Below are 144,179 nucleotides of genomic sequence, written 5' to 3' on the forward strand. Positions count from 1 at the left end.
TTTAAGATGATTGTGCCAGAGTGATGATGGCAGATTTAAGTCTGACAGCACTGGAATGCATAAGTGATGTAATGAATAGAGTAGCAGCTTGAATATCCAGGAAAGTAGACAGATGAGTGATTACAGATGTGCTTTATTGAACTTACATATAAGCTTCATTGCTAAACTGTCCAAAATACAGTATTGATCATTGAAATCAGCTTATTATAAGTACTTATAAATGAATATTTCAATGGCCTATTTAGAGGTGCCACCAGAGGAGAGAGAAAAGCTTCTTTAGATTACTAAAAATGATTTTCTCTGTCTCTGTTAGAACTGATTAAAGTTGCTTGTGGCCTCATTCTTGTCCTCATATCCACAGGAACTTTTCAGATATCGATTCTGGTCGTGATTCTTGTGATGAGTTCTCGATCCAAGGGACTTGTTTCCATCCTTTTCCTTCAGATGGGTAAGATGTTACTAAGTTGTGAATGTAACATTAATTGTTCAGTGCAACATTTCATAAGGTTTGTGTACAGACACAGCATGTTAGTTTTCAGTGTTCTTGGATAGTGTTTTTTACCTCTTAACAAATGATTCAACATTTAAAAAATTGCATTTTGCATTACTAAGGGCATATTTTTCTAATATTAAAAGTTTGTTTGATTATTTGAAACATGTACATCTGACAAATATCCAGGAAGGGGGGCACATAGATTTTCACAGTACTGATGAGTTTAAATACCTGTGGTCAATCATCCAAAGCAACAAGTCTGCTGCTTTGGACGGTGAAGAGAGAGTGCAGGCAGGGTGAGATTTATTATTTAAACTGCAAGAATGTCTGAAAGACATAAAGGCCTGGATGATCTCTAATTTTCTGCTTCTAAATTCCAATAAAACTTAAATTATTGTTCTCTTCCCTATATAGCTTAGAAACATAGTGTCTAACAAGGATCCTTACTCTGGATGGCATTACTTCCAGTGTAACACTGTGAGGAATCTTGACCAGTCATTTTTACCAGGATATGTCCTTAAGTGCACATATTCAGCAAACATGTAGGACTGCTTTTTTGCATTTACACCATATTTCTAAATTAGAAACATCAGAGTGAGGCTGAAAGCTAATTCATGCATTTGTTACCTCTAGGCTGGATTATTATAGTTCATTAATATGAAGGCTGTCCTAAAAGCTCCCTGAAAAGTCTTCAGCTGATCCAAAATGCTGCAGCTAGAGTACTGACAGGGACTTAGAAAAGAGAGGAGCAGATTTCTCCCATATTGGCTTCTCTTTATTGGCTCCCTGTTAAATTCAAAATAGAATTTTAAAGTCCTTCTTCTTACATACAAGAGCTTGAATAATCAGGCCCCATCATGTCTTTAAGGAATTTATAGTGACATATCTGTCATGTACATTGTGGCAGGCAGGTTTTAAGACCCCAGTGCAGGACTCAGGACATGCCTGAACTTACCATCAAATTTTATTAGCTGGAAGACTTGGAAAAAACTGTACGGAGCAAGCAGAGCAAACTGCAAAGCTCACTTGAACAGAAATAGTCATGGACAGGAGAGCAAAGAGAAGGAAGAGCACAAAGCAGATGATCCAACAGAGAACTGAAGAAAACAGAGATAATATATACACACCCCAAAAATCAGGAAAATAGGACACACCAGGAAGCACAACTGAACAAAATTTGCCTGACAAGACTAAGGAAGCTAACAAGGGAAACAGGGTTCAAATACAAATAACTAAAACCAGGAACTGAAACACAGATATCTAACTAAGAATCAAAACCAGAATTTGAAAGTCCAAAAGCAAGAACTCCCACACCCCGAGACCCAGGACCACTACATTATCACACCAACAGAGCACTTTGCTCTCAGACTGCTGCTTACTTGTGGTTCCTCGGATACTTAAGAGTAGAATGGGAGGCAGAGCCTTCAGCTTTCAGGCCCCTCTTCTGTGGAACCAGCTCCCAGCTTGGATTCAGGAGACAGACACCCTCTCTATTTTTAAGATTAGGCTTAAAACTTTCCTTTATGATCAAGCTTATAGTTAGGGCTGGATCAGGTGACCCTGAATCATCCCTTAGTTATGCTGCTAAAGACCTAGGCAGCTGTGGCATGATTGTTGTGGTTTGGTGTGCTATATAAATAAGATGGAATTGAACTGAATATTAACTTTGAACACAGGTTTTGAGAAGCCTTACAAACAGTTGTGTGTGCGTTGTGTGTGTGGTGTGTGTGCGTGCGTGGTGGTGTGGTGTGTGTGTGTGTGTATAAACAGTTTATTAAAATATATGTATATATGTATTATGTACAGTATATAAGTATATATGGAAATCCCAGCTGCCCATATTGGCAGTCTATTTTTCCCTCCAGCTCGGGTCCTCTACCAAAGGCCTGGGAGCTTGAGGGTCCCTGCGCAGTATCTCAGCTGTTCTCAGCATTGTGCTCTTCTGGACAAAGATCTCGGATGTTGTTCCAGGAATCTGCTGGAGCCACTCTCCAGTTTGGGGGTCACTGCCCCGAGTGTTCCGATTACCACGGGGACCACTTGTTACCTTCATCTTCCACATCCTTTCCAGCTCCTCTCTGAGGCCTTGGTATTTGTCGAGCTTCTCGTGTTTCTTCTTCTTGATTTTCCCGTCACTTGGTATTGCAACCTCTCCTTCTTCCTTTGTCTGTCCATCACTACGATGTCCAGTTGTTTAGCCATCATAAATTTGTCTGTCTGCATCTGGAAGTCCCACAGGATCTTAGCTCTGTTTTCTTAACCACCCTTGGGGGTGTGTCCCATTTTGATCTCGGACTTCCAGGTCATACTCGGCACAGATGTTCCTGTATACTATGCCGGCCACTTGGTTACGGCATTCCATGTATGCCTGCCTGCTAGCATCTTGCACACGCCGTTATGTGCTGGATTGTCTCAGGGGCATCTCTTGCACAGCCTACTAGTGTTGTAGTCAAGACCGCCTAACCCGAGACCGAGACAAGACCAAGACCAGAGGGTATCGAGACCGAGACAAAACCAAGACCAGTGCCTGATGCTATATGACATATATAATGTGAAAAATTATAAAAATTACTTCTCAATTGATCTGAAAGATCCACATTCCCATAAAATCACCTGATATTAAATACTCCACAGTTCAAATAAATGTAACCATCTTTATTTAATACTTCTGGGTGACTTCCATCATTTATCACAGAATGTAAAACCAATTATTCATAGTTTATGTCACGGTTTGATACTGAGGACTGAAGCAGACGCAGGGTGGCGGGTTTAGTGCAAGGTTTATTTACAGTGAATCAAAAGCACAGAGCAGGCAGGCCCAGGAAGGGGGTGGGGTGGGGGGGGGGGGGGGGGGGGGGTGAGAGACTCCGGAGGCAAAGGTGGAGAAAGGAGCTTCGGGTGCGGTGTGGCGGACAAGCACAGAGGTGGACACTGAGGAGAGGGATCCGGTGGTGAGCTTCCCAGGAGATCTCCGCTCGACGGGCAAAATCTGAATACAAGAAAACACAGGTAAGTTACGGGGTAACGCAAGGAGCTGTGCACATCAAGGAGCCGAAACTAACTGTTTTCACAGTCAACGATCCAGCGACAAATGACAGCCTACTGCCAGCTTAAGTAACCGCAGGAGGATGAGCTGGATCGGCAACAGGTGTGGAGATTGCTGCTCCGAAAGCCGGCCCACGAGGGAGGAGAACCTCCCCACAACTCCAGAGGGTTCGTGCCCACTGTAAGTTCTTGTCTTATTTATAATAAAAGAGCTTGAAGAACATTGGGCTTAGCTTCAGCTAGCCATTTATTAAAAGACTCAGACTTGACATGTAACATGAACTGCCATCTTAACTCTTTGTCTTCTTCTCCACACCTCCTACGTGGGCTCTCGTACAACACTGACACCTGCTGGTGACACCCTTAGTTAACACTTATCATTACATCCCCCTTTTTTTTTTCAGCTGCTTAAAAGATTAGCTCAGTGTCACAGCAGTTATTCCTCATTCACATAGTCTTCACTAGCACTTACATATTAAACAGAATGCAACAACATACATGTTCAGTAATGAACTTTCCTTATGTCTTGTACTCAATGTATGCATATGGCTCAAAAGAAATATATTCAAGCTTGGTATTTCAACACATGTCAACAAACAAACTAGCATTGGTCTTTAAATTACACTATGACTCTTTCACTTCCTGTAACTGTAACCATTAGGAACACATTTTAACACATTAAAGTCAGCAACGCTTTACCACTTTCTTTACACAGTTAACCCGTTACTTCATTCATATTTGTTCTATGAGCCTCTCAGGTGGTTTCTTAGGTCGAGTGGACCTCTGAGTGTTACAGTCACTGGCAATGATGAAGAAGATTCACTGTGTTGCACTTCTGTCGCAACATTCTCTTGTTCCCATCCTGTCTCTTTCTCTTGACTCTCACCATTCTGAATCTTTAACAGACTCCTCCTGTTTCTCCTTAAAACTTGACCATTCTCTGTCTCGACAACAAACGATCTGGGTCCTACCTCTTGCAGTACAGTTGCTTTTCTGTCCCACAGCTCAGGACCATCAATCCTCACAACATCCTTTTCCTGCAGAGGCACCAGATTCCTTGCTGTTTTATCATAGTTCCTCTTCTGTCTTTGCTGGAGCTTCATTCTTTTGTCAGCCCACTTGTTGTCACTCCTGTAGCCATCCTTCCTTGGCATGTGAGGAAGTGTGGTGCGCAGTTTGCGACCCATGAGCAACTCAGCAGGAGATGCTCCACATTCCAGGGCAGTGGCTCTGTAACTCAATAAAGCCAGTAAGGGTCAGCATTACATTCTCTCGCTTTTTTAAACAATCGTTTCACAAACCTGGACCCCTTTCTCTGCCCGTCCATTAGCCTGCTGATACAAAGGGCTAAGGGTGACATGTTCAAATCCGTACTGAACTGCAAAATCACGAAACTCACTGCAGTCAAATTGTGGACCATTGTCACTCACCACACAATGGGGAATCCCATGTCTTGAGAAAAAACTTTTCATGTGTGTGATGACAGACTGTGCTGATGTACTGGAAAGCTGCGCTACTTCAGGATAATTAGAGTAGTAGTCAACCACTAGAAGATAGTCCTTTCCATGTAGATGAAACAAATCAGTACCTACTTTTTGCCATGGTGCAGTGGGAAGATCTGCAATCAGCATCGGCTCTTTCTGTTGCTGTACCGATGTTTAAGACATGTTTCACACTTTTGAACCATCTCCTCTATATCTCTGTTGATTCCTGGCCAGTACACAGCTTCTCGCGCTCTCCTTTTGCATTTCTCCACTCCTAAGTGTCCCTCATGAATGCGTTGTAGCATGTCTCGACGCATAGACTGTGGAATGAGAATCCTGTTTTGTCTCAGAAGCAGACCATTAGCCACACACAAATCTGCACGCACAGGATACCAACCCGGACAAACACCTCGTGACCATCCATTCTGGCTCAGGTGAATTACCTTTTGCAGTTGCGGGTCTTTCGCCGTCTCCTGCGCAATTTGCTGTAGCATTACATCTGATGCCGGGAGAGAAGCAGTCACCATGTTTATGTGCATTTCAACATCAACAGACACAGGGCTACACTGTGTGTCATCACTTGGAGCTGGTGCTCGTGACAGTGCATCCGCCAGAACAATGTATTTGCCTGGTGTATAAATCAGTTCAAAGTCATACCTTTGTAGAAACATCATCAGGCGTTGAATCCTGGGTGACATGTCATTGAGGTTCTTTTTTCTGATTGCTATGAGCGGTTTGTGGTCAGTTTCTACTGCAAACGTTGGTAAGCCATAGACATAACTGTGAAATTTTCCACAACCAAACACTAAGCCCAAAGTCTCTTTTTCAATCTGAGCATAACGTTGTTCAGTCTCTGTCATTGACCTTGATGCATACGCTACCGGCTGCCAACTGTCCTCTTGCATCTGTAGCAAGACAGCTCCTAAGCCATCTTTTGAGGCATCAGTGGAAATTTTTGTTGGCCTTGTTGGATCAAAGAACGTGAGCACTGGCTCAACAGCAACAGTCTGCTTTAATCTCTGCCATTCGTCCTCATGTCGCCTTGTCCATTCAAACACCGTGTCGTGACGTAGCAACTCTCTAAGGCATGTAGTCTTGACAGCTAGGTTAGGAATGAACTTACCTAGGAAATTAATCATTCCCATGGCTCGCAGTACACCTTTCTTATCAGTAGGGGCTGGCATGTCAAGTACAGCTTGCACTTTTGACTGATCAGGTTCCACCCCTGCACTTGTGATCTTGTCACCCAAAAAGGTCATTTGCGTGACCCCAAAAAGGCATTTGTCCCTGTTCAGTTTGAGTCCATTCTTTTTGACCCTCCCCAAGAGTTTTTTCAACCTTTCATCATGCTGCTGCCTTGTTGTTCCCCAAACGACCAAGTCATCAATGTAGACTCTGGTACCTTCAAGACCCTCAATTACAGATTCCATAGCTCTGTGAAAGATCTCTGGAGCAGATTTGATGCCAAATGGAAGCCTCAGAAAACAGTAACGCCCAAATGGTGTGTTAAAGGTGGTATTTGCTGCTTTCTGGGTCCAGTCTCAGTTGCCAGAATCCATGTGAGGCATCAAGTTTACTGAAGAACTTAGCTCCAGCCATCTCACTCATGATTTCTTCTCGTTTTGGAATCTGATAATGTTCTCTTTTGATGTTTTCATTGAGATCTTTAGGGTCAAGGCACACTCTAATGTCACCTGTTTTTTTTGACACATGTGATAGAGTTGACCCAGTCTGTAGGCTCTTCCACACGCTCAATGACACCCATTTGCATCATTCTTTCCAGTTCTTTTTTAAAGCTGGTCTAAGTGGCGCTGGTACTCTCCTTGGAGCATGCACTACAGGCTTGGCATTTTCTTTCAGCTGAATTTTGTAAGTTTGGGGCAATGTTCCATGTCCTTGAAACACAGAGGTAAACTTTTCCACTATAGCAGAAGTCCCTTCACAGTGCTGCGGTGTACCACTTTTATTTTGTTCAGCTATCTCCAGGCTGTCTGTGTTTATCTGGTAAATCCTTTTAACCAGACCTAAGTCTTCTGATGCTTTGTCTCCTAGCAGCGATTCATGTCCAGCAGGCACAATGGTGAACAGCAGGTTGTGCTGTTTGCCTTTAGCTGTCACCTTTAGATTACACCCCCTTTTGTTTGAATCGGCTGATTATTATAAGCTTTCAAAGGAGCGATTTTTTCTGCAAACCTTTTAGGCTTCTCTTTCAATGTCTGGAAATCCATTTCACTAATCAAGTTAGCCTTGGCTCCAGTATCAATTTTGAATGTCACCACCGTCCCATTAACTAGCAAAGGAACAGTCCATTTATCATTAGCTGCTACATTAACCATTTGGCTTACATCAGCTAAGGACTGCACAGTCACATTTTCACCATGTGACACCGTCTTTATGAAAAAGGTGTCACTCAAGTCATCACTGTCATCAATGTCTTCCTGGACTGTATGCACGCTTTGTTCCTTCCCCTTTGAGAAACACATTTTGGTGAAGTGATTCAGTCCCTTGCACTTCATCACCGTTATACCAAAGGCAGGACACCTTCTAGCTTCATGTTTTTCACCACATCGCTTGCAAGCGAACATCCCTTTATTATTCATTTTATTCCTGTCGGCACTGTCATTAAACTTGCTCCGCTGCGTCCTTTTTGGCGGCCACAGCGTTCACTACGCCATTTTGTTGGTGCTTTTCTCCTAGCACAGGGCCTTGAAATGTCTGCATCTGGCATCGTGCTAACTCAGCGGCTTGACATATTTTAACAGCCTCGGCCAATGTGAGGTCTGACTCCCTCAATAATCTCTCTCGGAGCTTCTTTCATTAGTCCCAAAACATATTTGATCTCTTATCATGGAGTCTTTCAGATCGCCAAAGTTACATGACTGAGCTTTAATCTTGAGGTCTGTGAGAAAATTATCAAATGACTCACCCTGTTGCTGTAGGCGTGAGCGAAACACGTATCTTTCACACGTTTCATTTTTTTTGTCAGGCAGTGTTCATCAAACTTCTTTACGACCTCGTCAAACTTGTCTTTGTCGGCAGGTTCAGCAAACACAAAAGTGTTGAAGACTTCTATCGCTTCTGGGCCGGCAACGGTGAGGAGCACGGCGATTTTCTTTCCTCTGCTCGTCGATCTATTCCGACTGCCGCCATGTACAGCTGCAAATGCTGTTTGAAAGCTCTCCAACTTGCATCCACATTTCCAGTCAGCTTCAGCGGACCCCGGCGGTTTTACTGCATCCATCTTGTTGTGTTGCTTCCTTTACTCCACCCCACTCCTGGTACCATGTATGTTCTTGTCTTATTTATAATAAAAGAGCTTGAAGAACATTGGGCTAGCTTCAACTAGCCATTTATTAAAAGACTCAGACTTGACATGTAACATGAACTGCCATCTTAACTCTTTGTCTTCTTCTCCACACCTCCTACGTGGGCTCTCGTACAACACTGACACCTGCTGGTGACACCTTAGTTAACACTTATCATTACACCCACCAAAACACACACCAGAGAGAAAGAGAGAGAGAGAGGAAACAACAGAAACACAACCAATAAATAGCCCGGGACGTGACAGTTTATCACAATACTCTTAACTGTTTTCTTCTGCCTTTCATAAACAATACATAAATTATATTGTTTTAAACCAACACAATCTTTACAAATGTGAACGCTATTTCAAAACCACATAGCTAAATGTGTAAAAATGGCAAAACAATCATCACAGTAAAAACTAAAGCTAAAGTTTATCTCATATACAGATTAAAGCTGCAGTATGTATCTTTATGAAAAAAAAATTTTTAATCAGTTTTTTACATATTTGTTAAAACTGACACCATGTCAGGACAGTATGAGATGGATAATCTGTGGAAAAAAATCGAGTTCCTCCACCTCTTCCCTGAACTGCTCCCAGTCAAGAACAACCAATCAGAGCCAGGAGGAGGGTCTTAGCACTGTCAGTCACTCCTCGTGTGTGCTGCTCAATGTAGTTGTGTGCGATACTTCAAGATTTGGCATCGATGTGATGCCAAGTGAATAGAGGGCCAGTATCGCCGATACTGATACAGACACTTTTTAATAATTATGAAGAATTTTCATGAAGTTTAACTGGTTTGAGATTTTTTTCCTTTGGATCATTAATTAGTTAAAACCCAGGATAGAATTGGGCAAAGTTTATATGTAAGTAGAAAATACTTTATCAAAATAAAAGTTATTGTTCTGAAACAATAGAACATTAACAAAACAAATTTCCCCATAGATTGATGTCTGGATTTTTTATTTATTTACTTATTATTTTTGTTAAAAGAAGTGTACCAAATCATCACTCAAGACAAATGGAAACTGTTTTCCAGGTACATTGTTCAGAAAGTATAATACATAAATTTAATAAAAATGTCCCTTCGTTCACTAATTTTCTTGATTTTTTCTTAAATAAACAAGCTGTACAAATTTAAGTTTAATTTTGCTTTAAATGTTTCATAGCAAATTCCTTTTTTCCCCCCAAGTAAAATATGTTATGTGTCACATGACAGTATAACAAACCACTGTGGGGAGGGGAGGAGCAAAGTGTGCCTGCTCTGTGCTGTGACAGGAGCGACACTTAGACAGTCAGCCTGCATCTGTGATGAAACCGCAGCACTGCACACAAGAGAGAAACTGAAGCCAAAGTATCGATCTCATTACACTGATATTGATCAATACCAATATCAAAATTGGTATTGATATTACTGATATTAGAATTGATCTGCCCACCACTAGCTCAATGTACTAATGGTGGAGAAACAACTTACTTATCTGCCATCATTGGTAGCCATGGTAACTACAGGGTTCAAGCAAGAAATATTTTTCAGCCCAGCCCTAACGCTAATACTAATTAGTAAGCTAATGCTAAGCACTAAATGCCGCTTCCACTTGTTAACTGAGTGACGGGGCCTACGATGTAACTGGAAACCACCTCTGAAGCCTAGGCAGTAATCACAGTCTTTGTGGATGTGTAGTTACATTTCTCGAGGTGTATGTCAGGTTAGGTTCAGAGAGGACTTTCAGTTATGTATGAAGGACCAATGCAGAACTCTAAATCAGACCTTATTAGATCGATAGAGTGATAAATTTTGCATATAATCCAGAAAAGTTACATTTATATATCAAGCATTTAATGTGTCCCAGAGTGCCGTCTCCTTCCACTAATGTGTTTGCAGAAATCACATAAAAAAAAAAAATACACAACAAAAACATAATCCAGGTTTTTAACAATCAGCTGCTCAAAGCATTTCCTATATTCGAATATCAGCCACCATGTTGTGAGCATAAATGATCACATTTTTAATGCAACAATAGGAAGTGACATCATCTTGCTAGGAACTGTAGTTTTTTATTCTTGAAGGCCTCTCATAGCTCCACTGGTGCTGAAAACTAATGTTTGACTATTCTGAATACAAGTAGGGCTGCAACTATCAATTATTTTAGTAATCAAATATTCAATTTGTTACTCTGTCAATTAATCAAGTAATTGGATAAGAAATAAGTTTTCCTTTTAACAGTTCATCTGCATAATTTAACTTCCGTACTGCAGATGTTTCTCTGTGTGAAATAAACAGGGTGGATGGAGCAGCTACAAAGTTCTCTTTTCTTCATGCTGCTGATCAGGTGGTTGATGAAGGACCTCCAGCTGTTTCACCGTAAAGGTTTTAAGGTGATTACAGGAACAAGAGCTCCTTTCACTCCACCTGAGCTCACGGTTTCTGCCTCTTTGCAGTTGCTGTGCCTGCAGTCTGACGGCACATAAAACAGCTGCTGTTGTGTTTTTGTTGTAAAACTGGGGGCAGAATGAGCTTAATGCTGCAGTGCTTTTTATTCACAAGCATCCTCCAAATTACGTTTCTACTGCAGCTCTATTTTTAGATAAAAAATATTTTGACGGAGCCTCTCGGTACTGAAGGGGGTGGAGGGGGGGCACGGAAAGAATGCCAGTGCTAATGGCAGCCCCTGCTAGCAAACTGTGGTTGTAGATCTGTTCTGGTGGCTACAGCTGACATAAAGAAAAAATAACAGCTGACATCCTCTACACAACACACGCGTGCACATTCAAACACGCACACTCACAGCACAGAGCAGTGAAGCTGTGGAAAATCCTCTAAGCAATGATCCACTCATGTTAAAGGGTCAATTTATTTTTTTCCCAAATGACGGAAATTAGTTGAAGCCACTGAGAACTAACGTGGATGAAATGCTCCGCTTACACGGAGACACCTGAGTTGTAGAGTTGAAAGGAAACATCGAAGCAACAAATTTGTGTCGAGGATTTTTAATAATCAAGTTGAGTTAATCCAAGAATCGTTGCAGCCCTAAAATTTGCATTAAATTTTCAGTTTGTGTATCAAAATACATGAAGGTTGGTATTTACCTTTCATGCTGGGATTTTTTTTTTTGTTGAATAGGAAGCCTGAAATTTTTTCCTTTGATCTTCATTTTCCCTCTTACTTCTCGCGTTCATCCCGGTTGTCATTTAATTGCCATTTTAATTTCTGTAGCCCACGAAATCAAGTGCACACACGACCAAACGTGCACATTGTTAATGAAACTGTCCGTGCTCTGTGGTAGATTGCAAACTGCAGCGAAATGATGCAGGCGCAAGCGGCGATAATAGCAGCGATAGGGGCAGAGTCTGCGAGGTGCGCTCCTTTGAGAGGCAGAGGAGCGCAATCTTTGTTGGATCTGAATTAGTACGATTTGCATCCAATAAAAGCAAAGATGTTAACAAATTAACTGGACAATATTCTGGCAATTTAGTGATATTTCCAGAGCTGTGGTCTTGACTGGTCTTGAAATAAAATCCTGAGTCCGCAAGGTCCGAGTCCATGACAAGACCGAGACCAAATGCGGTCGAGTCCATGACAAGACCGAGACCATCAAAAAGCGGTCTCGAGACCAAGACCGATCTCAAGTACTACAACACTACAGCCTACACCTGGGGTCTTGCCTGGTGTGGTAGACCCCAGCCTCTACTGATCTTGTACTCAGAGCTTGCTCTTGTGCTGCCGTGATTAGTGCCTCTGTGCTGTCTGTCAGTCCAGCTTTTTCCAGCCATTGATAGGATTTCTCTATGTCCACCACTTCTTCTATCTGCCGGTGGTACATGCCGTGCAGAGGCCTGCCCTTCCATGACGGTTCCTGTTCTTCGTCGTCTTCTTTCTCGGGTTTCTGATGCCTGAGGTACTCACTAAGCACGTGATCCTTTGTGGCCATCTTCCTGATGTACTCATGGATCTTTGTTGTTTCATCCAGGATAGCGGTTCTGACACTCAGTAGTCCTCAGCCTCCTTCCTTCCGCTTTGTGTACAGTCTCAGGGCGCTGGATTGGGGTAAAACCCTCCATGCATGTTAAGGAGCTTTCTTGTCTCGACATATATATATATATATATATATATATATATAAAGATTTTTTTGTGGTTATGCCTCTGGACACCACCACAGGCATGTCAGATTTGATTTCAGATGTGACTGAGGTGGACTTTCAGCTTTAATTATGGGGGCTGACCAAATATTTTGTATTAATTGTTTAGGAATTACAGCCATTTTTAATAAACAGTCTGCCATTTTAAGATGATTGTGCCAGAGTGATGATGGCAGATTTAAGTCTGACAGCACTGGAATGCATAAGTGATGTAATGAATAGAGTAGCAGCTTGAATATCCAGGAAAGTAGACAGATGAGTGATTACAGATGTGCTTTATTGAACTTACATATAAGCTTCATTGCTAAACTGTCAAAATACAGTATTGATCATTGAAATCAGCTTTATTATAAGTACTTATAAATGAATATTTCAATGGCCTATTTAGAGGTGCCACCAGAGGAGAGAGAAAAGCTTCTTTAGATTACTAAAAATGATTTTCTCTGTCTCTGTTAGAACTGATTAAAGTTGCTTGTGGCCTCATTCTTGTCCTCATATCCACAGGACCTTTTCACATATCGATTCTGGTCGTGATTCTGTGATGAGTTCTCGATCCAAGGGCTTGTTTCCATCCTTTCCTTCAGATGGGTAAGATGTTACTAAGTTGTGAATGTAACATTAATTTGTTCAGTGCAACATTTCATAAGGTTTGTGTACAGACACAGCATGTTAGTTTTCAGTGTTCTTGGATAGTGTTTTTTACCTCTTAACAAATGAATTCAACATTTAAAAATTGCATTTTGCATTTACTAAGGGCATATTTTTCTAATATTAAAATTTGTTTGATTATTTGAAACATGTACATCTGACAAATATCCAGGAAGGGGGCACATAGATTTTCACAGTACTGATGAGTTTAAATACCTGTGGTCAATCATCCAAAGCAACAAGTCTGCTGCTTTGGACGGTGAAGAAGAGAGTGCAGGCAGGGTGAGATTTATTATTTAAACTGCAAGAATGTCTGAAAGACATAAAGGCCTGGATGATCTCTAATTTTCTGCTTCTAAATTCCAATAAAACTTAAATTATTGTTCTCTTCCCTATATAGCTTAGAAACATAGTGTCTAACCAGATCCTTACTCTGGATGGCATTACTTCCAGTGTAACACTGTGAGGAATCTTGACCAGTCATTTTTACCAGGATATGTCCTTAAGTGCACATATTCAGCAAACATGTAGGACTGCTTTTTTGCATTTACACCATATTTCTAAAATTAGAAACATCAGAGTGATGCTGAAAAGCTAATTCATGCATTTGTTACCTCTAGGCTGGATTATTATAGTTCATTAATATGAGGCTGTCCTAAAAGCTCCCTGAAAAGTCTTCAGCTGATCCAAAATGCTGCAGCTAGAGTACTGACAGGGACTAGAAAGAGAGAGCAGATTTCTCCCATATTGGCTTCTCTTTATTGGCTCCCTGTTAAATTCAAAATAGAATTTAAAGTCCTTCTTCTTACATACAAGAGCTTGAATAATCAGGCCCCATCGTGTCTTAAGGAATTTATAGTGACATATCTGTCATGTACATTGTGGCAGGCAGGTTTTAAGACCCCAGTGCAGGACTCAGGACATGCCTGAACTTTACCATCAAATTTTATTAGCTGGAAGACGGGAAAAAACTGTACGGAGCAAGCAGAGCAAACTGCAAAGCTCACTTGAACAGAAATAGTCATGGACAGGAGAGCAAAGAGAAGGAAGAGCACAAAGCAGATGATCCAACAGAGAACTGAAGAAAACAGAGATAATATATACACACCCCAAAAATCAGGAAAATAGGACACACCAGGAAGCACAACTGAACAAAATTTGCCTGACAAGACTAAGGAAGCTAACAAGGGAAACAGGGTTCAAATACAAATAACTAAAACCAGGAACTGAAACACAGATATCTAACTAAGAATCAAAACCAGAATTTGAAAGTCCAAAAGCAAGAACTCCCACACCCGAGACCCAGGACCACTACATTATCACACCAACAGAGCACTTTGCTCTCAGACTGCTGGCTTACTTGTGGTTCCTCGGATACTTAAGAGTAGAATGGGAGGCAGAGCCTTCAGCTTTCAGGCCCCTCTTCTGTGGAACCAGCTCCCAGCTTGGATTCAGGAGACAGACACCCTCTCTATTTTTAAGATTAGGCTTAAAACTTTCCTTTATGATCAAGCTTATAGTTAGGGCTGGATCAGGTGACCCTGAATCATCCCTTAGTTATGCTGCTAAAGACCTAGGCAGCTGTGGCATGATTGTTGTGGTTTGGTGCTATATAAATAAGATTGAATTGAACTGAATATTAACTTTGAACACAGGTTTTGAGAAGCCTTACAAACAGTTGTGTGTGCGTGTGTGTGAGCGCGCGTGTGTGTGTGTGCGTGCGTGTGTGTGTGTGTGTGTGTGTGTATAAACAGTTTATGAATATATGTATATATGTATTATGTACAGTATATAAGTATATATGGAAATCCCAGCTTGCCCATATTGGCAGTCTATTTTTCCCTCCAAGCTCGGGTCCTCTACCAAAGGCCTGGGAGCTTGAGGGTCCTGCGCAGTATCTCAGCTGTTCTCAGCATTGTGCTCTTCTGGACAAAGATCTCGGATGTTGTTCCAGGAATCTGCTGGAGCCACTCTCCCAGTTTGGGGGTCACTGCCCCGAGTGTTCCGATTACCACGGGGACCACTGTTACCTTCATCTTCCACATCCTTTCCAGCTCCTCTCTGAGGCCTTGGTATTTGTCGAGCTTCTCGTGTTTTCTTCTTCTTGATTTTCCCGTCACTTGGTATTGCAACCTCTCCTTCTTCCTTTGTCTGTCCATCACTACGATGTCCAGTTGTTTAGCCATCATAAATTTGTCTGTCTGCATCTGGAAGTCCCACAGGATCTTAGCTCTGTTTTTCTTAACCACCCTGGGGGTGTGTCCCATTTTGATCTCGGGACTTCCAGGTCATACTCGGCACAGATGTTCCTGTATACTATGCCGGCCACTTGGTTACGCATTCCATGTATGCCCTGCCTGCTAGCATCTTGCACACTGCCGTTATGTGCTGGATTGTCTCAGGGGCATCTCTGCACAGCCTACTAGTGTTGTAGTCAAGACCGCCTAACCCGAGACCGAGACAAGACCAAGACCAGAGGGTATCGAGACCGAGACAAAACCAAGACCAGTGCCTGATGCTATATGACATAATATAATGTGAAAAATTATAAAAATTACTTCTCAAATTGATCTGAAAGATCCACATTCCCATAAAATCACCCTGATATTAAATACTCACAGTTCAAATAAATGTAACCATCTTTATTTAATACTTCTGGGTGACTTCCCTCATTATCACAGAATGTAAAACAATTATTCATAGTTTATGTCACGGTTTGATACTGAGGACTGAAGCAGACGCAGGGTGGCGGGTTTAGTGCAAGGTTTATTTACAGTGAATCAAAAGCACAGAGCAGGCAGGCCAGGAACGGGGGGGGGGGGGGGGGGTGGGGGGGGGGTGAGAGACTCCGGAGGCAAAGGTGGAGAAAGGAGCTTCGGGTGCGGTGTGGCGGACAAGCACAGAGGTGGACACTGAGGAGAGGGATCCGGTGGTGAGCTTCCCAGAGATCTCCGCTCGACGGGCAAAAATCTGAATACAAGAAAACACAGGTAAGTTACGGGGTAAACGCAAGGAGCTGTGCACATCAAGGAGCCGAAACTAACTGTTTCACAGTCAAACGATCCAGCGACAAATGACAGCCTACTGCCAGTGTAGCGGGTGTATTTAAAATGTTAAGATATTTTTTTATATTCCACAAAGAATCCATCCCCTGTTATTTGGTTTTGTTGTTATTTTTCATATATATGTATGTATTTGTTTTCTATGTTATGTTTTGGGAGCTTTTATTTTGTTATGTCACTTCGACTTCCTTCCATGTCACTTCCGGTGGTTTCGGGCCTCCCTCTCCTCAGTCGCAAGAGGCGCTGATGAGAGGAGGTGAGGTTACGTTCGTCCTTCTGGTTATGGAGTGATTTAATGTGTTAGAAGTGTTAAAATACGGCTCAAACCTTGCTTGTTGTGCTCATAAATTAAGTGTTGAGACATTGTTGATTGTTTTTAGTGTGAATCCCCTTTTTTTTTGTGAGTACAGCACTCGATTGGCAACAAGCTAGTATTAAGCTAGGCTGCAAGAGCATACAGGCAGCTTCTCATGTGTTTGCCGGTTTGTTCTCTAGAGGGCGTGCATGCAGAAGCTCCATGAGGTCGCTGTACTAAATTTGCGTTTATATTCACACAGGTATGTGAGCTCCCTTTTATTTATAACATGTATATTTGTTTTTGTTCATCTTTTTACTCTTTTGAACTTACTGTATAATTATTTATGCTCTTGTTTGCTGTTTATTCATTGTTCTGGAAAAAGTTCATATAAACAGTTGCCACTGTTGTGTCAGGTATAGGTTGTCCCTAAGAATTGTTTTGTTAAATTATTACTATATGATCACAAAACTGTGTATTTTTGTTTATGTATTTCCAAGTTTTTATGTGTTTTATAAGATGTGCTATCATAGCGCACACCTCGTCAGTCGGCAAGAGGCGCTGATGAGAGGAGAGGGCGTGCATGCAGAAGCTCCATGAGGTCGCTGTACTAAATTTGCGTTTATATTCACACAGATGTGGGAGAATAAACCTGCCTCAGTCGGCAAAGAAACAGACGACCCTTTAATTCTTTATTGCCAACACAACGCAGAGGTTGCCGCAGCCTAGAGTGCAGAGGCAGTGTGGCGCCGGTTACAGTGGTGCCGTGACCCGGATCCACATCGCTTCAGATTGGTTCATCGTGTTTCCTGGAGCTGTGGATCAACATCAGATTGGTCACCAGAGGTTGCTGTCACAGATATATTTAAGTTGATGTCTGTGTGTGGTTATGAGTGCTAAGAGTTCCAGAACAGTTCACACGCTGTGTTTTGTGCAGTAGTTTTGTGTTTTCTATTTTTGAGGTGCATTTCATTTTTTTTTGCATTGTACATATAGTGCAAACTCATATATGTGATTGATAAAATGGATGAGGGAGAAGCTCCAACTGTCTGTCCCAACATTGCCATAGGAAGAGGGAGGTTAATAGAACGGTTGCCTGCTACACCAGTTCATAGTGCAGGTTCCCCAGCTTTCTGTTCCACTCGTATACTTGGGCGTACACCTTGTAGTAGTGGTAAAGACAAATCATTCTCTGACCCCACAGCCATGGTTGACCCAGCATTAAATGACTTGATAACCCAAATTGCTCAACAGGTGGGGCAGACCATTCGGGATCAGTTAAAGGAGGAATGTGGGGAAAGGGAGAACAGAGGCACACAAGCTCAGAGCAGTGTGAGCCAGTTACCCAGTGAGCCTACTTACCTTAACCTGAGTGGGGCGAAGCTAGTTCTCCAGTCAGATGCGAGAGAACCCCCAATCTTCAGAGGAGATGGGTCAGATAAGCATACGGTCTGTGAGTGGGAGGAGTCAATGAGAATGTATTTCAAGAAACGAGCTGTGCCTCTTCAGGAACAATACCCAGAGCTGATGTTCAAGTTAATGGGTAAAGCTAAAGACATTGTAAGGATAACTCTGAGGAGCAGTCCATCATTAAAGCCTCAGGAGAATCCAGATGTCATCTATGACATACTCAGGCAACATTTTAGTGACATGACCTATTCATGCATGCCCATGGCTGATTTCTACAGCACAGTTCCAGTCCCAGGAGAAACCCCTGTAGAATATTGGGTCAGACTGAATAAGGCAGTTGATTCAGCGGAGGAGGGTTTGAAAAGGCTCGGACGACGCATAGAGGATCCATGCCAGGAGGCAGCCATGATGTTTGTAAAGCACTGTCCTGATCCGACCCTTGCTGCTATTCTGAAGCTTAAAGCCCCAGATAAGTGGACAGTCAGTGAGATTCAGGAGCACGTGAATCGCTACCAGCTTGAGATGAAAGAACACATGCTTTCTGAATCAAAGTCCCCGACACCAGTTAAGTCTAATGTCCAGGTATCTGCGGTTGATGGTCTAACAACACCAGTGCATCGAGGGGAGACACAAGTGCAGGCTGTGACTGAGACAGTCAAGACCCCTTGTAATGACAGTTGCCTGAAAATGCTAGTTAGCGTTTTTGACCGTGCTCTCTCACAAAACAGCCAGGCTATAGACAAGCAAATACCCTCTGGTCAAATTCACCACCGATCCTGCAGAGTGTGCCAGTCCTCAGAACATTCCACTCTCACACATTGTAGGCAGAAACACCTATGCCTAGCGTGCTTTGAGCCAGGCCATATTAAAAGAAACTGCCCTCATCGCCCGATTGTTCAAAGGCATCCTGCCTCCCAAACCCCAGGCCCCCAGCCGTTAAACTAGCTGGCCCGCATTGGGTGAGGGGATGTGTGGGCACAGATGAAGAAACCCTCAGCAGTGACAATATTGAACAGCACTACAGAAAAGCATGTGCAGCAGTGCCAGTTGGTGCTAAAGTGATAGTACAAAATACACACAGAGTCGGCCCTTTTGACGAGCTGTTTTACACACCCGTCAGTATTAACAACAAACACCATGTGCAGGGCATGCTTGACTCTGGCTCCATGGCCTGCACACTCATGAGCAAACAGAGCAGAAGATGTTGAGTGAGAGTATGTTGCCTGAACCCACTCCTTTGACTCAAGAAATTGTGCTGGTAGGCTGTGGTGGTGCACTCAGTAAGCCCAAATGCATGTATGAGGTTGAAATGAAACTGTATGGTGAGACCTGTGTGGTTCCCATCCTTGTAGTGCCAGGTCAACGAGATGATTTAATCATAGGCACAAATGTCATCAGGTTTCTTATGCGTCAACTGAAAATAACCAGTGACTGTTGGCACTTAGTCTCTAATGGCAACCTCCCTCCAGAGTGTGAGCAGTTCCTTGACTTCATGGCCAACTCATCTTGTTGGAAGGGTGAGGAACTCCCAGACAAGATTGGCACAGTCAAGCTCCAGCAGTCAGTCACCCTGTTAGCAAGACAGGAACATCTAGTTTGGGGTAAGCTACCAAATAAGGTCCCTATGTCACCAGGAAGTACAGTGATTATTGAACCCACCTCATCCAAGTCCATGCCCCGTAATATAATGGTTGGCCGCATTATCACACCATTGTGGGGCGATAGATGGGTTCCCATGAAAGTCACCAACCTGTCAGACAAGTCCATCACTCTAAAGAGAAACACAAAGCTGGCTGATGTATCCCCTTGTGTTGCCGTGGAGGATTTTGGAGTTTTCCAGGGCATGTGTCAACCTGCAAAATTTGAGGAGGAGGAGAGGAGTGATAACACCAAGCCCACAGATCTCAAACAGAGGCTAGAACAGGTTGGACTTAGTGAAATTGACATTGCTTTGTGCCATGCTGGTCCAGAGGGGAAGGAAAGGTTGGTCAAACTGCTCGAAAGCTACAATGACATTTTCTCCAAGCACACACTAGACTGTGGAGAGGCTAGGGGCTTTGTACATCGCATCAGGCTCACTGATGAGAGACCATTTCGCATCCCCTATCGCAGAGTGCCGCCAGCGCATTATCAAAAGTTGCGACAAGTTTTGTCTGAGATGGAGGAACAGGAAATCATAAGGAAGTCAGTGAGTGAGTATGCTTCACCACTGGTGTTAGTGTGGAAAAAGGATGGCGGTTTGAGAATCTGCACTGATTTCCGGTGGCTGAATGCAAGGACTCTCAAGGATGCACACCCACTGCCGCATCAGTCCGACTGTCTTGCTGCTCTGGGTGGAAACATCTTCTTCAGTACCATGGACCTGACCTCAGGGTTTTATAACATTCCTATGGCCGAGGAAGATAAGAAATACACAGCATTCACAACCCCAATGGGATTGTATGAGTACAACAGGATGCCTCAAGGTCTCTGTAATAGCCCTGCATCATTCATGCGAATGATGCTCAGTATATTTGGGGATCTGAACTTCAGCAGTCTATTGTGTTATCTTGATGATCTGCTTGTGTTTGCTCGAACAGAGGAGGAGGCTTTGGAGCGGTTGGAGACTGTGTTTCAACGGCTGCGCCTCCATAACCTCAAACTGAGTCCCAAGAAATGCCATCTGATGCGATCTTCAGTCAAATTCCTGGGTCACATCATAGATGGTAATGGAGTGGCTGTGGATCCAACAAAAGTTGAGGTCATAGCAAAGATGACAAAGACTGACCTGATGGAAGACGATGGCTGCACACCATCAGTGAGGAGGATCAAATCATTCCTGGGAATGGTATTCTATTATCAGCATTTCATTCCTAGCTGCTCTTCCATAGCTAAGCCTCTGTTTTCCCTCACTGCTGGACAAAAAAGGAGAGGGAGAGTCAAAATGAGTACCAATGCAGGTGTATACAGAAAGCTGAAGCCTTCTGATTGGACAGATGAATGTGACGCAGCTCTGTTTAACCTGAAAGAGAGACTGTTGAACTGTGTTCTCACACATCCAGACTTTTCCTTGCCCTTGATATTGTCCATTGATGCTTCACTGGATGGGCTTGGCGCTGTGTTGTCACAAGTGCCTACTGGACAACAGAAAGCCCGTCCGATCGCTTTCGCTAGTAAGACCTTGAGCAGCTCTCAAAAGAAATATCCAGCTCACAGATTAGAGTTTCTGGCCCTGAAATGGAGTGTATGTGAGAAGTTCAGTCACTGGCTAAAAGGTCATCCTTTTACAGTATGGACAGATAACAACCCTCTCACATACATTTTGACAAAACCAAAGCTCGATGCTTGTGAGCAGCGCTGGGTGTCCAAGCTCGCCCCCTACACATTTGACCTGAAACACATACCTGGCACCAAGAATATTGTTGCTGATGCTCTCAGTAGAGACCCGTTTGCAACAACAGTCAGCCATCGGCTGATCACTGAGCAGTATAGTCACCTTCTTGCTGAGTCTGAGACTATCAGCTCTGATGGTGTTCAAAACACCTTCCGCTTAAAGGTCCAGGGTCAGCGAGTAAGCAAGTCAGCTTGCCGTGCTATGGAACGACAGCTTGACAGTTCCCAGCCCCGGTGTGAAGCCATGGATGCCAAGGCGATCTTGGATATGCATGATGAGTGGGTCCTGTCTGCTGAGACAAGAGCTGTGGAACTGATCCAGTCAGTTCAGGATCTATTGCTCTCAGGGCAGGATACTCTTCCTGCGTTCACTTTAGAGGAACTCCAGCGCAGCCAGGAGCTTGACCCCACTGTCTCTAAAATCATACCATTTGTCACCAGAAGGAGGCGACCTTCCAGGCGTGAAAGGGCAGGATTTGATGCAAAAACTATGGTGCTGTTCAAACAGTGGGAGAGGCTCAAAATCCAGAATGGAATCCTCTATCGGATTACAAAAGACCCGATTAGCAAACAAAAGAGACATCAGTTTGTTTTGGCCTGACAGTCTTAAAGGGAAGGCACTGCATGGTGTTCACACACATCGCAGGGCATCAAGGGCAGACAAGGACTCTGCACCTGGCAAGACAGCGGATCTTTTGGCCAAAGATGGAGTCTGACATAAAAGAGTATGTTCAAATGCTGTCAGAGGTGCATCCTAGCCAAAACACCAGAACCGTCTGCTCGAGCCCCACTGGAGAGCATCAGAACCTCTGCCCCTATGGAGCTGGTGTGTCTGGATTTTTGGAGCGGCAGAGGACAGCAAGCAGCGCTCAGTGGATGTTCTTGTCCTTACAGATCATTTCACTAAGTTAGCTCATGCTTTTCCTTGCACAAACCAGACTGCAAAACAGGTGGCAAAGAAACTATGGACCATGTTTTCTGTGTATATGGTTTCCTGAACGGATTCACTCCGATCAGGGGGCGAATTTTGAAAGTGAACTGATAGCAGAATTGCTCGACTATCAGGAGTTTCCAAATCACACACCACAGCATATCACCCCATGGGAAATGGAGGGACTGAGAGGTTAATAGGACACTTGGTAACATGCTCAGATCTTTGCCCCTCCAAGAGAAACACAAGTGGCCTCAACAAATACAGACTCTGACGTTCGCATACAATGCAACAGTGCATGAGACCACTGGTTTTGCCCATTCCAACTTATGTTTGGCCGCATCCCACGGCTCCCTGTTGATGTGATGTTCAGACAAGTGTTTTGTGATCCTGCAGTGTTGATCACAGGAGCTATGTGAGAACACTCATGTCGCATCTTCATGAGGCAGCTAGGATAGCTCAAGTACATTGCTATAAGGAACAAGACAAACAGGCAAAAGGATACAACAAAAAAGTAAAGGGTACTTACCTGAACATAGGAGACAGAGTGCTCATTGCAAACAAGGGCGAAAGAGGAAAGAGAAACTCGCTGACAGGTGGGATGCCAACAGTGTACACAGTCAAGGACAGGAATGTTACAAACTCACACATACAAGTTGGCGGACGATAAAGGCAATATTAAGGTGGTGCATCGCAAACCTAGTCCTGGATATCAGCTTCCTGCCTGTGGTTACAGCTGAAATGTGTGACGTTGGATCGGAGGAGGGGTCATGTACATCAGACTGCTTAGATTCCCTGGTTGAGGAGGATGTAGAGGACAGAGTAAGTGCTTGGATTAACTCGGCTGATGATGAGAGTCAGGAGATCTGAGTGAGGGACTCTCAGGACTGGATCAGTCAAGTCAGGGTTACTGGAGGGATTTCTGCAGATGGTTTCAACTCAGTGTTCCACCAAAGGAGAGAACTACTCTGAGAGAGACACTGACCTGGGCAGCTTGGTGGCAGAACCAGACCTACACGACCCATCTCTATGGAGACACAGCTAGAGACTTCAAATGTTCAGGCAGAACAGTCAGACATGGGTGATGGCACACAGACCAAGTCACTACTCACAGCTCCAGTCACTGACACAAACCCACAAGTAAAAACTTGCCAGCAGGTCTAGGGGATGTGCAACGACACGAGCTGGTAGAGTTAGTAAGAGGGGTAATCGACTCATAGAGTCTATGGTTCAAAGGCCTTCTTGATTTGAGACAGTTGACAAACTCTCTTAGTAGAAGATCTCCGTCTCTTCTTACACTGTTCTAGAAAATAATCCAGATGCTCAGAGATCCTGTATTGTTTTTTTTGACTGGACAATGTTATTATTGAAAAGTGGCTGGGACTGTGTGGTGTAAACGGCATCATATCAATCTAAGAAAGGCTCAGGCTTGATCACCCTTGTGCTCTTTCTGAACCTATTCCATAGGTGGCTTATACAGCTGAGACTAGAGCTTAGACCTCAGAGTTTAAATCCCATGTCAGGTAACCGGAGACTGTGTGATCTTGTCCCTGTGTGCTAGCTGGATTACTCCTGTGTGGTCTGGATTTTGGTGAAATCAAGGAGGGGTGGATGTAGCGGGTGTATTTAAAATGTTAAGATATTTTTTTATATTCCACCAAGAATCCATCCCCTGTTATTTGGTTTTGTTGTTATTTTTCATATATAGTATGTATTTGTTTTCTATGTTATGTTTTGGGAGCTTTTATTTTGTTATGTCACTTCGACTTCCCTTCCATGTCACTTCCGGTGGTTTCGGGCCTCCCTCTCCTCAGTCGGCAAGAGGCGCTGATGAGAGGAGGTGAGGTTACGTTCGTCCTTCTGGTTATGGAGTGATTTAATGTGTTAGAAGTGTTAAAATACGGCTCAAACCTTGCTTGTTGTGCTCATAAATTAAGTGTTGAGACATTGTTGATTGTTTTTAGTGTGAATCCCCTTTTTTTTTGTGAGTACAGCACTCGATTGCAACAAGCTAGTATTAAGCTAGGCTGCAAGAGCATACAGGCAGCTTCTCATGTGTTTGCCGGTTTGTTCTCTAGAGGGCGTGCATGCAGAAGCTCCATGAGGTCGCTGTACTAAATTTGCGTTTATATTCACACAGGTATGTGAGCTCCCTTTTATTTATAACATGTATATTTGTTTTTGTTCATCTTTTTACTCTTTTGAACTTACTGTATAATTATTTATGTTCTTGTTTGCTGTTTATTCATTGTTCTGGAAAAAGTTCATATAAACAGTTGCCACTGTTGTGTCAGGTATAGGTTGTCCCTAAGAATTGTTTTGTTAAATTATTACTATATGATCACAAAACTGTGTATTTTTGTTTATGTATTTCCAAGTTTTTATGTGTTTTATAAGATGTGCTATCATAGCGCACACCTCGTCAGTCGGCAAGAGGCGCTGATGAGAGGAGAGGGCGTGCATGCAGAAGCTCCATGAGGTCGCTGTACTAAATTTGCGTTTATATTCACACAGATGGGGAGAATAAACCTGCCTCAGTCGGCAAAGAAACGACTCCTTTAATCTTTATGCCAACACAACGCAGAGGGTTGCCGCAGCCTAGAGTGCAGAGGCAGTGTGGCGCCGGTTACACCAGCTTAAGTAACGCAGGAGGATGAGCTGATCGGCAACAGGTGTGGAGATTGCTGCTCCGAAGCCGGCCCACGAGGGAGGAGACCTCCCACAACTCCAGAGGGTCGTGCCCACCAAAACACACACCAGAGAGAAAGAGAGAGAGAGAGGAAAACAAACAGAAACACAACCAATAAATAGCCGGGACGTGACAGTTTATCACAATACTCTTAAACTGTTTTCTGCCTTTCATAAACAATACATAAAGTTATATTGTTTTTAAACAACACAATCTTTACAAATGTGAACGCTATTTCAAAACCACATAGCTAAATGTGTTAAAAATGGCAAAACAATCATCAACAGTAAAAACTAAAGCTATAAGTTTATCTCATATACAGATTAAAGCTGCAGTATGTATCTTTATGAAAAAAAAATTTTTAATCAGTTTTTTACATATTTGTTAAAACTGACACCATGTCAGGACAGTATGAGATGGATAATCTGTGGAAAAAATCGAGTTCCTCCACCTCTTCCCTGAACTGCTCCCAGTCAAGAACAACCAATCAGAGCCAGGAGGAGGGTCTTAGCACTGTCAGTCACTCCTCGTGTGTGCTGCTCAATGTAGTTGTGTGCGATACTTCAAGATTTGGCATCGATGTGATTGCCAAGTGAATAGAGGGCCAGTATCGCCCATACTGATACAGACACTTTTTAATAATTATGAAGAATTTTCATGAAGTTTAACTGGTTTGAGGTTTTTTTTCCTTTGGATCATTAATTAGTTAAAACCCAGGATAGAATTGGGCAAAGTTTATATGTAAGTAGAAAATACTTTATCAAAATAAAAGTTATTGTTCTGAAACAATAGAACATTAACAAAACAAATTTCCCCATAGATTGATGTCTGGATTTTTTTATTTATTTACTTATTATTTTTGTTAAAAGAAGTGTACCAAATCATCACTCAAGAACAAATGGAAACTGTTTTCCAGGTAATTGTTCAGAAAGTATAATACATAAATTTAATAAAAATGTCCCTTCGTTCACTAATTTTCTAGATTTTTTTTCTTAAATAAACAAGCTGTACAAATTTAAGTTTAATTTTGCTTTAAATGTTTCATAGCAAATTCCTTTTTTCCCCCCAAGTAAAATATGTATGTGTCACATGACAGTATAACAAACCACTGTGGGGAGGGGAGGAGCAAAGTGTGCCTGCTCTGTGCTGTGACAGGAGCGACACTTAGACAGTCAGCCTGCATCTGTGATGAAACCGCAGCACTGCACACAAGAGAGAAACTGAAGCCAAAGTATCGATCTCATTACACTGATATTGATCAATACCAATATCAAAATTGGTATTGATATTACTGATATTAGAATTGATCTGCCCACCACTAGCTCAATGTACTAATGGTGGAGAAACAACTTACTTATCTGCCATCATTGGTAGCCATGGTAACTACAGGGGTTAAGCAAGAAATATTTTTCAGCCAGCCTAACGCTAATACTAATAGTAAGCTAATGCCTAAGCACTAAATGCCGCTTCCACTTGTTAACTGAGTGACGGGGCCTACGATGTAACTGGAAACCACTCTGAAGCCTAGGCAGTAATCACAGTCTTTGTGGATGTGTAGTTACATTTATCGAGGTGTATGTCAGGTTAGGTTCAGAGAGGACTTTCAGTTATGTATGAAGGACCAATGCAGAACTCTAAATCAGACCTTATTAGATCGATAGAGTGATAAATTTTTGCATATAATCCAGAAAAGTTACATTTATATATCAAGCATTTAATGTGTCCCAGAGTGCCGTCTCCTTCCCACTAATGTGTTTGCAGAAATCACATAAAAAAAAAAAATACACAACAAAACATATCCAGATTTTTAACAATCAGCTGCTCAAAGCATTTCCTATATTCGAATATCAGCCACATGTTGTGAGCATAAATGATCACTTTTTAATGCAACAATAGGAAGTGACATCATCTTGCTAGGAACTGTAGTTTTTTATTCTTGAAGGCCTCTCATAGCTCCACTGGTGCTGAAAAACCTAATGTTTGACTATTCTGAATACAAGTAGGGCTGCAACTATCAATTATTTTAGTAATCAAATATTCATTTGTTACTCTGTCAATTAATCAAGTAATGGATAAGAAATAAGTTTCCTTTTAACAGTTCATCTGCATAATTTAACTTCCGTACTGCAGATGTTTCTCTGTGTGAAATAAACAGGGTGGATGGAGCAGCTACAAAGTTCTCTTTTCTTCATGCTGCTGATCAGGTGGTTGATGAAGGACCTCCAGCTGTTTCACCGTAAGGTTTTAAGGTGATTACAGGAACAAGAGCTCCTTTCACTCCACCGAGCTCACGGTTTCTGCCTCTTTGCAGTTGCTTTGTGCTGCAGTCTGACGGCACATAAAACAGCTGCTGTTGTGTTTTTGTTGTAAAACTGGGGGCAGAATGAGCTTAATGCTGCAGTGCTTTTTATTCACAAGCATCCTCCAAATTACGTTTCTACTGCAGCTCTATTTTTAGATAAAAAAATTTTGACGGAGCCTCTCGGTACTGAAGGGGGTGGAGGGGGGCACGGAAAGAATGCCAGTGCTAATGGCAGCCCCTGCTAGCAAACTGTGGTTGTAGATCTGTTCTGGTGGCTACAGCTGACATAAAGAAAAAATAACAGCTGACATCCTCTACACAACACACGCGTGCACATTCAAACACGCACACTCACAGCACAGAGCAGTGAAGCTGTGGAAAATCCTCTAAGCAATGATCCACTCATGTTAAAGGGTCAATTTTTTTTTCCCAAATGACGGAAATTAGTTGAAGCCACTGAGAACTAACGTGGATGAAATGCTCCGCTTACACGGAGACACCTGAGTTGTAGAGTTGAAAGGAAACATCGAAGCAACAAATTTGTGTCGAGGATTTTTAATAATCAAGTTGAGTTAATCCAAGAATCGTTGCAGCCCTAAAATTTGCATTAAATTTTCAGTTTGTGTATCAAAATACATGAAGGTTGGTATTTACCTTTCATGCTGGGATTTTTTTTTTGTTGAATAGGAAGCCTGAAATTTTTTCCTTTGATCTTCATTTTCCCTCTTACTTCTCGCGTTCATCCCGGTTGTCATTTAATTGCCATTTTAATTTCTGTAGCCCACGAAATCAAGTGCACACACGACCAAACGTGCACATTGTTAATGAAACTGTCCGTGCTCTGTGGTAGATTGCAAACTGCAGCGAAATGATGCAGGCGCAAGCGGCGATAATAGCAGCGATAGGGGCTGCGAGGTGCGCTCCTTTGAGAGGCAGAGGAGCGCAATCTTTGTTGGATCTGAATTAGTACGATTTGCATCCAATAAAAGCAAAGATGTTAACAAATTAACTGGACAATATTCTGGCAATTTAGTGATATTTCCAGAGCTGTGGTCTTGACTGGTCTTGAAATAAAATCCTGAGTCCGCAAGGTCCGAGTCCATGACAAGACCGAGACCAAATGCGGTCGAGTCCATGACAAGACCGAGACCATCAAAAAGCGGTCTCGAGACCAAGACCGATCTCAAGTACTACAACACTACAGCCTACACCTGGGGTCTTGCCTGGTGTGGTAGACCCCAGCCTCTACTGATCTTGTACTCAGAGCTTGCTCTTGTGCTGCCGTGATTAGTGCCTCTGTGCTGTCTGTCAGTCCAGCTTTTTCCAGCCATTGATAGGATTTCTCTATGTCCACCACTTCTTCTATCTGCCGGTGGTACATGCCGTGCAGAGGCCTGCCCTTCCATGACGGTTCCTGTTCTTCGTCGTCTTCTTTCTCGGGTTTCTGATGCCTGAGGTACTCACTAAGCACGTGATCCTTTGTGGCCATCTTCCTGATGTACTCATGGATCTTTGTTGTTTCATCCAGGATAGCGGTTCTGACACTCAGTAGTCCTCAGCCTCCTTCCTTCCGCTTTGTGTACAGTCTCAGGGCGCTGGATTGGGGTAAAACCCTCCATGCATGTTAAGGAGCTTTCTTGTCTCGACATATATATATATATATATATATATATATAAAGATTTTTTTGTGGTTATGCCTCTGGACACCACCACAGGCATGTCAGATTTGATTTCAGATGTGACTGAGGTGGACTTTCAGCTTTAATTATGGGGGCTGACCAAATATTTTGTATTAATTGTTTAGGAATTACAGCCATTTTTAATAAACAGTCTGCCATTTTAAGATGATTGTGCCAGAGTGATGATGGCAGATTTAAGTCTGACAGCACTGGAATGCATAAGTGATGTAATGAATAGAGTAGCAGCTTGAATATCCAGGAAAGTAGACAGATGAGTGATTACAGATGTGCTTTATTGAACTTACATATAAGCTTCATTGCTAAACTGTCAAAATACAGTATTGATCATTGAAATCAGCTTTATTATAAGTACTTATAAATGAATATTTCAATGGCCTATTTAGAGGTGCCACCAGAGGAGAGAGAAAAGCTTCTTTAGATTACTAAAAATGATTTTCTCTGTCTCTGTTAGAACTGATTAAAGTTGCTTGTGGCCTCATTCTTGTCCTCATATCCACAGGAACTTTTCAGATATCGATTCTGGTCGTGATTCTGTGATGAGTTCTCGATCCAAGGGCTTGTTTCCATCCTTTCCTTCAGATGGGTAAGATGTTACTAAGTTGTGAATGTAACATTAATTTGTTCAGTGCAACATTTCATAAGGTTTGTGTACAGACACAGCATGTTAGTTTTCAGTGTTCTTGGATAGTGTTTTTTACCTCTTAACAAATGAATTCAACATTTAAAAATTGCATTTTGCATTTACTAAGGGCATATTTTTCTAATATTAAAATTTGTTTGATTATTTGAAACATGTACATCTGACAAATATCCAGGAAGGGGGCACATAGATTTTCACAGTACTGATGAGTTTAAATACCTGTGGTCAATCATCCAAAGCAACAAGTCTGCTGCTTTGGACGGTGAAGAAGAGAGTGCAGGCAGGGTGAGATTTATTATTTAAACTGCAAGAATGTCTGAAAGACATAAAGGCCTGGATGATCTCTAATTTTCTGCTTCTAAATTCCAATAAAACTTAAATTATTGTTCTCTTCCCTATATAGCTTAGAAACATAGTGTCTAACCAGATCCTTACTCTGGATGGCATTACTTCCAGTGTAACACTGTGAGGAATCTTGACCAGTCATTTTTACCAGGATATGTCCTTAAGTGCACATATTCAGCAAACATGTAGGACTGCTTTTTTGCATTTACACCATATTTCTAAAATTAGAAACATCAGAGTGAGGCTGAAAAGCTAATTCATGCATTTGTTACCTCTAGGCTGGATTATTATAGTTCATTAATATGAGGCTGTCCTAAAAGCTCCCTGAAAAGTCTTCAGCTGATCCAAAATGCTGCAGCTAGAGTACTGACAGGGACTAGAAAGAGAGAGCAGATTTCTCCCATATTGGCTTCTCTTTATTGGCTCCCTGTTAAATTCAAAATAGAATTTAAAGTCCTTCTTCTACATACAAGAGCTTGAATAATCAGGCCCCATCATGTCTTAAGGAATTTATAGTGACATATCTGTCATGTACATTGTGGCAGGCAGGTTTTAAGACCCCAGTGCAGGACTCAGGACATGCCTGAACTTTACCATCAAATTTTATTAGCTGGAAGACTTGGGAAAAAACTGTACGGAGCAAGCAGAGCAAACTGCAAAGCTCACTTGAACAGAAATAGTCATGGACAGGAGAGCAAAGAGAAGGAAGAGCACAAAGCAGATGATCCAACAGAGAACTGAAGAAAACAGAGATAATATATACACACCCCAAAAATCAGGAAAATAGGACACACCAGGAAGCACAACTGAACAAAATTTGCCTGACAAGACTAAGGAAGCTAACAAGGGAAACAGGGTTCAAATACAAATAACTAAAACCAGGAACTGAAACACAGATATCTAACTAAGAATCAAAACCAGAATTTGAAAGTCCAAAAGCAAGAACTCCCACACCCGAGACCCAGGACCACTACATTATCACACCAACAGAGCACTTTGCTCTCAGACTGCTGGCTTACTTGTGGTTCCTCGGATACTTAAGAGTAGAATGGGAGGCAGAGCCTTCAGCTTTCAGGCCCCTCTTCTGTGGAACCAGCTCCCAGCTTGGATTCAGGAGACAGACACCCTCTCTATTTTTAAGATTAGGCTTAAAACTTTCCTTTATGATCAAGCTTATAGTTAGGGCTGGATCAGGTGACCCTGAATCATCCCTTAGTTATGCTGCTAAAGACCTAGGCAGCTGTGGCATGATTGTTGTGGTTTGGTGCTATATAAATAAGATTGAATTGAACTGAATATTAACTTTGAACACAGGTTTTGAGAAGCCTTACAAACAGTTGTGTGTGGTGTGTGCGTGTGTGGTGTGTGTGTGTGTGTGTGTGTGTGTGTGTGTATAAACAGTTTATGAATATATGTATATATGTATTATGTACAGTATATAAGTATATATGGAAATCCCAGCTTGCCCATATTGGCAGTCTATTTTTCCCTCCAAGCTCGGGTCCTCTACCAAAGGCCTGGGAGCTTGAGGGTCCTGCGCAGTATCTCAGCTGTTCTCAGCATTGTGCTCTTCTGGACAAAGCTCTCGGATGTTGTTCCAGGAATCTGCTGGAGCCACTCTCCCAGTTTGGGGGTCACTGCCCCGAGTGTTCCGATTACCACGGGGACCACTGTTACCTTCATCTTCCACATCCTTTCCAGCTCCTCTCTGAGGCCTTGGTATTTGTCGAGCTTCTCGTGTTTCTTCTTCTTGATTTTCCCGTCACTTGGTATTGCAACCTCTCCTTCTTCCTTTGTCTGTCCATCACTACGATGTCCAGTTGTTTAGCCATCATAAATTTGTCTGTCTGCATCTGGAAGTCCCACAGGATCTTAGCTCTGTTTTTCTTAACCACCCTTGGGGGTGTGTCCCATTTTGATCTCGGGACTTCCAGGTCATACTCGGCACAGATGTTCCTGTATACTATGCCGGCCACTTGGTTACGGCATTCCATGTATGCCCTGCCTGCTAGCATCTTGCACACTGCCGTTATGTGCTGGATTGTCTCAGGGGCATCTCTGCACAGCCTACTAGTGTTGTAGTCAAGACGCCTAACAGACCGCCAACCCGAGACCGAGACAAGACCAAGACCAGAGGGTATCGAGACCAGAGAGAAGACCAAGACCAGTGCCTGAGTGCTATATGACATAATATAATGTGAAAAATTAAAAATTACTTCTCAAATTGATCTGAAAGATCCACATTCCCATAAAATCACCCTGATATTAAATACTCACAGTTCAAATAAATGTAACCATCTTTATTTAATACTTCTGGGTGACTTCCATCATTTATCACAGAATGTAAAACAATTATTCATAGTTTATGTCACGGTTTGATACTGAGGACTGAAGCAGACGCAGGGTGGCGGGTTTAGTGCAAGGTTTATTTACAGTGAATCAAAAGCACAGCAGGCAGGCCAGGAAGGGGGGGGGGGGGGGGGGGGGGGGGGTGAGAGACTCCGGAGGCAAAGGTGGAGAAAGGAGCTTCGGGTGCGGTGTGGCGGACAAGCACAGAGGTGGACACTGAGGAGAGGGATCCGGTGGTGAGCTTCCCAGGAGATCTCCGCTCGACGGGCAAAATCTGAATACAAGAAAACACAGGTAAGTTACGGGGTAAACGCAAGGAGCTGTGCACATCAAGGAGCCGAAACTAACTGTTTCACAGTCAACGATCCAGCGACAAATGACAGCCTACTGCCAGCTTAAGTAAGCAGGAGGGTGAGCTGATCGGCAAACAGGTGTGGAGATTGCTGCCCGAAAGCCGGCCCCACGAGGGAGGAGACCTCCCCACACTCCGAGGGGGGACCACCAACAACACAGAGAGAAAGAGAGAGAGGAGAGGAAAACAAACAGAGCTTCAGCTAGCCATTTATTAAAAGACTCAGACTTGACATGTAACATGAACTGCCATCTTAACTCTTTGTCTTCTTCTCCACACCTCCTACGTGGGCTCTCGTACAACACTGACACCTGCTGGTGACACCTTAGTTAACACTTATCATTACATCCCCCTTTTTTTTTTCAGCTGCTTAAAAGATTAGCTCAGTGTCACAGCAGTTATTCCTCATTCACATAGTCTTCACTAGCACTTACATATTAAACAGAATGCAACAACATACATGTTTCAGTAATGAACTTTCCTTATGTCTTGTAACTCAATGTATGCATATGGCTCAAAAGAAATATATTCAAGCTTGGTATTTTCAACACATGTCAACAAACAAACTAGCATTGGTCTTTAAAATTACACTATGACTCTTTCACTTCCTGTAACTGTAACCATTAGGAACACATTTTAACACATTAAAGTCAGCAACGCTTTACCACTTTCTTTACACAGTTAACCCGTTACTTCATTCATATTTGTTCTATGAGCCTCTCAGGTGGTTTCTTAGGTCGAGTGGACCTTCTGAGTGTTACAGTCACTGGCAATGATGAAGATTCACTGTGTTGCACTTCTGTCGCAACATTCTCTTGTTCCCATCCTGTCTCTTTCTCTTGACTCTCACCATTCTGAATCTTTAACAGACTCCTCCTGTTTCTCCTTAAAACTTGACCATTCTCTGTCTCGACAACAAACGATCTGGGTCCTACCTCTTGCAGTACAGTTGCTTTTCTGTCCCACAGCTCAGGACCATCAATCCTCACAACATCCTTTTCCTGCAGAGGCACCAGATTCCTTGCTGTTTTATCATAGTTCCTCTTCTGTCTTTGCTGGAGCTTCATTCTTTTGTCAGCCCACTTGTTGTCACTCCTGTAGCCATCCTTCCTTGGCATGTGAGGAAGTGTGGTGCGCAGTTTGCGACCCATGAGCAACTCAGCAGGAGATGCTCCACATTCCAGGGCAGTGGCTCTGTAACTCAATAAAGCCAGGTAAGGGTCAGCATTACATTCTCTCGCTTTTTTAAACAATCGTTTCACAACCTGGACCCCTTTCTCTGCCCGTCCATTAGCCTGCTGATACAAAGGGCTAGAGGTGACATGTTCAAATCCGTACTGAACTGCAAAATCACGAAACTCACTGCAGTCAAATTGTGGACCATTGTCACTCACCACACAATGGGGAATCCCATGTCTTGAGAAAAAACTTTTCATGTGTGTGATGACAGACTGTGCTGATGTACTGGAAAGCTGCGCTACTTCAGGATAATTAGAGTAGTAGTCAACCACTAGAAGATAGTCCTTTCCATGTAGATGAAACAAATCAGTACCTACTTTTTGCCATGGTGCAGTGGGAAGATCTGCAATCAGCATCGGCTCTTTCTGTTGCTTGTACCGATGTTTAAGACATGTTTCACACTTTTGAACCATCTCCTCTATATCTCTGTTGATTCCTGGCCAGTACACAGCTTCTCGCGCTCTCCTTTTGCATTTCTCCACTCCTAAGTGTCCCTCATGAATGCGTTGTAGCATGTCTCGACGCATAGACTGTGGAATGAGAATCCTGTTTTGTCTCAGAAGCAGACCATTAGCCACACACAAATCTGCACGCACAGGATACCAACCCGGACAAACACCTCGTGACCATCCATTCTGGCTCAGGTGAATTACCTTTTGCAGTTGCGGGTCTTTCGCCGTCTCCTGCGCAATTTGCTGTAGCATTACATCTGATGCCGGGAGAGAAGCAGTCACCATGTTTATGTGCATTTCAACATCAACAGACACAGGGCTACACTGTGTGTCATCACTTGGAGCTGGTGCTCGTGACAGTGCATCCGCCAGAACAATGTATTTGCCTGGTGTATAAATCAGTTCAAAGTCATACCTTTGTAGAAACATCATCAGGCGTTGAATCCTGGGTGACATGTCATTGAGGTTCTTTTTTCTGATTGCTATGAGCGGTTTGTGGTCAGTTTCTACTGCAAACGTTGGTAAGCCATAGACATAACTGTGAAATTTTCCACAACCAAACACTAAGCCCAAAGTCTCTTTTTCAATCTGAGCATAACGTTGTTCAGTCTCTGTCATTGACCTTGATGCATACGCTACCGGCTGCCAACTGTCCTCTTGCATCTGTAGCAAGACAGCTCCTAAGCCATCTTTTGAGGCATCAGTGGAAATTTTTTGGCCTTGTTGGATCAAAGAACGTGAGCACTGGCTCAACAGCAACAGTCTGCTTTAATCTCTGCCATTCGTCCTCATGTCGCCTTGTCCATTCAAACACCGTGTCGTGACGTAGCAACTCTCTAAGGCATGTAGTCTTGACAGCTAGGTTAGGAATGAACTTACCTAGGAAATTAATCATTCCCATGGCTCGCAGTACACCTTTCTTATCAGTAGGGGCTGGCATGTCAAGTACAGCTTGCACTTTTGACTGATCAGGTTCCACCCCTGCACTTGTGATCTTGTCACCCAAAAAGGTCATTTGCGTGACCCCAAAAAGGCATTTGTCCCTGTTCAGTTTGAGTCCATTCTTTTTGACCCTCCCCAAGAGTTTTTTCAACCTTTCATCATGCTGCTGCCTTGTTGTTCCCCAAACGACCAAGTCATCAATGTAGACTCTGGTACCTTCAAGACCCTCAATTACAGATTCCATAGCTCTGTGAAAGATCTCTGGAGCAGATTTGATGCCAAATGGAAGCCTCAGAAAACAGTAACGCCCAAATGGTGTGTTAAAGGTGGTATATTTGCTGCTTTCTGGGTCCAGTCTCAGTTGCCAGAATCCATGTGAGGCATCAAGTTTACTGAAGAACTTAGCTCCAGCCATCTCACTCATGATTTCTTCTCGTTTTGGAATCTGATAATGTTCTCTTTTGATGTTTTCATTGAGATCTTTAGGGTCAAGGCACACTCTAATGTCACCTGTATTTTTTTTGACACATGTGATAGAGTTGACCCAGTCTGTAGGCTCTTCCACACGCTCAATGACACCCATTTGCATCATTCTTTCCAGTTCTTTTTTTAAAGCTGGTCTAAGTGGCGCTGGTACTCTCCTTGGAGCATGCACTACAGGCTTGGCATTTTCTTTCAGCTGAATTTTGTAAGTTTGGGGCAATGTTCCATGTCCTTGAAACACAGAGGTAAACTTTTCCACTATAGCAGAAGTCCCTTCACAGTGCTGCGGTGTACCACTTTTATTTTGTTCAGCTATCTCCAGGCTGTCTGTGTTTATCTGGTAAATCCTTTTAACCAGACCTAAGTCTTCTGATGCTTTGTCTCCTAGCAGCGATTCATGTCCAGCAGGCACAATGGTGAACAGCAGGTTGTGCTGTTTGCCTTTAGCTGTCACCTTTAGATTACACCCCCTTTTGTTTGAATCGGCTGATTATTATAAGCTTTCAAAGGAGCGATTTTTTCTGCAAACCTTTTAGGCTTCTCTTTCAATGTCTGGAAATCCATTTCACTAATCAAGTTAGCCTTGGCTCCAGTATCAATTTTGAATGTCACCACCGTCCCATTAACTAGCAAAGGAACAGTCCATTTATCATTAGCTGCTACATTAACCATTTGGCTTACATCAGCTAAGGACTGCACAGTCACATTTTCACCATGTGACACCGTCTTTATGAAAAAGGTGTCACTCAAGTCATCACTGTCATCAATGTCTTCCTGGACTGTATGCACGCTTTGTTCCTTCCCCTTTGAGAAACACATTTTGGTGAAGTGATTCAGTCCCTTGCACTTCATGCACCGTTTACCAAAGGCAGGACACCTTCTAGCTTCATGTTTTTCACCACATCGCTTGCAAGCGAACATCCCTTTATTATTCATTTTATTCCTGTCGGCACTGTCATTAAACTTGCTCCGCTGCGTCCTTTTTGGCGCCACAGCGTTCACTACGCCATTTTGTTGGTGCTTTTCTCCTAGCACAGGGCCTTGAAATGTCTGCATCTGGCATCGTGCTAACTCAGCGGCTTGACATATTTTAACAGCCTCGGCCAATGTGAGGTCTGACTCCCTCAATAATCTCTCTCGGAGCTTCTTTTCATTAGTCCCAAAAACTATTTGATCTCTTATCATGGAGTCTTTCAGATCGCCAAAGTTACATGACTGAGCTTTAATCTTGAGGTCTGTGAGAAAATTATCAAATGACTCACCCTGTTGCTGTAGGCGTGAGCGAAACACGTATCTTTCACACGTTTCATTTTTTTTGTCAGGCAGTGTTCATCAAACTTCTTTACGACCTCGTCAAACTTGTCTTTGTCGGCAGGTTCAGCAAACACAAAAGTGTTGAAGACTTCTATCGCTTCTGGGCCGGCAACGGTGAGGAGCACGGCGATTTTTCTTTCCTCTGCTCGTCGATCTATTCCGACTGCCGCCATGTACAGCTGCAAATGCTGTTTGAAAGCTCTCCAACTTGCATCCACATTTCCAGTCAGCTTCAGCGGACCCGGCGGTTTTACTGCATCCATCTTGTTGTGTTGCTTCCTTTACTCCACCCCACTCCTGGTACCATGTAATGTTCTTGTCTTATTTATAATAAAAGAGCTTGAAGAACATTGGGCTAGCTTCAGCTAGCCATTTATTAAAAGACTCAGACTTGACATGTAACATGAACTGCCATCTTAACTCTTTGTCTTCTTCTCCACACCTCCTACGTGGGCTCTCGTACAACACTGACACCTGCTGGTGACACCTTAGTTAACACTTATCATTACACCCACCAAAACACACCCAGAGAGAAAGAGAGAGAGAGAGGAAAACAAACAGAAACACAACCAATAAATAGCCCGGGACGTGACAGTTTATCACAATACTCTTAACTGTTTTCTGCCTTTCATAAACAATACATAAAGTTATATTGTTTTTAAACCAACAACAATCTTTACAAATGTGAACGCTATTTCAAAACCACATAGCTAAATGTGTAAAAATGGCAAAACAATCATCAACAGTAAAAACTAAAGCTATAAGTTTATCTCATATACAGATTAAAGCTGCAGTATGTATCTTTTATGAAAAAAAAATTTTTAATCAGTTTTTTACATATTTGTTAAAACTGACACCATGTCAGGACAGTATGAGATGGATAATCTGTGGAAAAAATCGAGTTCCTCCACCTCTTCCCTGAACTGCTCCCAGTCAAGAACAACCAATCAGAGGCCAGGAGGAGGGTCTTAGCACTGTCAGTCACTCCTCGTGTGTGCTGCTCAATGTAGTTGTGTGCGATACTTCAAGATTTGGCATCGATGTGATGCCAAGTGAATAGAGGGCCAGTATCGCCGATACTGATACAGACACTTTTTAATAATTATGAAGAATTTTCATGAAGTTTAACTGGTTTGAGATTTTTTTCCTTTGGATCATTAATTAGTTAAAAACCCAGGATAGAATTGGGCAAGTTTATATGTAAGTAGAAAATACTTTATCAAAATAAAAGTTATTGTTCTGAAACAATAGAACATTAACAAAACAAATTTCCCCATAGATTGATGTCTGGATTTTTTTTATTTATTTACTTATTATTTTTGTTAAAAGAAGTGTACCAATCATCACTCAGAACAAATGGAAACTGTTTTCCAGGTACATTGTTTCAGAAAGTATAATACATAAATTTAATAAAAATGTCCCTTCGTTCACTAATTTTCTTGATTTTTTCTTAAATAAACAAGCTGTACAAATTTAAGTTTAATTTTGCTTTAAATGTTTCATAGCAATTCCTTTTTTTCCCCCCAAGTAAAAATATGTTATGTTGTCACATGACAGTATAACAAACCACTGTGGGGAGGGGAGGAGCAAAGTGTGCCTGCTCTGTGCTGTGACAGGAGCGACACTTAGACAGTCAGCCTGTATCTGTGATGAAACCGCAGCACTGCACACAAGAGAGAAACTGAAGCCAAAGTATCGATCTCATTACACTGATATTGATCAATACCAATATCAAAATTGGTATTGATATTACTGATATTAGAATTGATCTGCCCACCACTAGCTCAATGTACTAATGGTGGAGAAACAACTTACTTATCTGCCATCATTGGTAGCCATGGTAACTACAGGGTTCAAGCAAGAAATATTTTTCAGCCCAGCCCTAACGCTAATACTAATTAGTAAGCTAATGCTAAGCACTAAATGCCGCTTCCACTTGTTAACTGAGTGACGGGGCCTACGATGTAACTGGAAACCACCTCTGAAGCCTAGGCAGTAATCACAGTCTTTGTGGATGTGTAGGTTACATTTCTCGAGGTGTATGTCAGGTTAGGTTCAGAGAGGACTTTCAGTTATGTATGAAGGACCATGCAGAACTCTAAATCAGACCTTATTAGATCGATAGAGTGATAAATTTTGCATATAATCCAGAAAAGTTACATTTATATATCAAGCATTTAATGTGTCCCAGAGTGCCGTCTCCTTCCACTAATGTGTTTGCAGAAATCACATAAAAAAAAAAAATACACAACAAAACATAATCCAGGTTTTTTAACAATCAGCTGCTCAAAGCATTTCCTATATTCGAATATCAGCCACCATGTTGTGAGCATAATGATCACATTTTTTAATGCAACAATAGGAAGTGACATCATCTTGCTAGGAACTGTAGTTTTTTATTCTTGAAGGCCTCTCATAGCTCCACTGGTGCTGAAAACTAATGTTTGACTATTCTGAATACAAGTAGGGCTGCAACTATCAATTATTTTAGTAATCAAATATTCAATTTGTTACTCTGTCAATTAATCAAGTAATTGGATAAGAAATAAGTTTTCCTTTTAACAGTTCATCTGCATAATTTAACTTCCGTACTGCAGATGTTTCTTGTGTGAAATAAACAGGGTGGATGGAGCAGCTACAAAGTTCTCTTTTCTTCATGCTGCTGATCAGGTGGTTGATGAAGGACCTCCAGCTGTTTTCACCGTAAAGGTTTTAAGGTGATTACAGGAACAAGAGCTCCTTTCACTCCACCTGAGCTCACGGTTTCTGCCTCTTTGCAGTTGCTGTGCCTGCAGTCTGACGGCACATAAAACAGCTGCTGTTGTGTTTTTGTTGTAAAACTGGGGGCAGAATGAGCTTAATGCTGCAGTGCTTTTTATTCACAAGCATCCTCCAAATTACGTTTCTACTGCAGCTCTATTTTTAGATAAAAAATATTTTGACGGAGCCTCTCGGTACTGAAGGGGGTGGAGGGGGGGCACGGAAAGAATGCCAGTGCTAATGGCAGCCCCTGCTAGCAAACTGTGGTTGTAGATCTGTTCTGGTGGCTACAGCTGACATAAAGAAAAAATAACAGCTGACATCCTCTACACAACACACGCGTGCACATTCAAACACGCACACTCACAGCACAGAGCAGTGAAGCTGTGGAAAATCCTCTAAGCAATGATCCACTCATGTTAAAGGGTCAATTTATTTTTTTCCCAATGACGGAAATTAGTTGAAGCCACTGAGAACTAACGTGGATGAAATGCTCCGCTTACACGGAGACACCTGAGTTGTAGAGTTGAAAGGAAACATCGAAGCAACAAATTTGTGTCGAGGATTTTTAATAATCAAGTTGAGTTAATCCAAGAATCGTGCAGCCCTAAATTTGCATTAAATTTTCAGTTTGTGTATCAAAATACATGAAGGTTGGTATTTACCTTTCATGCTGGGATTTTTTTTTTTGTTGAATAGGAAGCCTGAAATTTTTCCTTTGATCTTCATTTTCCCTCTTACTTCTCGCGTTCATCCCGGTTGTCATTTAATTGCCATTTTAATTTCTGTAGCCCACGAAATCAAGTGCACACACGACCAAACGTGCACATTGTTAATGAAACTGTCCGTGCTCTGTGGTAGATTGCAAACTGCAGCGAAATGATGCAGGCGCAAGCGGCGATAATAGCAGCGATAGGGGCAGAGTCTGCGAGGTGCGCTCCTTTGAGAGGCAGAGGAGCGCAATCTTTGTTGGATCTGAATTAGTACGATTTGCATCCAATAAAAGCAAAGATGTTAACAAATTAACTGGACAATATTCTGGCAATTTAGTGATATTTCCAGAGCTGTGGTCTTGAACTGGTCTTGAAATAAAATCCTGAGTCCGCAAGGTCCGAGTCCATGACAAGACCGAGACCAAATGCGGTCGAGTCCATGACAAGACCGAGACCATCAAAAAGCGGTCTCGAGACCAAGACCGATCTCAAGTACTACAACACTACAGCCTACACCTGGGGTCTTGCCTGGTGTGGTAGACCCCAGCCTCTACTGATCTTGTACTCAGAGCTTGCTCTTGTGCTGCCGTGATTAGTGCCTCTGTGCTGTCTGTCAGTCCAGCTTTTTCCAGCCATTGATAGGATTTTCTCTATGTCCACCACTTCTTCTATCTGCCGGTGGTACATGCCGTGCAGAGGCCTGCCCTTCCATGACGATTCCTGTTCTCGTCGTCTTCTTTCTCGGGTTTCTGATGCCTGAGGTACTCACTAAGCACGTGATCCTTTGTGGCCATCTTCCTGATGTACTCATGGATCTTTGTTGTTTCATCCAGGATAGCGGTTCTGACACTCAGTAGTCCTCAGCCTCCTTCCTTCCGCTTTGTGTACAGTCTCAGGGCGCTGGATTGGGGTAAAAACCCTCCATGCATGTTAAGGAGCTTTCTTGTCTCGACATATATATATATATATATATATATATATATAAAGATTTTTTTGTGGTTATGCCTCTGGACACCACCACAGGCATGTCAGATTTGATTTCAGATGTGACTGAGGTGGACTTTCAGCTTTAATTATGGGGGCTGACCAAATATTTTGTATTAATTGTTTAGGAATTACAGCCATTTTTAATAAACAGTCTGCCATTTTAAGATGATTGTGCCAGAGTGATGATGGCAGATTTAAGTCTGACAGCACTGGAATGCATAAGTAATGTAATGAATAGAGTAGCAGCTTGAATATCCAGGAAAGTAGACAGATGAGTGATTACAGATGTGCTTTATTGAACTTACATATAAGCTTCATTGCTAAACTGTCAAAATACAGTATTGATCATTGAAATCAGCTTTATTATAAGTACTTATAAATGAATATTTCAATGGCCTATTTAGAGGTGCCACCAGAGGAGAGAGAAAAGCTTCTTTAGATTACTAAAAATGATTTTCTCTGTCTCTGTTAGAACTGATTAAAGTTGCTTGTGGCCTCATTCTTGTCCTCATATCCACAGGAACTTTTCAGATATCGATTCTGGTCGTGATTCTGTGATGAGTTCTCGATCTAAGGGCTTGTTTCCATCCTTTCCTTCAGATGGGTAAGATGTTACTAAGTTGTGAATGTAACATTAATTTGTTCAGTGCAACATTTCATAAGGTTTGTGTACAGACACAGCATGTTAGTTTTTCAGTGTTCTTGGATAGTGTTTTTTACCTCTTAACAAATGAATTCAACATTTAAAAATTGCATTTTGCATTTACTAAGGGCACGTTTTCTAATATTAAAATTTGTTTGATTATTTGAAACATGTACATCTGACAAATATCCAGGAAGGGGGCACATAGATTTTCACAGTACTGATGAGTTTAAATACCTGTGGTCAATCATCCAAAGCAACAAGTCTGCTGCTTTGGACGGTGAAGAAGAGAGTGCAGGCAGGGTGAGATTTATTATTTAAACTGCAAGAATGTCTGAAAGACATAAAGGCCTGGATGATCTCTAATTTTCTGCTTCTAAATTCCAATAAAACTTAAATTATTGTTCTCTTCCCTATATAGCTTAGAAACATAGTGTCTAACCAGATCCTTACTCTGGATGGCATTACTTCCAGTGTAACACTGTGAGGAATCTTGACCAGTCATTTTTACCAGGATATGTCCTTAAGTGCACATATTCAGCAAACATGTAGGACTGCTTTTTTGCATTTACACCATATTTCTAAAATTAGAAACATCAGAGTGAGGCTGAAAAGCTAATTCATGCATTTGTTACCTCTAGGCTGGATTATTATAGTTCATTAATATGAGGCTGTCCTAAAAGCTCCCTGAAAAGTCTTCAGCTGATCCAAAATGCTGCAGCTAGAGTACTGACAGGGACTAGAAAGAGAGAGCAGATTTCTCCCATATTGGCTTCTCTTTATTGGCTCCCTGTTAAATTCAAAATAGAATTTAAAGTCCTTCTTCTTACATACAAGAGCTTGAATAATCAGGCCCCATCATGTCTTAAGGAATTTATAGTGACATATCTGTCATGTACATTGTGGCAGGCAGGTTTTAAGACCCCAGTGCAGGACTCAGGACATGCCTGAACTTTACCATCAAATTTTATTAGCTGGAAGACTTGGGAAAAAACTGTACGGAGCAAGCAGAGCAAACTGCAAAGCTCACTTGAACAGAAATAGTCATGGACAGGAGAGCAAAGAGAAGGAAGAGCACAAAGCAGATGATCCAACAGAGAACTGAAGAAAACAGAGATAATATATACACACCCCAAAAATCAGGAAAATAGGACACACCAGGAAGCACAACTGAACAAAATTTGCCTGACAAGACTAAGGAAGCTAACAAGGGAAACAGGGTTCAAATACAAATAACTAAAACCAGGAACTGAAACACAGATATCTAACTAAGAATCAAAACCAGAATTTGAAAGTCCAAAAGCAAGAACTCCCACACCCGAGACCCAGGACCACTACATTATCACACCAACAGAGCACTTTGCTCTCAGACTGCTGGCTTACTTGTGGTTCCTCGGATACTTAAGAGTAGAATGGGAGGCAGAGCCTTCAGCTTTCAGGCCCCTCTTCTGTGGAACCAGCTCCCAGCTTGGATTCAGGAGACAGACACCCTCTCTATTTTTAAGATTAGGCTTAAAACTTTCCTTTATGATCAAGCTTATAGTTAGGGCTGGATCAGGTGACCCTGAATCATCCCTTAGTTATGCTGCTAAAGACCTAGGCAGCTGTGGCATGATTGTTGTGGTTTGGTGCTATATAAATAAGATTGAATTGAACTGAATATTAACTTTGAACACAGGTTTTGAGAAGCCTTACAAACAGTTGTGTGTGCGTGTGTGTGAGCGCGCGTGTGTGTGTGTGCGTGCGTGTGTATAAACAGTTTATGAATATATGTATATATGTATTATGTACAGTATATAAGTATATATGGAAATCCCAGCTTGCCCATATTGGCAGTCTATTTTTCCCTCCAATCTCGGGTCCTCTACCAAAGGCCTGGGAGCTTGAGGGTCCTGCGCAGTATCTCAGCTGTTCTCAGCATTGTGCTCTTCTGGACAAAGATCTCGGATGTTGTTCCAGGAATCTGCTGGAGCCACTCTCCCAGTTTGGGGGTCACTGCCCCGAGTGTTCCGATTACCACGGGGACCACTGTTACCTTCATCTTCCACATCCTTTCCAGCTCCTCTCTGAGGCCTTGGTATTTGTCGAGCTTCTCGTGTTTCTTCTTCTTGATTTTCCCGTCACTTGGTATTGCAACCTCTCCTTCTTCCTTTGTCTGTCCATCACTACGATGTCCAGTTGTTTAGCCATCATAAATTTGTCTGTCTGCATCTGGAAGTCCCACAGGATCTTAGCTCTGTTTTTCTTAACCACCCTTGGGGGTGTGTCCCATTTTGATCTCGGGACTTCCAGGTCATACTCGGCACAGATGTTCCTGTATACTATGCCGGCCACTTGGTTACGGCATTCCATGTATGCCCTGCCTGCTAGCATCTTGCACACTGCCGTTATGTGCTGGATTGTCTCAGGGGCATCTCTGCACAGCCTACTAGTGTTGTAGTCAAGACCGCCTAACCCGAGACCGAGACAAGACCAAGACCAGAGGGTATCGAGACCGAGACAAAACCAAGACCAGAGGGAGGGCGAGACCGAGACAAGACCAAGACCAGAGGGTATCGAGACCGAGACAAAACCAGGACTTTTAGGGTCCAAGACCAAGTCAAGACCAAGACCGAGGGAGGGCGAGACCGAGACAAGACCAAGACCAGTGCCTGATGCTATATGACATAATATAATATGAAAAATTATAAAAATCACTTCTCAAATTGATCTGAAAGATCCACATTCCCATAAAATCACCCTGATATTAAATACTCACAGTTCAAATAAATGTAACCATCTTTATTTAATACTTCTGGGTGACTTCCATCATTTATCACAGAACGTAAAACAATTATTCATAGTTTATGTCACGGTTTGATACTGAGGACTGAAGCAGACGCAGGGTGGCGGGTTTAGTGCAAGGTTTATTTACAGTGAATCAAAAGCACAGAGCAGGCAGGCCAGGAACGGGGGGGGTTGGGGGGGGTGAGAGTCTCCGGAGGCAAAGGTGGAGAAAGGAGCTTCGGGTGCGGTGTGGCGGACAAGCAGAGAGGTGGACACTGAGGAGAGGGATCCGGTGGTGAGCTTCCCAGGAGATCTCCGCTCGACGGGCAAAATCTGAATACAAGAAAACACAGGTAAGTTACGGGGTAAACGCAAGGAGCTGTGCACATCAAGGAGCCGAAACTAACTGTTTCACAGTCAACGATCCAGCGACAAATGACAGCCTACTGCCAGCTTAAGTAACGCAGGAGGATGAGCTGAGCGGCAACAGGTGTGGAGATTGCTGCTCCGAAAGCCGGCCCACGAGGGAGGAGACCTCCCCACAACTCCAGAGGGTCGTGCCCACCAAAACACACACCAGAGAGAAAGAGAGAGAGAGAGGAAAACAAACAGAAACACAACCAATAAATAGCCCGGGACGTGACAGTTTATCACAATACTCTTAACTGTTTTCTGCCTTTCATAAACAATACATAAAGTTATATTGTTTTTAAACCAACAACAATCTTTACAAATGTGAACGCTATTTCAAAACCACATAGCTAAATGTGTAAAAATGGCAAAACAATCATCAACAGTAAAAACTAAAGCTATAAGTTTATCTCATATACAGATTAAAGCTGCAGTATGTATCTTTTATGAAAAAAAAAATTTTAATCAGTTTTTTACATATTTGTTAAAACTGACACCATGTCAGGACAGTATGAGATGGATAATCTGTGGAAAAAATCGAGTTCCTCCACCTCTTCCCTGAACTGCTCCCAGTCAAGAACAACCAATCAGAGCCAGGAGGAGGGTCTTAGCACTGTCAGTCACTCCTCGTGTGTGCTGCTCAATGTAGTTGTGTGCGATACTTCAAGATTTGGCATCGATGTGATGCCAAGTGAATAGAGGGCCAGTATCGCCGATACTGATACAGACACTTTTTAATAATTATGAAGAATTTTCATGAAGTTTAACTGGTTTGAGGTTTTTTTCCTTTGGATCATTAATTAGTTAAAACCCAGGATAGAATTGGGCAAAGTTTATATGTAAGTAGAAAATACTTTATCAAAATAAAAGTTATTGTTCTGAAACAATAGAACATTAACAAAACAAATTTCCCCATAGATTGATGTCTGGATTTTTTTATTTATTTACTTATTATTTTTGTTAAAAGAAGTGTACCAAATCATCACTCAAGAACAAATGGAAACTGTTTTCCAGGTACATTGTTCAGAAAGTATAATACATAAATTTAAAAAAAATGTCCCTTCGTTCACTAATTTTCTTGATTTTTTCTTAAATAAACAAGCTGTACAAATTTAAGTTTAATTTTGCTTTAAATGTTTCATAGCAAATTCCTTTTTTTCCCCCCAAGTAAAATATGTTATGTGTCACATGACAGTATAACAAACCACTGTGGGGAGGGGAGGAGCAAAGTGTGCCTGCTCTGTGCTGTGACAGGAGCGACACTTAGACAGTCAGCCTGTATCTGTGATGAAACCGCAGCACTGCACACAAGAGAGAAACTGAAGCCAAAGTATCGATCTCATTACACTGATATTGATCAATACCAATATCAAAATTGGTATTGATATTACTGATATTAGAATTGATCTGCCCACCACTAGCTCAATGTACTAATGGTGGAGAAACAACTTACTTATCTGCCATCATTGGTAGCCATGGTAACTACAGGGTTCAAGCAAGAAATATTTTTCAGCCCAGCCCTAACGCTAATACTAATTAGTAAGCTAATGCTAAGCACTAAATGCCGCTTCCACTTGTTAACTGAGTGACGGGGCCTACGATGTAACTGGAAACCACCTCTGAAGCCTAGGCAGTAATCACAGTCTTTGTGGATGTGTAGTTACATTTCTCGAGGTGTATGTCAGGTTAGGTTCAGAGAGGACTTTCAGTTATGTATGAAGGACCAATGCAGAACTCTAAATCAGACCTTATTAGATCGATAGAGTGATAAATTTTGTATATAATCCAGAAAAGTTACATTTATATATCAAGCATTTAATGTGTCCCAGAGTGCCGTCTCCTTCCACTAATGTGTTTGCAGAAATCACATAAAAAAAAAAAAATACACAACAAAAACATAATCCAGGTTTTTAACAATCAGCTGCTCAAAGCATTTCCTATATTCGAATATCAGCCACCATGTTGTGAGCATAAATGATCACATTTTTAATGCAACAATAGGAAGTGACATCATCTTGCTAGGAACTGTAGTTTTTTATTCTTGAAGGCCTCTCATAGCTCCACTGGTGCTGAAAACTAATGTTTGACTATTCTGAATACAAGTAGGGCTGCAACTATCAATTATTTTAGTAATCAAATATTCAATTTGTTACTCTGTCAATTAATCAAGTAATTGGATAAGAAATAAGTTTTCCTTTTAACAGTTCATCTGCATAATTTAACTTCCGTACTGCAGATGTTTCTCTGTGTGAAATAAACAGGGTGGATGGAGCAGCTACAAAGTTCTCTTTTCTTCATGCTGCTGATCAGGTGGTTGATGAAGGACCTCCAGCTGTTTCACCGTAAAGGTTTTAAGGTGATTACAGGAACAAGAGCTCCTTTCACTCCACCTGAGCTCACGGTTTCTGCCTCTTTGCAGTTGCTGTGCCTGCAGTCTGACAGCACATAAAACAGCTGCTGTTGTGTTTTTGTTGTAAAACTGGGGGCAGAATGAGCTTAATGCTGCAGTGCTTTTTATTCACAAGCATCCTCCAAATTACGTTTCTACTGCAGCTCTATTTTTAGATAAAAAATATTTTGACGGAGCATCTCGGTACTGAAGGGGGTGGAGGGGGGGCACGGAAAGAATGCCAGTGCTAATGGCAGCCCCTGCTAGCAAACTGTGGTTGTAGATCTGTTCTGGTGGCTACAGCTGACATAAAGAAAAAATAACAGCTGACATCCTCTACACAACACACGCGTGCACATTCAAACACGCACACTCACAGCACAGAGCAGTGAAGCTGTGGAAAATCCTCTAAGCAATGATCCACTCATGTTAAAGGGTCAATTTTTTTTTCCCCAAATGACGGAAATTAGTTGAAGCCACTGAGAACTAACGTGGATGAAATGCTCCGCTTACACGGAGACACCTGAGTTGTAGAGTTGAAAGGAAACATCGAAGCAACAAATTTGTGTCGAGGATTTTTAATAATCAAGTTGAGTTAATCCAAGAATCGTTGCAGCCCTAAAATTTGCATTAAATTTTCAGTTTGTGTATCAAAATACATGAAGGTTGGTATTTACCTTTCATGCTGGGATTTTTTTTTTTGTTGAATAGGAAGCCTGAAATTTTTTCCTTTGATCTTCATTTTCCCTCTTACTTCTCGCGTTCATCCCGGTTGTCATTTAATTGCCATTTTAATTTCTGTAGCCCACGAAATCAAGTGCACACACGACCAAACGTGCACATTGTTAATGAAACTGTCCGTGCTCTGTGGTAGATTGCAAACTGCAGCGAAATGATGCGCGCAAGCGGCGATAATAGCAGCGATAGGGGCGGAGTCTGCGAGGTGCGCTCCTTTGAGAGGCAGAGGAGCGCAATCTTTGTTGGATCTGAATTAGTACGATTTGCATCCAATAAAAGCAAAGATGTTAACAAATTAACTGGACAATATTCTGGCAATTTAGTGATATTTCCAGAGCTGTGGTCTTGACTGGTCTTGAAATAAAATCCTGAGTCCGCAAGGTCCGAGTCCATGACAAGACCGAGACCAAATGCGGTCGAGTCCATGACAAGACCGAGACCATCAAAAAGCGGTCTCGAGACCAAGACCGATCTCAAGTACTACAACACTACAGCCTACACCTGGGGTCTTGCCTGGTGTGGTAGACCCCAGCCTCTACTGATCTTGTACTCAGAGCTTGCTCTTGTGCTGCCGTGATTAGTGCCTCTGTGCTGTCTGTCAGTCCAGCTTTTTCCAGCCATTGATAGGATTTCTCTATGTCCACCACTTCTTCTATCTGCCGGTGGTACATGCCGTGCAGAGGCCTGCCCTTCCATGAGGGTTCCTGTTCTTCGTCGTCTTCTTTCTCGGGTTTCTGATGCCTGAGGTACTCACTAAGCACGTGATCCTTTGTGGCCATCTTCCTGATGTACTCATGGATCTTTGTTGTTTCATCCAGGATAGCGGTTCTGACACTCAGTAGTCCTCAGCCTCCTTCCTTCCGCTTTGTGTACAGTCTCAGGGCGCTGGATTGGGGTAAAACCCTCCATGCATGTTAAGGAGCTTTCTTGTCTCGACATATATATATATATATATATATATATATATATATATATATATATATATATATATATATATATATATATATAAAGATTTTTTTTGTGGTTATGCCTCTGGACACCACCACAGGCATGTCAGATTTGATTTCAGATGTGACTGAGGTGGACTTTCAGCTTTAATTATGGGGGCTGACCAAATATTTTGTATTAATTGTTTAGGAATTACAGCCATTTTTAATAAACAGTCTGCCATTTTAAGATGATTGTGCCAGAGTGATGATGGCAGATTTAAGTCTGACAGCACTGGAATGCATAAGTGATGTAATGAATAGAGTAGCAGCTTGAATATCCAGGAAAGTAGACAGATGAGTGATTACAGATGTGCTTTATTGAACTTACATATAAGCTTCATTGCTAAACTGTCAAAATACAGTATTGATCATTGAAATCAGCTTTATTATAAGTACTTATAAATGAATATTTCAATGGCCTATTTAGAGGTGCCACCAGAGGAGAGAGAAAAGCTTCTTTAGATTACTAAAAATGATTTTCTCTGTCTCTGTTAGAACTGATTAAAGTTGCTTGTGGCCTCATTCTTGTCCTCATATCCACAGGAACTTTTCAGATATCGATTCTGGTCGTGATTCTGTGATGAGTTCTCGATCCAAGGACTTGTTTCCATCCTTTCCTTCAGATGGGTAAGATGTTACTAAGTTGTGAATGTAACATTAATTTGTTCAGTGCAACATTTCATAAGGTTTGTGTACAGACACAGCATGTTAGTTTTCAGTGTTCTTGGATAGTGTTTTTTACCTCTTAACAAATGAATTCAACATTTAAAAATTGCATTTTGCATTTACTAAGGGCACGTTTTCTAATATTAAAATTTGTTTGATTATTTGAAACATGTACATCTGACAAATATCCAGGAAGGGGGCACATAGATTTTCACAGTACTGATGAGTTTAAATTCCTGTGGTCAATCATCCAAAGCAACAAGTCTGCTGCTTTGGACGGTGAAGAAGAGAGTGCAGGCAGGGTGAGATTTATTATTTTAACTGCAAGAATGTCTGAAAGACATAAAGGCCTGGATGATCTCTAATTTTCTGCTTCTAAATTCCAATAAAACTTAAATTATTGTTCTCTTCCCTATATAGCTTAGAAACATAGTGTCTAACCAGATCCTTACTCTGGATGGCATTACTTCCAGTGTAACACTGTGAGGAATCTTGACCAGTCATTTTTACCAGGATATGTCCTTAAGTGCACATATTCAGCAAACATGTAGGACTGCTTTTTTGCATTTACACCATATTTCTAAAATTAGAAACATCAGAGTGAGGCTGAAAAGCTAATTCATGCATTTGTTACCTCTAGGCTGGATTATTATAGTTCATTAATATGAGGCTGTCCTAAAAGCTCCCTGAAAAGTCTTCAGCTGATCCAAAATGCTGCAGCTAGAGTACTGACAGGGACTAGAAAGAGAGAGCAGATTTCTCCCATATTGGCTTCTCTTTATTGGCTCCCTGTTAAATTCAAAATAGAATTTAAAGTCCTTCTTCTTACATACAAGAGCTTGAATAATCAGGCCCCATCGTGTCTTAAGGAATTTATAGTGACATATCTGTCATGTACATTGTGGCAGGCAGGTTTTAAGACCCCAGTGCAGGACTCAGGACATGCCTGAACTTTACCATCAAATTTTATTAGCTGGAAGACTTGGGAAAAAACTGTACGGAGCAAGCAGAGCAAACTGCAAAGCTCACTTGAACAGAAATAGTCATGGACAGGAGAGCAAAGAGAAGGAAGAGCACAAAGCAGATGATCCAACAGAGAACTGAAGAAAACAGAGATAATATATACACACCCCAAAAATCAGGAAAATAGGACACACCAGGAAGCACAACTGAACAAAATTTGCCTGACAAGACTAAGGAAGCTAACAAGGGAAACAGGGTTCAAATACAAATAACTAAAACCAGGAACTGAAACACAGATATCTAACTAAGAATCAAAACCAGAATTTGAAAGTCCAAAAGCAAGAACTCCCACACCCGAGACCCAGGACCACTACATTATCACACCAACAGAGCACTTTGCTCTCAGACTGCTGGCTTACTTGTGGTTCCTCGGATACTTAAGAGTAGAATGGGAGGCAGAGCCTTCAGCTTTCAGGCCCCTCTTCTGTGGAACCAGCTCCCAGCTTGGATTCAGGAGACAGACACCCTCTCTATTTTTAAGATTAGGCTTAAAACTTTCCTTTATGATCAAGCTTATAGTTAGGGCTGGATCAGGTGACCCTGAATCATCCCTTAGTTATGCTGCTAAAGACCTAGGCAGCTGTGGCATGATTGTTGTGGTTTGGTGCTATATAAATAAGATTGAATTGAACTGAATATTAACTTTGAACACAGGTTTTGAGAAGCCTTACAAACAGTTGTGTGTGCGTGTGTGTGAGCGCGCGTGTGTGTGTGTGCGTGTGTGTGTATAAACAGTTTATGAATATATGTATATGTATTATGTACAGTATATAAGTATATATGGAAATCCCAGCTTGCCCATATTGGCAGTCTATTTTTCCCTCCAATCTCGGGTCCTCTACCAAAGGCCTGGGAGCTTGAGGGTCCTGCGCAGTATCTCAGCTGTTCTCAGCATTGTGCTCTTCTGGACAAAGATCTCGGATGTTGTTCCAGGAATCTGCTGGAGCCACTCTCCCAGTTTGGGGGTCACTGCCCCGAGTGTTCCGATTACCACGGGGACCACTGTTACCTTCATCTTCCACATCCTTTCCAGCTCCTCTCTGAGGCCTTGGTATTTGTCGAGCTTCTCGTGTTTCTTCTTCTTGATTTTCCCGTCACTTGGTATTGCAACCTCTCCTTCTTCCTTTGTCTGTCCATCACTACGATGTCCAGTTGTTTAGCCATCATAAATTTGTCTGTCTGCATCTGGAAGTCCCACAGGATCTTAGCTCTGTTTTTCTTAACCACCCTTGGGGTGTGTCCCATTTTGATCTCGGGACTTCCAGGTCATACTCGGCACAGATGTTCCTGTATACTATGCCGGCCACTTGGTTACGGCATTCCATGTATGCCCTGCCTGCTAGCATCTTGCACACTGCCGTTATGTGCTGGATTGTCTCAGGGGCATCTCTGCACAGCCTACTAGTGTTGTAGTCAAGACCGCCTAACCCGAGACCGAGACAAGACCAAGACCAGAGGGTATCGAGACCGAGACAAAACCAAGACCAGTGCCTGATGCTATATGACATAATATAATGTGAAAAATTATAAAAATTACTTCTCAAATTGATCTGAAAGATCCACATTCCCATAAAATCACCCTGATATTAAATACTCACAGTTCAAATAAATGTAACCATCTTTATTTAATACTTCTGGGTGACTTCCATTATTTATCACAGAATGTAAAACAATTATTCATAGTTTATGTCACGGTTTGATACTGAGGACTGAAGCAGACGCAGGGTGGCGGGTTTAGTGCAAGGTTTATTTACAGTGAATCAAAAGCACAGAGCAGGCAGGCCAGGAACAGGGGGGGGGGGGGGGGGGGGGGGGGTGAGAGACTCCGGAGGCAAAGGTGGAGAAAGGAGCTTCGGGTGCGGTGTGGCGGACAAGCACAGAGGTGGACACTGAGGAGAGGGATCCGGTGGTGAGCTTCCCAGGAGATCTCCGCTCGACGGGCAAAATCTGAATACAAGAAAACACAGGTAAGTTACGGGGTAAACGCAAGGAGCTGTGCACATCAAGGAGCCGAAACTAACTGTTTCACAGTCAACGATCCAGCGACAAATGACAGCCTACTGCCAGCTTAAGTAACGCAGGAGGATGAGCTGAGCGGCAACAGGTGTGGAGATTGCTGCTCCGAAAGCCGGCCCACGAGGGTGGAGACCTCCCCACAACTCCAGAGGGTCGTGCCCACCAAAACACACACCAGAGAGAAAGAGAGAGAGAGAGGAAAACAAACAGAAACACAACCAATAAATAGCCCGGGACGTGACAGTTTATCACAATACTCTTAACTGTTTTCTGCCTTTCATAAACAATACATAAAGTTATATTGTTTTTAAACCAACAACAATCTTTACAAATGTGAACGCTATTTCAAAACCACATAGCTAAATGTGTAAAAATGGCAAAACAATCATCAACAGTAAAAACTAAAGCTATAAGTTTATCTCATATACAGATTAAAGCTGCAGTATGTATCTTTTATGAAAAAAAAATTTTTAATCAGTTTTTTACATATTTGTTAAAACTGACACCATGTCAGGACAGTATGAGATGGATAATCTGTGGAAAAAATCGAGTTCCTCCACCTCTTCCCTGAATTGCTCCCAGTCAAGAACAACCAATCAGAGCCAGGAGGAGGGTCTTAGCACTGTCAGTCACTCCTCGTGTGTGCTGCTCAATGTAGTTGTGTGCGATACTTCAAGATTTGGCATCGATGTGATGCCAAGTGAATAGAGGGCCAGTATCGCCGATACTGATACAGACACTTTTTAATAATTATGAAGAATTTTCATGAAGTTTAACTGGTTTGAGATTTTTTTCCTTTGGATCATTAATTAGTTAAAACCCAGGATAGAATTGGGCAAAGTTTATATGTAAGTAGAAAATACTTTATCAAAATAAAAGTTATTGTTCTGAAACAATAGAACATTAACAAAACAAATTTCCCCATAGATTGATGTCTGGATTTTTTTATTTATTTACTTATTATTTTTGTTAAAAGAAGTGTACCAAATCATCACTCAAGAACAAATGGAAACTGTTTTCCAGGTAGATTGTTCAGAAAGTATAATACATAAATTTAATAAAAATGTCCCTTCGTTCACTAATTTTCTTGATTTTTTTCTTAAATAAACAAGCTGTACAAATTTAAGTTTAATTTTGCTTTAAATGTTTCATAGCAAATTCCTTTTTTCCCCCCAAGTAAAATATGTTTTGTGTCACATGACAGTATAACAAACCACTGTGGGGAGGGGAGGAGCAAAGTGTGCCTGCTCTGTGCTGTGACAGGAGCGACACTTAGACAGTCAGCCTGCATCTGTGATGAAACCGCAGCACTGCACACAAGAGAGAAACTGAAGCCAAAGTATCGATCTCATTACACTGATATTGATCAATACCAATATCAAAATTGGTATTGATATTACTGATATTAGAATTGATCTGCCCACCACTAGCTCAATGTACTAATGGTGGGGAAACAACTTACTTATCTGCCATCATTGGTAGCCATGGTAACTACAGGGTTCAAGCAAGAAATATTTTTCAGCCCAGCCCTAACGCTAATACTAATTAGTAAGCTAATGCTAAGCACTAAATGCCGCTTCCACTTGTTAACTGAGTGACGGGGCCTACGATGTAACTGGAAACCACCTCTGAAGCCTAGGCAGTAATCACAGTCTTTGTGGATGTGTAGTTACATTTCTCGAGGTGTATGTCAGGTTAGGTTCAGAGAGGACTTTCAGTTATGTATGAAGGATCAATGCAGAACTCTAAATCAGACCTTATTAGATCGATAGAGTGATAAATTTTGCATATAATCCAGAAAAGTTACATTTATATATCAAGCATTTAATGTGTCCCAGAGTGCCGTCTCCTTCCACTAATGTGTTTGCAGAAATCACATAAAAAAAAAAATACACAACAAAAACATAATCCAGATTTTTTAACAATCAGCTGCTCAAAGCATTTCCTATATTCGAATATCAGCCACCATGTTGTGAGCATAAATGATCACATTTTTAATGCAACAATAGGAAGTGACATCATCTTGCTAGGAACTGTAGTTTTTTATTCTTGAAGGCCTCTCATAGCTCCACTGGTGCTGAAAACTAATGTTTGACTATTCTGAATACAAGTAGGGCTGCAACTATCAATTATTTTAGTAATCAAATATTCAATTTGTTACTCTGTCAATTAATCAAGTAATTGGATAAGAAATAAGTTTTCCTTTTAACAGTTCATCTGCATAATTTAACTTCCGTACTGCAGATGTTTCTCTGTGTGAAATAAACAGGGTGGATGGAGCAGCTACAAAGTTCTCTTTTCTTCATGCTGCTGATCAGGTGGTTGATGAAGGACCTCCAGCTGTTTCACCGTAAAGGTTTTAAGGTGATTACAGGAACAAGAGCTCCTTTCACTCCACCTGAGCTCACGGTTTCTGCCTCTTTGCAGTTGCTGTGCCTGCAGTCTGACGGCACATAAAACAGCTGCTGTTGTGTTTTTGTTGTAAAACTGGGGGCAGAATGAGCTTAATGCTGCAGTGCTTTTTATTCACAAGCATCCTCCAAATTACGTTTCTACTGCAGCTCTATTTTTAGATAAAAAATATTTTGACGGAGCCTCTCGGTACTGAAGGGGGTGGAGGGGGGGCACGGAAAGAATGCCAGTGCTAATGGCAGCCCCTGCTAGCAAACTGTGGTTGTAGATCTGTTCTGGTGGCTACAGCTGACATAAAGAAAAAATAACAGCTGACATCCTCTACACAACACACGCGTGCACATTCAAACACGCACACTCACAGCACAGAGCAGTGAAGCTGTGGAAAATCCTCTAAGCAATGATCCACTCATGTTAAAGGGTCAATTTTTTTTTTTCCCAAATGACGGAAATTAGTTGAAGCCACTGAGAACTAACGTGGATGAAATGCTCCGCTTACACGGAGACACCTGAGTTGTAGAGTTGAAAGGAAACATCGAAGCAACAAATTTGTGTCGAGGATTTTTAATAATCAAGTTGAGTTAATCCAAGAATCGTTGCAGCCCTAAAATTTGCATTAAATTTTCAGTTTGTGTATCAAAATACATGAAGGTTGGTATTTACCTTTCATGCTGGGATTTTTTTTTTTGTTGAATAGGAAGCCTGAAATTTTTTCCTTTGATCTTCATTTTCCCTCTTACTTCTCGCGTTCATCCCGGTTGTCATTTAATTGCCATTTTAATTTCTGTAGCCCACGAAATCAAGTGCACACACGACCAAACGTGCACATTGTTAATGAAACTGTCCGTGCTCTGTGGTAGATTGCAAACTGCAGCGAAATGATGCAGGCGCAAGCGGCGATAATAGCAGCGATAGGGGCGGAGTCTGCGAGGTGCGCTCCTTTGAGAGGCAGAGGAGCGCAATCTTTGTTGGATCTGAATTAGTACGATTTGCATCCAATAAAAGCAAAGATGTTAACAAATTAACTGGACAATATTCTGGCAATTTAGTGATATTTCCAGAGCTGTGGTCTTGACTGGTCTTGAAATAAAATCCTGAGTCCGCAAGGTCCGAGTCCATGACAAGACCGAGACCAAATGCGGTCGAGTCCATGACAAGACCGAGACCATCAAAAAGCGGTCTCGAGACCAAGACCGATCTCAAGTACTACAACACTACAGCCTACACCTGGGGTCTTGCCTGGTGTGGTAGACCCCAGCCTCTACTGATCTTGTACTCAGAGCTTGCTCTTGTGCTGCCGTGATTAGTGCCTCTGTGCTGTCTGTCAGTCCAGCTTTTTCCAGCCATTGATAGGATTTCTCTATGTCCACCACTTCTTCTATCTGCCGGTGGTACATGCCGTGCAGAGGCCTGCCCTTCCATGACGGTTCCTGTTCTTCGTCGTCTTCTTTCTCGGGTTTCTGATGCCTGAGGTACTCACTAAGCACATGATCCTTTGTGGCCATCTTCCTGATGTACTCATGGATCTTTGTTGTTTCATCCAGGATAGCGGTTCTGACACTCAGTAGTCCTCAGCCTCCTTCCTTCCGCTTTGTGTACAGTCTCAGGGCGCTGGATTGGGGTAAAACCCTCCATGCATGTTAAGGAGCTTTCTTGTCTCGACATATATATATATATATATATATATATATATATAAAGATTTTTTTTGTGGTTATGCCTCTGGACACCACCACAGGCATGTCAGATTTGATTTCAGATGTGACTGAGGTGGACTTTCAGCTTTAATTATGGGGGCTGACCAAATATTTTGTATTAATTGTTTAGGAATTACAGCCATTTTTAATAAACAGTCTGCCATTTTAAGATGATTGTGCCAGAGTGATGATGGCAGATTTAAGTCTGACAGCACTGGAATGCATAAGTGATGTAATGAATAGAGTAGCAGCTTGAATATCCAGGAAAGTAGACAGATGAGTGATTACAGATGTGCTTTATTGAACTTACATATAAGCTTCATTGCTAAACTGTCAAAATACAGTATTGATCATTGAAATCAGCTTTATTATAAGTACTTATAAATGAATATTTCAATGGCCTATTTAGAGGTGCCACCAGAGGAGAGAGAAAAGCTTCTTTAGATTACTAAAAATGATTTTCTCTGTCTCTGTTAGAACTGATTAAAGTTGCTTGTGGCCTCATTCTTGTCCTCATATCCACAGGAACTTTTCACATATCGATTCTGGTCGTGATTCTGTGATGAGTTCTCGATCCAAGGACTTGTTTCCATCCTTTCCTTCAGATGGGTAAGATGTTACTAAGTTGTGAATGTAACATTAATTTGTTCAGTGCAACATTTCATAAGGTTTGTGTACAGACACAGCATGTTAGTTTTCAGTGTTCTTGGATAGTGTTTTTTACCTCTTAACAAATGAATTCAACATTTAAAAATTGCATTTTGCATTTACTAAGGGCATATTTTTCTAATATTAAAATTTGTTTGATTATTTGAAACATGTACATCTGACAAATATCCAGGAAGGGGGCACATAGATTTTCACAGTACTGATGAGTTTAAATTCCTGTGGCAGAGGCCTGACCTTCTGTGATGGTTCCTTTTCGTGTTCCTTTTCTTTCTCGGGTTCTGCTGCCTGAGGTACTCACTAAGCACTTGATGAGTTGTGGCCATCTTACTGATGTATTCATGGATCTTCATTGTTTCATCTAAGACAATGATTCTGACACTCAGTAGTCCTCGGCCACTTCCTTTCCGCTAAGCATACAGTCTCAGGGTGCTGGATTTCGAGTGAAACCCTCCATGCATGTTAAGGAGCTATTTTGTCTTAACATCAATGGCTTCTTTTTCCTTCTTTTGGCCAGCTTATTATCCTAGCCGGGTATCTGACAACTGGCAGGCCATAGGTGTTGATAGCCCAGATCTTGTTCTTCCCATTCAGCTGACTCTTCAGGACTTGCCTTACTCTCTGCAGGTACTTGGAGGTTGCAGCTTTCCTAGCAGCCTCTTCATGGTTCCCATTTGCCTGTGGGATCCAAAGGTACTTGTAGCTGTCCTCAATGTCTGCAATGTTTCCTTCTGGTAGTGTAATCCCCTCAGTCCTGACTACTTTTCCTCTCTTAGTTACCCTCCGACTACATTTCTCCAGTCCGAATGACATTCCGATATAGTTGCTGTAGATCCTGGTGGTGTGGATCAGTGAATCAGTCAATATCTCATTCACTCTTAGCATCCAGCTTGATGTCATCCATGTACAGGAGGTGGCTGATGTTCGCTCCATTCCGTAGTCTTTGTCCGTAGCCATTCTTGCTGATGATCTGGCTGAGGGGATTCAGGCCTATGCAAAACAGCAGTGGGGACAGGGCATCTCCTTGGTAAATCCCACACTTGATGTTGACTTGTGCAATGGACTTGGAGTTGGCCTTTGGTGTTGTTCTCCACATACCGATTGAGTTCTTGATGAAGGCTCTTTGGGTCCTGTTGATCTTATACAGTTCAGGATCATGTGTGCGGCATCGAGTCATAGGCTTTCTTGTAGTCAATCCAGGTGGTGCACAGATTGGTCAGTCAGGTCTTACAGTCTCGAGTGACTGCTCTATCTACTAGTAGCTGGTGTTTTGCTCCCCTGGTCTCTCTGCCTATCCCTTTCTCATGTATTACTCATGTATTGTGCCACGTGCCTACTCATCTTTGCTGCTATGATGCCTGACAGGAGTTTCCATGTTTAGTGAGGCAGGTTATCGGCTGGTAGTTGGATGGGACTGGGACCTTCTCGAGGTCCTTGGGGATCAGGACCATCAGGCCCTCAGTCAGCCATTCTGGGTGTGTCTTAGCCTCTAGCAGCTGATTCATTTGTGCTGCCAGGTACTCATGGAGTGTAGTTAGCTTCTTTAGCCAGTAGGTGTGAGTCATATCAGGGCCTGGTGCTATCCAGCTCTTTATGTGTGAGACTCTTTCTTGGATGTCTTACCACTGTGATGGTTACTGGGGCTTGTTCTGCGAAGTTGCTGTGGTCTGCTCTTAGATCCACTAGCCACTGAGCATTGGTATTGTGTGACGCATCCTTCTCCCATATGCTCTTCCAGTATTGCTCCGTCTCCAGCCTTGGTGGGGGTGCTGTTCTCATATTGTTCCCCTACCACTGAGAGTACACCTTGGATGGTTCGGTGGAGAACATCCGGTTTATTTTCCTGGCTTCTATCTCTCTGGTATACCTCTTCAGGCAGTTATATAGTTATATATATAGTTATATATACATGTCTAATGTTGTTATTCAGAGAGATGAAGTTTGTGTGTCAGATATGTAGTGACTGTTGTTGCATAACTGCACAAGGATTGTTAGACATTATGAAACAGATCACGCAGATCTCTGGATGTTAAAAGAAACTATTAAAAGTCATGAATGAGAACAAAGGCAGGGAGGTGTCCTTTACTGCTAAACAGTAGAGCAATATGAAGATTATCAAGGTCATAGTTTGAATCAGTCATATTTCATTCAATACAGTAGTGTACTGAAAGATCTAGGATCAGTCCAAATCATCAGCAGCTTGCTCCACGTATGGATTTAAGTGTATGTGTGAAAATGTTGGACTGCTCCTTTATCAGTGTCTAATAGTATGTGTGTGAGAGTGATGTAATGTCCTTGTGTGCATGCTGAAAGAGACTGTGCTGGTCTGACCCCCCTCCTCCTTTCAGGGCGGAGCCTGCTGGAGTCCGATGGTTGAGCCCAGGTCTGAGGAAGTGTAAGTGTGTTTTTAATGTGATTGATGAAAACAAAGCAGCACACATTCAACCATCTTCAAACTGTCACATCACTCATTTACATCTCTGATCTCAGGAGTCATCATCAAAGTGTCAATCAATGAACAGATGATGGATCAATAACTGCAGCTGGATTGTGTTTGTTCTCTCCATCAGATTCCTGCCGACTCACAATCGACACAAACACAGTACACACAAACCTACAACTGTGTGACAACAACAGGAAGGTGACACATGTAGAGGAGGTTCAGTCATATCCTGATAATCCAGACAGATTTGATGTTTATTATCAGCTGCTGTGTAGAGATCGTCTGACTGGTCGCTGTTACTGGGAGGTCGAGTGGAGTGGGAGAGTTTGGATTACAGTGAGTTACAGAAGAATCAGAAGGAAAGGAGGCAGTAAAAACAGCGGGTTTGGACAGAATGACCAGTCCTGGAGTCTCTGCTGCTCTGAAGGTCTTCCTGATTCTGTCTGGCACAACAACAGAGAAACTTGCATCTCCTCCTCTCCCTCGTTCTCCTCTGTCTCCAGCAGAGTAGCAGTGTATGTGGACTGTCCTGCTGGCACTCTGTCCTTCTACAGAGTCTCCTCTGACACTCTGAGCCACCTCCACACCTTCAACACCACATTCACTGACCCTCTTTATCCTGGGTTTGGAATCTGTCCATTTGGTTCCTCAGTGTGTCTGTGCTGAGCTGAGTGTAAAGAGCGTCCTCCTGTTAGAGAAACACTCTGACTGTTGAACAGAGAGTTCAGTCTGTACATGTCTGTCTCTTTCACTCACAAACACGTTTTCACATTCATGATTCAATCAGTTGATGTTTGAAACTGTTCTCAATGATTCCTTGTAAGAAGAACTGCATGAAGTGTTTTGAAATGAGCTTTTTCTAATTGGACTGCTGACTGCTGTTAACCACACTGAGACCAACACTGATGTCTTCAACACAAACATTGATGTGGATGAATAGTCACTAAAGACTATTAATGTATATTTGTGTCTTTAACATTTTTCTGTTTTTCATGGAGAAACTCTGGATTTGATTTGTGGATCTTTGCTCTTTTCCCTGCAGTTAGTTCCCACAATGACTCCATGATGGAAATCTCTAATAAACTCATCAAATGAACAGCATGTCTCCCAGTTTTTGTGTGTCCTTTCCAGGGGCGGATCTACCGAGGTGGCATAGGGTGGCAAATGCCACCCTAAAAGAAACCCCTGCCACCCCTGCTGCCACCCCAGTTAGCAGCAACAAATTAAAAGAAAAATTACGGCCAATTTGACATTTACGAGCGTGAATCATCAATGTCTGACTGCTGTGAACGCAGCACGAGATTGCGTCAGAGCTGCAAGAGACTGATTTGTTTGATTTGTGAAGCGAAGGCAGGGGGCCAGGAGTCGCGAGGAAAGGAGACACGGAATGAAAGAGGTAAAAACTGATTAACTATCTATCAAGAATGAAATGATAATGAAAGCGTAGTGGTAGTATAGTTGCGATGCTGATTTTGAGAAAATCAGGTTGAAGAATGTTATTTCACTAACTATATGTAACATAGTTAAAATGGTTCCTGTTAAATCCTACTAAAATGCACCATCTGCTGGTCAAAGGTTATACTGCATTCACCCTTAAGAGCAAGGTATTATGGGTAATCCTCAGAGCCGCGAGGATCACTCATGAGGTAGCATGTCTCTGCAATGTCTGACAAAAAAAAAGATTAATGTACTTATGGAGTCCTTGCGGAAGGAGCGCTTGTTTTGCTGACCAGAGACACCTTACCTCTTTGCTCATTTTGTGGAAATACAGGTATGTTTTACCAAATAGCATTTTATCATTGTAGCAGATGGTTAGGACTCAACATTACTGAGTTTTATATATACAGTCTTATATAAAAACAGAGTTCATTTATTTTTGCATTGTTCAGAAAATTAAGTTTATAAAATCCAAGAAAATGGCATCCAGTAAATAAAATGTTAGTTTTTTATTTTCAGAACATTATAATTAATTGCTTTATTTTTTTGAGAGGTTAGTTCCACTGAATTGATTGTAAGAGAAAAATATCTATTATACGGTCACTGTAATATCCAATGTTTTTATTATTTCATTATGGGTAATCCTCAGAGCAACAAGGATCACTCATGAGAAGGGGCGCTTGTTTTGCTGACCAGAGACACCTTACCTCTGTGCTCATTTTGTGAAAATGCAGATGGAGAATTAAAGACAACTGATGCCACAGCCTGAGCAGCTCCTTGTGATTTATTCCCACACCCAGAGGGAAAGGCGAGAGAAATAGAAATTGAACTACTGAGCAAGGTAAAAGGTGAAGATGAGGTGGAAGGAGAGAGAGAGAGAGAGAGAGAGAGAGGGGCAACAGAAACGTGACAGAGATAGAATACAAGGCCAAGGCGACCAGTGACAGGAGGAGGTGGGACAACACCACAGTGGTGAAGATATGGAGAAGGGAGAGCATCACCAAGATGAGGAGGGAGAAAGCAAGAGACAAGATAACGTGCAGGGCGCAGACAGTCAGAGCGAAAGGAGAGCTCCTGAGCCGTCACCAACAATCTCCAGTCGAGCTGGTTCACATGGTAGGGAAATTGTTGCTGCATAGTATATTAAGTTACATATAAGAACAACAAATGACAAAAACTCACATTTTGCTATAAGGTGTATTTAAGAGACATTGCTTAGACTTCTTCAGAAAAATATTCATGTTTGCTTAAATATGAATAATTGGGGAACTTTTAAGTGTAAAAGTGTGATGAGGTGGGGACAGAGTTTTAATATTTTGTGTACACATATATTTTACATTTATTGCTCAGGTTAAATTTCAGAATTAAACAAATGAACCTAAAAATACTCTCCCAGGCTAAAATGTTAGTGTGTGTTAACACAGTCTGATGGTTAGAACTAGTCAACGATAGTAAAACCGAATCAATTTGGAACTAGTTGTTATATGGTATAATTAGTTTAGATGTAATGCAGTTTGAATCTTTCCTTCTCTCGTTCTTCTAGCCATATCCAAGTCCATGTGCATGGTGCCAGTGCAGCCAATGCCAGAGAGTTTCCATAAGACCCCCCAGGAAGGAGCCAGGAGAAGCTTCCACAGTGACTGGTACAAATCTCATATCTGGATAGCATCTGGGTCTAATGTACATAACAAATGGCTAGAAGTGCAGCAGGAGATGTTCGATGGTGTACCAAGGGAACTCCAACAGCTAAGTGACACATGTTGGGCCTGTAGGCACATAGCATGTCGCAATATTATGGACAGGTTGCCTGTAATGGTGCAGGTGCTTGAAGAGATTGCATCTGAGAACCATCCACAAAGAGCTGTTGAAGCAAGAGGGATATTGGCTCAGATTTATTTTAATTTTGCTGGATCTCTTGTTCTGTTCATAAAGGTTCTGAGTGACTCTAAATTTTATCAGACATGCTCTTGTCTAAAACAGTGGACTATACTAAGGCTGTTGAACTTATTGAAGCATTTAAAGAGACACTGGTTCACTCAGTTTTTGGACACATACCAGGATATTTTTTATGAGTTGTTTAGGTTGTGTAAAATACCAGTTGTTTTACTTGTGAGCAGTGCATCCTGTGAAGGAAGTTTTTCATCTCTCAGGCTCATAAAGCCTTATTTGCAGTCTACTATAACAGAAAAGAGACTGTTGAGTTTGGCTGTATTCAGGATTGACTCAAAACGCACAATAGCATTAGGCCTAACTAATTTCCATGTTGCTCAGCGTTTTGCTGATCAACATGGAAATCACCGCATTCTGTTGTTGTTGTTTTTGTTGTTGTATAGTATATATCTGTTCAAGCTACTGAGGGACAAATGGGGAGAATATGTGATGTCCAGTACCTTATTTGAGTGCCATGACTCATTTATTTCAGTATGGACAGTGTATTAATGCTCACCTTAGTACAGCTCGGTGCATAGATCTTCATGGGTAAGTTTTAATTTGGATGGTTTCTTCTTGTACAAATGCTGTCTGCAATGTTGCCACTGACAGTCAAACTGTTTGCTTTCCCTCTCACACATCTGCCACTCATCACCTGTGTCTTACCTTATTCCTTTCCTTTGATAATGCCCCACCTACAGTAGTGTTACCATACTTCTATCTCCTATTAATGAGATCACATTGTATGGTCACTTATTCCTAATATGAACTGTTTCACATGAAACCTCAAATGCAAGACATTGATTGCATGAGATTACGTTTGTCTGTATGAGTTTGTAAATGGGAACCTGTGCCCTTTTTTAGTGTGTACATACTATTTCTTAAACTGTGATAACTGAATAATTCAGAATATATATGTCTGCCATATGTTGCCACCCCTCAAAAATTCCTGCCCCCCTTTCGCCACTCCATAAATATTTTTCTAGATTTGCCCCTGGTCCTTTCTGCTCTTCTCCTTGTATCCAGTCTCTGCTGCTGTGTGCTGTGCTGCACTCACTCACAAATCAGAGTATATGTACAGTTATCCCACACCAGGAGGAGACAAATGTTTGGCTTCGTTTACAAACAACAATCTCAGCTAAGGATTCAAACAGCAGCAAATATGGAAATGAATCCTATTCAAGCTCCACATTTGACCTTTTCTTTTCCTTGTGGTGTCTAAACTAATCAGTAATGAAGCTCGTTAGAAAGCAGTTAGCTGCTGTTCATTAGCTAACCCCTGTGCATGAAAGAATGGAGCCAAACTAAAGAAATAATTGTGAGCTTGAAGGTCAGACTTCAGCTCTGCTGCTCTGATTGAGCTGAAGGAGTTCAGAGATGCAGCTGAGCTGGAGCCACTCAAATCTGAGATGTTTCTAAGAGAAACAGCAAGAAGTCAGCGGCTGCCTGGCTGCTTGCTAACATCACCTTTACTGTGCTTCCAAGAGCTTCTCAGCTGCTGTGCACAGCTCATTATTAAACATGTGCAAACAGCAGCATGCTCCTGTCTGTGCTCAGCTGTATGGACAGTAACACCGGGCCATTTCAAAGAGCTGCTGATGTCAGACCTGCACAGCTTCTGTTTCCAACACTGACCACAACCGGCTGCATGCAGAGGACGGGAGAAAGAAGATCAAAGGTCACCTGTGTGCTGAGCTCAAAGCTTCCATACTGCATTCTGCCAACAGTGTGTTATTGAAATGAAAGAACAAAAGACAGTTCTGTGAAAGGTTCTGCTGCTGTTTTTAAACAGTCAAATCATCAATTTAAATCTTTTAGAAATTCATGATTAGGATTTGAATTTGGTGACGAAGCCAGTAATGTAGCCATGAACCAGCAGGGGGCGCTGAACCTGCAACTCCTTGCACTCAAATCTCATTTGAACCTTAAATGCGTTCAGAGAAAAGGCTGTGAACAGTTTCCCTGCAGCTTTCTGACTCAGGGTCAAAGGTCACAGCCAGAGGAAATCCTGATGTTGAGCCTGAAAACATCTGCAGCAGAAACAAAGCAACACTTTCCTGATTTTACTGGAGCAGAGAGGAGCGGCTCATCCTGCTCTGGAAAACAGCCAAAGCTGTTAGCTTCACTTTAACATCAAAATATTCAATCTGAATTCATGAAATGAAAACTGTTCACATTAAATGTGAAGAGGAAAAAGCCAACAGAAATGTGATGACTATAAATCAATGATTTCTCCTGAACACATGCAGGTAAATCCATTTCAGATCCATGTGAAATAATGAGAGCTTTTATGTTATTGTTCTAATGATAAGAATAGAGCAGAGGCAGGCTGAGGTGTACAGAGGTTTATTTCATGTGTAAAATCAGCTGTTAAACAGTCAAAAGTTGTAAAGAAAACAGAAAAAAGAAGGAAAATGATCATTAATCATCTTAATAATCCACATTGATATTTTTACTACTTTCATTAAAGATTCAGAGGCTTTTATTTTGGTTACAGGCTGTGAGGTTATCTGTGATGTGAGAAAGGGACAAATGCTGGCAGGGTTTGGGATAAAGAGGATCAGCTGATGGGCTCAGTTTTTTTGGACCTGCTGGCTTTGATTGAATAGAAACATTTCTACTGTGCTAAATGTTTCTCTATTTGTTTGGATCTTGTTTGGCTTTATTTGGATCAAACTGTGTCCTTCAAATGTTTCTCTTTGTGTTCTTTAAATGTGAACTTAAAAGCTTGAAGCTGATTTTGGAGGAATTAAATCTTTGAAATTGAAGTTGAGTGAATAAATGACAGCTTGAGCAGAAACCATTTTCAGAGTCAGACACAGTTCTGCTGAGCAGCTGTGGCTGAGGAACTGATACTGAGAGAAGCTGATGATGAGCCCAGTCATCCTGGTAGCTTTGAGAAGCAATGAGACATTGTCCACAATGAGACAGGTGCTACATTTAATACACAGCCAGCAGCTGAGAGATTTTCTGTGTGGGGAGGATGCCTGCATGCTACAGCAGGAGCCACAATGCCAAAGAGAGTCTTGGTCCCATTTCTCGTCTTTGAGGATTGAATCAGTTTCCAGTAGATCCCTGCCATATGCATGCCTCAGCTCAATCCTTTGTGAACAGTTATGTTTGCATCCATCAGAGAACAAAGTTGGGTTCCTGAAAAGTTACAGATGGAGTTACAGAGTCCTGAAATTCCAAAATTTCATTTTTCTACAGCAGGTGACCTCAAAGCCTCTGTTAGAGAACGTTTGATCCAAACTCCTCAGGGATTTATAAATATGTATGGGCCCTTCCTCCCCCTTTTTTGTGATAGAAATCTGAGGAAAGTTCCACTGATGAACTGTAAGTGAATTCATCTACCTGCTCTTCAAAGACACAGATTATGACAGGATGTTGTTAAAGGATCCATTTAGGAATCAGAGCTACAGAATGTTGCCAGAGACACTTTATCACGTAGAGGAGATCCTCAATAAGCAAAAGCAGAAGAAAAGCCATCCATCCATGCATCCATCCATTCTCTCCTGCTTATCCGGAGCCGGGTCGCGGGGCCAGGAGCCTAAGCAAAGAAGCCCAGGCTTCCCTCTCCCCAGCCACCTCCTCCAGTTCATCCGGAGGGACCCCAAGGCGTTCCCAGGCCAGCCGAGAGATATAATCCCTCCAGCGTGTCCTAGGTCTACCACGGTGCCTCCTCCCGGTGGGACATGAACGGAACACCTCACCCAAGAGGGGACCAGGAGGCATCCTAATCAGATGCCCGAGCCACCTCAACCTTCTCCTTTCGATGTGGAGGAGCAGCGGCTTTACTCTGAGCCCCTCCTGGATGGCTGCACTCCTCACCTTATCTCTAAGGGAGAGGCCAGCCACCCTTCGAAGGAAACTCATTTCTGCCGCTTGTATTCGCGATCTTATTCTTTCGGTCACTACCCAAAGCTCGTGACCATAGGCTAGGAACGTAGAACGACCGGTAAATCGAGAGCTTCGCTTTTACACTAAGCTCTCTCTTCACCACGACAGACCAGTGCAGCGTCCGCATCACTGCAGAAGCAGCCCCGATCCGTCTGTCGATCTCCCGCTCCCTTCTCCCATCACTCGTGAACAAGACCCCGAGATACTTGAACTCCTCCACTTGGGGCAAGAACTCGTTCCTGAGCCGGAGAGGGCACTCCACCTTTTTCCGGCTGAGGACCATGGCCTCAGACTTAGAGGTGCGGATTCTCATGCCGGCCGCTTCACACTCGGCTGCGAACCGTTCCACTGCGAGCTGGAGGCCACCCCCTGATGAAGCCAACAGAACCGCATCGTCTGCAAAAAGCAGAGATGAGACTCTGAAGCCACCAAGGAATCAGAATCAGAATCAGAATCAGAAGGTTTTTATTGCCATATGGGTGAACAGGTTCACAGCATTAGGAAATTGCTAGGAAGAAGCCTTCCGCCACCTGGCTACGCCTAGAAATTCTGTCCATAAAAATTATGGACAGAATCGGTGACAAAGGGCAGCCCTGATAAAGTCCAACACCCACAGGAAACGAATCCGACTTATTACCGGCTATACGGACCAAGCTCTCACTGCGGTTGTACAAAGACTGAATGGCCCGCAACAACGGGCCAGACACCCCATACTCCTGCAGGACCTCTCAAAGGACACCCCGAGGGACACGGTCGAATGCCTTCTCCAAGTCCACAAAGCACATGTATACTGGTTGGGCAAGTTCCCATGCACACTCGAATATCCTTGAGAGGATAAAGAGCTGGTCCAGCGTTCCGCGACCAGGACGAAAACCGCATTGTTCCTCCTGGATCCAAGGTTCGACTAACGGACGGACCCTCCTTTCCAGCACCCTGGCATAGACCTTACTGGGGAGGCTGAGGAGTGTGATCCCCCGTAAGTTGGAGCACACCCTCCGGTCTCCCTTCTTAAAGATGGGGACCACCACCCCGGTCTGCCAATCCATTGACACTGCCCCAGATCTCCACGCGATGTTGCAGAGGCGTGTCAACCAAGCCAACCCTACAACATCCAGAGCCTTCAGGAACTCAGGGCGAATCTCGTCCACCCCAGGGGCCTTGCCGCCAAGGAGTTGTTTAACTGCCTCAGTGACCTCACCCCCAGTGATGGTCAAGTCATCTCCCTCGTCCCCAGACTCTGCTTCCACTACAGAAGGCATGTCAGTGGGATTCAGGAGGTCCTCAAAGTATTCCTTCCACCGTCCGACTATAGCCTCAGTTGAAGTCAGCATCACCCCACCCGCACTATAAAACCGTGTGAGTGGAGCACTGCTTTCCCCTCCTGAGTCACCTGACGGTTTGCCAGAATCGCTTCGATGCCCTCCGAAAGTCTTTGTCCATAGCCTCACCGAACTCCTCCCACACCCGAGTTTTTGCTTCGGCCACTGCCCAAGCTGCATTCCGCTTGGGCAGTGGCCCAAGCGGAACATGGTCCATTCGGACTCAATGTCCTCAGCCTCCCTCGGAATGCTGTCGAAGTTCTGCCGGAGGTGAGAGTTGAAGATCTCCCGGACTGGGGCTTCTGCCAGGCGTTCCCAGCACACCCTCACAATACATTTAGGTGTGCCAGGTCTGTCCAGCATCTTCTCCCGCCACCTGATCCAACTCACCACCAGGTGGTCATCAGTTGACAGCTCAGCTCCTCTCTTCACCCGAGTGTCCAGAACATACGGCCGCAGATCTGATGATACGATTACAAAATCGATCATTGACCTGCGACCTAGGGTGTCCTGGTGCCATGTGCACTTATGGACATCCTTATGTTTGAACATGGTGTTTGTTATGGACAAACTGTGGTTTGCATAGAAGTCCAATAACAAAACACCATTCGGGTTCAGCTCGGACAAGCCGTTCCTCCCAATCACGCCCCTTTGCCCACGTGAGTGTTGAAGTCTCCCAGCAAGACTATGGAATCCCCAGATGGAGCACTCTCCAGCACCCCGCCCAGCGACTCCAAAAAGGGTGGGTACTCTGAACTGTCATTAGGCGCATAAGCGCAAACAACAGCCAGGACCCGTTTCCCAGCCCGAAGGCGCAGGGAAACTACCCTCTCGTCCACCGGTGTAAACTCCGACGTACAGGCAGCAAGCCGGGGGGGATACAAGAATACCCACCCCAGCTCGCCGCCTCTCACCGAGGGCAACTCCAGACTGGAACAGAGTCCAGCCCTTCTCCAGGAGACTGGTTCCAGAGCCCAGGCCATGCGTTGAGGTGAGCCCAACTATATCTAGCTGGTATCTCTCAGCCTCACGCACTAGCTCAGGCTCCTTCTCGAGCAGAGAGGTGACATTCCATGTCCCAATAGCCAGTTTCGATAGCCGGGGAGCCAGGGCCTCCGCCCTCAGCCACCGCCCGACACACACTGCACCCGACCCCTATGACACCTCCTGCGGGTGGTGGGCTACAGGAGGCAGAGGAAAAGCCTCACATTTAATTCCAATTTATTCTATCATATCCAAATCAAAGCTTTCCACGAATGATGAACATGAATTATGAATGTGTCACCATCAGAATGTCTGTTCGTGCAGCAGCAAAAGTTGAGTCAAACTGTTTCTGCTGCACTTTCATTCTTTGAAGAATGATGCAGGAAACATTTCATCTATTGATGAAATGTGGCAACCTCATTTTATTTTCTACAAAAACTAACACTGCACGAAAAGAGCAATTTTCATCCCTGTATACTGAAGCGGGCGCCACTAGTAAACAACAGCTTTCGACAGCTTATGGGGAAGCACATTTGCGTTCGCCTGAGACGGATATGGTTGTTTACGTATCACCAGAATCAGCGGGGGGTAAAGGTACGGGGGGAGCCGGCAGGCATTGACTCCTTTACATATGAATAGCAGTGCTGCAAGCTGAAGCAGCGGCAACAGACCAATGTGGCTTTTCAGTCATTGGATGAAAAAATGACATCACAATTTATCTCTCACATGTGATTGGTTCATAGATCTGTCCCCCATTGGCCTTTATAAAGACAGGCTTGGGTAAGCCCCTCCCTAATAAATAATAACCCACTAACAAAAATTATTTTTAATTACTATTTCTGTGATATACCTTGCATGTTATGTTGTATTCATGCCATGCTAATAACCTCAACTAAAGGAAATTCAATTAAGAGTAACAAGTTTGAATTTTTTTTTTATTTATAAAGCAATATGCACATATACACATAGATCATATATATCTAAAGAAAGAAAGAAAACAAAAACATTATGACATATAATGCTTTGCTACCTCTGGGCCATGTGGTGGTGGATTTCTCTCAGAGCATGGTACAGCATACAAACATGGCGTTGTATTTAGGGTGAGCTTCTAGTCTGTCTTGCAGTTTGGCTCACAGGTCACTGCGCTCCTGGCTGTGGAAGCTTGGGGGTCTTAATCCAGCCCGATAAGGCCTCTGAGACGCCATCCTCCTCATCCAACATGAAGTCAGTGGTGACAGCGTCCCAGAAGGCAACCTCCTCCACTGCCAGGACACCTGCCCTCGCCTCCAGCGGCTGTTGACACAGAGCACACATTAAGTCATTATGAAACTATATGAAACATTGTGAAGAATCAGGAAACTACACTGAAAGTTTGAGTCTCTTGACTTGAATGCACACATAGCAGATAAGACCCTGAATGCAAAAAAAAAAAATTTAATCAGCCCATCTTTGTCATCAAAAACAATGGTTATGTGACAAAGTACCAACTCCTGTGCATCCTGTGAATAAAAGACAAATGAACAAGTACTTGGAAAAAATTTAATATTGATAAAAGTACTTCAGTGATTTTGGTCATTAACCCTTGAGGCACCTTTAAACTGATTATACACTTTTTATCTTTAGGTCCCAAAATGTTACAGCTGCTAAAACTATTCAATGTTAATTATTTTCACCTTCACTGCATCACCTTTTTATATACATTTTGGGTTGTTCAGAAGAAGCCAGATTTTATATAAAGTTAAAAAAAAACAATAAGTAATATTTTCCTAAACTAAAACTGCATTTCCAAGCTAACTACACAAATACAGCAGACCAACAATACAATACAATCCTTCTTACCGGCTTCCTTCTTGCACCGGGCAGAATTTTTAATGGCTGCCGCCTTTTCCGGAACGTGAGGCTGACTGTAACGGAAGTTGCAGTGGACCGTCTGTAGGTTTTGCAAGAAGCTGGAAAACATTTTTGTACATTGTAAATAAAGAGCGTAAACACAGTGCATATATAAACAATAGTCAGGCAAAAAACACACAAACATACAACACCAATAGATACTTACACACAATTCTATCACGGTCCACGCATTAGGAACACTCACACTCGCGTTGTGAGGCGAACACAGTCTGTGGAAAATAAAGGTGAAAATAAATAACTAAAAACATTTTAAGTTCTTCTCTCCTCCACACATTGAATACTGCTGCTTTGTTTCTGATTCTTACCTCTGCAGAGGATCATACCGGCTTTTATTGGATTCAGAGTTGTGCAGGCCGCGAACTGCTTCCTATAAGATGAAACCAAATAAAAATAAGAAACCAAATCACAATACGTCTGTCAGCTTACTGTGACCATTCCACCACTCTTAGTATTTTTGTTTTAGAAACGACCAAGTCTTACCACAGTTTTCGGATTGTGCTGCCGTCTTTTCCTCTTGAGTCCTTCTGTAGGTGAGTCTTTGGTAGAGTCCAGAGCATTGAGGCCGTTTCTCAATATGCGTTCTTGTGAAACGTCATCACTTTCAGCCCAAGTACTGTTTCAAACCTAAGTACGCATAAAGGCAAGTTTGCTCAAAATACCTGGATATGTTATCGCTCCGCCCCTTTTATCGAGTCTGCATCAGTGGTGCTTTTTGACGTTTTAATGCACTTGTTGTGGTGAAGCTTCTCCCACACTCTTTACAGTCCTTCAGTTTGTGTCCAGTGTGTCTACGCTGATGTGTTTTTAGGCTCTGTTGATGATTGTAACACCACAGCGATGACAGGGTTGAGAACTGGATCCATCTGTGTGGCTCTGCTTCTAAACAAAGACACAAAGACAGTGTAAGTCAGGGAATTCCTTCAACATTTTTATCCTGTACGTCGCCTGGAATAAAGAGCATCTCTGCCAACGTCCAATTACATTTTACTGTTTACATTACAACACTCAGCTTACTGGGATATAATAACTACAATACTACTACCATAATACTGTAATATTACTCATTTAATACTATAATAACCTTAATGTCGTAGTGCTACAGTAATAATGTCACACTAAAAAATTCTAATCTAAGACTACAATAATACTATAGTACTGCAGTACCACCACTGTAAAAGTGCAATAATATCAGTGTTATTGTTTTTTACTCAATGAATAAAGGACAAATGTTTAACCCTTTATGACCTACAATAGAACAGGTCCGCCAGGCCATATCTTTACATTTTTACATGCTGTAGTGCCATTTTTTTGGAATATTTCAATTTTCTATGCATCAATAGAATCTTTATATCCAAAATTTTCAAAATATGTATGAAAGAAATACATAGTACCAACAGAAATTAGCTAAAAAGTCCAATAACCCACAAAAACATTGAAAATCATTTTTTATTTTTACATATTTATATTTTATTTTATTTACATTTATATTTACATAGGTTTGGATCACGTTGTTCCCTTAATGCATGAAATCATTGAAAATCTGCAGTTTGGATTTACTCAGGTTATTGATGATTAATATGAACTGATGATGATTTCCCTCCTCTTTGTTTCTTTGTTGCTCTTTTTCGTGTCTTTATAACTTGCTACTGTTGCAGAGAATTTCAACTAGTGGTGGGAGGATCGATCCAAAATATCAATATTATTGATACAATGCTGGTATTGGCATCGAACAATATTAGTGTGACAGGATTGATACTTTAGTTTGTTTGTCTCCTGTAAGTTCAGTGCGTTGCTCCTGTTCATCAGAGAGCAGATATGTCTGTGCAAACACAGTTCCTGTCATGCAGGCACTCTTTGCTCTGCCCCCTCCTCCCTGCACTGCTTTGATTAGTTGTCTGCAGTCACGTGACTCAGCAGCACTGAGCAGTCATGTTGGCTGCAGTGAGTGAGAAATCAGAGCGTCTTGCAGATGTACTTTATAGCTGGAAATGAAAAAGTGTAAACAGTGATGCATTTTGGGAGGAAATTCTCTACTGTGGAAACACCATGGACTTATTTAAAGACATGAAAAAGTACGAAAAAGAAAAAGCTTTGTTCCCGTGGAGCAGGAGGAAGGGCATCCCTCAGACAGACCCAGACACGGAGACAGAGCCCACTGTCACAGTCCTTTGACAGAGGCCAACAATAACCAGGTAGCTCAGATGTGAGTCTGATAAATGAGCAGAGATGAGGAAGGAGGCAGAGACTTTTGCACAGCACTGTGTGTCTCTGCAGCTTCTCACCCCTCTGCACTGTGATCACTCGGCCTTTCTGACTTCACTTCTTAGCAGCAAACACAGAGTTCAAGGTCAAAGTTCATTCCTCTGCTGCGCCTCATCTCCACACCCTGATCAGCTGTTTATCTGCTAAGCAGAAAGAGACACAAAGGGAACACACACATGCTCTCAGTGATTATCTTTGGGGGCTGTTCCCTCCCAGAACACGGAGTTCCTTTCATCAAGGTCAGGAGACAGAGACACACTCTTTGAGACAAACAGCCTCACACAGCACGAGGCAAAGAGCTTCTACCGCAGCTCAGCCTGACAGACGCACAATGATGATGATTACAAAGCATTTTTACACACAAAGAATAAAGTGCAGATCAAACAGAGTCACACACACCTAAAATCTTCACTTCACTGTAAAAACACTTAACATATTAATGCCAGTGGATAATATTAAGCCCAAAATATCCACACGATGCTCCTCTTAGTCACTCTCTACAGCGCGCGCACACACACACACACACACACACACACGTAGACGCTGCATTGAGCGGGTCATCCCGTTGCTGCAATACGTCGGCCATGTTGGATGTGTCAGAGGTGCCTTTTAAAGTAACAGAAGTAAATGGACTGAAGCTCCTGAAGCACCTTTCTACAAAGTTCTCTAAGTTAAAGCCTCATTCACACGGTCTCTCAGAGAGTTTGGGAAACTGAGGCACAAAAAGTGATAATTAGAAATGCTAAATACTCCACTACAACATGTTTCTCTAATGTTTCTATGTTTACATGTACTGATGTTGGTGAGGTGGTTCATGTGGTGGCCCTTTTTTACAGTGTGGCATGCTGGGGGGGATAACATCTGGGGGAGCAGGATAACAGCTGCTGACAGGAAGAGACCTGAAAGGCTTATCAAGAAGGCCAGCTCTGTCCTGGGCTGCAATCTTTGAGACAAAAATATTATAACCTGATCGACTTCATTTGATTTTAGCTGTGAAACTATAAACTAAAACTGTAGATCCTTGTTTTATTATAAATAATCAAATTTCATGGTTAGTGTAAAAACGGGGAGCTATTTCAAACTTTCATCAATCAATCTTTATTTGTAAGACAACAAATGCCAACATAGTATAAATGGAGCCTCTCTCAGCTCTTCATTTATCAGCTGCTTCCCTCTGAGATCCTCCAGAAGGACACACACAGGGTTTGCTCTTCTTTCTCTGTCCTGTAATTCATCCTCTCTCTTTCCACGCTCTCCACCTGTGGAGACCGTCAGGTGATGAAGGCAGGACATAGGAGGGGCATAAGAGGGGTCCTAGTAGAAACAAGGATGAAATATTATATCTGAAGGAGTGGGAGATGGTGGAAGGAGGGACATGAGGTTTGACTGTAACCAGGGGCATGGTGCCCACAGCTGTATGAAGCATAGCTACACTGAGTACTCACAGCACTGCAGAGGCAGGGGTTTGGTTAGCTGGATGAGCTGAGAACAGTCGACTGATGGGGTCTCTAGAGCCTTCTTTGAGGGCTGAGATGTCCAGGTTGTCATGTGTGGCTGTGTGGCAGGGAGGGGTGGACCCAAATGCAGGACGCCAAACAGGACTAAACTTAAACCGCTTTATTTGAAGACGGCTCGAATGATGCAAAACACAAAAATGAAATCTCAACTGAGGCTGAACAAAAGGCAGAACGCCCAGCCTGGGAGAAAATGGTGAAAAACAAAAACACTAAACTGGAACACACACAACTGAGGAGGGAAACACTGATGACACCACAACAAAGGACAGAGAAAACCTGAGGGCTTAAATACACACAAGGAAATCAGGGAGAATGGAAACAGCAACAGGTGAGACACATGAAACTAATAACACAGAGGAAGTGACACTAAACACAAAGCACAGGGAACATGAGACTGTCAAAATAAAACAGGAAGTGACTGACCATGATGCACACTTAACAGAACACGAGGAATAACAGACACACGAGAAACCATAACCAACCTTATCCATAACATTTTATTGTATGCAATAAAACATAGATTAATAGTTTTAGTATACAGTTTTACTGTTAAAGAAAATGAAGTAGATCAGTGTCTATTGCAGTGTCTTTTTTTAATTAGTAAACTCTGTTCATTTTTTTTGCCTTAAAGATCGTCATTAATAACTGATAAAAATCAGTGAATATAAAAATGTTTTTTAAGTTCATAAACCTGCAGATGTTATATCTACATGTCAGGATCTGGTTATTGTAGACATTTATCATCACAGTAACAGTGTTACAAACATCAGCAGCTGTAAACACTCATCAAAACATTAGAAATACAGACGCTGGTTTGATGCAGCACCCTAACATACGTGGATTATTGAACATTTATAATTATCAGAGAAAGTTACATCATTTTTGGTGCCTGTCAGTTTCCCAGTATAAATTAGTGCATATTTGAATGTGTGGATGAAACGCATGAACTCAAAGAACTTTGTAGAAAGGCGCTTCATGAAGTTCAGTCCTTTCACATTCATTAGTTTACAGCACAGATCTGACTCCAATATGGCGGATGCGCTGACCATTGGTTATCCTCCAGCCCACGTGACCGCGCAGCAACAAACCACAGCAGAGCGGGAAGGAGGGGGCGGGGTGGGGCGGAGCTGAGGAAAAGAAGTGAACTTAGAGGAGAAACAAACTAAACCATCGATCCAACATCATCACCAACGTTTGTATCGATACTATTGATACTTGGATCGATCCGCGCACCCTGATCTCCTGGATCTGACCTGAGAACAGCATTAATCTCTCTCTGTGGGCTCAGCTAAAGGTAAGCATGGAGCTAACTTTAGTGGTTGAGTGTTTGTTGCTGTGGATGAAATGAATGACTCGCTGCTATAAACTAATCTACAGGAGGATGTGTGGTAGATGATGGACTCACAAAGCACTGAGAGCGTCCATCCATCCTCTTATCCTGTTCGGGGTCGCAGGGGGCTGGAGCCTATCCCAGCTGTTACAGAGCGAGAGGCAGAGTACACCCTGTACAGGTCAACAGCCTGTCGCAGGGCTGACACAGAGAGACAGAAAACCATCCACACTCACACCTATGGGCAAGTTAGAGTGACCAGTTAACCTAACCCCAGTAACTGCATGTGTTTGGACTGTGGGAGGAAACCCACGCAGACACGGGGAGGGAGTGGGGCCCGGGCCAAGGTGGAATCAAACCCAGACCTTCTAGATGTTATTCTGTGAGGCAGCAGTGCTAACCACCGTGCTGCCCGAGCAAATAATATTTAATAATTTATTGCATTTCTGTGAGACATCATGCTTGCAGGGTCAGACCTGTGAGCATTCTTACACAGTGTGCACAGCATTAGGTGTTTTCAAGCAGCAAACTTTGGCAAGGTCAGAAAAAAGAAACACACTCACACAATCATGGAGTCACAATCTGTCCTCCTCTGTTATCTCAGTCTCCATAGCAACAGAAACCTACAGGAATGTGGGAGAAAGGTTATTTCTGCAATCACAACAGCTGTCTGTTCATAACATTATAACTGCTTTACTTTAATTTGGTCTCAGAGCTGCAGAATGATCATAATTCAAAGCATTTTTCCAGCATGGACACACTGAGTCTGGTCCAGCTGCTTTGTGGGGGTTCTGACTCTGAAAGAGGATTTACATCTCTGTCATGGTCCTGGGCCGTGTGCCCAGCGTTTTGTGTGTTATTGTTGTCAGTTCTGTGGTCACTGAGTTCTGTTATGTTCCTCGTTTGTTTTGGTCTCCATCATTTATCTCAGGCTTGTTATTCCGACTGTGATGTGAATTTCTGAGCTTCACAGTTGGAAAAACGCTGCATAAACTGTGCAGTGTGTCCAGTTTCTCAGCAAAAAGTGCAGCTGCAAACACAGCAGTGGAGACCTGCTCTGATTTATTTCCTGTTATTTCTGAAGAAAAAGTTGCTGTCAAATTCATATTGCTGATTCAAATTATTATTTTTAATCGAGTTCGGCCCACAACTCAGACTGTGTCTTCAATTTTGGACCGTCCTTTGATTGAGTTTGAGAGCCCTGATCTAAGCTGTATATTAATAAAGTATAAGATGGGATAAGATAAACTTTAATGATCCCACGACGGGGAAATTTGCACATTACAGCAGCTCAAGAACAGAGAAGAAGGATAAAATGAACAGAAAACACTATATACAAAAAAATATATAAATACACATATACATATACACACATACACATCAAAACACTATATACAGTATTGTATATAGACAGTGTGTGATGTGTTTGTGGATAAACAGTTACAAGAAGTGCTTGGGTGGAGGTGGGGGTGTTTAATTAATTTTGATCCATGAATAAAAAACTGACAGTTTTGGGGTTCAGGTGATTCTTTCTTTTTGGTATAACTTTCCACTGTCTTAGAAAACTCTCGGGGGCTTTGATGGATGCTCTTATGGCCTTTGGGTTGGGGGCTGGGGTGCCTGTGGTGGTGGGGGCTGTACCTGTGCCGGGTGGCCGGCCCCCTCTGCGGCGGTTGGGGTGTGGGTCTGGGGCCCTGGTGCCCGGGGTCGCCCGTTTCCCGGCTGGGCCCCTTCCTGTGCTGGAGGGGTCTGCGCTCCCTTGGGCGCACCGCCGTGTGGGGTGGGTTGGCCCGCGTCAGGATGTCTGGCCGGCATTCCGGGATGCTGGGGTGCCCGCATGTCCTCTGGGGGGGTGGGGCGCTCAGGTGTAGAGGCAGCGGTTCTCACGGGGGTGTCGGGCACTTCCCGGGCGCCTGGGGCCTTGGGGCTGCATTTTCGGCTCGTGCTGAGCGGGCCGGCCTGCCGGAGGGGTGGGCTGCTCATTGCCTCTGGCTCTCTGGGCTCTTGCCCATTGACCGTGGGGTCTTCCTCCTCTGGGGTGTGCGCGCAGTTGCCATTGGGATGTGTGGTCTTGGGTCTTCTGTGCTCCTGGTGGGCCGTGGATGAACCGGGTCCCCTGGGTCTTTCTCTGCCTGCCTCTGGATCCCGTGGGAGGATGGTTGCGGCTTCTTGCCCTCATTATTGAGTACGTTCCATGACAGAGGAACACACATACATTACTACAAACTACAGCAAGACTGTATGTGTGTGTGTGTATATGCATGTATATATATATGTGAAGGTGTATGTATGTGTAGCTTTTATGTCAGAGAAAACTCTGACAGAAGACTGAAGAAGCAAGGGTGCTGAAACTGAAGTTCTAATGAGTACAGGATCCAGGTGCTTCTGATTCTGCTGCTGTAACAGTGGATCAGACTCAGATCACCCAGAACACTTCCTCTGGTTCCCACGTCGTTTTCAGCAGCTCCAATCACATAATGTAGCAGTCACGTGATTTCAGAAAATGGGGCCACGTTGGGCTTTTGTCACGTGATTTTCTCAAAAATGATACGGGCCTCGACACAGGCTTCATTTGGACACGCCCCCTTTTGCTCGGCGCATTCCTCGGGGATTCGGTACAAGACGTAACATCACTACCTGGCACCTGTCCAGCCCAGTTTATTTTGTATTTTATGTCTCGGTTTAGCCGCTGCCGCCGCCGCGGCAGAAATGAGTTTCCTTCGAAGGGTGGCTGGCCTCTCCCTTAGAGATAAGGTGAGGAGTGCGGCCATCCGGGAGGGGCTCAGAGTAGAGCCGCTGCTCCTCCACATCGAAAGGAGCCAGTTGAGGTGGCTCGGGCATCTGATTAGGATGCCTCCTGGCCGCCTCCTGGGTGAGGTGTTCCGGGCATGTCCCACCGGGAAGAGGCCCCGTGGTAGACCCAGGACACGCTGGAGAGATTATGTATCTCGGCTGGCCTGGGAACGCCTTGGGGTCCCTCCGGATGAGCTGGAGGAGGTGGCTGGGGAGAGGGAAGCCTGGGCTTCTCTGCTTAGGCTTCTGCCCCCGCGACCCGGCCCCGGATAAGCGGAAGAAAATGGATGGATGGATGGATGTCTCGGTTTAGTTCGCCTGTGAGTCCTGCATACTGAGTCCAATCCCACCCACCATGCAGCACTTCTTCACAATCTCTCTCAACTATGGAGAGAGGCGTCATGGGGGGTGGAGAGACTTGTGAGGTGGTGAGCAGGTCCCTGTTGTAGTATGAATGGTGGAGGTGGTGGGACTGGGGTGTGGGAGTAACAGGTCTGTCCCATTGTTGAAGCTACAGGAGAAGCTGTTCAGGCTGTTGGTGAGGTGTGAACTGCTGGTGCAGTGGGGGGGCTTTAGGCTTGTGGTTGGGTCACTGAGAACTTTCCAGACAGAAGCAGAGTCGTTCACTGAAAACTGGTTTTGGAGTTTCTCTCAGTTCACCTGTTTAGCCTCTCACTGCTTTGCTAAACCTGAACTTTGAAACTGCCTCTGTCTCCACTCTGAAACACTTCCTCCTTTTCCAGCCTCAGCCTCCTCAGCTTAGCTGTGAACCAGGGCTCGTCATTACTATAACTCACCCTGGTGTGTGATGGTGTGCAGCTGTCCTCACAGAATCTGATGTAGGACGTCACAGCATCTGTACACTCATCCAAACTGTTGGAGCGGTCCTGAAAACCTCTCAGTCGCTGCAGTTGAAGAAACCTGTTACCAGCTTATTCCTCCCAGGTTTCGGCGTGTTCGTTTATCGAACAGGAATTACACAACACAATGGAATAAGGAGTTAATTATTAAATTTAATTACCCATTTTCATATAGATTATAGAATAATCATGGTCAGAATTGTATACCATACCCAGTGTGGTACTGGACATGACATGAAGTACTGACCCTCTCTTCTTCAGCTCAGGTTTTCATATAGTCAAATCTTATCAATCTTGCTTACATCATATACAAAACAAGAAATGTGCAAGACAAAGGATTCCAGCAGCTGCGTCTTCACATGACCTCAGAGTTTCTCTTTATTGTTTGTTTGGTCTCCATCAGTGGCTGACCATTCCACCTGACAGAGTCCTGGCATCTGTTAGAGACATACCCAGAACAAACACACTGTTCTTGGCTGACCCCAAACATTATGAGCTTCTGTGTCATTAATCAGTTATGTTTATTTTCCAGTCAAACACAGATTTGTCAGGGAAATAAATGTAACGATGGTAAGAGCAAACATGTACCATGAGTATATTTGAAACTTCATAAAAACTCATTTCCTTCAAGTCCAGATCCAACAGGGACTCCAACCACAAACCTGTGGGTTACTAGTCGGCTGTTCAGACCTTCTGTCTTTGTTTCAAACAAGTTTCCCACCTACTGTTTCTAGATGCCCACCCTAACATAGCCGGCTAGAACCGGCCGTATCCCACAAAAGTGTCTAAATCCAAATCCAGCCTTAAAGGGCTCATTCCCCCAAACAGTGCAGTGTGGTAGCTTCTAATACAGATCTGTTCTCCTGCAGCTGATTATCAGGACGAGGAGAGTCTGACGGAGCAGCAGAGGAACATTTTCAGCCTCTACAGAAGAAACAATGAGTTCAACACAACAGGTGAGAAAAATATCAGTGTTACACTATTATTGAAACTGTGTGACTTCATCAGCTGCTGTTGGTTTGTTTTATTATGGTCCCAATTAGCACTGAAGTTACAACAAGACAAAATAAAAAGGTCACATTTTAACAGGACACTGAAACAAAGACATTAATAATCAAGATTCAGATCAAACCCACAATTTATCATACAATACATCATTTTCATTGAGCAGTATTTGATCTATAATGTCATTTTCAGGGGCAGCACGGTGGCGTAGTGGTTAGCACTGCTGCCTCACAGTTAGAATACCATCTGGAAGGCCTGGGTTCGATTCCACCTTGGCCCAGGCCTCTCCCTCTCTCTGTGTGGAGTTTGCATGTTCTCCCCGTGCTTGCGTGGGTTTCCTCCGGGTACTCCGGTTTCCTCCCACATTCCAAAGACATGCACTTACTGGGGTTAGGTTAATTGGCTACTCTAAATTGCCCATAGGTGTGAATGTGAGTGTGAAAGGTTGTTCGTCTTTCTGTGTTGGCCCTGTGACAGGCCGGCAACCTGTTCAGGGTGTACCCTGCCTCTCGCCCTATGAGAGCTGGGATAGGCTCCAGCCCCCCCGCGACCCTGACCAGGATAAGCGGAAGCGAATGGATGGATGGATGGATGTCATTTTCATTACTGTTATAATTACACATTTCATATTTTCATAGCACTTTTCCACTCTCTCCTCATTAGATCTCATTGTTTTCCAACCAGTTTGATTCCAGTGCTTACTGGTTTGGAAATGCTGTACCAGTAGCTGTTGATGTTGCTGTTGTGGTGATCCCCAGACTCTCTCATCCCGTGGTTCAACACACTCCAACTCCACTGTGTTGGACTGCAGCTGGTGGCAGTAGTCCTTGTTCTGCTCTGAAGATCTGCTTCAAGCTTTAGGGTCACTCTAAGCAGAAGCTGCAGAAGGTGGAGAGCTGCTTCATGTGCTGCTACACCAAACTCACAGAGGCTGCAGAGCAGAACAACAACTACCATCACAAACTGCAGTTCAACACTGTGGAGTTTGTCTGTCAGTGTGATCAGAAACTCAGTGAGAGAGAGCTCATATTTGCTTTGTTATTTATTAGAAAATATATGCATACAGTACTTGAAAGAGTGTGTGTTTGCTGTCCTTTTATGGCATTCATGTGGCCTGCAGTAGTCCTGTGAGGAATCTTGGATTCATCTTTGACCAGGATGTGTCTGTTAGCTCACAGATAAAACAAGTTTCCAGGATGGCTTTCATCCATTTGCAGTGTTGTCCCATCCTTTGGCATTTTGGCATGTTATGATTCTTTATAACCAGGATGTCCAATTGATGCTTTGAAATCATTTTTCATAAATTTATGTTTCCTCTTTTTTCCCTTGTCCATGGCTACATGTAATGTGCTACTGTCACCAGTAGGTGGAGGTAATAGCCCTAGTAGATCTTTGGACGCTACCAACAAAACTCTAATATTAATGGAGTTTGAAGTTTGTTCCACGACTGCATTTCACTCACTGCCTCTGTTTGTATCTCTGTCACTGCAGGACCAACATGGAGCGAGAAGTCGGCACTCTCAAGAGGCTGACAAACCTCACAGAAGGAAGGGAGGAAAAAAATACACCTGTGATCAGTGTGGGAAGGATTTAACTACTAAGACTTTGTTAAAAAGACACCAAGTCATCCACACTGGACAGAAGCCATTTAGCTGTGACTTGTGTGGAAAGTCTTTTACCCGGGCTGGAAGCTTAAAAACACACCAACTCATCCATAGTGGAGAGAAACCGTACAGCTGTGATCAGTGTGGTAGAGCTTTCACTGACAGTAGTAGCTTAAAGAGTCATCAAGTCACCCACTCTGGAATTAAGGCATACAGCTGTGACTATTGTGGAAAAACTTTCAGTCTGCTACAGAGCAGAAATAGACACCTACGCATTCACACTGGACATGATGTGTACAGCTGTGATCAGTGTGGCAAAAAGTTTGGAACAGACTCACAGTTACAATCCCACATGTTTACCCACACTGAGGAGAGACCTCATAAATGTGACCTGTGTGATAAGACTTTTAAAGCTCCACAGCACCTGAGAGCACACCAACAGATCCACAGCAGAAAGAGACTCTACAAGTGCAGTTACTGTGAGGTATGTGTTTTTATTTTGATCTTGTAACTTTAGCCTGACTGTTGGGAACAACTGTTCATTTATGATTTTTGCTTCTATGATCATAAGAAACTAAGTTATTACTTTTTGTAGTGACAAACATTTATATCACTGTATTATTTATGATACACCAGTTTCCTGGTATATCATGGTATTATTATTTCTGCATATATGTGTCTTTATGTTGGTTTACAGTGGCTCCTTCTTCAGTCAGGTGTATATAGAATAAAAATAATTTTATTGTCATAAAAAATAAATTATAAAATACAACCATAGAAAAAATTATCAAAACATTTCTGTTTAATTCTTTGCTTTGAAGCCCAAATTCTTCTGTCTGCAGGTAAAAACACCTGTAAGCTTTGTTAGCACAGAGTAAACAGAGCCAAACTACAAACAGTTTAAATATTTGTCACAGGGAGTCGGTCCTTAACAGGCTGCCTGCTCTGCTGTTTGCTTGTGATGCCACTTTTTGTCGTATATTTGGCTCGTTTACGTTAATGTTTCCACAGCAGAGCTGGAAGTGGGCCTTTAAAACTATTTACATTGTTTGTCTTTGACTCACCTGGTTTCCTGTTGCTGTGTGTGGGCGGAGCTTCCTGGGTGGTGTAACCTCTTCCTACCATATATAGATCCATGTTACATTTGCCATTATGGCTGCTGGAGTTTGGCAAGTGTCCCTAAAGAACACAATCAGCTTAAATTCAAACTGATGACTCCTTCTAGAAGTGAGTCCTGTTACTTTGCAGCCATATTGAAACACACTGGAGCACTTACAGTTATTTTGAAGCATTATCTAAATTAACTTTTATTTCAAAGATCAACGGGACATAAAAACTTCATGCACAGAATATTCAGTCAGATCTGATAAAATCAGCTAAAAGTTTTCTGACTTTGTACACAAATAAGATTTTAACAGCTTCTCTCCTGGTAGTTATACTTCCACCATCTTTCTATCTAATATTTAGTCAGAAATTTCAGTTCAGAGTTGAGCTCCATGTCTCTCTCTCATAATGTCTCTGCTGCTACCAGGACCTAACCTAGCAGTGACCAAGGATCCCACAGTCTGCCCTGCAGCAGTCCAACAGAGTTCATCACTGTAAACTGAACCACAACACTGCAAACTACCCAGTTTAGCCTGCACTTACTGTCCACTATAAACTTTGAATAACATGAATTATCATTTCATTTGCTTTCAGAAAACTTTCTAGAAGATGAAACATCATGTACAGATCCAATATCTGACTAAAACTCTAAAATGAATGATAACATTACCTGTAAGCTTTAAATTAGTAGCTTATCAAAGGACACTTGCTGAGCAGTCTTTACCTTAGAAAGAATCTCATCTTCCTCTCATGTCCTCTCTTTGTTCCACCGTTCTCCAGCTCACAGAGTCAAAGTGTGACTTGTCTGAAGGCTGCAGGAGAAAGTCTGTATGAAATGAGCTGTATGAAAAATGAACAGACACAGCTGTGTCCAAAATCACTCACTGCTCACTTATAGTGAGTCCCACAGTTTGTTGTGCTCTATGACTGTACTCTGTATAGTATGGTGGTGGTATATAGTATTACATTAGCAGTATTGTAGTATTACTGTGGTATTCTGGTCGTATATAAACATTATAATATTACACTGATGTTATCGCACATTTACAGTGGTGGTAATACAGTACTATAATATTATTGTAATATTGCACTAGTACTGTCATAGTGTGAAATTAGTATTGTATCACTATGTTGGCAGCAGTTTAGTAGGACTGTGATATTGCAGTATTATGGTGGTATTATTGCAGTGTTACAGTGGTAGTGCTTTAGTATGACATTAAGGTTATTCTATTATTAAATGAGTATTATTGTAGTATTATGGTGGTAGTATTGTAGTTATTGTATCCCAGTAAGCTGAGTGTTGTAATGTAAACAGTAAAATGTAATTGGACGTTGGCAGAGATGCTCTTTATTCCAGGCGACGTACAGGATAAAAATGTTGAAGGAATTCTCTGACTTACACTGTCTTTGTGTCTTTGTTTAGAAGCAGAGCCACACAGATGGATCCAGTTCTCAACCCTGTCATCGCTGTGGTGGTGGGAAAGCGTTTCGCTGTGACCTTTGTGGGAAAACTTTCAGTCATCAAGTGAGCCTAAAAACACATCAGCGTAGACACACTGGACACAAACTGAAGGACTGCAAAGAATGTGGGAGAAGCTTCACCACAACAAGTAAATTAAAACGCCATGAACTCATCCACAGTGGGGTTAAAAAGCACCTCTGTGACCAGTGTGGGTCATCCTTCATCACTGCAGGTGAGCTTAAAGCGCATAAACGAGTCCACACAGGAGAGAAACCATACAAGTGCAGACACTGTGACAAAAGCTTCTCATGTTCAGGCAGTCGTACCTTTCATGAAAGTACACACACTGAACACACTGAAGGGAACTACAGCTGTGACCAGTGTGACAAGAGCTTCAGGAATCTCACTTCATACTCCCGACACAAACGATCCCACGCTGCAAGGAAACTGTTTCACTGTTACCAATGTGCAAAAACATTCTCTTCATTATCTGCTCTGTGCAAACATCAGCGTGATCATGCAGGCCTGAAATCATTCCCATCATTGGATCACAATGAATCTGCAGACACACAAAGATCCTCTTCTGGTCAAACTTAAAAACCTTGAGATCCGGCTCCACAGAATTCTGATGGAATCTCCTGTAAAGATCTGATGAGGGAGCTGTGAAAGAAAATGTTACATAGTTATTAAATTAGTAGCTTGAAGTTATTTTTAAATTCAAGCTACTAGTTTTAGTATTTGTATTATAAAGTTATCTTACATTTTAGTTTGTACTGAATCTGTTTTATCTTCATGTTGTTGCTGTTTTATTGTCTGTGTTGTAAATCTTACAAACGTTAAATAAAAATATTTAAAAATGTTAAAGAAACAGTTTAATAATGATTCATTTGAGCCATGATGTCACTTCCAGTCCAAATTTATTTATAAAGCACATTTAAAACAACAAGGTTGACCAAAGTGATGGACGTGAAAACAGGATAACACAATAAAATAAATACAACACACAACAATAAATAAGAAATCACAAAAATGTAAAAAGAAAGCTCGACCCCCCCGTTCTTAAATCTAGTTTTAGGAACACTGAGGAGGAGCAGGTCAGCAGATCTCAGTGACCCTGAGGGGTCATAAGGTGTTAGTTCAGCCAGATATGATGGAGCCAACCCATTAAGAGATTTAAAAACCTACAATAAAATCTTAAAATGAATCCTAAAACACAGGAAGCCAGTGAAGGGAGCCCAGAACAGAGGAGAGATGTTCTGTTTTACAAGTTCTGGAAGAAGGCTGAATTTCAGAGTAAAGACTGAAGTGCCAAATGGAAACATGTTTGCAGTCAGATGAACTGTTTTCAGTGGCACAGATGGAGGTTTATCAGAGGAGGAGACTTGGCTGCTCTCCACTCACACTGAACAGGCTTCCTGCAGCTTATTAAAAACTCTGACATTAACATGAAGAAAAATAAAGATGTTTCATGTTTCCAGATATTTGATGATTATTCCAATTATATTGAAATAATTTGTTAAAGTTGTGGTTTTAATGCTGGTTTTTGTTTTACTTGCTCAGAGTTGTTCCTTTGTTATCAGCTTCTCTTTAATCAGCACTGACTGCCACTTTATTAGGTCCTCAGAGATTTTGGTCCATATTGACAGCATCACACAGTTGCTGCAGATTTGTTGGCTGCGTATCCATGATGAGACTCTCCCGTTCCTCCACATCCCAAAGGTGCTCTGTTGGATTGAGATCTGGTGACTGTGGAGGCCGTTTGACTGCAGTGAACTCAGAGTCAGGTTCAGTAAAGCAGTTTGAGATGATCTGAGCTTTGTGACACGGTGTGTTATCCTGCTGGAAGCAGCATCAGAAGATGGTACGCTGTGGTCATAAAGGGATGGACTTGGTCACCAACAATCCTCAGGTAGGAAAATGGACTCCCCCTATATCTCTGACAGTGGTTTGGTCCACTGCCTGCCATTCCCTCCCTGCGTTACTCTCAAAGCTAAAACAAAGGACGTGTGAGATGTTTTTTTATTTGTGTAACTCAGTGAAATCCAGAGGCTGAAAAAGTACTGAGATTCTGTACTTAAGTAGAAGTACAAGTACTTGTGTTAAAAAATACTTTGATAAAAGTCCAAGTACTGGTTCAACTTCTTCACTTAGTAAGAAAGTAAACGTAGTTCTTTGGAGGACGTTTGTTCCTGCTATTTTTCTGTAAAGCTAACTGAACCTCATTATATATTATTGTAATATAATAAAATAATCTTACATGAGAATAGAAACATTATTCCAAAATAAATTTTAATCCTAATGAATGCACTCAGCTTGAATCTGTTATGTAGGACAAAAACTGTGAAAGGGAATTCAAACTCAGCTCTGTTCTCTGTGTCCTCCATAGTAGAGGGTGACTGTGCCTCCACCTAAACACAAACATGAGGATACTCAGGGGTTACAGTGGGATTCAGAAGGTGGAGGAACCCTAAGATCAGCTGTAGTGGCTCTGCATGAGGAGAAGAATCACAACTTTCTATTGTAGCTCCAGTAAATGATGTTGGTGTGCAGGCTGTGATCAGCTGACCTGCTGCTGCTGCTCTGAGGTTTACTACTCTGTGTGGATTTATAAAAGATTAAAATCTAAGGAGCCATTTGGGAGCCGAAAGAGCCGGCTCTCTGAAAAGAGCCGGAATTCCCATCACTAGTCGGAACTGCCTAATGTAGCCAGTCGGCGCAGCTTCACACAAGTCTGACACCGCTCTCTATCTTAGTTCAACTTTTATACAGACTTAGACACAGTTACACATTTATTGAAATATGCAAGCATGTAGCATGCTTATCAGTTCCTTCTTCTGTGTCCTTCACTGTCGCCTGTTAACGGCCTCATCTGGGTCCTGTAGACACAAAACATCAGACCAAAACACACATTCTTTCCCAGTAAATCATCGGCATGTGATTTTGTTGTTTCTCTACTATGCAGTCTTATTTCTGTCTGCTGTTCAGTGTTATTTCAACACCTTCACCTTGTTGTGAAGATTAATTCTGCAATATACTACTTAATACTATATTTCTATTTAAATTGTTATATTTATGGTATGTCTCGTGTGCAGCTTATTTACACGTCTCCCTTCAGCAGCAACGTAGCAGTAACATCGGCTGCTGATGGTGAGTGCTGCAGTGGACTCTGATGGGAGAAAACCTTAATGTGTGTAGTGTGCGTCATTGCTGAGGATGTGAGTGATCATTTAACTGCCTTTCTCTTTATCGTGTGCCTTACTTATGAGTAGCCTGAGTTGTAGGTGAAGTAGTGTGATAAACATAGAGTCAAGTCCGATACGTGACGAGTAGTAACGTTTCCCTGTGTATTCCAATACTGATTTCTCCTAGTGTAAACTGTATGCAGACTTTACCCTTTAGCTTACATACATGTTAGAACGTTGATCTTGCTTGTGGCATGCATGTTATGGTTATATTAGTTGTAAGCTAGCGGCTGGCTTGCCGACCCCATTTGCTGAGGGGCATGTAGCGACACGTCCCATGCTATGAGCCATTGTAGCCACTAGATGGTAGTGTTGCATTACATTTGAATGTGAATTCCCTAATACCTGTAGAACTGTAGTGAAGTAGGAGAAATAGGTAGAATAGTGCAAATTCGGGAACTGTTGTCTGATGTTTAGTAAGCTGAGGATGTTTATTCATATTTATCTGTTTATTGAGTTTATTAATGTAAATATTATTTCTTTATTAATCTATTTTCAGACCACATACTATCATGCATACCTACTGATGTTACTGTGCTGTTCATATTCTGGAGCCTAATTAAAGTACGCAACTGCATGTGATGGGCTGCTGAGTGTTCTGATCGACACACCAGGAAGACACCCAATATAACACCTTTCTGCTAGCGCTATCTAACAATGGTAAGACATCCCGGTTTTGTTGGAGGAATTGTGGAAAGGTGGGTGACTTTACTCATATATTTTGTGATTGCCCTAAAGTGGTTGAGTTTTGGAAATATGTACACCTAGATATAAAAACTATTTTAGATATTTATTTATATTTGGACCCATCTGTATATATTTTGGTAATTGTTCCTAGAGATATAGTGGACAATAAATAAATATTTAATTAGAGTCTTGCTTCTGATTGCGAAGAAATGTATTACATCTGCTTGGTTAAGACCACAATCTCCCAATATTATGCAATGGAAAGACAGAAATACACAGGTTTACATTATGGAAAAATACAACATCAAGACTACAACTTAAGATGGATATAGTTTAATCTAAATGGAAACTAATAACTAGATTTATAATGGAATCCTGATACCTCTACATATTTATATGTATTTTTTTCTTTTTGTTATAGGTTATTTGGTATTATTATTATTATTATTATTATTATTATTATTATTATTATTATTATCAGTACTGTTAGTGTAGGTAATGTGGATTTACCTGTTCATGAACATAGTTATTGAATGTTATTGAAGTAGTGGTGGTGGTGTTAAGATTTATCTGAGGGAAGTCTCTGATGCTTTATTGGTTTGTTTGTTTGGTTGGTTGTTTGTCTGTTTGTTTGTTTTTGGTGTTGTTTTATTTATTTTCTTTCATCGATAGTTTCCAGAAGACTTGTACCAGAGTTGGAATTAAATAACATGTATATGTACTGTAAAATCTAATGTTTAAAATGGACGGTATAAAGAAGGGTTAAAGATGTAAAATGAGAACTGGTACAAGGATTGGACTGTATATATGTTTAAATGAGGCAATTTTTGGAAAATAAATAAAAAGTGAAATAAAAATGAAAGCACTGATACGGCCATTCAGGACCAGCCCACTTTTCTTGAGCTTGTGTCATGTTTGCAATGCCTCAATAGTAAAGACATATATTTCCTCACTGAGGTCCCAAATCGAATGGTGCTCAGAGCTGCTGATCATGTTCCCAGAGCTCTTCTAAGATGGACTTCCTGCTGATATTTGGAGTTCTGAGCTCTCTGAGGTTCTCAGGATGTTTGGGAATACTGGAACAGCCCTGAAAAATCCTCTCACTCCCTCTTCCCCTGGCTGGCTGAAGAAGGTTTCATGTTTTCACACGTCAGCATGTGACCTTTACTCTGACTCAGAGCCAGTCTGAGCAGTCAGACGGCATATTTTTAAAGCTACCACATCAACACACACACACAGAGCTGAGCCCCTCCCACCTTTCCTGCTGCAGGTGGAGTCCTTCCAGGAAGCAGCTCACCTGTGTGTCAGTGTTTAGTGTTCAGGTGTGGAGTGGAGCTTCTTCTTCTTCTGCTCTGTTTGCAGAAACTGTAAGTTTGCTTTTTTTCCTCCTTTAACAGTTTGTCTTTGGGAACTCCATAGCTCACAGCTTAACAGGGAAACAGGGATGGCTGTTCCCGCGTTGTCCCAACTCAAGGACCGCGGCTTCCGAAGTGTGTGTGTGTGTGCGTGTGGTGTGTGTGTGTGTGGTGTGTGTGTGTGTGTGTGTGTGTGTGCGTGTGTGTGCGTGTGTGCGTGTGCGTGTGCGTGTGGTGTGTGTGTGTGTGTGTGTGTGTTTGTGTCAGCTAGCAGTCAGAATGTGAAGCTTTTGTAAACAGCTTGGTCCTGGGCGTTGTTACTGAATTAAAGCTGCTTTCTGCCATTTCTACAGTCAGTTTGACCTGTTGGTTTGTAGGACTCCAGGAATGGGGGAATTTGGAGGCTGAAATCTCAAAACACAGTTTGTTTCCTGAAGAAATCAATTACACCCTGGGACACTGTTGGGATAAGCAGGATTCTCCGTCCCGTTTCCCCCCGGGTCCATTGATAAAAGAAGAGAAGGTTAGACTTTCAGTTTCGTCTTCAATGTTTTATTAATACAGGATCGACATATGTAATAGTCAAAAATAATGCAGAATACAATGATTACACAAGCATGCTTGGAGACCACGTCATTTAATCCTTACCGCATTCAAGCGTTCTCTGCCTATTCCTCTCTACCCTGGATCAGGCCCGCAGTCTGCTCCTCTCCTTTGTTCCTTTGCTTTTGTACTCCCCTGCACCCAGACCTTATATGGAGTTGTTTTTCACCCTTACTTCTGCTTTTCTGTCTGCTCCCTTTCTGTCAAGCTTCCTTTTCCTGTTTCTCAGTTTGCCACACTCTTATTATTGCTCTCACTCTTATTATTGCTACCATTTTGCTATGTTTGCACAATATTTATTCATACTACGGTTATATGTTGCTGAAGCAATTCTTTCCCCATTTCCTGGGCCTCTCTATCCTCTTATGAAGTGGGAGAAATGATACCCTTCAGTGCTCTTAACCATTTTGCCTCAAGAAAACGTACAAGGCCTGCAATGAGCTTTACACCACACTTAAGCACTTAATGCATTTTAATCCCTCAACACCTTTTTGTAGTCATTGTGGATGAATTATTGTTGTTTCTTGATATAGATGCCATTTGGATGTAATGAAGAAATTCTCCACTGACAAAGTCATAACATAAATTTATTTACAAGAAAGAACAGTCTCATACCAAGCACTCCTAGTCTGTGCCTGGGAATGACCACCGATTGTCATCTCTGTGTCTCCTCTTTCTCTCTTGTCACTCATAGAGGAATGTGAGATACCCTTTATACATTTGTTCTTGCCAGTGTGACCGGGGACACCTCTGACCCTCGTTCTTCTTTCTCTGGCCCTGAGGCTCTTTCTCAGGAAGGGGCTTTACATTTACTCTCTTTTTCCAGAAGACATAAAGAACCCATATGGAACTGCAGACAATGCAAAACAGCAGGCACTACATAACCCCCTTTTCGAGACTTAATACTAAAGGCCGTTTCACACCGGATGCGTTGTGTAAAAACGACAAGAAATTCCGAATCTTTCGGATGCGAACCTGTTGTGTAACCTACACACACACCGGACGCGTTGCGTTTTTGCGACTAAATCCTCCTTATATAACGCACGGTGGAAAAAAATGCAGTCGACATCAAGCGATGATGTAATGAGGCCCTGATGTTTCTAAACAAGAGAAGGAAGAAAGAGAGTTTATGGGTTCATCCAACTCATAAGAAAGCAGCAGCAGGGAGAGTTTCATGGTTTGATCCCGGAGTTGAAGCTGCATCACGTATGCTTTCGCGCATATTTCAGGATGTCAATGGGACAGTTTGAGCTCTTGTTGGCAGAGTTGGGATCACATGTGAGGAGGCAGAGGATAATATCAGAGAGCCGACTGACCCGGAGCAGCGTGTAGCTGTGTGTCTGAATATGATTTTATTGTTCCCACATCACTGTATATTCAGTACATCGGTGCGCGTTTTGAGCTATGACCTCACATGCTGCTAAATGCAGCGCTCTGATTGGTCAGTCCTGTTTGTTCGCTTGCTAAAGTCAGAAAAATCGAACTTGATCCGAAAAAATAAATGCCGCAAATTCGTCCTGTGAAATGACGCGGTCGGTGTGAACGGCTGCATTAAGAACAGGAGAGTCCGAAAAATATTTTTAACGCACGAAACATTCGCACGGAATTTACGCGTCCGGTGTGAAAGGGCCTTTAGTCTCAAAAAACCAAAGTGCAACACAAATATATTTATTAGGGGTGGGACTCGATTAAAAAAATTAATCTAATTAATTAGGAGCTTTGTAATTAATTAATTGAAATTAATCACATTTTAATATCTAACATGATAAATATTAATTTAACTTTGGTTGATGAATGAATCAATATACATAAGCTTAAACTTCAAAATTTTGTTTATTTTCCCACCAGTCTACTACACAGACCAACGAAAGGTGGAAGTGCTCCTGTGATAAGCAAACTCCTGAAATTAAAGTTAAGCTTCATAACTGGATAGTTTTATTCAACATTAATGTCTCATTTAAAATAGTTAATCATTCGCTCAGCTGTATTCCTTGATGTTGAAATGTGTTATGCTTGTTTTAACAGCTTATTTTGAATGAAAGAATTAAAATTAAACCACAAAAAGGAGTAAAAGTTTGTTCTCCATTTAACCAGCTGCTTTTACACAGCTGTGCTTCACACTCACGGTTGCTAGGCAACATGAGCTACGCAGAGGTGAGGGCAGGTGATGCTGATATGAAGGCGAGCCGCTCACTTCCAATCTTTGCGGTCTTCGTGGGCTGCGAAGGACGTGGGCCAGGTCCTTCGCAGGATGCGGCCTCTGAATTTTTGACATCGTGTATCGATATAATCTGTATGCCTGGAATTCGTGCACTGAGAAACGTTTCACGGTGCAAAGTGCGATTAAAATGCGTTAAAATTTTTAATTCGTTATTCGCCCTGTAATTAATTCATAGAAATTAACGCGTTAAAGTCCCACCCTTAATATTATCATTACAACAAACAACTGTTTCTCCCACTGCATTTCTCATAGCTTAACTTTAGCAAGAATTTGTACCTTTGTGAGGTGTGAGAGCAAAAAAACCTGTCTGGCAGCCATCTTTAATCTTAACAGGAAAATTCTCTCACGGCCCCTTACTGCCTTGGCAACTGCATCATGCACCTCAGATATTTCCCAAAGATAAGGGAGAAATTCTAACAAGTTTATGACAAGGCAGAATCCTCTGTATCTGGGTCAGATCTCTCTGAGTCTCTGTTTGGGGTTTCTGAGCTATTTCACCCTAAGACTGCTTATGGTGCTTCTTCTCCTGAATCAGACACTGAGGGTAGCACTTTTCAGCCACCCCCTACTAGAAACTGTGAGCCTTTAACCTATGCAAGTTTTTCCTGAGACTGATACTAATTCTGCACCTGTGCAATTTACTGCAGAGACTGCCATTTGTGTTGCTTGGGCTCAGACTGTAGAGTTCCCTAAGCCAGCCAACTGTGTACAATGCATGTATACAAACATTCCCTTAGACTGCTGTTTTCTGAGGCCCCACTAGCACCTAAACCTGCTTAACAGGTGGGAGTGGCCAAGGACAGGCTCACTCCTGGACCCATTTTGTTTTCATAGGTGGAGGCAGACACGCACAGGCCTGCCTCTGCATCCATCCCTGTTCCTCGGGTGAGGATAACCTGGTCACAGTCTGCAGCTGCAGCCTCAGTATCACCTGTACCTGCACCTTCAGCTTCAGAGTCTTCAGCTTCAGTCGCTTCAGCTTCAGAGTCTTTAGCTTCAGTGTTGGTCTCTGCTTCAGAGCCTTCAGCCTAGCCACCTACAACTCATCTGTCACCTGAGTCACCTCCTTCACCAACTACTTCTTATGCACAGCCTGAACCACCTGCACCTCGGCCACCATCATCTGCTTCATCTCTGCCAGAGTCTTTGTCCTCACCTGCTGCCTGCCGCCTGCTGATCAGCCCCAGTTGTCAGAGGAGACGGCTGTGCGATGGATGGATCTGTACATGATGTCACTGCCCCGAGTGTTCCGATTACCACGGGGACCACTATTACCTTCATCTTCCACATCCTTTCCAGCTCCTCTCTGAGGCCTTGGTATTTGCTTCTCGTGTTCCTTCTTCTTGATTTTTCCCGTCACTTGGTATTGCAACGTCTCCTTCTTCCTTTGTCTGTCCATCACTACAATGTCTGGTTGTTTAGCCATCATAAGTTTGTCTGTCTGCATCTGGAAGTCCCACAGGATCTTAGCTCTGTTTTTCTTAACCACCCTTGGGGGTGTGTCCCATTTTGATCTCGGGACTTCCAGGTCATACTCGGCACAGATGTTCCTGTATACTATGCCGGCCACTTGGTTACGGCATTCCATGTATGCCCTGCCTGCTAGCATCTTGCACACTGCTGTTATGTGCTGGATTGTCTCAGGGGCATCTCTGCACAGCCTACTAGTGTTGTAGTCAAGACCGCCTAACCCGAGACCAAGTCAAGACCAAGACCAGAGGGTATCGAGACCGAGACAAGACCAAGACCAGTGCCTGATGCTATATGACATAATATAATGTGAAAAATTATAAAAATTACTTCTCAAATTGATCTGAAAGATCCACATTCCCATAAAATCACCCTGATATTAAATACTCACAGTTCAAATAAATGTAACCATCTTTATTTAATACTTCTGGGTGACTTCCATCATTTATCACAGAATGTAAAACAATTATTCATAGTTTATGTCACGGTTTGATACTGAGGACTGAAGCAGACGCAGGGTGGCGGGTTTAGTGCAAGGTTTATTTACAGTGAATCAAAAGCACAGAGCAGGCAGGCCAGGAACGGGGGGGGGGGTTGGGGGCGAGAGACTCCGGAGGCAAAGGTGGAGAAAGGAGCTTCGGGTGCGGTATGGCGGCCAAGCAGAGAGGTGGACACTGAGGAGAGGGATCCGGTGGTGAGCTTCCCAGGAGATCTCCGCTCGACGGGCAAAATCTGAATACAAGAAAACACAGGTAAGTTACGGGGTAAACGCAAGGAGCTGTGCACATCAAGGAGCCGAAACTAACTGTTTCACAGTCAACGATCCAGCGACAAATGACAGCCTACTGCCAGCTTAAGTAACGCAGGAGGATGAGCTGAGCGGCAACAGGTGTGGAGATTGCTGCTCCGCCCGCCGGCCCACGAGGGTGGAGACCTCCCCACAACTCCAGAGGGTCGTGCCCACCAAAACACACACCAGAGAGAAAGAGAGAGAGAGAGGAAAACAAACAGAAACACAACCAATAAATAGCCTGGGACGTGACAGTTTATCACAATACTCTTAACTGTTTTCTGCCTTTCATAAACAATACATAAAGTTATATTGTTTTTAAACCAACAACAATCTTTACAAATGTGAACGCTATTTCAAAACCACATAGCTAAATGTGTAAAAATGGCAAAACAATCATCAACAGTAAAAACTAAAGCTATAAGTTTATCTCATATACAGATTAAAGCTGCAGTATGTATCTTTTATGAAAAAAAATTTTTAATCAGTTTTTTACATATTTGTTAAAACTGACACCATGTCAGGACAGTATGAGATGGATAATCTGTGGAAAAAATCGAGTTCCTCCACCGCTTCCCTGAATTGCTCCCAGTCAAGAACAACCAATCAGAGCCAGGAGGAGGGTCTTAGCACTGTCAGTCACTCCTCGTGTGTGCTGCTCAATGTAGTTGTGTGCGATACTTCAAGATTTGGCATCGATGTGATGCCAAGTGAATAGAGGGCCAGTATCGCCCATACTGATACAGACACTTTTTAATAATTATGAAGAATTTTCATGAAGTTTAACTGGTTTGAGGTTTTTTTCCTTTGGATCATTAATTAGTTAAAACCCAGGATAGAATTGGGCAAAGTTTATATGTAAGTAGAAAATACTTTATCAAAATAAAAGTTATTGTTCTGAAACAATAGAACATTAACAAAACAAATTTCCCCATAGATTGATGTCTGGATTTTTTTTATTTATTTACTTATTATTTTTGTTAAAAGAAGTGTACCAAATCATCACTCAAGAACAAATGGAAACTGTTTTCCAGGTAGATTGTTCAGAAAGTATAATACATAAATTTAATAAAAATGTCCCTTCGTTCACTAATTTTCTTGATTTTTTTCTTAAATAAACAAGCTGTACAAATTTAAGTTTAATTTTGCTTTAAATGTTTCATAGCAAATTCCTTTTTTCCCCCCAAGTAAAATATGTTTTGTGTCACATGACAGTATAACAAACCACTGTGGGGAGGGGAGGAGCAAAGTGTGCCTGCTCTGTGCTGTGACAGGAGCGACACTTAGACAGTCAGCCTGCATCTGTGATGAAACCGCAGCACTGCACACAAGAGAGAAACTGAAGCCAAAGTATCGATCTCATTACACTGATATTGATCAATACCAATATCAAAATTGGTATTGATATTACTGATATTAGAATTGATCTGCCCACCACTAGCTCAATGTACTAATGGTGGAGAAACAACTTACTTATCTGCCATCATTGGTAGCCATGGTAACTACAGGGTTCAAGCAAGAAATATTTTTCAGCCCAGCCCTAACGCTAATACTAATTAGTAAGCTAATGCTAAGCACTAAATGCCGCTTCCACTTGTTAACTGAGTGACGGGGCCTACGATGTAACTGGAAACCACCTCTGAAGCCTAGGCAGTAATCACAGTCTTTGTGGATGTGTAGTTACATTTCTCGAGGTGTATGTCAGGTTAGGTTCAGAGAGGACTTTCAGTTATGTATGAAGGACCAATGCAGAACTCTAAATCAGACCTTATTAGATCGATAGAGTGATAAATTTTGCATATAATCCAGAAAAGTTACATTTATATATCAAGCATTTAATGTGTCCCAGAGTGCCGTCTCCTTCCACTAATGTGTTTGCAGAAATCACATAAAAAAAAAAAATACACAACAAAAACATAATCCAGATTTTTTAACAATCAGCTGCTCAAAGCATTTCCTATATTCGAATATCAGCCACCATGTTGTGAGCATAAATGATCACATTTTTAATGCAACAATAGGAAGTGACATCATCTTGCTAGGAACTGTAGTTTTTTATTCTTGAAGGCCTCTCATAGCTCCACTGGTGCTGAAAACTAATGTTTGACTATTCTGAATACAAGTAGGGCTGCAACTATCAATTATTTTAGTAATCAAATATTCAATTTGTTACTCTGTCAATTAATCAAGTAATTGGATAAGAAATAAGTTTTCCTTTTAACAGTTCATCTGCATAATTTAACTTCCGTACTGCAGATGTTTCTCTGTGTGAAATAAACAGGGTGGATGGAGCAGCTACAAAGTTCTCTTTTCTTCATGCTGCTGATCAGGTGGTTGATGAAGGACCTCCAGCTGTTTCACCGTAAAGGTTTTAAGGTGATTACAGGAACAAGAGCTCCTTTCACTCCACCTGAGCTCACGGTTTCTGCCTCTTTGCAGTTGCTGTGCCTGCAGTCTGACAGCACATAAAACAGCTGCTGTTGTGTTTTTGTTGTAAAACTGGGGGCAGAATGAGCTTAATGCTGCAGTGCTTTTTATTCACAAGCATCCTCCAAATTACGTTTCTACTGCAGCTCTATTTTTAGATAAAAAATATTTTGACGGAGCCTCTCGGTACTGAAGGGGGTGGAGGGGGGGCACGGAAAGAATGCCAGTGCTAATGGCAGCCCCTGCTAGCAAACTGTGGTTGTAGATCTGTTCTGGTGGCTACAGCTGACATAAAGAAAAAATAACAGCTGACATCCTCTACACAACACACGCGTGCACATTCAAACACGCACACTCACAGCACAGAGCAGTGAAGCTGTGGAAAATCCTCTAAGCAATGATCCACTCATGTTAAAGGGTCAATTTTTTTTTTTCCCAAATGACGGAAATTAGTTGAAGCCACTGAGAACTAACGTGGATGAAATGCTCCGCTTACACGGAGACACCTGAGTTGTAGAGTTGAAAGGAAACATCGAAGCAACAAATTTGTGTCGAGGATTTTTAATAATCAAGTTGAGTTAATCCAAGAATCGTTGCAGCCCTAAAATTTGCATTAAATTTTCAGTTTGTGTATCAAAATACATGAAGGTTGGTATTTACCTTTCATGCTGGGATTTTTTTTTTTGTTGAATAGGAAGCCTGAAATTTTTTCCTTTGATCTTCATTTTCCCTCTTACTTCTCGCGTTCATCCCGGTTGTCATTTAATTGCCATTTTAATTTCTGTAGCCCACGAAATCAAGTGCACACACGACCAAACGTGCACATTGTTAATGAAACTGTCCGTGCTCTGTGGTAGATTGCAAACTGCAGCGAAATGATGCAGGCGCAAGCGGCGATAATAGCAGCGATAGGGGCAGAGTCTGCGAGGTGCGCTCCTTTGAGAGGCAGAGGAGCGCAATCTTTGTTGGATCTGAATTAGTACGATTTGCATCCAATAAAAGCAAAGATGTTAACAAATTAACTGGACAATATTCTGGCAATTTAGTGATATTTCCAGAGCTGTGGTCTTGACTGGTCTTGAAATAAAATCCTGAGTCCGCAAGGTCCGAGTCCATGACAAGACCGAGACCAAATGCGGTCGAGTCCATGACAAGACCGAGACCATCAAAAAGCGGTCTCGAGACCAAGACCGATCTCAAGTACTACAACACTACAGCCTACACCTGGGGTCTTGCCTGGTGTGGTAGACCCCAGCCTCTACTGATCTTGTACTCAGAGCTTGCTCTTGTGCTGCCGTGATTAGTGCCTCTGTGCTGTCTGTCAGTCCAGCTTTTTCCAGCCATTGATAGGATTTCTCTATGTCCACCACTTCTTCTATCTGCCGGTGGTACATGCCGTGCAGAGGCCTGCCCTTCCATGACGGTTCCTGTTCTTCGTCGTCTTCTTTCTCGGGTTTCTGATGCCTGAGGTACTCACTAAGCACATGATCCTTTGTGGCCATCTTCCTGATGTACTCATGGATCTTTGTTGTTTCATCCAGGATAGCGGTTCTGACACTCAGTAGTCCTCAGCCTCCTTCCTTCCGCTTTGTGTACAGTCTCAGGGCGCTGGATTGGGGTAAAACCCTCCATGCATGTTAAGGAGCTTTCTTGTCTCGACATATATATATATATATATATATATATATATATATATATATATATATATATATATATATATATATAAAGATTTTTTTGTGGTTATGCCTCTGGACACCACCACAGGCATGTCAGATTTGATTTCAGATGTGACTGAGGTGGACTTTCAGCTTTAATTATGGGGGCTGACCAAATATTTTGTATTAATTGTTTAGGAATTACAGCCATTTTTAATAAACAGTCTGCCATTTTAAGATGATTGTGCCAGAGTGATGATGGCAGATTTAAGTCTGACAGCACTGGAATGCATAAGTGATGTAATGAATAGAGTAGCAGCTTGAATATCCAGGAAAGTAGACAGATGAGTGATTACAGATGTGCTTTATTGAACTTACATATAAGCTTCATTGCTAAACTGTCAAAATACAGTATTGATCATTGAAATCAGCTTTATTATAAGTACTTATAAATGAATATTTCAATGGCCTATTTAGAGGTGCCACCAGAGGAGAGAGAAAAGCTTCTTTAGATTACTAAAAATGATTTTCTCTGTCTCTGTTAGAACTGATTAAAGTTGCTTGTGGCCTCATTCTTGTCCTCATATCCACAGGATTTTTTCAGATATCGATTCTGGTCGTGATTCTGTGATGAGTTCTCGATCCAAGGACTTGTTTCCATCCTTTCCTTCAGATGGGTAAGATGTTACTAAGTTGTGAATGTAACATTAATTTGTTCAGTGCAACATTTCATAAGGTTTGTGTACAGACACAGCATGTTAGTTTTCAGTGTTCTTGGATAGTGTTTTTTACCTCTTAACAAATGAATTCAACATTTAAAAATTGCATTTTGCATTTACTAAGGGCATATTTTTCTAATATTAAAATTTGTTTGATTATTTGAAACATGTACATCTGACAAATATCCAGGAAGGGGGCACATAGATTTTCACAGTACTGATGAGTTTAAATACCTGTGGTCAATCATCCAAAGCAACAAGTCTGCTGCTTTGGACGGTGAAGAAGAGAGTGCAGGCAGGGTGAGATTTATTATTTAAACTGCAAGAATGTCTGAAAGACATAAAGGCCTGGATGATCTCTAATTTTCTGCTTCTAAATTCCAATAAAACTTAAATTATTGTTCTCTTCCCTATATAGCTTAGAAACATAGTGTCTAACCAGATCCTTACTCTGGATGGCATTACTTCCAGTGTAACACTGTGAGGAATCTTGACCAGTCATTTTTACCAGGATATGTCCTTAAGTGCACATATTCAGCAAACATGTAGGACTGCTTTTTTGCATTTACACCATATTTCTAAAATTAGAAACATCAGAGTGAGGCTGAAAAGCTAATTCATGCATTTGTTACCTCTAGGCTGGATTATTATAGTTCATTAATATGAGGCTGTCCTAAAAGCTCCCTGAAAAGTCTTCAGCTGATCCAAAATGCTGCAGCTAGAGTACTGACAGGGACTAGAAAGAGAGAGCAGATTTCTCCCATATTGGCTTCTCTTTATTGGCTCCCTGTTAAATTCAAAATAGAATTTAAAGTCCTTCTTCTTACATACAAGAGCTTGAATAATCAGGCCCCATCGTGTCTTAAGGAATTTATAGTGACATATCTGTCATGTACATTGTGGCAGGCAGGTTTTAAGACCCCAGTGCAGGACTCAGGACATGCCTGAACTTTACCATCAAATTTTATTAGCTGGAAGACGGGAAAAAAACTGTACGGAGCAAGCAGAGCAAACTGCAAAGCTCACTTGAACAGAAATAGTCATGGACAGGAGAGCAAAGAGAAGGAAGAGCACAAAGCAGATGATCCAACAGAGAACTGAAGAAAACAGAGATAATATATACACACCCCAAAAATCAGGAAAATAGGACACACCAGGAAGCACAACTGAACAAAATTTGCCTGACAAGACTAAGGAAGCTAACAAGGGAAACAGGGTTCAAATACAAATAACTAAAACCAGGAACTGAAACACAGTTATCTAACTAAGAATCAAAACCAGAATTTGAAAGTCCAAAAGCAAGAACTCCCACACCCGAGACCCAGGACCACTACATTATCACACCAATAGAGCACTTTGCTCTCAGACTGCTGGCTTACTTGTGGTTCCTCGGATACTTAAGAGTAGAATGGGAGGCAGAGCCTTCAGCTTTCAGGCCCCTCTTCTGTGGAACCAGCTCCCAGCTTGGATTCAGGAGACAGACACCCTCTCTATTTTTAAGATTAGGCTTAAAACTTTCCTTTATGATCAAGCTTATAGTTAGGGCTGGATCAGGTGACCCAGAATCATCCCTTAGTTATGCTGCTAAAGACCTAGGCAGCTGTGGCATGATTGTTGTGGTTTGGTGCTATATAAATAAGATTGAATTGAACTGAATATTAACTTTGAACACAGGTTTTGAGAAGCCTTACAAACAGTTGTGTGTGTGTGTGTGTGTGTGCGCGTGTGTGCGAGTGTGTGTGTGTGTGTATAAACAGTTTATGAATATATGTATATATGTATTATGTACAGTATATAAGTATATATGGAAATCCCAGCTTGCCCATATTGGCAGTCTATTTTTCCCTCCAAGCTCGGGTCCTCTACCAAAGGCCTGGGAGCTTGAGGGTCCTGCGCAGTATCTCAGCTGTTCTCAGCATTGTGCTCTTCTGGACAAAGATCTCGGATGTTGTTCCAGGAATCTGCTGGAGCCACTCTCCCAGTTTGGGGGTCACTGCCCCGAGTGTTCCGATTACCACGGGGACCACTGTTACCTTCATCTTCCACATCCTTTCCAGCTCCTCTCTGAGGCCTTGGTATTTGTCGAGCTTCTCGTGTTTCTTCTTCTTGGTTTTCCCGTCACTTGGTATTGCAACCTCTCCTTCTTCCTTTGTCTGTCCATCACTACGATGTCCAGTTGTTTAGCCATCATAAATTTGTCTGTCTGCATCTGGAAGTCCCACAGGATCTTAGCTCTGTTTTTCTTAACCACCCTTGGGGGTGTGTCCCATTTTGATCTCGGGACTTCCAGGTCATACTCGGCACAGATGTTCCTGTATACTATGCCGGCCACTTGGTTACGGCATTCCATGTATGCCCTGCCTGCTAGCATCTTGCACACTGCCGTTATGTGCTGGATTGTCTCAGGGGCATCTCTGCACAGCCTACTAGTGTTGTAGTCAAGACCGCCTAACCCGAGACCGAGACAAGACCAAGACCGAGGGAGGGCGAGACCGAGACAAGACCAAGACCAGAGGGTATCGAGACCGAGACAAGACCAAGACCAGTGCCTGATGCTATATGACATAATATAATATGAAAAATTATAAAAATCACTTCTCAAATTGATCTGAAAGATCCACATTCCCATAAAATCACCCTGATATTAAATACTCACAGTTCAAATAAATGTAACCATCTTTATTTAATACTTCTGGGTGACTTCCATCATTTATCACAGAATGTAAAACAATTATTCATAGTTTATGTCACGGTTTGATACTGAGGACTGTGTTTTATTCTTGTTCGTTTCTTTCTTGTAATTCCTCAAAGAGCACAAACTCGGTCCACTTTAACTCATAGGGTCTTTAACTTTATTAATTCAGGCGTGTAAACAACAATACAGCTCGGTCTGGATGCCCTGCTGCATACGCTTCCGGCCCCTAAAACTGTCCGAGCGCTTCACCTATACAAACAGTAGTTCCTATTGTAACATCCCTTTTCTTTTCAGAATTACAGCTTCCCCTTAATTTCAACATCTGACTAGTACCTCTGAAAACAAACTATTCATCTTTAGTGACCTCTGAAAAAATTCAAAACAAAACATTGACTGTCACATGACTCGCATCATTCCGAGCCTGAACATAGCTCATCCCCATTTCAACATATACAGTACAGTTTTTTTTTTTTTTTCAGTTCAGAGTGCATTTCTTTATAACAGGTAATTATTAACATAAACATATTCCATTGTCCTTTTTCTGTTTTGAACACTTATTGTCATTTTCCCCATTTTGATGTAAACCCCCCAAAGGCCATGAGCAACACTGAGTAATTTATCTGTGTGACAGGACATAGTCCTTATAGTGTTGTGGCATCTTGACTGTGCGACCTGCTCTGGTTGTGACAGTGGTCTCTCCGCTACCAGTGTCCTTTGGTGTGTGGTCTAAAACCCTGTGCGGAGGATGGACAGACCCTGCCTGACCCTGTCCTGTAACCTCTGCCTGAATTGGGAAGTTGATGTCCACATCAACGGGGTCCCTGACTGCCCTTTCCGGAACCAGTCTGAGGTGTCTGCGGTTTCTCCTGATGACACTCCCAGATTGCAGTTGTATCTCATAGGACCTTTCATCGATCCGCGACAGCACCTTGCCGCATCTCCAGACGGTCTGTGGTGGGAACGGCTGTATCCTCACTGAGTCCCCACTTTTAAGCACAGGCAGATCCTTGGCTGAGCGGTTGTAGTAGGTGCTTGGATGTGTTTGCCTGTTCATCAGTTCCTGTTGAACTTGAACAACCCTTGGTTTCAGCAAGCTACTTTTCATTGGTAGCAATGTTTTGGTGCGCCGACTGAGCAGTCTTTGTGCTGGACTGGTGTTCAGGCCCAGCGACGGTGTGTTACGGTGGTCCAGCAAGGAAAGATAGGGGTCCTGTCCTGCGGCTTTGGCTTTGTGCAGAAGTCGTTTTGCTGTCTTAACAGCTGATTCTGCTTTGCCGTTGCTCTGGGGATAACCTGGAGATGAGGTCTTATGTTGAAATCCCCACAGTTGGCTAAACTTTTTGAATTCTTGTGACACATATTGTGGGCCATTGTCTGAAATCACTATATCTGGTATACCTTGACGGGCGAAATGAGCCTTAAGTTTCTTTATCACCGTGGTTGATTTTGTGTCGGCCAAGTAATCTATTTCCCAGAAATTTGAGAAATAATCCACTGTGATGAGGTAATCCCTGTTGTCAAACATAAACAGGTCTGTGCCCACCTTAGCCCATGGCCTGTTTGGCACTTCGTGTGGTATTAGTGTTTCCTTTTGCTGTTTGTCATCCATGGACCGGCAAATGTCACACTTCGCTATGTACTGTTTAATCTGCTCATTCATGCCTAGCCAGTAAACGCACTCTCTTGCCCTTCTAAGACATCCTTCGACACCCAGGTGCGATGCATGTATACGGCTGGTGATTTCGGTTCTCATGGCATCTGGTATAACTGCACGCTCCCCTCTGAAGACTATCCCACGCTGGTGACTGAGTTCCTCTTGGAATGAAAAATAAGGCCTGATTTCACTTGGCACATGCAGCTTGTTCTTTGGCCATCCCCATGTCATTGTGTTGATGAGAAGCTGCAGTGTTTTATCCTGTTCTGTGGCTGTCTTTATCTCCTGTAGTCTGTCTGCTGAGATCGGTAGATGTTGTACCATGTTAACTGTTTCTAGCTCAGCCTCCACAGGTACGTCCTCCAGAGGATAGGCTCTGCTAAGGGTGTCTGCTAGCACTAAATCCCTTCCTGGCACATACAAGACTTCTGTATCATATTTCTGTATGCGCAGCATCATACCCTGCAGCCTTTTGGGAGCACTCAGCAATGGTTTTCGCACTATGGTTTCTAATGGCTTGTGATCGCTCTGAACAGTCACTTTGTGGCCATATGTGTACTGATGAAATTTCTCCAGGCCAAAGACCATTGCCAGAAACTCCTTTTCTATCTGTGCATATCCTTGTTCTGTTTTTGTTAGTGCTCTACTAGCAAAAGCAACTGGCTTGCCCATTTGCATCAGTGCTGCACCTAATCCTGTGTCTGATGCGTCACTCTGCAATGTCAGCTCTTCTTCTGGGTTATAGTACTTTAACACAGGGGCATTTGTTATTGTCTTTTTTAGATTAAGGAACGCCTCCTCTTGTTCTGCATTCCACGTCCACTCACTATCCTTGTGTGTCAAGTCTCTTAACACTTTACAGTGATCTGACAGGTGAGGGCAAAACTTGGTTAAGTAATTAGCCATACCTATCAGTCTTTGCACTGCTTTCACATCTGTCGGCGCTGGCATCTGCTCAACAGCACGCACCTTTTCTGGGTCTGGTTTGAGGCCCTCAGCAGTCAGGCGGTGTCCGATGTATGTAGTCTCCTTCTGCTTCAATCTGAACTTGTCTGCATTCAGTTTTATATTCTTTTCTCTGCATCTGTCCAAAAACTGCTTCAATTTTCTGTCGTGATCTTGCTCTGCCTCCTCTTCCGTCTCTCCCTGCCCTGTGATCAGAATGTCATCCGCTATGATGTACAGTCCAGGCATATTGTCTAGTGCTTGCATCAGTTTTCTCTGAAAGATTTCTGGGGCTGTACTTATCCCCATTGGCATCCTCAGCCATCTATACCGACCAAATGGAGTGGCAAACGTCGTCACATAGCTGGACTCCTCCTCCAGCTGTACATGCCAAAATCCACTCTTGACGTCGCACACTGTGAACACTTTAGCTTTCGACAGGTCTGGTAGAATGTCCTCAATAGTTGGCAGTGGAAAGTGACTACGCCTTAGCGCTTTGTTCAAAGGTTTGGGATCGATACACACTCTAGGCTTGCCATTTTGTTTTTGGACAACCACCATGGCACTGATCCATTCTGTACTGCATTCCACAGGTGTGATTATCCCTCTCTGTTGTAGGTTTTGTAATTCTTCTTTAAGCGGTTTCATTAAAGCCACTGGTACACGTCTCTTTGGTAGCTGTACTGGCTTTACTGTACTGTCTATCTCCATTTTATATTTTCCCTCTAAACACCCATCTCCAGTGAATACATCAGCGTATCTCACTTTAATCTGCTCCACCGTCCAGGGTTCTATTGCAGGCTTTTTTGCCGTTGTGACTATGCTATCAATTGCCATGATGTTTTCATAGTGCACTTTAATCAGCTTCATTGCCTCACTGGCTTTCCTACCAATCAAAGGCATTACACCATCTGTATCCACCACTTGGAACTCCAGTCGGTACAGTTTATTGTTTCTTGGGTTTCTTATCTTAACTTTACACTTCCCTATAGGTCTCAGTTTGCTTTTGTTGTACATGACTAGCACACTTTTGGTATGTTCCAACTCAACGTCTGGATTTAGCAGGTTGATTGGGATAATGTTGCAGCTAGCTCCACAGTCTATTTGAAATTGTACTGTGTTTTTCCCTAGCAGCATGCCTGCGTACAGAAGCTGGGAGTCTTTTTTAACTGTACCTGTCTCTTTTCTTTCTTTTATTCCCTTGTCCTCACCACATCTTGTCTCCTCAGTGTCCACCTTCTCCATCTCTGTTGAGGTGACACTGGCGATATCCTCGTATTCATCGCTCACACTTTCTGTCTTTATGTTACTCACATGTTTGTGTCTTGTCCGGTCCATTTTTGCTTTGCATTTAGCTGCAAAATGGTTCTTTGTGCCACACTTAGCACACTTTTTCCCAAATGCAGGACATTTTTCTTTCCTCTTCTCGTGCGTTTTCCCACAGAATTTACACTGCACTGTGTTGCTGTCTGTACTCTGGTACTGTGCTCCTTGTACAGCATGCACCTCTTCTGCAATTGCGCTGGTGATTGCTTTCACATTCTCCTTGGACAGTTCGGCCGCTCTGCACAGTTGAAGACATGTGTCCAGTGTGAGGTTCTTTTCACGAAGCAGGCGTTCTCTCATGCTTGTATTGTTACCTCCACACACAATCCTGTCCCGAATCAGCGAATCCCTTAATGTCCCAAAGTTGCACGTTTTTGCTAGCAGTCTTAGTTCAGTAACGTAGCTGTCAATGCTCTCGCTGGCCCCCTGACTCCTAGTAAAGAAACGATAACGTTCAACCGTCTCATTCACGCCGGGGTTGCAATGATCATCAAACTTCTTGATGATATCCTCTAGCTTCCAAGCATCATGAGCAGTATCTCCCATCAGCGTGTCCAAAAGGTCTCTGCCACTGTCACCGACTAGATAGCTGAACAGCTTTACCTTCTGTGTGTCGTCTGCATCTGTCAGCGTTAGATCCACATACAGCAGGAACTCGTCCCTCCAGCTCTTCCATGTCTTTGCGATGTTGCTGGAATCCAGGCATAGCGTCCGGGGCGGCTTCAGGCCATCCATGACGTGTTGTAGTGGTCTCTCTCCTCGTTAGCTCTCGCTACCGCTAGACGGCACACACTGTAGTGCTACGCTACTGTAATCCAGACCAAGTCCTCGCCGCTGCCACCATGTTTTATTCTTGTTCGTTTCTTTCTTGTAATTCCTCAAAGAGCACAAACTCGGTCCACTTTAACTCATAGGGTCTTTAACTTTATTAATTCAGGCGTGTAAACAACAATACAGCTCGGTCTGGATGCCCTGCTGCATACGCTTCCGGCCCCTAAAACTGTCCGAGCGCTTCACCTATACAAACAGTAGTTCCTATTGTAACAGACTGAAGCAGACGCAGGGTGGCGGGTTTAGTGCAAGGTTTATTTACAGTGAATCAAAAGCACAGAGCAGGCAGGCCAGGAACGGGGGGGCGAGAGACTCCGGAGGCAAAGGTGGAGAAAGGAGCTTCGGGTGCGGTATGGCGGACAAGCAGAGAGGTGGACACTGAGGAGAGGGATCCGGTGGTGAGCTTCCCAGGAGATCTCCGCTCGACGGGCAAAATCTGAATACAAGAAAACACAGGTAAGTTACGGGGTAAACGCAAGGAGCTGTGCACATCAAGGAGCCGAAACTAACTGTTTCACAGTCAACGATCCAGCGACAAATGACAGCCTACTGCCAGCTTAAGTAACGCAGGAGGATGAGCTGAGCGGCAACAGGTGTGGAGATTGCTGCTCCGAAAGCCGGCCCACGAGGGTGGAGACCTCCCCACAACTCCAGAGGGTCGTGCCCACCAAAACACACACCAGAGAGAAAGAGAGAGAGAGAGGAAAACAAACAGAAACACAACCAATAAATAGCCTGGGACGTGACAGTTTATCACAATACTCTTAACTGTTTTCTGCCTTTCATAAACAATACATAAAGTTATATTGTTTTTAAACCAACAACAATCTTTACAAATGTGAACGCTATTTCAAAACCACATAGCTAAATGTGTAAAAATGGCAAAACAATCATCAACAGTAAAAACTAAAGCTATAAGTTTATCTCATATACAGATTAAAGCTGCAGTATGTATCTTTATGAAAAAAAATTTTTAATCAGTTTTTTACATATTTGTTAAAACTGACACCATGTCAGGACAGTATGAGATGGATAATCTGTGGAAAAAATCGAGTTCCTCCACCTCTTCCCTGAACTGCTCCCAGTCAAGAACAACCAATCAGAGCCAGGAGGAGGGTCTTAGCACTGTCAGTCACTCCTCGTGTGTGCTGCTCAATGTAGTTGTGTGCGATACTTCAAGATTTGGCATCGATGTGATGCCAAGTGAATAGAGGGCCAGTATCGCCCATACTGATACAGACACTTTTTAATAATTATGAAGAATTTTCATGAAGTTTAACTGGTTTGAGATTTTTTTCCTTTGGATCATTAATTAGTTAAAACCCAGGATAGAATTGGGCAAAGTTTATATGTAAGTAGAAAATACTTTATCAAAATAAAAGTTATTGTTCTGAAACAATAGAACATTAACAAAACAAATTTCCCCATAGATTGATGTCTGGATTTTTTTATTTATTTACTTATTATTTTTGTTAAAAGAAGTGTACCAAATCATCACTCAAGAACAAATGGAAACTGTTTTCCAGGTAGATTGTTCAGAAAGTATAATACATAAATTTAATAAAATGTCCCTTCGTTCACTAATTTTCTTGATTTTTTCTTAAATAAACAAGCTGTACAAATTTAAGTTTAATTTTGCTTTAAATGTTTCATAGCAAATTCCTTTTTTTCCCCCCAAGTAAAATATGTTATGTGTCACATGACAGTATAACAAACCACTGTGGGGAGGGGAGGAGCAAGTGTGCCTGCTCTGTGCTGTGACAGGAGCGACTCTTAGACAGTCAGCCTGCATCTGTGATGAAACCGCAGCACTGCACACAAGAGAGAAACTGAAGCCAAAGTATCGATCTCATTACACTGATATTGATCAATACCAATATCAAAATTGGTATTGATATTACTGATATTAGAATTGATCTGCCCACCACTAGCTCAATGTACTAATGGTGGAGAAACAACTTACTTATCTGCCATCATTGGTAGCCATGGTAACTACAGGGTTCAAGCAAGAATATTTTTCAGCCCAGCCCTAACGCTAATACTAATTAGTAAGCTAATGCTAAGCACTAAATGCCGCTTCCACTTGTTAACTGAGTGACGGGGCCTACGATGTAACTGGAAACCACCTCTGAAGCCTAGGCAGTAATCACAGTCTTTGTGGATGTGTAGTTACATTTCTCGAGGTGTATGTCAGGTTAGGTTCAGAGAGGACTTTCAGTTATGTATGAAGGACCAATGCAGAACTCTAAATCAGACCTTATTAGATCGATAGAGTGATAAATTTTGTATATAATCCAGAAAAGTTACATTTATATATCAAGCATTTAATGTGTCCCAGAGTGCCGGCTCCTTCCACTAATGTGTTTGCAGAAATCACATAAAAAAAAAAAAATACACAACAAAAACATAATCCAGATTTTTTAACAATCAGCTGCTCAAAGCATTTCCTATATTCGAATATCAGCCACCATGTTGTGAGCATAAATGATCACATTTTTAATGCAACAATAGGAAGTGACATCATCTTGCTAGGAACTGTAGTTTTTTATTCTTGAAGGCCTCTCATAGCTCCACTGGTGCTGAAAACTAATGTTTGACTATTCTGAATACAAGTAGGGCTGCAACTATCAATTATTTTAGTAATCAAATATTCAATTTGTTACTCTGTCAATTAATCAAGTAATTGGATAAGAAATAAGTTTTCCTTTTAACAGTTCATCTGCATAATTTAACTTCCGTACTGCAGATGTTTCTCTGTGTGAAATAAACAGGGTGGATGGAGCAGCTACAAAGTTCTCTTTTCTTCATGCTGCTGATCAGGTGGTTGATGAAGGACCTCCAGCTGTTTCACCGTAAAGGTTTTAAGGTGATTACAGGAACAAGAGCTCCTTTCACTCCACCTGAGCTCACGGTTTCTGCCTCTTTGCAGTTGCTGTGCCTGCAGTCTGACAGCACATAAAACAGCTGCTGTTGTTTTTGTTGTAAAACTGGGGGCAGAATGAGCTTAATGCTGCAGTGCTTTTTATTCACAAGCATCCTCCAAATTACGTTTCTACTGCAGCTCTATTTTTAGATAAAAAATATTTTGACGGAGCCTCTCGGTACTGAAGGGGGTGGAGGGGGGGCACGGAAAGAATGCCAGTGCTAATGGCAGCCCCTGCTAGCAAACTGTGGTTGTAGATCTGTTCTGGTGGCTACAGCTGACATAAAGAAAAAATAACAGCTGACATCCTCTACACAACACACGCGTGCACATTCAAACACGCACACTCACAGCACAGAGCAGTGAAGCTGTGGAAAATCCTCTAAGCAATGATCCACTCATGTTAAAGGGTCAATTTTTTTTTTTCCCAAATGACGGAAATTAGTTGAAGCCACTGAGAACTAACGTGGATGCAATGCTCCGCTTACACGGAGACACCTGAGTTGTAGAGTTGAAAGGAAACATCGAAGCAACAAATTTGTGTCGAGGATTTTTAATAATCAAGTTGAGTTAATCCAAGAATCGTTGCAGCCCTAAAATTTGCATTAAATTTTCAGTTTGTGTATCAAAATACATGAAGGTTGGTATTTACCTTTCATGCTGGGATTTTTTTTTTTTTGTTGAATAGGAAGCCTGAAATTTTTTCCTTTGATCTTCATTTTCCCTCTTACTTCTCGCGTTCATCCCGGTTGTCATTTAATTGCCATTTTAATTTCTGTAGCCCACGAAATCAAGTGCACACACGACCAAACGTGCACATTGTTAATGAAACTGTCCGTGCTCTGTGGTAGATTGCAAACTGCAGCGAAATGATGCAGGCGCAAGCGGCGATAATAGCAGCGATAGGGGCAGAGTCTGCGAGGTGCGCTCCTTTGAGAGGCAGAGGAGCGCAATCTTTGTTGGATCTGAATTAGTACGATTTGCATCCAATAAAAGCAAAGATGTTAACAAATTAACTGGACAATATTCTGGCAATTTAGTGATATTTCCAGAGCTGTGGTCTTGACTGGTCTTGAAATAAAATCCTGAGTCCGCAAGGTCCGAGTCCATGACAAGACCGAGACCAAATGCGGTCGAGTCCATGACAAGACCGAGACCATCAAAAAGCGGTCTCGAGACCAAGACCGATCTCAAGTACTACAACACTACAGCCTACACCTGGGGTCTTGCCTGGTGTGGTAGACCCCAGCCTCTACTGATCTTGTACTCAGAGCTTGCTCTTGTGCTGCCGTGATTAGTGCCTCTGTGCTGTCTGTCAGTCCAGCTTTTTCCAGCCATTGATAGAAGAAGTGGTGGACATAGAGAAATCCTATCTGCCGGTGGTACATGCCGTGCAGAGGCCTGCCCTTCCATGACGGTTCCTGTTCTTCGTCGTCTTCTTTCTCGGGTTTCTGATGCCTGAGGTACTCACTAAGCACATGATCCTTTGTGGCCATCTTCCTGATGTACTCATGGATCTTTGTTGTTTCATCCAGGATAGCGGTTCTGACACTCAGTAGTCCTCAGCCTCCTTCCTTCCGCTTTGTGTACAGTCTCAGGGCGCTGGATTGGGGTAAAACCCTCCATGCATGTTAAGGAGCTTTCTTGTCTCGACATATATATATATATATATATATATATATATAAAGATTTTTTTTGTGGTTATGCCTCTGGACACCACCACAGACATGTCAGATTTGATTTCAGATGTGACTGAGGTGGACTTTCAGCTTTAATTATGGGGGCTGACCAAATATTTTGTATTAATTGTTTAGGAATTACAGCCATTTTTAATAAACAGTCTGCCATTTTAAAATGATTGTGCCAGAGTGATGATGGCAGATTTAAGTCTGACAGCACTGGAATGCATAAGTGATGTAATGAATAGAGTAGCAGCTTGAATATCCAGGAAAGTAGACAGATGAGTGATTACAGATGTGCTTTATTGAACTTACATATAAGCTTCATTGCTAAACTGTCAAAATACAGTATTGATCATTGAAATCAGCTTTATTATAAGTACTTATAAATGAATATTTCAATGGCCTATTTAGAGGTGCCACCAGAGGAGAGAGAAAAGCTTCTTTAGATTACTAAAAATGATTTTCTCTGTCTCTGTTAGAACTGATTAAAGTTGCTTGTGGCCTCATTCTTGTCCTCATATCCACAGGACCTTTTCACATATCGATTCTGGTCGTGATTCTGTGATGAGTTCTCGATCCAAGGGCTTGTTTCCATCCTTTCCTTCAGATGGGTAAGATGTTACTAAGTTGTGAATGTAACATTAATTTGTTCAGTGCAACATTTCATAAGGTTTGTGTACAGACACAGCATGTTAGTTTTCAGTGTTCTTGGATAGTGTTTTTTACCTCTTAACAAATGAATTCAACATTTAAAATTGCATTTTGCATTTACTAAGGGCATATTTTTCTAATATTAAAATTTGTTTGATTATTTGAAACATGTACATCTGACAAATATCCAGGAAGGGGGCACATAGATTTTCACAGTACTGATGAGTTTAAATACCTGTGGTCAATCATCCAAAGCAACAAGTCTGCTGCTTTGGACGGTGAAGAAGAGAGTGCAGGCAGGGTGAGATTTATTATTTAAACTGCAAGAATGTCTGAAAGACATAAAGGCCTGGATGATCTCTAATTTTCTGCTTCTAAATTCCAATAAAACTTAAATTATTGTTCTCTTCCCTATATAGCTTAGAAACATAGTGTCTAACCAGATCCTTACTCTGGATGGCATTACTTCCAGTGTAACACTGTGAGGAATCTTGACCAGTCATTTTTACCAGGATATGTCCTTAAGTGCACATATTCAGCAAACATGTAGGACTGCTTTTTTGCATTTACACCATATTTCTAAAATTAGAAACATCAGAGTGATGCTGAAAAGCTAATTCATGCATTTGTTACCTCTAGGCTGGATTATTATAGTTCATTAATATGAGGCTGTCCTAAAAGCTCCCTGAAAAGTCTTCAGCTGATCCAAAATGCTGCAGCTAGAGTACTGACAGGGACTAGAAAGAGAGAGCAGATTTCTCCCATATTGGCTTCTCTTTATTGGCTCCCTGTTAAATTCAAAATAGAATTTAAAGTCCTTCTTCTTACATACAAGAGCTTGAATAATCAGGCCCCATCGTGTCTTAAGGAATTTATAGTGACATATCTGTCATGTACATTGTGGCAGGCAGGTTTTAAGACCCCAGTGCAGGACTCAGGACATGCCTGAACTTTACCATCAAATTTTATTAGCTGGAAGACGGGAAAAAACTGTACGGAGCAAGCAGAGCAAACTGCAAAGCTCACTTGAACAGAAATAGTCATGGACAGGAGAGCAAAGAGAAGGAAGAGCACAAAGCAGATGATCCAACAGAGAACTGAAGAAAACAGAGATAATATATACACACCCCAAAAATCAGGAAAATAGGACACACCAGGAAGCACAACTGAACAAAATTTGCCTGACAAGACTAAGGAAGCTAACAAGGGAAACAGGGTTCAAATACAAATAACTAAAACCAGGAACTGAAACACAGATATCTAACTAAGAATCAAAACCAGAATTTGAAAGTCCAAAAGCAAGAACTCCCACACCCGAGACCCAGGACCACTACATTATCACACCAACAGAGCACTTTGCTCTCAGACTGCTGGCTTACTTGTGGTTCCTCGGATACTTAAGAGTAGAATGGGGTAAAACCCTCCATGCATGTTAAGGAGCTTTCTTGTCTCGACATATATATATATATAAAGATTTTTTTGTGGTTATGCCTCTGGACACCACCACAGGCATGTCAGATTTGATTTCAGATGTGACTGAGGTGGACTTTCAGCTTTAATTATGGGGGCTGACCAAATATTTTGTATTAATTGTTTAGGAATTACAGCCATTTTTAATAAACAGTCTGCCATTTTAAGATGATTGTGCCAGAGTGATGATGGCAGATTTAAGTCTGACAGCACTGGAATGCATAAGTGATGTAATGAATAGAGTAGCAGCTTGAATATCCAGGAAAGTAGACAGATGAGTGATTACAGATGTGCTTTATTGAACTTACATATAAGCTTCATTGCTAAACTGTCAAAATACAGTATTGATCATTGAAATCAGCTTTATTATAAGTACTTATAAATGAATATTTCAATGGCCTATTTAGAGGTGCCACCAGAGGAGAGAGAAAAGCTTCTTTAGATTACTAAAAATGATTTTCTCTGTCTCTGTTAGAACTGATTAAAGTTGCTTGTGGCCTCATTCTTGTCCTCATATCCACAGGAACTGTTCAGATATCGATTCTGGTCGTGATTCTGTGATGAGTTCTCGATCCAAGGACTTGTTTCCATCCTTTCCTTCAGATGGGTAAGATGTTACTAAGTTGTGAATGTAACATTAATTTGTTCAGTGCAACATTTCATAAGGTTTGTGTACAGACACAGCATGTTAGTTTTCAGTGTTCTTGGATAGTGTTTTTTACCTCTTAACAAATGAATTCAACATTTAAAAATTGCATTTTGCATTTACTAAGGGCATATTTTTCTAATATTAAAATTTGTTTGATTATTTGAAACATGTACATCTGACAAATATCCAGGAAGGGGGCACATAGATTTTTACAGTACTGATGAGTTTAAATACCTGTGGCAGAGGCCTGTCCTTCCATGATGGTTCCTGTTCTTCCTCCTTTTCTTTCTCGGGTTTCTGCTGCCTGAGGTACTCACTAAGCACATGATCCTTTGTGGCCATCTTACTGATGTATTCATGGATCTTCATTGTTTCATCTAAGACAATGATTCTGACACTCAGTAGTCCTCGGCCACTTCCTTTCCGCTAAGCATACAGTCTCAGGGTGCTGGATTTCGGGTGAAACCCTCCATGCATGTTAAGGAGCTATTTTGTCTTAACATCAATGGCTTCTTTTTCCTTCTTTTGGCCAGCTTATTATCCTAGCCGGGTATCTGACAACTGGCAGGCCATAGGTGTTGATAGCCCAGATCTTGTTCTTCCCATTCAGCTGACTCTTCAGGACTTGCCTTACTCTCTGCAGGTACTTGGAGGTTGCAGCTTTCCTAGCAGCCTCTTCATGGTTCCCATTTGCCTGTGGGATCCAAAGGTACTTGTAGCTGTCCTCAATGTCTGCAATGTTTCCTTCTGGTAGTGTAATCCCCTCAGTCCTGACTACTTTTCCTCTCTTAGTTACCGTCCGACTACATTTCTCCAGTCCGAATGACATTCCGATATAGTTGCTGTAGATCCTGGTGGTGTGGATCAGTGAATCAGTCAATATCTCATTCACTCTTAGCATCCAGCTTGATGTCATCCATGTACAGGAGGTGGCTGATGTTTGCTCCATTCCGTAGTCTTTGTCCGTAGCCATTCTTGCTGATGATCTGGCTGAGGGGATTCAGGCCTATGCAAAACAGCAGTGGGGACAGGGCATCTCCTTGGTAAATCCCACACTTGATGTTGACTTGTGCAATGGACTTGGAGTTGGCCTTTAGTGTTGTTCTCCACATACCGATTGAGTTCTTGATGAAGGCTCTTTGGGTCCTGTTGATCTTATACAGTTCAGGATCATGTGTGCGGCATCGAGTCATAGGCTTTCTTGTAGTCAATCCAGGTGGTGCACAGATTGGTCAGTCAGGTCTTACAGTCTCGAGTGACTGCTCTATCTACTAGTAGCTGGTGTTTTGCTCCCCTGGTCTCTCTGCCTATCCCTTTCTCATGTATTACTCATGTATTGTGCCACGTGCCTACTCATCTTTGCTGCTATGATGCCTGACAGGAGTTTCCATGTTTAGTGAGGCAGGTTATCGGCTGGTAGTTGGATGGGACTGGGACCTTCTCGAGGTCCTTGGGGATCAGGACCATCAGGCCCTCAGTCAGCCATTCTGGGTGTGTCTTAGCCTCTAGCAGCTGATTCATTTGTGCTGCCAGGTACTCATGGAGTGTAGTTAGCTTCTTTAGCCAGTAGGTGTGAGTCATATCAGGGCCTGGTGCTATCCAGCTCTTTATGTGTGAGACTCTTTCTTGGATGTCTTACCACTGTGATGGTTACTGGGGCTTGTTCTGCGAAGTTGCTGTGGTCTGCTCTTAGATCCACTAGCCACTGAGCATTGGTATTGTGTGACGCATCCTTCTCCCATATGCTCTTCCAGTATTGCTCCGTCTCCAGCCTTGGTGGGGGTGCTGTTCTCATATTGTTCCCCTACCACTGAGAGTACACCTTGGATGGTTCGGTGGAGAACATCCGGTTTATTTTCCTGGCTTCTATCTCTCTGGTATACCTCTTCAGGCAGTTATATAGTTATATATATAGTTATATATACATGTCTAATGTTGTTATTCAGAGAGATGAAGTTTGTGTGTCAGATATGTAGTGACTGTTGTTGCATAACTGCACAAGGATTGTTAGACATTATGAAACAGATCACGCAGATCTCTGGATGTTAAAAGAAACTATTAAAAGTCATGAATGAGAACAAAGGCAGGGAGGTGTCCTTTACTGCTAAACAGTAGAGCAATATGAAGATTATCAAGGTCATAGTTTGAATCAGTCATATTTCATTCAATACAGTAGTGTACTGAAAGATCTAGGATCAGTCCAAATCATCAGCAGCTTGCTCCACATATGGATTTAAGTGTATGTGTGAAAATGTTGGACTGCTCCTTTATCAGTGTCTAATAGTATGTGTGTGAGAGTGATGTAATGTCCTTGTGTGCATGCTGAAAGAGACTGTGCTGGTCTGACCCCCCTCCTCCTTTCAGGGCGGAGCCTGCTGGAGTCCGATGGTTGAGTCCAGGTCTGAGGAAGTGTAAGTGTGTTTTTAATGTGATTGATGAAAACAAAGCAGCACACATTCAACCATCTTCAAACTGTCACATCACTCATTTACATCTCTGATCTCAGGAGTCATCATCAAAGTGTCAATCAATGAACAGATGATGGATCAATAACTGCAGCTGGATTGTGTTTGTTCTCTCCATCAGATTCCTGCCGACTCACAATCGACACAAACACAGTACAGAAATACCTAAAACTGTCTGACAACAACAGGAAGGTGACACATGTAGAGGAGGTTCAGTCATATCCTGATAATCCAGACAGATTTGATGTTTATTATCAGCTGCTGTGTAGAGATCGTCTGACTGGTCGCTGTTACTGGGAGGTCGAGTGGAGTGGGAGAGTTTGGATTACAGTGAGTTACAGAAGAATCAGAAGGAAAGGAGGCAGTAAAAACAGCGGGTTTGGACAGAATGACCAGTCCTGGAGTCTCTGCTGCTCTGAAGGTCTTCCTGATTCTGTCTGGCACAACAACAGAGAAACTTGCATCTCCTCCTCTCCCTCGTTCTCCTCTGTCTCCAGCAGAGTAGCAGTGTATGTGGACTGTCCTGCTGGCACTCTGTCCTTCTACAGAGTCTCCTCTGACACTCTGAGCCACCTCTACACCTTCAACACCACATTCACTGAACCTCTTTATCCTGGGTTTGGAATCTGTCCATTTGGTTCCTCAGTGTGTCTGTGCTGAGCTGAGTGTAAAGAGCGTCCTCCTGTTAGAGAAACACTCTGACTGTTGAACAGAGAGTTCAGTCTGTACATGTCTGTCTCTTTCACTCACAAACACGTTTTCACATTCATGATTCAATCAGTTGATGTTTGAAACTGTTCTCAATGATTCCTTGTAAGAAGAACTGCATGAAGTGTTTTGAAATGAGCTTTTTCTAATTGGACTGCTGACTGCTGTTAACCACACTGAGACCAACACTGATGTCTTCAACACAAACATTGATGTGGATGAATAGTCACTAAAGACTATTAATGTATATTTGTGTCTTTAACATTTTTCTGTTTTTCATGGAGAAACTCTGGATTTGATTTGTGGATCTTTGCTCTTTTCCCTCCAGTTAGTTCCCACAATGACTCCATGATGGAAATCTCTAATAAACTCATCAAATGAACAGCATGTCTCCCAGTTTTTGTGTGTCCTTTCCAGGGGCGGATCTACCGAGGTGGCATAGGGTGGCAAATGCCACCCTAAAAGAAACCCCTGCCACCCCTGCTGCCACCCCAGTTAGCAGCAACAAATTAAAAGAAAAATTACGGCCAATTTGACATTTACGAGCGTGAATCATCAATGTCTGACTGCAGTGAACGCAGCACGAGATTGCGTCAGAGCTGCAAGAGACTGATTTGTTTGATTTGTGAAGCGAAGGCAGGGGGCCAGGAGTCGCGAGGAAAGGAGACACGGAATGAAAGAGGTAAAAACTGAGTAACTATCTATCAAGAATGAAATGATAATGAAAGCGTAGTGGTAGTATAGTTGCGATGCTGATTTTGAGAAAATCAGGTTGAAGAATGTTATTTCACTAACTATATGTAACATAGTTAAAATGGTTCCTGTTAAATCCTGCTAAAATGCACCATCTGCTGGTCAAAGGTTATACTGCATTCACCCTTAGGAGCAAGGTATTATGGGTAATCCTCAGAGCCGCGAGGATCACTCATGAGGTAGCATGTCTCTGCAATGTCTGACAAAAAAAAAGGTTATTGTACTTATGGAGTCCTTGTGGAAGGAGCGCTTGTTTTGCTGACCAGAGACACCTTACCTCTTTGCTCATTTTGTGGAAATACAGGTATGTTTTACCAAATAGCATTTTATCATTGTAGCAGATGGTTAGGACTCAACCTTACTGAGTTTTATATATACAGTCTTATATATATAAACAGAGTTCATTTATTTTTGCATTGTTCAGAAAATTAAGTTTATAAAATCCAAGAAAATGGCATCCAGTAAATAAAATGTTAGTTTTTTATTTTCAGAACATTATAATTAATTGCTTTATTTTTTTGAGAGGTTAGTTCCACTGAATTGATTGTAAGAGAAAAATATCTATTATACGGTCACTGTAATATCCAATGTTTTTATTATTTCATTATGGGTAATCCTCAGAGCAACAAGGATCACTCATGAGAAGGGGCGCTTGTTTTGCTGACCAGAGACACCTTACCTCTGTGCTCATTTTGTGAAAATGCAGATGGAGAATTAAAGACAACTGATGCCACAGCCTGAGCAGCTCCTTGTGATTTATTCCCACACCCAGAGGGAAAGGCGAGAGAAATAGAAATTGAACTACTGAGCAAGGTAAAAGGTGAAGATGAGGTGGAAGGAGAGAGAGAGAGAGAGAGAGAGAGAGAGGGGCAACAGAAACGTGACAGAGATAGAATACAAGGCCAAGGCGACCAGTGACAGGAGGAGGTGGGACAACACCACAGTGGTGAAGATATGGAGAAGGGAGAGCATCACCAAGATGAGGAGGGAGAAAGCAAGAGACAAGATAACGTGCAGGGCTCAGACAGTCAGAGCGAAAGGAGAGCTCCTGAGCCGTCACCAACAATCTCCAGTCGAGCTGGTTCACATGGTAGGGAAATTGTTGCTGCATAGTATATTAAGTTACATATAAGAACAACAAATGACAAAACTCACATTTTGCTATAAGGTGTATTTAAGAGACATTGCTTAGACTTCTTCAGAAAAATATTCATGTTTGCTTAAATATGAATAATTGGGGAACTTTTAAGTGTAAAAGTGTGATGAGGTGGGGACAGAGTTTTAATATTTTGTGTACACATATATTTTACATTTATTGCTCAGGTTAAATTTCAGAATTAAACAAATGAACCTAAAAATACTCTCCCAGGCTAAAATGTTAGTGTGTGTTAACACAGTCTGATGGTTAGAACTAGTCAACGATATTAAAACCGAATCAATTTGGAACTAGTTGTTATATGGTATAATTAGTTTAGATGTAATGCAGTTTGAATCTTTCCTTCTCTCGTTCTTCTAGCCATATCCAAGTCCATGTGCATGGTGCCAGTGCAGCCAATGCCAGAGAGTTTCCATAAGACCCCCCCAGGAAGGAGCCAGGAGAAGCTTCCACAGTGACTGGTACAAATCTCATATCTGGATAGCATCTGGGTCTAATGTACATAACAAATGGCTAGAAGTGCAGCAGGAGATGTTCGATGGTGTACCAAGGGAACTCCAACAGCTAAGTGACACATGTTGGGCCTGTAGGCACATAGCATGTCGCAATATTATGGACAGGTTGCCTGTAATGGTGCAGGTGCTTGAAGAGATTGCATCTGAGAACCATCCACAAAGAGCTGTTGAAGCAAGAGGGATATTGGCTCAGATTTATTTTAATTTTGCTGGATCTCTTGTTCTGTTCATAAAGGTTCTGAGTGACTCTAAATTTTATCAGACATGCTCTTGTCTAAAACAGTGGACTATACTAAGGCTGTTGAACTTATTGAAGCATTTAAAGAGACACTGGTTCACTCAGTTTTTGGACACATACCAGGATATTTTTTATGAGTTGTTTAGGTTGTGTAAAATACCAGTTGTTTTACTTGTGAGCAGTGCATCCTGTGAAGGAAGTTTTTCATCTCTCAGGCTCATAAAGCCTTATTTGCAGTCTACTATAACAGAAAAGAGACTGTTGAGTTTGGCTGTATTCAGGATTGACTCAAAACACACAATAACATTAGGCCTAACTAATTTCCATGTTGCTCAGCGTTTTGCTGAACAACATGGAAATCACCGCATTCTGTTGTTGTTGTTGTTGTTGTTTTTGTTGTTGTATAGTATATATCTGTTCAAGCTACTGAGGGACAAATGGGGAGAATATGTGATGTCCAGTACCTTATTTGAGTGCCATGACTCATTTATTTCAGTATGGACAGTGTATTAATGCTCACCTTAGTACAGCTCGGTGCATAGATCTTCATGGGTAAGTTTTAATTTGGATGGTTTCTTCTTGTACAAATGCTGTCTGCAATGTTGCCACTGACAGTCAAACTGTTTGCTTTCCCTCTCACACATCTGCCACTCATCACCTGTGTCTTACCTTATTCCTTTCCTTTGATAATGCCCCACCTACAGTAGTGTTACCATACTTCTATCTCCTATTAATGAGATCACATTGTATGGTCACTTATTCCTAATATGAACTGTTTCACATGAAACCTCAAATGCAAGACATTGATTGCATGAGATTACGTTTGTCTGTATGAGTTTGTAAATGGGAACCTGTGCCCTTTTTTAGTGTGTACATACTATTTCTTAAACTGTGATAACTGAATAATTCAGAATATATATGTCTGCCATATGTTGCCACCCCTCAAAAATTCCTGCCCCCCTTTCGCCACCCCATAAATATTTTTCTAGATTTGCCCCTGGTCCTTTCTGCTCTTCTCCTTGTATCCAGTCTCTGCTGCTGTGTGCTGTGCTGCACTCACTCACAAATCAGAGTATATGTACAGTTATCCCACACCAGGAGGAGACAAATGTTTGGCTTCGTTTACAAACAACAATCTCAGCTATGGATTCAAACAGCAGCAAATATGGAAATGAATCCTATTCAAGCTCCACATTTGACCTTTTCTTTTCCTTGTGGTGTCTAAACTAATCAGTAATGAAGCTCGTTAGAAAGCAGTTAGCTGCTGTTCATTAGCTAACCCCTGTGCATGAAAGAATGGAGCCAAACTAAAGAAATAATTGTGAGGTCAGACTTCAGCTCTGCTGCTCTGATTGAGCTGAAGGAGTTCAGAGATGCAGCTGAGCTGGAGCCACTCAAATCTGAGATGTTTCTAAGAGAAACAGCAAGAAGTCAGCGGCTGCCTGGCTGCTTGCTAACATCACCTTTACTGTGCTTCCAAGAGCTTCTCAGCTGCTGTGCACAGCTCATTATTAAACATGTGCAAACAGCAGCATGCTCCTGTCTGTGCTCAGCTGTATGGACAGTAACACCGGGCCATTTCAAAGAGCTGCTGATGTCAGACCTGCACAGCTTCTGTTTCCAACACTGACCACAACCGGCTGCATGCAGAGGACGGGAGAAAGAAGATCAAAGGTCACCTGTGTGCTGAGCTCAAAGCTTCCATACTGCATTCTGCCAACAGTGTGTTATTGAAATGAAAGAACAAAAGACAGTTCTATGAAAGGTTCTGCTGCTGTTTTTAAACAGTCAAATCATCAATTTAAATCTTTTAGAAATTCATGATTAGGATTTGAATTTGGTGACGAAGCCAGTAATGTAGCCATGAACCAGCAGGGGGCGCTGAACCTGCAACTCCTTGCACTCAAATCTCATTTGAACCTTAAATGCGTTCAGAGAAAAGGCTGTGAACAGTTTCCCTGCAGCTTTCTGACTCAGGGTCAAAGGTCACAGCCAGAGGAAATCCTGATGTTGAGCCTGAAAACATCTGCAGCAGAAACAAAGCAACATTTTCCTGATTTTACTGGAGCAGAGAGGAGCGGCTCATCCTGCTCTGGAAAACAGCCAAAGCTGTTAGCTTCACTTTAACATCAAAATATTCAATCTGAATTCATGAAATGAAAACTGTTCACATTAAATGTGAAGAGGAAAAAGCTGATTTTGGAGGAATTAAATCTTTGAAATTGAAGTTGAGTGAATAAATGACAGCTTGAGCAGAAACCATTTTCAGAGTCAGACACAGTTCTGCTGAGCAGCTGTGGCTGAGGAACTGATACTGAGAGAAGCTGATGATGAGCCCAGTCATCCTGGTAGCTTTGAGAAGCAATGAGACATTGTCCACAATGAGACAGGTGCTACATTTAATACACAGCCAGCAGCTGAGAGATTTTCTGTGTGGGGAGGATGCCTGCATGCTACAGCAGGAGCCACAATGCCAAAGAGAGTCTTGGTCCCATTTCTCGTCTTTGAGGATTGAATCAGTTTCCAGTAGATCCCTGCCATATGCATGCCTCAGCTCAATCCTTTGTGAACAGTTATGTTTGCATCCATCAGAGAACAAAGTTGGGTTCCTGAAAAGTTACAGATGGAGTTACAGAGTCCTGAAATTCCAAAATTTCATTTTTCTACAGCAGGTGACCTCAAAGCCTCTGTTAGAGAACATTTGATCCAAACTCCTCAGGGATTTATAAATATGTATGGGCCCTTCCTCCCCCTTTTTTGTGATAGAAATCTGAGGAAAGTTCCACTGATGAACTGTAAGTGAATTCATCTACCTGCTCTTCAAAGACACAGATTATGACAGGATGTTGTTAAAGGATCCATTTAGGAATCAGAGCTACAGAATGTTGCCAGAGACACTTTATCACGTAGAGGAGATCCTCAATAAGCAAAAGCAGAAGAAAAGCCATCCATCCATGCATCCATCCATTCTCTCCTGCTTATCCGGAGCCGGGTCGCGGGGCCAGGAGCCTAAGCAAAGAAGCCCAGGCTTCCCTCTCCCCAGCCACCTCCTCCAGTTCATCCGGAGGGACCCCAAGGCGTTCCCAGGCCAGCCGAGAGATATAATCCCTCCAGCGTGTCCTAGGTCTACCACGGTGCCTCCTCCCGGTGGGACATGAACGGAACACCTCACCCAAGAGGGGACCAGGAGGCATCCTAATCAGATGCCCGAGCCACCTCAACCTTCTCCTTTCGATGTGGAGGAGCAGCGGCTTTACTCTGAGCCCCTCCTGGATGGCTGCACTCCTCACCTTATCTCTAAGGGAGAGGCCAGCCACCCTTCGAAGGAAACTCATTTCTGCCGCTTGTATTCGCGATCTTATTCTTTCGGTCACTACCCAAAGCTCGTGCCCATAGGCTAGGAACGTAGAACGACCGGTAAATCGAGAGCTTCGCTTTTACACTAAGCTCTCTCTTCACCACGACAGACCAGTGCAGCGTCCGCATCACTGCAGAAGCAGCCCCGATCCGTCTGTCGATCTCCCGCTCCCTTCTCCCATCACTCGTGAACAAGACCCCGAGATACTTGAACTCCTCCACTTGGGGCAAGAACTCGTTCCTGAGCCGGAGAGGGCACTCCACCTTTTTCCGGCTGAGGACCATGGCCTCAGACTTAGAGGTGCGGATTCTCATGCCGGCCGCTTCACACTCGGCTGCGAACCGTTCCACTGCGAGCTGGAGGCCACCCCCTGATGAAGCCAACAGAACCGCATCGTCTGCAAAAAGCAGAGATGAGACTCTGAAGCCACCAAGGAATCAGAATCAGAATCAGAATCAGAAGGTTTTTATTGCCATATGGGTGAACAGGTTCACAGCATTAGGAAATTGCTAGGAAGAAGCCTTCCGCCACCTGGCTACGCCTAGAAATTCTGTCCATAAAAATTATGAACAGAATCGGTGACAAAGGGCAGCCCTGATAAAGTCCAACACCCACAGGAAACGAATCCGACTTATTACCGGCTATACGGACCAAGCTCTCACTGCGGTTGTACAAAGACTGAATGGCCCGCAACAACGGGCCAGACACCCCATACTCCTGCAGGACCTCTCAAAGGACACCCCGAGGGACACGGTCGAATGCCTTCTCCAAGTCCACAAAGCACATGTATACTGGTTGGGCAAGTTCCCATGCACACTCGAATATCCTTGAGAGGATAAAGAGCTGGTCCAGCGTTCCGCGACCAGGACGAAAACCGCATTGTTCCTCCTGGATCCAAGGTTCGACTAACGGACGGACCCTCCTTTCCAGCACCCTGGCATAGACCTTACCGGGGAGGCTGAGGAGTGTGATCCCCCGTAAGTTGGAGCACACCCTCCGGTCTCCCTTCTTAAAGATGGGGACCACCACCCCGGTCTGCCAATCCATTGACACTGCCCCAGATCTCCACGCGATGTTGCAGAGGCGTGTCAACCAAGCCAACCCTACAACATCCAGAGCCTTCAGGAACTCAGGGCGAATCTCGTCCACCCCAGGGGCCTTGCCGCCAAGGAGTTGTTTAACTGCCTCAGTGACCTCACCCCCAGTGATGGTCAAGTCATCTCCCTCGTCCCCAGACTCTGCTTCCACTACAGAAGGCGTGTCAGTGGGATTCAGGAGGTCCTCAAAGTATTCCTTCCACCGTCCGACTATAGCCTCAGTTGAAGTCAGCAGCACCCCACCCGCACTATAAAACCGTGTGAGTGGAGCACTGCTTTCCCCTCCTGAGTCACCTGACGGTTTGCCAGAATCGCTTCGATGCCCTCCGAAAGTCTTTGTCCATAGCCTCACCGAACTCCTCCCACACCCGAGTTTTTGCTTCGGCCACTGCCCAAGCTGCATTCCGCGTGGGCAGTGGCCCAAGCGGAACATGGTCCATTCGGACTCAATGTCCTCAGCCTCCCTCGGAATGCTGTCGAAGTTCTGCCGGAGGTGAGAGTTGAAGATCTCCCGGACTGGGGCTTCTGCCAGGCGTTCCCAGCACACCCTCACAATACATTTAGGTGTGCCAGGTCTGTCCAGCATCTTCTCCCGCCACCTGATCCAACTCACCACCAGGTGGTCATCAGTTGACAGCTCAGCTCCTCTCTTCACCCGAGTGTCCAGAACATACGGCCGCAGATCTGATGATACGATTACAAAATCGATCATTGACCTGCGACCTAGGGTGTCCTGGTGCCATGTGCACTTATGGACATCCTTATGTTTGAACATGGTGTTTGTTATGGACAAACTGTGGTTTGCATAGAAGTCCAATAACAAAACACCATTCGGGTTCAGCTCGGACAGGCCGTTCCTCCCAATCACGCCCCTTTGCCCACGTGAGTGTTGAAGTCTCCCAGCAAGACTATGGAATCCCCAGATGGAGCACTCTCCAGCACCCCGCCCAGCGACTCCAAAAAGGGTGGGTACTCTGAACTGTCATTAGGCGCATAAGCGCAAACAACAGCCAGGACCCGTTTCCCAGCCCGAAGGCGCAGGGAAACTACCCTCTCGTCCACCGGTGTAAACTCCGACGTACAGGCAGCAAGCCGGGGGGGATACAAGAATACCCACCCCAGCTCGCCGCCTCTCACCGAGGGCAACTCCAGACTGGAACAGAGTCCAGCCCTTCTCCAGGAGACTGGTTCCAGAGCCCAGGCCATGCGTTGAGGTGAGCCCAACTATATCTAGCTGGTATCTCTCAGCCTCACGCACTAGCTCAGGCTCCTTCTCGAGCAGAGAGGTGACATTCCATGTCCCAATAGCCAGTTTCGATAGCCGGGGAGCCAGGGCCTCCGCCCTCAGCCACCGCCCGACACACACTGCACCCGACCCCTATGACACCTCCTGCGGGTGGTGGGCTACAGGAGGCAGAGGAAAAGCCTCACATTTAATTCCAATTTATTCTATCATATCCAAATCAAAGCTTTCCACGAATGATGAACATGAATTATGAATGTGTCACCATCAGAATGTCTGTTCGTGCAGCAGCAAAAGTTGAGTCAAACTGTTTCTGCTGCACTTTCATTCTTTGAAGAATGATGCAGGAAACATTTCATCTATTGATGAAATGTGGCAACCTCATTTTATTTTCTACAAAAACACTGCACGAAAAGAGCGATTTTCATCCCTGTATACTGAAGCGGGCGCCACTAGTAAACAACAGCTTTCGACAGCTTATGGGGAAGCACATTTGCGTTTGCCTGAGACGGATATGGTTGTTTACGTATCACCAGAATCAGCGGGGGGTAAAGGTACGGGGGGAGCCGGCAGGCATTGACTCCTTTACATATGAATAGCAGTGCTGCAAGCTGAAGCAGCGGCAACAGACCAATGTGGCTTTTCAGTCATTGGATGAAAAAATGACATCACAATTTATCTCTCACATGTGATTGGTTCATAGATCTGTCCCCCATTGGCCTTTATAAAGACAGGCTTGGGTAAGCCCCTCCCTAATAAATAATAACCCACTAACAAAAATTATTTTTAATTACTATTTCTGTGATATACCTTGCATGTTATGTTGTATTCATGCCATGCTAATAACCTCAACTAAAGGAAATTCAATTAAGAGAAACAAGTTTGAATTTTTTTTTTATTTATAAAGCAATATGCACATATACACATAGATCATATATATCTAAAGAAAGAAAGAAAACAAAAACATTATGACATATAATGCTTTGCTACCTCTGGGCCATGTGGTGGTGGATTTCTCTCAGAGCATGGTACAGCATACAAACATGGCGTTGTATTTAGGGTGAGCTTCTAGTCTGTCTTGCAGTTTGGCTCAGAGGTCACTGAGCTCCTGGCTGTGGAAGCTTGGGGGTCTTAATCCAGCCCGATAAGGCCTCTGAGACGCCATCCTCCTCATCCAACATGAAGTCAGTGGTGACAGCGTCCCAGAAGGCAACCTCCTCCACTGCCAGGACACCTGCCCTCGCCTCCAGCGGCTGTTGACACAGAGCACACATTAAGTCATTATGAAACTATATGAAACATTGTGAAGAATCAGGAAACTACACTGAAAGTTTGAGTCTCTTGACTTGAATGCACACATAGCAGATAAGACCCTGAATGCAAAAAAAAAAAATTTAATCAGCCCATCTTTGTCATCAAAAACAATGGTTATGTGACAAAGTACCAACTCCTGTGCATCCTGTGAATAAAAGACAAATGAACAAGTACTTGGAAAAAATTTAATATTGATAAAAGTACTTCAGTGATTTTGGTCATTAACCCTTGAGGCACCTTTAAACTGATTATACACTTTTTATCTTTCGGTCCCAAAATATTACAGCTGCTAAAACTATTCAATGTTAATTATTTTCACCTTCACTGCATCACCTTTTTATATACATTTTGGGTTGTTCAGAAGAAGCCAGATTTTATATAAAGTTAAAAAAAAACAATAAGTAATATTTTCCTAAACTAAAACTGCATTTCCAAGCTAACTACACAAATACAGCAGACCAACAATACAATACAATCCTTCTTACCGGCTTCCTTCTTGCACGTCACCGGGCAGAATTTTTAATGGCTGCCGCCTTTTCCGGAACGTGAGGCTGACTGTAACGGAAGTTGCAGTGGACCGTCTGTAGGTTTTGCAAGAAGCTGGAAAACATTTTTGTACATTGTAAATAAAGAGCGTAAACACAGTGCATATATAAACAATAGTCAGGCAAAAAACACACAAACATACAACACCAATAGATACTTACACACAATTCTATCACGGTCCACGCATTAGGAACACTCACACTCGCGTTGTGAGGCGAACACAGTCTGTGGAAAATAAAGGTGAAAATAAATAACTAAAAACATTTTAAGTTCTTCTCTCCTCCACACATTGAATACTGCTGCTTTGTTTCTGATTCTTACCTCTGCAGAGGATCATACCGGCTTTTATTGGATTCAGAGTTGTGCAGGCCGCGAACTGCTTCCTATAAGATGAAACCAAATAAAAATAAGAAACCAAATCACAATACGTCTGTCAGCTTACTGTGACCATTCCACCACTCTTAGTATTTTTGTTTTAGAAACGACCAAGTCTTACCACAGTTTTCGGATTGTGCTGCCGTCTTTTCCTCTTGAGTCCTTCTGTAGGTGAGTCTTTGGTAGAGTCCAGAGCATTGAGGCCGTTTCTCAATATGCGTTCTTGTGAAACGTCATCACTTTCAGCCCAAGTACTGTTTCAAACCTAAGTACGCATAAAGGCAAGTTTGCTCAAAATACCTGGATATGTTATCGCTCCGCCCCTTTTATCGAGTCTGCATCAGTGGTGCTTTTTGACGTTTTAATGCACTTGTTGTGGTGAAGCTTCTCCCACACTCTTTACAGTCCTTCAGTTTGTGTCCAGTGTGTCTACGCTGATGTGTTTTTAGGCTCTGTTGATGATTGTAACACCACAGCGATGACAGGGTTGAGAACTGGATCCATCTGTGTGGCTCTGCTTCTAAACAAAGACACAAAGACAGTGTAAGTCAGGGAATTCCTTCAACATTTTTATCCTGTACGTCGCCTGGAATAAAGAGCATCTCTGCCAACGTCCAATTACATTTTACTGTTTACATTACAACACTCAGCTTACTGGGATATAATAACTACAATACTACTACCATAATACTGTAATATTACTCATTTAATACTATAATAACCTTAATGTCGTAGTGCTACAGTAATAATGTCACACTAAAAAATTCTAATCTAAGACTACAATAATACTATAGTACTGCAGTACCACCACTGTAAAAGTGCAATAATATCAGTGTTATTGTTTTTTACTCAATGAATAAAGGACAAATGTTTAACCCTTTATGACCAACAATAGAACAGGTCCGCCAGGCCATATCTTTACATTTTTAAATGCTGTAGTGCCATTTTTTTGGAATATTTCAATTTTCTATGCATCAATAGAATCTTTATATCCCAAATTTTCAAAATATGTATGAAAGAAATACATAGTACCAACAGAAATTACCTAAAAAGTCCAATAACCCACAAAAACATTGAAAATCATTTTTATTTTTACATATTTATATTTTATTTTATTTACATTTATATTTACATAGGTTTGGATCACGTTGTTCCCTTAATGCATGAAATCATTGAAAATCTGCAGTTTGGATTTACTCAGGTTATTGATGATTAATATGAACTGATGATGATTTCCCTCCTCTTTGTTTCTTTGTTGCTCTTTTTCGTGTCTTTATAACTTGCTACTGTTGCAGAGAATTTCAACTAGTGGTGGGAGGATCGATCCAAAATATCAATATTATTGATACAATGCTGGTATTGGCATCGAACAATATTAGTGTGACAGGATCGATACTTTAGTTTGTTTGTCTCCTGTAAGTTCAGTGCGTTGCTCCTGTTCATCAGAGAGCAGATATGTCTGTGCAAACACAGTTCCTGTCATGCAGGCACTCTTTGCTCTGCCCCCTCCTCCCTGCACTGCTTTGATTAGTTGTCTGCAGTCACGTGACTCAGCAGCACTGAGCAGTCATGTTGGCTGCAGTGAGTGAGAAATCAGAGCGTCTTGCAGATGTACTTTATAGCTGGAAATGAAAAAGTGTAAACAGTGATGCATTTTGGGAGGAAATTCTCTACTGTGGAAACACCATGGACTTATTTAAAGACATGAAAAAGTACGAAAAAGAAAAAGCTTTGTTCCCGTGGAGCAGGAGGAAGGGCATCCCTCAGACAGACCCAGACACGGAGACAGAGCCCACTGTCACAGTCCTTTCAGAGAGGCCAACAATAACCAGGTAGCTCAGATGTGAGTCTGATAAATGAGCAGAGGTGAGGAAGGAGGCAGAGACTTTTGCACAGCACTGTGTGTCTCTGCAGCTTCTCACCCCTCTGCACTGTGATCACTCGGCCTTTCTGACTTCACTTCTTAGCAGCAAACACAGAGTTCAAGGTCAAAGTTCATTCCTCTGCTGCGCCTCATCTCCACACCCTGATCAGCTGTTTATCTGCTAAGCAGAAAGAGACACAAAGGGAACACACACATTCTGTCAGTGATTATCTTTGGGGGCTGTTCCCTCCCAGAACACGGAGTTCCTTTCATCAAGGTCAGGAGACAGAGACACACTCTTTGAGACAAACAGCCTCACACAGCACGAGGCAAAGAGCTTCTACCGCAGCTCAGCCTGACAGACGCACAATGATGATGATTACAAAGCATTTTTACACACAAAGAATAAAGTGCAGATCAAACAGAGTCACACACACCTAAAATCTTCACTTCACTGTAAAAACACTTAACATATTAATGCCAGTGGATAATATTAAGCCCAAAATATCCACACGATGCTCCTCTTAGTCACTCTCTACAGCGCGCGCACACACACACACACACACACACACACACGTAGACGCTGCATTGAGCGGGTCATCCCGTTGCTGCAATACGTCGGCCATGTTGGATGTGTCAGAGGTGCCTTTTAAAGTAACAGAAGTAAATGGACTGAAGCTCCTGAAGCACCTTTCTACAAAGTTCTCTAAGTTAAAGCCTCATTCACACGGTCTCTCAGAGAGTTTGGGAAACTGAGGCACAAAAACTGATAATTAGAAATGCTAAATACTCCACTACAACATGTTTCTCTAATGTTTCTATGTTTACATGTACTGATGTTGGTGAGGTGGTTCATGTGGTGGCCCTTTTTTACAGTGTGGCATGCTGGGGGGGATAACATCTGGGGGAGCAGGATAACAGCTGCTGACAGGAAGAGACCTGATAGGCTCATCAAGAAGGCCAGCTCTGTCCTGGGCTGCAATCTTTGAGACAAAAATATTATAACCTGATCGACTTCATTTGATTTTAGCTGTGAAACTATAAACTAAAACTGTAGATCCTTGTTTTATTATAAATGATCAAATTTCATGGTTAAAGGGTAAAAACGGGGAGCTATTTCAAACTTTCATCAATCAATCTTTATTTGTAAGACAACAAATGCCAACATAGTATAAATGGAGCCTCTCTCAGCTCTTCATTTATCAGCTGCTTCCCTCTGAGATCCTCCAGAAGGACACACACAGGGTTTGCTCTTCTTTCTCTGTCCTGTAATTCATCCTCTCTCTTTCCACGCTCTCCACCTGTGGAGACCGTCAGGTGATGAAGGCAGGACATAGGAGGGGCATAAGAGGGGTCCTAGTAGAAACAAGGATGAAATATTATATCTGAAGGAGTGGGAGATGGTGGAAGGAGGGACATGAGGTTTGACTGTAACCAGGGGCATGGTGCCCACAGCTGTATGAAGCATAGCTACACTGAGTACTCACAGCACTGCAGAGGCAGGGGTTTGGTTAGCTGGATGAGCTGAGAACAGTCGACTGATGGGGTCTCTAGAGCCTTCTTTGAGGGCTGAGATGTCCAGGTTGTCATGTGTGGCTGTGTGGCAGGGAGGGGTGGACCCAAATGCAGGACGCCAAACAGGACTAAACTTAAACCGCTTTATTTGAAGACGGCTCGAATGATGCAAAACACAAAAATGAAATCTCAACTGAGGCTGAACAAAAGGCAGAACGCCCAGCCTGGGAGAAAATGGTGAAAAACAAAAACACTAAACTGGAACACACACAACTGAGGAGGGAAACACTGATGACACCACAACAAAGGACAGAGAAAACCTGAGGGCTTAAATACACACAAGGAAATCAGGGAGAATGGAAACAGCAACAGGTGAGACACATGAAACTAATAACACAGAGGAAGTGACACTAAACACAAAGCACAGGGAACATGAGACTGTCAAAATAAAACAGGAAGTGACTGACCATGATGCACACTTAACAGAACACGAGGAATAACAGACACATGAGAAACCATAACAAACCTTATCCATAACATTTTATTGTATGCAATAAAACATAGATTAATAGTTTTAGTATACAGTTTTACTGTTAAAGAAAATGAAGTAGATCAGTGTCTATTGCAGTGTCTTTTTTAATTAGTAAACTCTGTTCATTTTTTTTGCCTTAAAGATCGTCATTAATAACTGATAAAAATCAGTGAATATAAAAATGTTTTTTAAGTTCATAAACCTGCAGATGTTATATCTACATGTCAGGATCTGGTTATTGTAGACATTTATCATCACAGTAACAGTGTTACAAACATCAGCAGCTGTAAACACTCATCAAAACATTAGAAATACAGACGCTGGTTTGATGCAGCACCCTAACATACGTGGATTATTGAACATTTATAATTATCAGAGAAAGTTACATCATTTTTGGTGCCTGTCAGTTTCCCAGTATAAATTAGTGCATATTTGAATGTGTGGATGAAACGCATGAACTCAAAGAACTTTGTAGAAAGGCGCTTCATGAAGTTCAGTCCTTTCACATTCATTAGTTTACAGCACAGATCTGACTCCAATATGGCGGATGCGCTGACCATTGGTTATCCTCCAGCCCACGTGACCGCGCAGCAACAAACCACAGCAGAGCGGGAAGGAGGGGGCGGGGTGGGGCGGAGCTGAGGAAAAGAAGTGAACTTAGAGGAGAAACAAACTAAACCATCGATCCAACATCATCACCAACGTTTGTATCGATACTATTGATACTTGGATCGATCCGCGCACCCTGATCTCCTGGATCTGACCTGAGAACAGCATTAATCTCTCTCTGTGGGCTCAGCTAAAGGTAAGCACTGAGGTAACTTTAGTGGTTGAGTGTTTGCTGCTGTGGATGAAATGAATGACTCGCTGCTATAAACTAATCTACAGGAGGATGTGTGGTAGATGATGGACTCACAAAGCACTGAGAGCGTCCATCCATCCTCTTATCCTGTTCGGGGTCGCAGGGGGCTGGAGCCTATCCCAGCTGTTACAGAGCGAGAGGCAGAGTACACCCTGTACAGGTCAACAGCCTGTCGCAGGGCTGACACAGAGAGACAGAAAACCATCCACACTCACACCTATGGGCAAGTTAGAGTGACCAATTAACCTAACCCCAGTAACTGCATGTGTTTGGACTGTGGGAGGAAACCCACGCAGACACGGGGAGGGAGTGGGGCCCGGGCCAAGGTGGAATCAAACCCAGACCTTCTAGATGTTATTCTGTGAGGCAGCAGTGCTAACCACCGTGCTGCCCGAGCAAATAATATTTAATAATTTATTGCATTTCTGTGAGACATCATGCTTACAGGGTCAGACCTGTGAGCATTCTTACACAGTGTGCACAGCATTAGGTGTTTTTCAAGCAGCAAACTTTGGCAAGGTCAGAAAAAAGAAACACACTCACACAATCATGGAGTCACAATCTGTCCTCCTCTGTTATCTCAGTCTCCATAGCAACAGAAACCTACAGGAATGTGGGAGAAAGGTTATTTCTACAATCACAACAGCTGTCTGTTCATAACATTATAACTGCTTTACTTTAATTTGGTCTCAGAGCTGCAGAATGATCATAATTCAAAGCATTTTTCCAGCATGGACACACTGAGTCTGGTCCAGCTGCTTTGTGGGGGTTCTGACTCTGAAAGAGGATTTACATCTCTGTCATGGTCCTGGGCCATGTGCCCAGCGTTTTGTGTGTTATTGTTGTCAGTTCTGTGGTCACTGAGTTCTGTTATGTTCCTCGTTTGTTTTGGTCTCCATCATTCATCTCAGGCTTGTTATTCCGACTGTGATGTGAATTTCTGAGCTTCACAGTTGGAAAAACGCTGCATAAACTGTGCAGTGTGTCCAGTTTCTCAGCAAAAAGTGCAGCTGCAAACACAGCAGTGGAGACCTGCTCTGATTTATTTCCTGTTATTTCTGAAGAAAAAGTTGCTGTCAAATTCATATTGCTGATTCAAATTATTATTTTTAATCGAGTTCGGCCCACAACTCAGACTGTGTCTTCAATTTTGGACCGTCCTTTGATTGAGTTTAAGAGCCCTGATCTAAGCTGTATATTAATAAAGTATAAGATGGGATAAGATAAACTTTAATGATCCCACGACGGGGAAATTTGCACATTACAGCAGCTCAAGAACAGAGAAGAAGGATAAAATGAACAGAAAACACTATATACAAAAAAATATATAAATACACATATACATATACACACATACACATCAAAACACTATATACAGTATTGTATATAGACAGTGTGTGGTGTGTTTGTGGATAAACAGTTACAAGAAGTGCTTGGGTGGAGGTGGGGGTGTTTAATTAATTTTGATCCATGAATAAAAAACTGACAGTGTTGGGGTTCAGGTGATTCTTTCTTTTTGGTATAACTTTCCACTGTCTTAGAAAACTCTCGGGGGCTTGGATGGATGCTCTTATGGCCTTTGGGTTGGGGGCTGGGGTGCCTGTGGTGGTGGGGGCTGTACCTGTGCCGGGTGGCCGGCCCCCTCTGCGGCGGTTGGGGTGTGGGTCTGGGGCCCTGGTGCCCGGGGTCGCCCGTTTCCCGGCTGGGCCCCTTCCTGTGCTGGAGGGGTCTGCGCTCCCTTGGGCGCACCGCCGTGTGGGGTGGGTTGGCCCGCGTCAGGATGTCTGGCCGGCATTCTGGGATGCTGGGGTGCCCGCATGTCCTCTGGGGGGGTGGGGCGCTCAGGTGTAGAGGCAGCGGTTCTCACGGGGGTGTCGGGCACTTCCCGGGCGCCTGGGGCCTTGGGGCTGCATTTTCGGCTCGTGCTGGGCGGGCCGGCCTGCCGGAGGGGTGGGCTGCTCATTGCCTCTGGCTCTCTGGGCTCTTGCCCGTTGACCGTGGGGTCTTCCTCCTCTGGGGTGTGCGCGCAGTTGCCATTGGGATGTGTGGTCTTGGGTCTTCTGTGCTCCTGGTGGGCCGTGGATGAACCGGGTCCCCTGGGTCTTTCTCTGCCTGCCTCTGGATCCCGTGGGAGGATGGTTGCGGCTTCTTGCCCTCATTATTGAGTACGTTCCATGACAGAGGAACACACATACATTACTACAAACTACAGCAAGACTGTATGTGTGTGTGTGTATATGCATGTATATATATATGTGAAGGTGTATGTATGTGTAGCTTTTATGTCAGAGAAAACTCTGACAGAAGACTGAAGAAGCAAGGGTGCTGAAACTGAAGTTCTAATGAGTACAGGATCCAGGTGCTTCTGATTCTGCTGCTGTAACAGTGGATCAGACTCAGATCACCCAGAACACTTCCTCTGGTTCCCACGTCGTTTTCAGCAGCTCCAATCACATAATGTAGCAGTCACGTGAATTCAGAAAATGGGGCCACGTTGGGCTTTTGTCACGTGATTTTCTCAAAAATGATACGGGCCTCGACACAGGCTTCATTTGGACACGCCCCCTTTTGCTCGGCGCATTCCTCGGGGATTCGGTACAAGACGTAACATCACTACCTGGCACCTGTCCAGCCCAGTTTATTTTGTATTTTATGTCTCGGTTTAGTTCGCCTGTGAGTCCTGCATACTGAGTCCAATCCCACCCACCACGCAGCACTTCTTCACAATCTCTCTCAACTATGGAGAGAGGCGTCATGGGGGGTGGAGAGACTTGTGAGGTGGTGAGCAGGTCCCTGTTGTAGTATGAATGGTGGAGGTGGTGGGACTGGGGTGTGGGAGTAACAGGTCTGTCCCATTGTTGAAGCTACAGGAGAAGCTGTTCAGGCTGTTGGTGAGGTGTGAACTGCTGGTGCAGTGGGGGGGCTTTAGGCTTGTGGTTGGGTCACTGAGAACTTTCCAGACAGAAGCAGAGTCGTTCACTGAAAACTGGTTTTGGAGTTTCTCTCAGTTCACCTGTTTAGCCTCTCACTGCTTTAATCAACCTGAACTTTGAAATTGCCTCTGTCTCCACTCTGAAACACTTCCTCCTTTTCCAGCCTCAGCCTCCTCAGCTTAGCTGTGAACCAGGGCTCGTCATTACTATAACTCACCCTGGTGTATGATGGTGTGCAGCTGTCCTCACAGAATCTGATGTAGGACGTCACAGCATCTGTACACTCATCCAAACTGTTGGAGCGGTCCTGAAAACCTCCCAGTCACTGCAGTTGAAGAAACCTGTTACCAGCTTATTCCTCCCAGGTTTCGGCGTGTTCGTTTATCGAACAGGAATTACACAACACAATGGAATAAGTAGTTAATTATTACATTTAATTAGCCATTTTCATACAGTTTACAGAATAATCTGGGTCAGAACTGTATACCATACCCAGTGTGGTACTGGACATGACATGAAGTACTGACCCTCTCTTCTTCAGCTCAGGTTTTCATATAGTCAAAGCTTATCAATCTTGCTTACATCATATACAAAACAAGAAATGTGCAAGACAAAGGATTCCAGCAGCTGCGTCTTCACATGACCTCAGAGTTTCTGTTTATTGTTTGTTTGGTCTCCATCAGTGGCTGACCATTTCACCCGACAGAGTCCTGGCATCTGTTAGTTAGAGACATACCCAGAACAAACACACTGTTCTTGGCTGACCCCAAACATTATGAGCTTCTGTGTCATTAATCAGTTATGTTTATTTTCCAGTCAAACACAGATTTGTCAGGGAAATAAATGTAACGATGGTAAGAGCAAACATGTACCATGAGTATATTTGAAACTTCATAAAAACTCGTTTCCTTCAAGTCCAGATCCAACAGGGACTCCAACCACAAACCTGTGGGTTACTAGTCGGCTGTTCAGACCTTCTGTCTTTGTTTCAAACAAGTTTCCCACCTACTGTTTCTAGATGCCCACCCTAACATAGCCGGCTAGAACCGGCCGTATCCCACAAAAGTGTATCAATCCAAATCCAGCCTTAAAGGGCTCATTCCCCCAAACAGTGCAGTGTGGTAGCTTCTAATACAGATCTGTTCTCCTGCAGCTGATTATCAGGAGGAGGAGAGTCTGACAGAGCAGCAGAGGAACATTTTCAGCCTCTACAGAAGAAACAATGAGTTCAACACAACAGGTGAGAAAAATATCAGTGTTACACTATTATTGAAACTGTGTGACTTCATCAGCTGCTGTTGGTTTGTTTTATTATGGTCCCAATTAGCACTGAAGTTACAACAAGACAAAATAAAAAGGTCACATTTTAACAGGACACTGAAACAAAGACATTAATAATCAAGATTCAGATCAAACCCACAATTTATCATACAATACATCATTTTCATTGAGCAGTATTTGATCTATAATGTCATTTTCATTACTGTTATAATTACACATTTCATATTTTCATAGCACTTTTCCACTCTCTCCTCATTAGATCTCATTGTTTTCCAACCAGTTTGATTCCAGTGCTTACTGGTTTGGAAATGCTGTACCAGTAGCTGTTGACGTTGCTGTTGTGGTGATCCCCAGAGTCTCTCATCCCGTGGTTCAACACACTCCAACTCCACTGTGTTGGACTGCAGCTGGTGGCAGTAGTCCTTGTTCTGCTCTGAAGATCTGCTTCAAGCTTTAGGGTCACTCTAAGCAGAAGCTGCAGAAGGTGGAGAGCTGCTTCATGTGCTGCTACACCAAACTCACAGAGGCTGCAGAGCAGAACAACAACTACCATCACAAACTGCAGTTCAACACTGTGGAGTTTGTCTGTCAGTGTGATCAGAAACTCAGTGAGAGAGAGCTCATATTTGCTTTGTTATTTATTAGAAAATATATGCATACAGTACTTGAAAAGTGTGTGTTTTCTGTCCTTTCATGTCATTCATGTGGCCTGCAGTAGTCCTGTGAGGAATCTTGGATTCATCTTTGACCAGGATGTGTCTGTTAGCTCACAGATAAAACAAGTTTCCAGGATGGCTTTCATCCATTTGCAGTGTTGTCCCATCCTTTGGCATTTTGAAGCTGGACTGTTATGATTCTTTATAACCAGGATGTCCAATTAATGCTTTGAAATCATTTTACATAAATTTATGTTTCCTCTTTTTTCCCTTGTCCATGGCTACATGTAATGTGCTACTGTCACCAGTAGGTGGAGGTAATAGCCCTAGTAGATCTTTGGACGCTACCAACAAAACTCTAATATTAATGGAGTTTGAAGTTGCTTCCACGACTGCATTTCACTCACTGCCTCTGTTTGTATCTCTGTCACGGCAGGACCAACATGGAGCGAGAAGTCAGCACTCTCAAGAGGCTGACAAACCTCACAGAAGGAAGGGATGAAAAAAATACACCTGTGATCAGTGTGGGAAGGATTTAACTACTAAGACTTTGTTAAAAAGACACCAAGTCATCCACACTGGAGAGAAGCCATTTAGCTGTGACTTGTGTGGAAAGTCTTTTACCCGGGCTGGAAGCTTAAAAACACACCAACTCATCCATAGTGGAGAGAAACCGTACAGCTGTGATCAGTGTGGGAAAGCTTTCACTCAGAGTAGTAGCTTAAAGAGTCATCAAGTTACCCACTCTGGAATTAAGGCATACAGCTGTGACTATTGTGGAAAAACTTTCAGTCTGCTACAGAGCAGAAATAGACACCTACGCATTCACACTGGACATGATGTGTACAGCTGTGATCAGTGTGGCAAAAAGTTTGGAACAGATGCACAGTTAAAATCCCACATGTTTACCCACACTGAGGAGAGACCTCATAAATGTGACCTGTGCAATAAGACGTTTAAAGCTCCACAGAACCTGAGAAAACACCAACAGATCCACAGCAGAAAGAGACTCTACAAGTGCAGTTACTGTGAGGTATGTGTTTTTATTTTGATCTTGTAACTTTAGCCTGACTGTTGGGAACAACTGTTCAGTTATGATTTTTGCTTCTATGATCATAAGAAACTAAATTATTACTTTTTGTAGTGACAAACATTTATATCACTGTATTATTTATGATACACCAGTTTCCTGGTATATCATGGTATTATTATTTCTGCATATATGGGTCTTTATGTTGGTTTACAGTGGCTCCTCCTTCAGTCAGGTGTATATAGAATAAAAATAATTTTATTGTCATAAAAAATAAATTATAAAATACAACCATAGAAAAAATTATCAAAACATTTCTGTTTAATTCTTTGCTTTGAAGCCCAAATTCTTCTGTCTGCAGGTAAAAACACCTGTAAGCTTTGTTAGCACAGAGTAAACAGAGCCAAACTACAAACAGTTTAAATATTTGTCACAGGGAGTCGGTCTTTAACAGGCGGCCTGCTTTGCTGTTTGCTTGTGATGCCACTTTTTGTCGTATATTTGGCTCGTTTACGTTAATGTTTCCACAGCAGAGCTGGAAGTGGGCCTTTAAAACTATTTACATTGTTTGTCTTTGACTCACCTGGTTTCCTGTTGCTGTGTGTGGGCGGAGCTTCCTGGGTGGTGTAACCTCTTCCTACCATATATAGGTCCATGTTACATTTGCCATTATGGCTGCTGGAGTTTGGCAAGTGTCCCTAAAGAACACAATCAGCTTAAATTCAAACTGATGACTCCTTCTAGAAGTGAGTCCTGTTACTTTGCAGCCATATTGAAACACACTGGAGCACTTACAGTTATTTTGAAGCATTATCTAAATTAACTTTCATTTCAAAGATCAACGGGACATAAAAACTTCATGCACAGAATATTCAGTCAGATCTGATAAAATCAGCTAAAAGTTTTCTGACTTTGTACACAAATAAGATTTTAACAGCTTCTCTCCTGGTAGTTATACTTCCACCATCTTTCTATCTAATATTTAGTCATAAATTTCAGTTCAGATTTGAGTTCCATGTCTCTCTCTCATAATGTCTCTGCTGCTACCAGGACCTAACCTAGCAGTGACCAAGGATCCCACAGTCTGCCCTGCAGCAGTCCAACAGAGTTCATCACTGTAAACTGAACCACAACACTGCAAACTACCCAGTTTAGCCTGCACTTACTGTCCACTATAAACTTTGAATAACATGAATTATCATTTCATTTGCTTTCAGAAAACTTTCTAGAAGATGAAACATCATGTACAGATCCAATATCTGACTAAAACTCTAAAATGAATGCTAACGTTACCTGTAAGCTTTAAATTAGTAGTTTATCAAAGGACACTTGCTGAGCAGTCTTTACCTTAGAAAGAATCTCATCTTCCTCTCATGTCCTCTCTTTGTTCCACCGTTCTCCAGCTCACAGAGTCAAAGTGTGACTTGTTTGAAGGCTGCAGGAGAAAGTCTGTATGAAATGAGCCGTATGAAAAATGAACAGACACAGCTGTGTCCAAAATCACTCACTGCTCACTTATAGTGAGTCCCACAGTTTGTTGTGCTCTATGAATGTACTCTGTATAGTATGGTGGTGTTATATAGTATTTTATTATTTTATTTTTTTCTGCTCTTGGTGGAGATGGACGCATTTTTGTCTTCTCCCCAGCCTTCCCTATCTCCCCCTGCTTTTTGCTGCTCCGCTGCTTAGAGCATCTCTTCACACATCCCCGAACTGGAAATTAAATTATGGATCTGGTCAGCTGGCCTCTCAACACTACTGATGGCCAAATTCTCATCATGAGGAGATTGGGAGAAGGGGAGCCCTCTTTCCTCTGGTCCGACTACACACCCGGCTGGCTATGTTATGGAAGATAACATTCCTGGCTGCACTGTGTGGACGTGGCATTTATATTGATACCAGGATTTCTTTTCCCGAATTGGACCTGGGGATACCTGGTATCCGGGCAGCTGTTCGGGCCCTAGTAATGCTGCCTATGAGGGACGCAGAAACAGTACGAAGTCAATCAGACTCAGTAGAGCTGAATCGAAGTGGATTACATCTGGAGGAGTGTTGGAGTCTCTGTTCTGCATGCGGAGTAGAACCAAATTCCGATTATTGGACTTCTGAGAGGTAACCAGAAAACTGTAAGGTCTGTCAGCAAATAGTTATGACGACCTGAACCAAAACAATTGCCCTATTTGGAGTTTGGCTCCCAGACGGCCTTGGAGGGCTGTCTATCTAAATCGCCTCTTGGAGATGATATGTAATAGATGCTCTTCACTCCCGCCCCGTGTTGTGACCTGTATGAACTGGTATCCTGGCAACCAAGGCTGACTGTACCATCTTATCATGAACATTATCATGAACTGCTGGTCTGGAAGCTGTGTGACCATCACAGCATCCTGCTCGTCTCCACTGGCAGCCCCTCCCCTACCCACCCTAGTGCTCTCCAGGCTTTAAATGTGCTACTGCTATGCTGAGGTGTTTTTTGGAACCTCGTAAGGTGTTCATAACGAACACACTACGAGATGATTTTTTTGAACCTACCTATCCCAGTGTATCTCTTTCTGTTTTTTTCTGCTAAAGGTAGCGCCGGTAAAACGGCTGCTTGACCTCAGACACCTGTCTCCCCTGTTTGTGTTTGTCTCTATGTATAACTTGGATGGGTGTTCTGTTAACTGTAATTTCCCCATTGTGGGACTAATAAAGGTATTCGTATTAGCAGTATTGTAGTATTTGTTATTCTGGTACTATATAAGCAGTTATAGTGTTGGGACTTGTTTTTTTTTTCAGATAATTCAGCAGCTGGCTCAAAACACTAAAGGGCAGAGGGGAATTAAAAAGTATTATTTGACTTAAATAATGATTGAACTAAATACCTATGCAGTGTCAGAAGCAGTGGGCTAAAGAATTCAAATAAAGAGATAGAGACATGGAGAGCAGAAAGAATCTAAAATCAGAGGTCAGAGTGTTCTCAAAGCTATAAAAAGATGCATTAATCTCGGTATTCAGCCGAGCCATCATGGCTCAAATATGTCCTGTACAAGAACTTTGGTAATTCAGACTTCAGTGATGCACTAATCTTATTGCCCAGCTGTCGTGGCTGGGAACACATGCTTAGTACGTAAAGTCCCTGATAAATGCTAAAACACTGCGCGTATTAAAGTGAGAGGTGAACAGTAAACGTCACCCCCCCCCCCCCCCCCCCCCCCCACTGCTTCAGGAAATGCAAAATAGCCACGTTCCGAGAGCATGGTCTGCTCTGTGGGTGTTTTCCTTAGTGTTTAGGGTTTCTGGGCCGCCGATTGGATGTGCCAAGAGGCTGGGACCAGCCTTTGCACCCACGAAGGGGTGGGCTAAAAGTTTAAACCACATCCCACCCCCACCTGTTTTGTGCTGCCGATTGGACGAGCCGTGCCAAGGGGCTGGGACCAGCTCAGGGCACCAACAAGGGAAGGCACGGTTCTAAACCAAAGCCCGCCCCCACCTTTTTTGAACCAATAGGGTTGTGAGTAGTAGTGAAATAAATGTTAGGTTAGCTTAGAGGAAGTCGTTTTCGCAGTAAGGTTGGTTGCAGGTAACGGCTTGCAGACTGCGATTTCCTGAGCTGAGAGGATCCATGTACATGTGGTTTCTCTGATTCTTCAATATATATATAAAATCTCTTGCATGAAGACTAAAGTGTTTATGACTCATTCCTTCACAAGCAAAAACACGCACTAACAATAGTTTAGTCTTATCTAAGTGTACATTTACCGTGGTGGTAAGCCAGTATATAGTGATTATTGAAGTATTATATAAGAATTGGACACATTATAGCGTGACATTATTATTACTGTAGCACTACATTGGTAGCAGTTTAGTAGGACGTGATATTGGCGTATTACGGTAGTATTTTTGCAGTGTTAGTATCGTAGTACCTTAGTATGACATTAAAGTTTATCGTAGTTATATTATTGTAGTATTCTGGTGGTAGTATTGTAGTATTGTATCCCAGTAAGCTGAGTGTTGTAATGTAACAGTAAAATGTAAT

At 42.6% G+C, this 144,179-nt stretch overlaps 2 protein-coding genes and 1 long non-coding RNA gene across 3 annotated transcripts in view; 2 read left to right on the top strand and 1 right to left on the bottom strand.

Annotated features, from left to right (window-relative positions):
• Positions 1-12,978: 12,978 nt before the first annotated feature.
• Positions 12,979-119,277, top strand: LOC115775288 (uncharacterized). The gene is made up of 10 exons (XM_030722845.1): positions 12,979-13,057; positions 29,378-29,461; positions 41,975-42,058; positions 49,934-50,017; positions 57,728-57,811; positions 100,772-100,855; positions 113,481-113,564; positions 115,598-115,681; positions 118,088-118,134; positions 119,225-119,277. The coding sequence occupies exons 1-10, from the start codon at positions 13,011-13,013 to the stop codon at positions 119,275-119,277; spliced, it is 735 nt and encodes a 244-aa protein (XP_030578705.1). The 5' UTR covers positions 12,979-13,010.
• LOC115775287 (uncharacterized protein K02A2.6-like) lies at positions 103,691-108,548 on the bottom strand. Its single transcript, XM_030722843.1, has 2 exons — positions 103,957-108,548; positions 103,691-103,925 (listed from the first exon to the last, which is right to left on the bottom strand). Exon 1 carries the CDS (start codon positions 108,250-108,252, stop codon positions 104,209-104,211), a length of 4,044 nt encoding a protein of 1,347 aa, XP_030578703.1. The 5' UTR covers positions 108,253-108,548; the 3' UTR covers positions 103,691-103,925; positions 103,957-104,208.
• Positions 119,278-133,673: 14,396 nt separating the features above from the next.
• The window catches only part of LOC115775290 (uncharacterized), a 10,748-nt gene continuing 242 nt past the window's right edge, over positions 133,674-144,179 (top strand). The window contains exons 1-2 of the long non-coding RNA XR_004019292.1: positions 133,674-134,207; positions 139,571-140,167. This is a non-coding gene — a long non-coding RNA (uncharacterized LOC115775290). The remainder of the gene's footprint in view (positions 134,208-139,570; positions 140,168-144,179) is intronic.

The sequence above is a fragment of the Archocentrus centrarchus genome, unplaced genomic scaffold (genome assembly GCF_007364275.1).
Source record: "Archocentrus centrarchus isolate MPI-CPG fArcCen1 unplaced genomic scaffold, fArcCen1 scaffold_101_ctg1, whole genome shotgun sequence".
Lineage (NCBI taxonomy): Eukaryota > Metazoa > Chordata > Actinopteri > Cichliformes > Cichlidae > Archocentrus > Archocentrus centrarchus.

Coding starts and splice junctions, on each gene's coding strand:
- LOC115775287 (XM_030722843.1), bottom strand. CDS start 108,252: ATGGATGGCCTGAAGCCGCCCCGGACGCTATGCCTGGATTCCAGCAAC.
- LOC115775288 (XM_030722845.1), top strand. CDS start 13,011: ATGAGTTCTCGATCCAAGGGCTTGTTTCCATCCTTTCCTTCAGATGG. Junction 29,462..41,974: donor CCATCCTTTCCTTCAGATGG/GTAAGATGTTAC, acceptor TCATATCCACAG/GAACTTTTCAGATATCGATT. Junction 57,812..100,771: donor CCATCCTTTCCTTCAGATGG/GTAAGATGTTAC, acceptor TCATATCCACAG/GATTTTTTCAGATATCGATT.